Below are 143,754 nucleotides of genomic sequence, written 5' to 3'. Positions count from 1 at the left end.
TCTGACTCCCTTATTTTACAGAGGTAGAGATCAAGGCCTAAAGAAGTTAAGTAAATGTCATGGAAATGTCACTAGTGTCACTGCAGAACTTTCATAGGCAGGATCCAAAAGAGATTGGGAAAGTTCTATCGTTAGAAACACTGTTAGCAAAAACACAAAGGGAGTTCTTCTTATCATAGGACTGCAAGCTGTGAGCAGAAGGGAGGAGGAGGAGGAAGGAGGAAAGCAGGGAGAGAGTACGTCTGTTTCACAGAACAAGCAGCTCCCACCCAGGAGACAGCCCAATGGAGAGCCCCTTGCCTGAGCCATATGGGAGCTAAGGATCTGTGCAGAAGGCCCCCTGAGTTGCCCTGAAGTTACATTTAGTTCTTTATAATACTAAGATTTCCTCCTTAACAGGCAGCGTATGCGCTAGCATGTTGACATGCTAAGTCCACAGGTAAGTGCTATGCTAAGGCACAGGTAAGTGCCTAAGGAGCCAAATATGAGTAGGTTCCTTAATGCGTCAAGCTCCTGTCCCTGGTTCCCTAGAACACGGAGTTAAAGCTTCTCACACTAATCCCGTGCAAGATAGTGCTTTGGGAACTACCTTCCCTTCTCCTTACTTGTGGCAAATAATAATAATAAAACTTTGCTTTCAACACTTTCTGGGGTTGTGTTCAATTTAATGCACCCCAAGCAGTGAACCCCCCCTCAGTTTAGATCCGAAGAATCTACAACAACTTAAAATTTTAAATTTTGTTTCCGAAATATCTCTGCGCAAGGCTGAATTTACATGGTTTCTCTCCCTTTCTTCCTTTCTCCCTCTCCCCTGCCCACACCACTGCCATCTGTCTCTCTTAAAGAAGTGGGAACCACTAACTAATATTTCTTATTCAACATGACAGACTGGCAGGAGCTGGTTACTAGACCACAAACAGGAAACTTGCAATCATGACCTGAACTTCTTGTAAGATCATCATTATTTTGAATTACTCTAACTTCCATTTTCCACCTGCTTAGCAGAAGCTGGGTAGAAGGGGAAGGTTTACAACAAAAACAACTTCAATACTTAAAGCACCTTAAATACCTCTCCCCATAGAGAAGATAGGAGTTAAAAAGACAGTAATTTTAGAATAAAGGGTGAAGGGGCTATTGAGGAAATGTAATTTAAAAAGAAAACAGGGGGTACTTGGGTGGCTCAGGTCATGATCCCAGGGTCCTGGGACTGAGCCCCTCATTGGGCTCCTTGCTCAGCAAGGAATCCTGCTTCTCTCTCTCCCACTCCCCCTGCTTGTATTCCATCTCTCACTGTCTTTCTCTCTGTGTCAAATAAATGAATAAAATCTTTTTTAAAAATAATTAATAAAAAATAGGGGCGCCTGGGTGGCTCAGTGGGTTAAACCTGCGCCTTCAACTCAGGTCATGATCTTAGGGTCCTGGGATCGAGCCCCGCATCAGGCTCTCTGCTCAGTGGGGAGCTTGCTTCCCCCTCTCTCTGCCTGCCTTTCTGCCTACTTGTGATCTCTGTCTGTCAAATAAATAAATAAAATCTTTTTTAAAAAATGAATAAAAAATAAAACAGGGGTCATTTGCAATGAGATGTGGCTGGAACTAGAGGGTAGTAAGCTAAGCAAAATAAGCCAGAGAAAGACATATATATGACTTCGCTCATAGGTGGAAGTTAAGAAAGAGAACAGAGAAATATAGGGGAAAGGAAGGAAAAATAAAATAAGATGAAATAAGAGAGGGAGACAAATCATAAGAAACTTTTAACTATAGGGAACAAACAGGGTTGCTGGAGGGGAGCTGGGGGGAAATGGGGTAACTGGGTGATGGGCATTAAGGAGGGCATGTAATGTAGTGATTATTGGGTGTTATATGCAACTGATTAAACACTAAATTCTACCCCTGAAACTAATAATACACTACCTGCTAATTAATTGATTTTAATTTTTTAAAAAGTGGAAAAGAAAATAAAACAGAGGCACCTGGCTGGCTCAGTCAGAGAAGCATGCAACTCTTGATCTCAGGGTCAAGAGTTTGAGCCCCATGTTGGGTGTAGAGATTACTTAAGTAAATAAATAAAATTAAAAAAGAAAAAGAAAATCTTCTCTTAAGCCAGAGTTCCTCTCCACAAGGGTAGTAGGGAAAGAAAACACTTTATTATTGATTGATCATTAAACCAGAATGGGATGTTCATCACACACAGTTAGCTAAGAAATTTCAAGGACAAAAAGAAATCTCACCGTTTTATATAGCCAAGCAGATACAACCCATCACAGACATGTTCTCAAGATAAACAGTAACTATTCCTCAACTGAGAGAACTTGACAGCACCATTAGTCACGTACAGTTCATCCTAACTTGACCTGGTAATTGGGGTGACCATCTTTGTGAGCTAACTGACCTGATCAGGGGTGGGTGGAAACAAACTCATCTTTACGACAGGATATACTTTTACAACTTGGAGCATTAAAGTTAGGCACCTAGCCTCTCACAGAAACTGGGGGAGATTGGTGTTCTCTCCTGACGTTTACCTTTCAGAGATGGCTCCAGGTCCTTGAGAAAGACATTCCTGGGTAATTATGCTAACAAGTCTTCTCATCTAGTTTCTAAAAGGATGCACTGCAAAGAGACTGAGAAAGTTCTCTAAGGTAAATGTTCTGACAGAAAGGGAAGAGAGAGAAATCTCTTCCCTTATTTTCAACAAGAGGAATTAAGCCTCTTATTTTAACTTCATCCACTCTAATCTGGAACAGGCAGAATGTGGACAGTGTTTTTACTCAGGCCTCCATGTCAGGGCTGCTTTTAGAACCTTTTGGTATCTTGGCAAGAGTTTCAAGATGGCAGCCACTTCAGGGCTTGGTGAGAGATTGGAAGATAGATTCCATTCTCATCTCACCGGAGAACCTTTGGACAGGGCATAACCTGGACAACCATCTGTGGTGGTTCTCACTGCAGCTTTGTTAACGTTTGGTCGGAGTTCTGAATTAACTCCGTGGTTCTGAATTAACAAAGGCCAGAAATGTAATTCTGTGCCAGAGGGAATTTTTCTATTAATTCTCCTCCCTGACCCTTTGTCAGTGCTGTTTTACCTAGCAGGTTCATAGACATTATCTGTTTTATATTTCAATCATTAATCATATGGATTTTGGAGATGTTCTTAGATTCCTTTGCCCTCCCCCACCTTTACGCCAGTGAATCACAAACACATTAGAATCACACCTGCAGCTTTAAAAACAAAACAGAAAAGACTGTTAGGAACATCCCACAAGCAACCCATTAAATCAGAGTCTCTTAAGAGTGAGAGTGTGGCCTCACTACGTTCCAAAAACTCTTATAAAACTTAAAAAACACAACATTTAAAGTTCCAGAAGTGATTCTGATGTGCAGCTTAGAAATAAGAACCACTTCCTTAGGCTAGTTCTTTCCTGGCATATAAAATACAGCTGAGAAAATCTCCAATTTCTACAAAGTGAAAGATCTGATAGCATCCTGTTTGGGGGGGCATTTCAAGAAGATTAATCAAAGGCCTATTCGTACCAGTGATTCCTGATAAAGTTAATTAGCATATCAGGACCCACAAAATGGAGACCAGCCCCTACCACAAATCTAACCCTAAGCGAGCCGCACCACCACACCTGTCAGCGGAAGCTTTCCGCCCTACGCCCCACCCAGCCCACCCAATCCGCCGCAGCTCAGCTGGAGCGGGTTTACTTGCCCTAGAAAACAGCACTGCCAGGCCTGTGTAAGGCCACGGCGACCTGCTAGCCATTCCCGCTCACTTCCGGGTTGCTGCTTCAGCCCAAGCGTACAACTCTGGCTCGCGGCCCCTCAGGAGAACGTTGTTGCTCGTGAGGCGCTGTGCTTCCCCCAGTCCTGGGTTGTTTTCCCAGACTAAGGACATCAGCTCGTTACTAAATTGTTTTAGTTGTGTCCTTTGACAGTTTAGCAACAAAATGGGGACCCAAAGACAGCAGTTGAAGACTCTAGGGCGGCCCTCGGGGCGCCTGAAGGTCCCCAAGGAGCTCTTTGGGCTCACTGAGCCCTTCCTGCCGCTCTCCGGTGTCTGCAAGGAGCTTTTCTTGAGCTTCGCTTGTTTTGCGTTCCGAGCTCTCTGAGTTCGTCTTGATCCTTCCGGCCGGAACATCCGTGTGTGAGACTCCGGATTTTTCACAGGGAGACCTAGTGGGCCAAGACATTTGGTTTGCGGTTGACCTCCTCTACAAGGTGCCTTTTTTTTTTTTCCTATGATGGAAAATGTAAAGATTTACTCTCAGCAACTTTCAAATATACAATATGATATTGTTGATTATCACCACCATGCTGTACATTACATCCCCGTGACTTATTTTAAAATTTGTACCTTTTGACCTTCACCTATTTTGCCAACACCGCTCCCACCCCCGCCCCGCCCTGCTCTTCCCACAACCGCTCATCTGTTCTGTGTTATGAGCTCCTGGCGATTGTTTTAGATTCCACATATAAGCGAGATCGTACAGTTGGTCTTTATTTCACATAGCATAATGTACTCAGTGCCCATCCATGTTGCAAGTGGCAAGATTTCTTTCCTTTATGTGGCTGCATAATACTCCATTGTATATCTATGTCACTTTTCATTTATACATTGATGGGGACATTTAGGTTGTTTCCATATCTTGGTTATGGTAAATAATGCTGCCATGAACATGGGGGTACAGCTATTTTTTCAAGTGAGTGTGTTTGTTTTCTTTGGATAAATACCCAGAAGTAAAATTGTTGGATCATAAGGTAATTCTATTTTTAATATTTTTGAGGAACCCTCAGACTTTTCTACAATGGCTGCATCCTTTTACATTCCCACCGAGAGTGCACAAGGGTTCTTTTTTCTCCATATCTTCACCAACACTTATTTCTTGTTTTTTTTTTTGTTTGTTTGTTTGTTTGTTTTTTTATAATAGCCATTCTAACAGATGTGAAGTGAACTCCTTATGGTTTTGATTTGCAGTTTCTTAATGATTAGTGATATTGAACATATTTTCATCTCCCTGTTGGTCATTTGTATTTCTTCTTTGGAGAAATGTCTATTCAGTTCCTGTGCCCATTTTTAAATTGGGTTGTTTGGATTTTTTGCTATTGAATTGTATGAGTTTTTAGATATTTTTGATATTAACCCCTTATCAGATATATGATTTGCAAATATTTTCTCCTATTGTATAGGTTGTCTTTTAATTTTGTTGATGGTATCCTTTGCTAAAGTTTTTAAATTTAATGTGTCCCAGTTGTTTATTTTTGCCTTTGGTGCCTTTGCTCTTGGGATCAAATCCAAAAACCATTGCCAAGACTGATGTTAACCTTAAAAATAAAAATGAGTTATTTTGCCAGAAAAAAATGGGTTTATTTGGGAATAGCAGAGAATTGCAATTCAGAACAAGCAAGCTATGGTAAAACCATAGGCAAATCTGGAGAACAAAGGATAGGAAAGTTCATGTATAGAGGAAAGGGGATTTGGGAGGGACTGTTAATAAACAAATAATCTGTTGGAATAAACTGACCAAGTTGGGAGTATAGTGCCTTTTCTTTCTTTCTTTCTTTCTTTCTTTCTTTCTTCCTTTCTTTCTTTTAAAGATTTTGTTTATTTGACAGACGGAGATCACAAGTAGGCAGAAAGGCAGGCAGAGAGAGGTGGGGGGTGGGGAAGCAGGCTCCCTGCTGAGCAGAGAGCTCGATGTGGGGCTTGATCCCAGGACGGTGAGATTATGACCTGAGCCAAAGGCAGAGGCTTTAACCCACTGAGCCACCCAGGCGCCCCGCGTATAGTGCCTTTTCATTGACTGAGCTGTGTCATTGGCCAGGCTGTTGCCAGGCAAGGAGAAAATCTTTGTTCCTCCTGTTGTCATAGTAAAGTATAGGTTTCCTCCTCTTGGGATCTGCAGTTGATGAGTGGAAGGGTGTGAGAGCTCCTGGCTCTGACCTCCTTACTCCATTTTATTTTGTTTTTTTTTTTAAGATTTTTTATTTATTTGCCAGAGACAGAGTACACACAAGCAGGCAGAGAGGCAGGCAGAGGCAGCGAGAGAAGCAGGCTCCCTGCTGAGCAAGGAGCCCGATGCGGGACTCGATCCCAGGATCCTGGGATCATGACCTGAGCCGAAGGCAGCGGCTTAACCAACTGAGCCACCCAGGCGCCCCATCCTTACTCCATTTTAAATGAGGTTTCCTTTTATTAATTTTCACATGGCATGTGTTTTCTTCTAGGTTTATAATTTCAGGTCTTATGTTCAAGTCTTTATTTTGTATTAATTTTTATATATGGTATAAGCTGGCAGTTGAGTGTCATTCTTTTGCATGTGGATGTTCAGTTTTCCCAACACCATTTGTTGAAGTGATTGCCTTTTTCCCATTGTATATTCCTGGCCCCTTTGTCCCACATTGACCGTTTATATGTAAGTTTATTTCTAGGCTCTCTGTTCTGTTCCACTGACCTATGTGTCTATTTTTATGCCAATACCATACTGTTTGATTAATATAGTTTTTTTTTTTAAAGATCTTCTTTCTTTTTTTTTTTTTTTTAATATTTTGTTTACTTATTTGACAGAGAGAGATCACAATCAGGCAGAGAGGCAGGCAGAGAGAGCTCAATCCCATGACCCTGAGACCATGACCTGAGCCGAAGGCAGAGGCTCTAACCCACTGAGCCACCCAGGTGCCCCAGAATAATATAGTTTTGTAATATGGTTTGAAATCAGGAACCTTGATGGTTCCAGCTTTGTTGTTCTTTCTCAAGATTACTTTGGCTATTCAGGGTTCCATACAAAGTTTAGGATTCTTTGTTTTATTTCTCTGAAGTGCCATTGGTCTTTTGATAGGGATTTTACTAAATCTGTAGATTGCTTTGGGTATACAGACGTTTTAACAGTATCCATTCTTCCAATACACAAACACAGAATATCTTTGCATTTATTCATGACTTCTCAAGGTACTATCTTAACTGAGTTTAACACCAGGGAGGTTTTCAGAAATTTTGCATGTGAAGTTGGTCTTAGAATGTTCTCCTTGACAAACACAGAAATGGTACTAAGTGGACAGGGTAGAACACTGTAAGGCTATGGGGTCTGGACTGACAGTGAGAGTCAAATACAAGGTCATTGAAATAATCTTTGGTAAGTTACATACCTTATCACGCTAGTTGAGGTTAAATGTAATAATATGGTTTTTTTTTTAAGATTTTATTTATTTATTTGACAGACAGAGATCACAAGTAGGCAGAGAGGCAGGCAGAGAGAGAGGAGGAAGCACGCTCCCTGCTGAGCAGAGAGCCCGATGCGGGACTCGATCTCAGGACCCTGGGATCACGACCCAAGCTGAAGGCAGATGCTTTAACCCACTGAGCCACCCAGGCGCCCCAAAATGTAATAATATCTTTAAAGTGCTCAGGCACAGTGCCTGACACATAGTAAATGCTCAGTAATGCTACTGTTTAACATCTTGGGAAGTCCAGAATGGATTTTAAATAGAGAATGGATGTCTGGTGATGACATTCAATTCAGTTGGTGACCATCCCAGTTAGACTTGGCCGTGCGCTTATTACCCACAGATGACAGGGGCCCCTGGGTGGTGGGGGTGGTAGGGGTGGGGGACAATGAAATAGGATATTCTGCTACTCTCCATGGGTTAGTTTTGTGGGTTTTTTTCTGATGGGTTGCAATGTCACTCTCACCTTCTACCCACTCCGTGTTTGGATCAGAGTGCATTGATCATCTTATAAGATACTGGAGGACTTCCTCACAGCCTTTGGCCTCCTTCCCCATCACATGCTGGGAGGGGGCTGGAGAACAGAACAGTGGGAGAACACACCCCACTTGTGCTGTGCTGCACGATTTGCCTCTGTGCTCATCCCCTTTTTGAAACCAAAGTTTCTGGCACTGCCAGTCACCACTGCACACGTTTCTGAGCTTCCAAGAGGAGGCTGTGATCAGACACTGTGGTGCAGGTTGGATCTATAGCCAACCAACAGGCCCTGCCCTGAATCTTTGGAAATGTGGTTAAGATTTTCCCTATCCTCAGATTGTAGTCAACCTGAGAGATGTTTTACTCATCAGCTGAACTGACTGATCCATCTTTAGACATTGTCACCTGGCTGTGCTTGTATCGATTGTCACAGTTTTCCTTGAAAGGGAAAAGACATCAGCTTGAAAAGTTATGGACTGTTTACTTAATTTATATATGGGAGGATTTTTAAAAAGATTTGTTTGTTTGTTTATTTGAGAGCAAGAGAGAGAGAGTGCACACCCCCATAGGAGGGGGCTGGGGCAGAGGGAGAGCGAGAATCTCAAGCAGACTCCCCCACTGAGTGTGGAGCTGATGCAGCTGGCTCTCAGGACCCAGAGATTGTGCCCTGAGCCGAAATCAAGAGTTGGATGCTTAACTGACTGAGCCTGCCAGGTCCCCCAAATGTGGAATGCTTTTAAAACAATGTAATCCCTTCAGAATTGGGAAACATGAACTAATTAGATAATCCAAATAATTTTATGGTGGAATGGACTTAATGATGAACCCACTTGTCTCTATATATGGAAGAATATGAAAGTTTTCCAAGTGCTACTGAATAAATTTGCATCAAGGATAAAAACATCTGGGGTGCCTGGCTGGCTCAGTCAGTAGAACATGTGACTCTAGATCTCAGGACACGAGTGTGAGCCCCACAGTGAGGGGTGGAGTTTACTTAATAATAAACAAAAAATATTCTACCAATTATAAGTTTTCTAACACCTTTGTAATACTCAGGTGTGCTTCTGCTTGGATGGGTTGTACTTTGCCAAGAGCAGTGGGCCTAAAGTGGTCTTTTGTGTGTGTGGTACATATATAAAATCATAAAATGTAAAGCAGTTTTATATTCCAATACTTGTTTCCTTTTTGGGGCAATATTTTTCAATTTGCAAATCTTAACCCATGTATGGGTCAAAACTAGCATTATTTGTATGAAATAGAATAGAATAAAAGGGAATAGACGTATCAGAGAACATCACATGTACTAAGAGTAGGTATTGTTTTGTAAATTGATTCAACATTGACTGTAAATGGACCTGATCTTTTTTTTTTTTTTTAAGATTTATTTATTTATTTATTTATTTGACAGAGAGATCACAAGTAGGCAGAGAGGCAGGCAGAGAGAGGGTGGGGGGAAGCAGGCTCCCTGCTGAGCAGAGAGCCTGATGTGGGGCTTGATCCCAGCACCCTGAGATCATAACCTGAGTCAAAGGCAGCGGCTTAACCCACTGAGCCACCCAGACACCCCTAAATGGACCTGATCTTGATGTAGGTTGTGGTTAAAGTATTTTCACATTAATGGTTTATAATATCTCAGCATTTTTACTTTGTGAAGAAGCTATAGCATTCCCTACATGGAATAGAATGGACATGAATTCCTACAATATATCTGAGTAATGGGCCAGAACAAATGTCTGTGGCCAAAAAGCATAATTTCAATTTTCTGCCTAAAATGGTAGGCAAGGGGTGCCTGGCTGGCTCAGTCAGTAGAGCATGACACTGTTTATCTCCAGGTCATGAGTTCAGTCCCCATGCTGGGCATATATAGAGCTTACTACAACAAACAACCCTAGGCAAAATTTCTCTGTCAATACATGGTTGATGGGAATTGTTACCGTGGAATATTCCTTGGCTTTTAGTTGATTGGTTTGATTCTTGGAAACTTTCTGGGAGGTTGAGCCGTAAATCAGTTGTACCAAAAAATGTCGGGTTGTCTAGGAAATAAGTAAACTTCATGGCATAAGGCCTTTGTCTGGTGTTTTACCTTTTATATTTTTATTTTTCCTTCTTTATTTTTCCTTTATACTTATGAACATTGAGTATTTTACTATGGGAATGTAAAATGCCCATTTAAGAATCAGTGCTGCTAATATCTCCTGAAACTATTGTAGATGTCCATTTAAAGGCTAAAATATTGGACTTTTTCTTTTCTCTCTTTATTTATTTGAAGGAGGATTATCCCAATTTCAGTTGAGAAATAACGATTCATTCACACATATTCATTGTTATTCACTGATGACCAGCACAAGGCACTGTTTTAAATTTATAGCAGTAAACAATATGCATAAAAACCCAATTCTCTGTGGAATTTCCAAGATAGTGCAGTGATAACTGGGTATCATTTAAAAATAAATTTATAGGGGCGCCTGGGTGGCTCAGTGGGTTAAAGCCTCTGCCTTCGGCTCAGGTCATGATCCCACAGTCCTGGGATTGAGCCCTGCATTGGGCTCTCTGCTTGGCTGGGAGCCTGCTTCCCTTCCTCTCTTTCTGCCTGTCTCTCTGCCTACTTGTGATCTCTGTCAAATAAATAAATAAATTTAAAAAAAATAAAAAATAAAAAATAAATTTATAGTCAGTGCTCACATTCCATATTTTCCCAGTCAGACTCTTAATAGATGACTAGATTTTTGATTATGAATTACTATCCTACGAGGGAAATATCAAAGGATGATGAGATCACCATTTAATATCTGAAATAAGAAAATACAAAACTGAATTTTTCTTACTATATATCCATGTACTCTGCTGGTCATACCCAGTCTTCCTTAGTCAGACGGCTGATCTTTTTACTTTTAATTAATTAATTAATTTTAATTTTTAAATTTAAAATCAAATAACATGTAGTGTATTATTAGTTTCAGTGGTAGAGTTTAGTGATTCATCAATATAATACCCAGTGCTGATTACATCAAGTGCCCTCTTTAATGCCCATCACCCAGTTACCCCATCCCCTCACCCACCTCTCCTCCAGCAACCCTCAGTTTGTTTCCTAGAGTTTAGAGTCTCTTATGGTTTGTCTCCCTCTCTGACTTCATACTATTTTATTTTTTCTTCCCTTCCCTGTGTTCTTTTGTTTCTTCCACGTATGAGTGAAATCATCTATTTGTCTTTCTTTTAGTTCTCTTAGTATAATACTCCTTAGTTCTATCCGCATTGTTGCAAATGGCAAGATTTCATTCTTTTGACAGCTGAGTAATATTCCATTGTGTGTATATACATACACACCACATCAACTTGATCCATTCATCCTTTGATGGACATCTATACTCTTTCCATAGTTTGACTATCACAGACATCGCTGCCATGAACATAGGGGTGCAGGTGCCCCTTCGGATCACTACATTTGTATCTTTGGGGTAAATCCCTAGTAGCGCAATTGCTGGGTTGTAGGGTACCTCTATTTTCAACTTTTTGAGGAACCTACACACTGTTTTTCAGAGTGGTTGCACCAGCTTGCATTCCCACCAACAGTGTAAGAGGGTTCCCCTTTCTCTGTATCCTCGCTGACTTCTGTTGTTTCCTGGCTTGTTAATTTTAGCCATTCTGACTGGTGTGAGGTGGTATCACCATTGTGATTTTGATTTGTATTTCCCTGATGCCGTGTGATATTGAGCATTTTTTCATGGGTCTGTTGGCCATTTGTATGTCCTCTTTGGAGAAATGTCTGTTTATGTCTTCTGCCTTTTTCTTGATGGATTTATTTGTTCTTTGGGTGTTGAATTTGATAAGTTCTTTATAGATTTTTGGATACTAGCCCTTTATCTGATAAGACATTTGCAAATATCTTCTGTTCTGTAGGTTGCCTTTTGGTTTTGTCGACTATTTTCTTTGCTGTGCAAAAGCTTTTTATCTTGATGAAATCCCAGTTGTTCATTTTTGCTTTTGTTTCCCTTGCCTTTGCAAACATGTCTAGCAATAAGTATCTGCAACCGAGGTTAAAGAGGTTGCTCCCTATGTTCTCTAGGATTTTGATGGATTCCTGTCTCATTTATGTCCTTCATCCTTTTCAAGTTTGCTTTTGTGTGTGGTGTAAGAAAATAGTCCGGTTTCATTCTTCTGTATATGGTGGTCCAATCTTCTTAACACTGCTTGTTGAGGAGACTTTTTTCCATTGGACATTCTTTCCTGCTTTGTCAATGACTGGTTGACCGTACAAAGAGTTGAGGGTCCATTTCTGGGTTCTTATTCTGTTCCATTGATCTCTGTATCTGTTTTTGTGCCAGTACCATTCTAGCTTGATCATTGTAGCTTTATATTAGAGCTTGAAGGGATTGTGATGCCACCAGCTTTGGTTTTCTTTTTCAACATTCCTCTGGCTATTTGGAGTTTTTTCTGGTTCCATAGAAGTTTTAGGATTATTTGTTCCAGCTCTGTGAAAAAAGTTGATGGTGTTTTGATAGGGAATGCACTGAATATATAGATTGCTGTAGGTTGCATAGGCATTTTAACAATATTTATTCTTCCAATCCATGAGCATGGAGTGTTTTTCCATATCTCTGTATCTTTCTCAATTTCTTTCATGAGTTTTCTACAGTTTTCTGAGTACAGATCCTTTGCCTCTGTGGTTAGGTTTATTCCCAGGTGTCTTACAGTTTTGGGAGCAATTGGGTGCTCCTGAATTTCGTTATTCTGTCTTGTTGTTAGTGTAACTGATATCTTTGCATTAATTTTTTATATCCTGCCACATTGCTGAAGTCCTGTATGAGTTCTAGCAATTTTGGGATGGAGACTTTTGGATTTTCCACATAGAGTATCATGTCACCTGGGAAGAGTGAGAGTTTGACTTCTTCTTTGCCTATTCAGATACCTTTTATTCTTTTTGTTGTCTGATTGCTGAGGCTAGGACCTGTGGTACTATCTTAAATAGCAGTGGTGATAGTGAACATCCCTGTGGTGTTCCTGACCTTTAGGGGAAAGTGTCTCAGTTTTTTCCCATTGAGAATGATACTCACTGTGGGCTTTTTGTAGATGGCTTTTATGATACTAAGGTATATACCCTCTATTCCTACAGTATGAAGACTTGTAATCAAGAAAGGATGCTGTACTTTTTCAAATGCCTTTTTTGCATCCATTGAAAGAATCATTTGGTTCTTGTCCTTTCTTTTATTTATGTAGTGTATCACATTGATTTGTGGGTGTTGAACCACCTTTGCAGCCCAGGAATAAATCCCACTTAGCTATAGTGAATAATCCTTTCAATGTGCCATTGGATCCTATTGGCTAATATCAGAGTGAGAATTTTTGCATCCATGTCCATCAGGGATGTTGATCTGTAGTTCTCTTTTTTGATGAGGTCTTTGTCTGGTTTGGGATCAAGGTAATTCTGGCCTCATAGAAAGAGTTTGGAAGTGTTCCTTCCCTTTCTATTTTTTTTTTTTTTAATTTTATTTATTTATTTATTTATTTGACACAGAGAGAGAGAGAGAGAGATCACAAGTAGGTGGAGAGACGGAAGAGAGAGAGGAGGAAGCAGGCTCCCTGCTGAGCAGAGAGCCCGATGTGGGGCTCGATCCCAGGACCCTGAGACCATGACCTGAGCTGAAGGCAGAGGCTTTAACCCACTGAGCCACCCAGGCACCCCTCCCTTTCTATTTTTTGAAACAGCTTCAGAAGAATAGGTATTCATTCTTCCTTAAATGTTTGGTAGAATTCCTCTGGGAAGCCATCTGGCCCTGGATTCTTGTTTGTTGGGAGATTTTTTTTTTATTACTGTTTTAGTTTTCTTGCTGGTTATGTGTTCAGGTTCTCTGTTTCTTCCTGGTTCCGTTTTGGTAGTTTATACATCTCTAGGAATATGACCATTTCTTCCAGATTGCCTAATTTGTTGGCATATAGTTGCTCATAATATGTTCTTATAATTGTTTGTATTTCTTCAGTGTTCATTGTGATCTCTCCTCTTTCATTCATGATTTTATTTATTTGGGTCCTTTCTCTTTTCTTTTTGATAAGTCTGGCCAGGGGTTTGTCAATTTTATTAATTCCTTCAAAGAACCAGCTCCTAGTATCATTGATCGGCTCTGTTGTTCATTTTATTTCTATGTCATTGATTTGTGCTCTCGTCTTTATTTTTTTCTCTTCTCCTGCTACATTTAGGCTTTATTTGCTATTGTTTCTCCAGCTCCTTTAGGTGTAAGGTTAGGTTGTGTATTTGACTTTTCTTGTTTCTTAAGAAATGGCTGTATTGCTGTTACTTCTCTCTGAGGATGGCTTTTGCTGCATCCCAAAGGTTCTGAACTGTTGTTTTCATTTTCATTTGTTTCCATGTATTTTTTTAAATTCTTCTTTAATTTCTTGGTTGGCCCATTCATTCTTTAGTAGAATGCTCTTTAGCCTCCATGTATTTGTCTTCCTTCCAAATTTCCTCTTATGGTTGAATTCCAGTTTTAAAGTGGTCTGAAAATGCGAGAATAACCTCAACCTTTTAGTACCAGTTGAGACCTGATTTGTGACCCAGTATGTGATCTCTTCTGGAGAATGTTCCATGTACACTTGAGAGCAATATGTACTCTATTGTTTTAGGAAGATCTGGTCTGAATAAATCTGTGAAGTCCATCTGGTCTAGTGTGTCATTCAAAGCCTTTGTTTCCTTGTTGATCTTCTGCTTAGATGATCTGTTCATTGCTTTGAGTGGGGTGTTAAAGTCCCCTATAATTACTGTATTATTATCAATTTGTTTCCTTAATATTCCTAGTAATTTGTTTATATAATTGGCTGCTCCCATGTTAGGGACATAAATATTTATAATTGTTAGATTTTTTTTTTTTGGTGGATAGAACTTTCTGTTATATAGTGTCCTTTTTTTGTTGTTGTTTTAAAGATTTTATTTATTTATCTGACAGATAGAGATCACAAGTAGGTAGAGAGGCAGGCAGAAAGAAAGAGAGAGAGGGAAGCAGGCTTCCTACTGAGCAGAGAGCCCGATGCGGGGCTCAATCCCAGGACCCTGGGATCCTGACCCGAGCCAAAGGCAGAAACCCCAATCCACTGAGCCACCTAGGTGCCCCTATAGTGTCCTTCTTCATCTCTTATTACAGTTTTTGGTTTAAAAATGTAATTTGATAAAGAATTGCTATTTGAGCTTTCTTTTGATGTCCATTAGCATGGTAAGTTGTTCTCCACCCCCTCAATTTCTTTTTTTTTTTTTTAAGATTTTATTTATTTATCTGACGGAGAGAGATCACAAGCAGGCAGAGAGGCAGGCAGAGAGAGAGGAGGAAGCAGGCTCCCCGCTGAGCAGAGAGACCGATGCGGGGCTCGATCCCAGGACCCCGAGATCATGACCCAAGCCGAAGGCAGCGGCTTAACCACTGAGCCACCCAGGCGCCCCATCCACCCCCTCAATTTCAATCTGGGGGTGTCTTTGGGTCTAAAATGAGTCTCTTGTAGACAGTATATCTACGGGTCTTTTTTTTTTCCCCCTTTATCCATTCTGATACCCTATGTCTTTTTTTTAAATATATTTTTAAAAAGATTTTATTAATTAGAGAAAGTGAGAGAGAGCATGAGAGGGGAGAAGGTCAGAGGAAGAAGCAGATTTCCCATGGAGCTAGGAGCCTGATACAGGACTCAATCCTGGAACTCCAGGATCATGACCTGAGTCACCAGGTACCCCTACCCGATGTCTTTGATTGGAACATTTAGTCCCTTTACATTCAGAGTAGTTATTGAAAGATAAGTTAGTATTATTGTATTACCTGTAAGGTCACTGTTTCTGTAGATTGTCTCTGTTCCTTTCTGTTCTTCATTGCTTTTGGGCTCTCTATCCACTCAAAGGATCCCTTGCATATTTCTTGCAGGGCTCATGAATTCCTTTAGGTTTTTGTTTATTTTGTTTTGGTTTTTGTTTTTTGCCTGGAAACTCTTTATCTCTCCTTCTATTTTATTATTATTTTTTTAAAGATTTTATTTATTCATTTGCCAGACAGAGATCACAACTAAGCAGAGAGGCAGGCAGAGAGAGAGGGGAAGCAGGCTCTCTGCTGAGCAGAGAGCCCAATGCAGGGCTCAATCCCAGGACCCTGGGATCATGACCTGAGCCGAAGGCAGAGGCCTTATCCCGCTGAGCCACACAGGCACCCCTCTTGTATTTTAAATGACAGCCTTGATGGATAAAGTATTCTTGACTGCATATTTTTGCTATTTAGCATGTTGAATATATCATGCCAGTCCTTTCTGACCTGCCAGGTCTCTCTGAACAGGTCTCCTTCCACTCTTAATGTTTCTACCCTGGTAGGTTACAGACCTCTTGCCCAAGCTGCTTTCAGGATTTTCTTTGTCTCTGAGATTTGGAAGCTTCACTATTATACATCTAGGTGTTGCCTATTTTTATTGATTTAAAAAAAAATAAGGGTGGTTCTCTGTGCCTTCTGGACTTGAATGCCTATTTCCTTCCCCAGATTAGGGAAGTTCTCAGCTATAATTTGTTCAAATAAACCTTCTGGCCCTTTCTCTCTCACCTCATCTTTTGGGATCCCTATTATTCAAATATCATTTTTTAAAATCTGATGATTTCATGGTTGGGTAACTGGAACACAGACTCAGACTCATAAGTTGATGATGCAGGCAGGCTGAGTCTTAGGACCCAGAGGAGGGTCCTGCAGGACTAGCCAAGAGGGTCCTTGGCTTTGCACGGGACAGAAATCAACCATTAGGCAAAGAAAGTGAAAGCAGAGTTTATTGAGTAGTGTATGTGACAGGAAGAGAAGGGCATATGGAGTGTTGGGGTTGGAGGGGGGGAGGAAAGGAGAATGAGACCGTCACTTGGGCTTAGGAATTTATACTGGAAAGAAGTCGAGGGTGCATGTTCCTCTGGGAATCCAGGGTAGGGTTGAACCTAAAGCAGATAGGTGTCAAGTGAACAACAGGTGTTGGTCCATAAATTACCCAAGGTGGGGGCGTTGATGCCAGCATCAGCCGTGGTGTGTTTGAAGCTAGTGTTCTGGAACATGGTTGGGGCCTGGATACTCTTAGAGGTCATCAGGGGTTTGGGGCCTTGGACAAAACTCAGAGGAGAATTAACTTCCTTGCTTCCCTCTTGAAGTGGGAACATAGCTTCTTTGGCTTAGTCAGAGGCAAAATATGGAATGTGAGTAAATGGAGCTTAGCTGAAAAATGACAGAGATGGAGCGTTTCCAAGATGGAGTCCCTTCAGCTTTCCTACCTCATCTCCCCAGGCTGGGAGATTTTTATCCTCCTTATTCTTAAGGGGGTGTTGAAGAGCAGGGGTCTCATCTTGAGCTTCAAGCTGAAGAGAATGGTAGAGCATGCCTGTTGGGAGGCGTAAGAATCCTGGGCTATCTGATGTCACGCAGGGCTCCTAGGTGGAGGCTGTCTGGCTCAGAAGAAATGAGGCCACATCGTAAGAGCAGTGCAGTTAGGTTTGGAGACCATGCAGCAACAACAGCATCCGCAGTAAAGGAGGATTCCTGCTGGAATTACTGTAGATGTTTTCTAGACGGGTGAGCCCAACCTGGGATACTCAAGTGTTACTGCCAAGGGAGATGGCAGGGGGCCTGACAAAGGGTTAATAATCTGTATTTTCAGACCTTTTTAATCAGAAGCCGAATGCCTTTTTGAGCCTCCAGTCTTAGAGGCTGCTGTATAGTTGCCTCAAGGGAGGTAGTTATGGGAGACCTTTTTAGCCCTTCCAGGGATTTCTATTACCCATACAGTGGACTTTAGTTTGGTGAGGATGTGGGGAGGGAATTTATCAGTTATAGTACTTTTTCCTCCCAACTGTAAAGTCGAACTGGCTAACATGTCAAGTTTTCATCTTCTGTCAGCTCTAACATTCCCAGATGAAGTGTAGCTTGAAGTTTACAAAACAAGTCTCTTCCCACCAGGGGGATGGGGCATTCAGGCCCCAGGAGGAAACTGGGTAGAGGTAAAGAAGAGCCGGTTACTCCAGTTACAATACAAGATTGCCAAGACAAAGGCCTGCTGTGCTGGCTTGGGACAGTGAGCCGCTCCTGTGTCTAATAAAAACCTCAATCTTTTTGGGGTGCCTGGGTGGCACAGTTGAGTGTCTGGCTCTGGGTTCCAGCTCCCATAGTAATCTCGGGGTCATGAGATTGAGCCCCATGTGGGGCTCTGTGCTCAGTAGAGCATTTGCTTGGGATTCTGTCTCCCTCTGCACCCCACCCCCCAACCTGTCCCTCTCTCTCTATCTCTCTCAAAAACAAACAAACAAACAAACAAAACATATTTAAAAAACAAAATACCTCTATCTTACTGGCCATATCAAGGATTACCCGAGGCTCCTGGGATGGTACTTGGAGATGTCCAGAAGGAACCATAAGAGAGCTCAGGCCCCTTCAGGCCTCAGCCTTTCGACTACTAATGCCTTAGGGTTTGGTCCTGTCTCCTTTCAGAGGTGAGGACAGTCTCCAGTGGCCGTCTTGCTTGCATAAAGCACAATAATTGGGACCTAGCGCTTTGCAAGCAGGGGGTCCTAGCCTGGCTTTACTAAGCTCTGGCTTCATAATCCCCTGGAGTGGGTGTTGTGGGGTGGTACAGAGCCCCTGGCAGCTGCTATATATATAAAATCTGGGCCTGCCACCAGCTTTTAGTAGTTTTTGTCTGCTTCTTCTGCCCTGTCTCTGTTCTTTTCTTTTCTTTTTTTTAAGACTTTGAGAGAGGACGTGCACATGAACTGGAGGAGAGCAGAGGGAGAGGGACAAGCCGATGCCCCACTGAGAGTGGGGCTCCATCCCAGGACGCTGGAATCATGACCTGAGCTGAAGTCAGATGCTTAACTGACTGAGCCACCCAGGCGCCCCTACTCTGTCCCTATTAAACACAGCAGAGGCCTTGTCCAAGAGTTGGTTCACAGGCGTTTGAGGCACTGTGTTTCCCTTTTATAGTTTCCTCCTGATACCTGGGGCAGCTTACACTATAAAATGAACAGCTAAAAGAGATTGTCCCTCTGGAGAATTGGAGTCAGTATTAGTGTACTTCCTGAGGGCTTCAACCAATCTCCCTTGGAAGAGAGCTTGATTTTCATCCTTCCCTTGAATTAAGTCCCTCCGCTTGTCATAGTTAGCTGGTTTTACTATATGTGCCTTCATTCCTGCAATTAAAAAAGTTACTGTGATTTCTCTCATCTAGGTCTTCTGGACTCCTTTGGTAATTCCACTGGGGGCCTCATCTGGGATTCTTTCTCCTCCAGTGTGATATGTTACATGTCCCAGATTATAAGCTGTGACCTCACTGGCATATTTCTGGACAGCATTCAGTATGCTAGCTTTCTTTCCTGCCGTGCAACAATGGGACAACAAAATTTGTAACTCCCCAGGTCAAAGCGAAGGTCAGGACTAACCCAGCATTTTTTTAAATTTTTTTGGTAAAGATTTTATTTATTTATTTGACAGGGAGAGAGAGAGAGAGAGAGCACGTGTGAGCACAAGCAGGAGGAGTGGCAGGCAGAAGGAGAGAGAGAAGCAGGCTCCCTGGCAGGGAAGCCTGATATGGGACTTGATTCCAGGACTCCAGTATCATGACCTGAGTCATGAAGGCAGTGGCTTAACCAACTGAGCCACCCAGGCACCTCTAACCTAGCATATTTTTCAGAGAATTTGGCTGGGTCCAAACTTTTCCATACATCAGGATAAATCACTCATGGAGAATGGCATGTGTGCCCCAATGGTGCCTCTGTTTCCATCTGCAACCTTAGTGGAAGTTGAGAGGCCTTAGGTTCAGTGGGTTGATAATGAGTGCCTCTGTCAGTAACAGCAGGATTCTGTTCCTGGGACAAAGGTGGATAAAGGTGGGGGACCTCTCAATATGAAGGAGGAGTCATTGGATCAGAAAGGGGCTCAGCAGGACTGGTCTTTGCATCTGAGGTCTCATTAGATTCAGGGACCCTACTGGGGGGCAGGCCTACAAGGTCATCTAATCTCAGATTTTTTTTTTTTTTCCAATCCTGGAAAATGAGCTGGTCACATTCTACAATTTTCCTTTAATTTTGGGTGTTGATATAGTGCCATAAAGATCATTACATAAGGTATTTCCTCCCATTTACTCTCCTGTTTACAAAACAAATCAAGCTGTAAGATGGTGTTATAATTTAAGGACCCATTCTTTTTTTTTTTCTTTTTAAATATTTTTATTTATTTATTTGATACAGAGAGAGATAACTAGTAAGCAGAGAGGCAGGCAGAGAGAGGGGGAAGCAGGCTCCCCGTTGAGCGGAGAGCCTGATGTGGGGCTCGATCCCAGGACCCTGGGATCATGATCTGAGCCAAAGGCAGAGGCTTTAACCCACTGAGCCACCTAGGTGCCCCTAAGGACCCATTCTTAAACCAGACTTCTTGGTCTGTTAGTTGATACTGAGGTTCAAGTTTCGTTGCAGTACAATGTTAATTTCTTTCTCTTTAAATTGCCCAATTTAAACTGTGTGCAGTTCTCTAGAAGACACCCTAGGGCAGAGTCTTTTGGGATGCCCACAGCTGCCCCAATTTAGGACCCTACTGCATGTGGGGATACTTAAATGGCATTGGGGTTTCCCTTAGTTGCACAAGACTAAGCTAAGATGCCGCACCCATTCATTTTCTTGCCTTCCTCTTTTTTCCAAGTCCAAGAGAGCAACAGCAGTTCCCTCTGCTAAGATTTTAGATCAAGTCTGCTGGATAATTATCCTGAAGTTAATTGTATAACATAAGTGGGCAGAGGAAGTTGGACTTGCTAGCCCAGAATCAGGGATCTGGCAAAACAGATGTTTTAAAAGGCACTTGAGTAGCACCTGGGTGGTGCAGTTGGTTAAGCGTCCAGCTGTTGCTTTTGGCTCAGGTTATGAGCGCAGGGGTGTGAGATGGAGCCCCGCATCGGGACTCAGCAGGGAGCCTGCCTCAGATTCACTCTGTCTTCCTTATGTTGAGCTCCCCTCCAGCATGCTGAGCGAACGAATCATATGTATATAACTCACGAACTTATCACCACCCGTGTCGCCCGAGATAGTCGGGGGGTCCCAACATACTCCCTTCAAGAAGTCCTTAAGAGGGGCTCCTGGATGGCTCAAGGGTTGAGCATCTGCCTTCGGCTCGGGTCGTGATCTCGGGGTCCTGGGATTGAGCCCTGCATCAGGCTCCAGGGAGCCTGCTTCTCCCTCTCCCACTCCCCTTGCTTATGTTCCCTCTGTCAAATAAATAAAATCTAAAAAAAAAAAAGTCCATAAGAAATACATTGGTGTATTTGTTAGGATTGATCTTGGCTGCAACAGGAACCCTAATCAGAGAAGTAAACAAGAGATTTATCTATCTTCTGCATAAAAAAAAAAAAAATCTAGGTGTAGGCCACCCAGGGCTGGTGTGTACCTCAGTGATGCCGTCAGGGAAACCGGCTCCGTCTTCTTGCTCTGTGGTCAGTCTCCTTTGGTTTCTACCCTCATGTTTGCAAGACGGTTGCTGCATCTCCAGATGCTGTGCTCTCATTTCAGGAAAAAAGCCCACCCCAGGGACTTACCTCTGCTCAATGCCCAGAACTATGTCACATACCATGCATGGCTGTAACAGAGATCATGTAAGACTTGGTCATTTACTTTCCAAGGAGCACAGGAAGGCAAGGGAGAGAGTGTTGGAATGGTTGGAAGGAGTCTTGTGTATAGGCACTGACACCTGAGGGGAGATGCAATTGGCAGGGAGATGCTGCAATAGTAACGGGCTTTCTGGGTTCAGTGTGGGTGACTGGGTCCCGGTGTAACAGGCACGGCTGTGGCCGCTGTAGCCAGCGATGGTTTATTTGTTACAAGGATCTGACCCGCACAGTTCTTTGGTGCTGCCCAACTAATTGTGGGATCCTTAACACCAAAACAGATGGTCAAAGATCCTACTTGATTTTTTAAAAAATATTTTATTTATTTATTTGTCAGAGAAAGAGGGAGAGAGAGCGAGCACAGGCAGACAGAATGGCAGGCAGAGGCAGAGGGAGAAGCAGGCTCCCTGCCGAGCAAGGAGCCCCATGCGGGACTCCATCCCAGGACGCTGGGATCATGACCTGAGCCGAAGGCAGCTGCTTAACCAACTGAGCCACCCAGGCATCCCCTACTTGATTTTTTTATAATTTAAAAATTTCCCTGTTAATAAACAAAGGGGTGATGCGAGTCATCACAGCTTCTTCAGGGCCCCTCACCCGGTTCTCATGTTCAGGTCCGACAAAGCAGGAAGCCAGGTGCGTAGGGCAAGAGCCCTGATATAACACCGTAAGTACTTGTTGGGTCTCTTGTTTCTTTGAAGTCTTCCCCAAAAGACCCAAAGCCACTTGGCAGACCATTTTCCAGTGTCTGAGACTTTCCAGGGATTATGAGAGACACTGGATCTGCACTAACGTTAATTCCTAGAGACCCAGCACTGCGCCACGACCTGCCTGTCAGAGTGAGGGCAGCACTGCTATCTCCGGGGGTTAGCCCTGACAATCAGTAGAGAGAAAATCCTCCAAGGCAGCAGATTTTTTTTTTTTTTTTTTTTTTTTTTAGCAGCATGTCTCTTTGATTTTGCCAGGAGGTAGAGATGTCTGATATAAAAATCCATGTGGGGGGCGCCTGGGTGGCTCAGTGGGTTAAAGCCTCTGCCTTTGGCTCGGGTCATGATCTCAGGATCCTAGGATCAAGCCCTGAGGTAGGCTCTGCTCAGCAGGGAGCCTGCTTCCCCCTCTCTCTCTGCCTGCCTCTCTGCCTACTTGGGATCTCTGTCTGTCAAATGGATAAATAAAATCTTTAAAAAAAAAAAAAAATCCATGCAGAGCCATAGTCAGTGGCTAACAACTGGGTGATGAGAGATTTACAGAGCAGGACCAGAGAACTGGCCAGGAAGCCTGGGGGAAACTAGGGGTGGAGTTCTTGGAATGCACTCAGAATAAGAATGTGCACGATCAAGGTGAATTTAAGTCAATGCTTTTAATCCTCAGGAGTTCTAGACGCCCTCTCTCCAGATGTCAGCTTTTTCCTCCCACCCTGCAGTGCTTGTTCAATAGATTCATAAACTAAGTGGCCGCAGTGGCAGGGATGGGGGTGTCTCTGTGTCCTCTCTACAACACCGAGGCTGACCCAGCTTCTGTCCTGAGGCCCCCTCATCTGCAGCAGTGACCAGCCGTGTGGGTGTATGAGCTGGCAACACCAGCCCAAGCCGCGTGTGGTTGAAGGTTGATGTGGTTGAAGGTCTCTCTCTTCTGTCTGAGAGGAGGCAGTGATCTGTCCTCCCTGGAAGGGACACATTCTGGATCTAGATTTGCTTTGTCCTCCACACATCTGCCGGTACCATCTTTCAAGGACTTACTGACAGGGTTTTATGCTATTCTGCTGTCCCACAGGGCCCTTGCTTTCTGATCACCAAACTCACCCTGCAGAGAAGGTGGTGGGCTTCGAGTGGGATTCACTGGACCTTCTGTAAATACCCCTCGCCCTGCAGCAGCTGGCCTTTTAGGGCCACAGCTCTTGGTGGGCTTGCAGCAGATACAGTCTGTCCAGTACAGGCAGGGACTCAGGGACCATGACCTCGGTGTAAGCATCTGGGAACGAAGGGGTAAGGGGGATCGCACTTAGTTAATACCAGAGTACCAAGTCTTTGTCTCCATCCCCTGTGATTCTGGGCTTTGCTCACTGAGAGGGAAGCCATGGAGAAATACAAGAGGAACCTGGGTGAGGCCGGTGGCTCGTAAGGTGGTGGTGAGGGGCACTGTGGTGCTGGCTGAGTGAGCACAGCCTTGCTGCTTCTCGGCTCTGGATGGGACCTGCAGGTGGTACTGAATCTAGTAAGAGTTCATGGAAGATTTAGACCATCCCACCTGGTAACAGATTCTATAATCCAGCCTGCCCTCAAGGTGACAGAAGAGAGAAGCCAGAACTACGAGCCCCAGCCTCAAGCTCAGCGGCAGGGAGACACCAGGTGCTGCCTGTACATTTTTTCTTTACTGTTCTTTATTGTTCTGTATTTCACCTAACTTTGTCCCTTAATTATTCTCTTCACTTACCGCATTACTAGATGTGGTTTGTGCTGATGGTGGCTGATTTTACCTTGGGTTCATAGACTAGAGAACATCCAGATAAGGTCATGCCGGAGCAGGGGAGGAATGGACAGCACTCCACGCCCTGGCCTGGAGCTGCAGGTCGGAGATTAGGGGGACGTGATCTCATTTCTTGTGGAGGGAATAATGACATTTATTTGAATTGTGGGTGAATTCTGTATATTCTGACAGAACAACAGGATATTTTATTTCCAAGTGGTCACAGCTGCTAAGCCCAAGTTTTGTCAAATGCAAGGAAGATGGTGAATATGTGAGTTCTAAGAAATGTATTTTCTTCAGGTGAGGAAAAAAATTACACTATTTGGACCATAGTATTTCACTAAGGATTTAATTTAGATTTATAGGAAATAAGATACAGATTCTGCTATAAATACCCCAATTCTACCATTTAATTTCATGTAATCCTGATTATTATATAACCAGATTTTATAGCTTAATTTGTTAAAAAAAAGAATTTTACAGACACCATTTTTACTGTTACAACATAGGAACAAGCCAGCAAAAACAAAATCACAAGCAACTTTTATGCTAGTGTTACTTTCTGTCCAGGTCGAAACATTGTTCCACTTTGATTTTTTTTCTTCTTCGGATTTTGAAAGTTTTCATACCTTAAAAAGAATGAGATAATATTTAATACATGTAAATGCTAAAATTACAAAAGAGGGGAATTATTTGCAAACAGATTATATTTTAGCCAAAAGGAAAAAACAAATTAGAGTGCTTTATTTTTGAAAGTTGGACCTTCCAATCAAAAGAACAAAGGGGATAAAAAGACAAGTTAGAAAGAGGTAAATTTTTTTTTTTTTAAGATTTTATGTATTTATTTGACAGAGAGAAATCACAAGTAGATGGAGAGGCAGGCAGAGAGAGAGAAAGGGAAGCAGGCTCCCTGCTGAGCAGAGAGCCCGATGCAGGACTCGATCCCAGGACCCTGAGATCATGACCTGAGCCGAAGGCAGCGGCTTAACCCACTGAGCCACCCAGGCGCCCCAAAAGATGTAAATTTTTTTTTTTTTAAAGATTTTATTTATTTATCAGAGGGGGGGAGCGGAGAGAGAGCACAGGCAGACAGAATGGCAGGCAGAGGCAGAGGGAGAAGCAGGCTCCCTGCCGAGCAAGGAGCCCGACGTGGGACTTGATCCCAGGACGCTGGGATCATGACCTGAGCCGAAGGCAGCTGCTTAACCAACTGAGCCACCCAGGCGTTCCAAGATGTAAATTTTTATTTTATTTATTTATTTATTTTTATTTTTATTTTTTTTAAAGATTTTATTTATTTATTTGTCAGAGAGAGATTACAAGTAGGCAGAGAGGCAGGCAGAGAGAGAGAGGAGGAAGCAGGCTCCCTGCTGAGCAGAGAGCCCGATGCGGGACTCGATCCCAGGACCCTGAGATCATGACCTGAGCCGAAGGCAGCGGCTTAACCCACTGAGCCACCCAGGCGTTCCAAGATGTAAATTTTTAAACAAGATTTTTCTCCAAGCATGCTGGCCAAGATCAGAGAGAGAGAATTATGCCCGGTGTTAGGGAAGCTGACCTCTCCACATATGGTATTGTAGGTATGTCTGGAAGGCAAGCCGACTTTAAAAATGTGTGTATCCTGCAGGGTAACAATTCAACCTCAGTCTCAGTGAGACAGCTGAGGCTGTGTGCAAACCTTCAGCTCCAAGGATTTCATTAGCACACTGTGTAATGGTGTAATGTGTAATGGTGAAACCCTGGAAACAATATTGGAAACTGTGGCAGAGCCATCCTATGAAGTGACATTAAGAACAAAGTAACATTTGGGGCACCTGGGTGGCTCAGTGGGTTAAGCCTCTGCCTTTGGCTCGGGTCATGATCTCAGGGTCCTGAGATCAAGCCCCACGTAGGGCTCCCCGCTCAGTGGAGAGCCTGCTTTCCCCCCTCTCTCTGCCTGCCTCTCTGCCTACTTGTGATCCCTCTCTCTGTCAGATAAATAAATATTAAAAAAAAAAAAAAGAACAAAGTAACATTTAAAATGTGAAAGAGGGGGCGCCTAGGTGGCTCAGTGGGTAAAAGCCTCTGCCTTCAGCTCAGGTCATGATCCCAGGACCCTGGGATCAAGCCCCACATCGGGCTCTCTGCTCAGCAGGGAGCCTGTTTCCTCCTCTCTCTCTCTGCCTGCTTGTGACCTCCGTCTTTCAAATAAATAAAATCTTTAAAAAAAAAAAAAGAGGGGCGCCTGGGTGGCTCAGTGGGTTAGGCCACTGCCTTCAGCTCAGGTCATGATCTCAGGGTCCTGAGATCGAGTTCCGCATCGGGCTCTCTGCTCGGCAGGGAGCCTGCTTCCTCCTCTCTCTCTCTGCCTGCCTCTCTGTCTGCTTGTGGTCTCTCTCTGTCAAATAAATACGTAAAATCTTTAAAAAAAAAAAAAAAAGATAAATGAAATGTGAAAGAATGTTCAAGATGTCTAGGGAAGACTATACAGCACCAGGTGCAAAGTGGCTTAGTGGAAAAAAAGGCACAAATATATGCTTTGGGTGGGGGGGATAAGGGAAATTTATTTTCTTATTGTTTTCTAATTTCTCTACGATAAACACATAAGAATATGTACTTACTGGGAGTGGAATATGCCACCCCAAAATGGGCCTCTTTGGCACGTGGACTATGTTGAGCTGAAGGAAATTAAGACCCCGCAGACTCGGGTAAAGCTTTTTAATCTCCATTAACTACCTAGATGAATTAAAGTGGCCTGCTTTCTGGTACAGACTCCCTATTTGCCAGAGAGGACTTCTTTTTTGCTGCAGAGCAGGGCAAATATCTGCTCTTTTCATCTTCTGTGAATTCCTTCCTCCCTTTCTAAGCCCCCTTAGCTCAGGATGGTATGTAAACCTTAGTGGCCGGACTGCCTTTGAGTTTCCTACCTTAGTGGAGCTCCTGTATGTATGAAATTTTTCTTGTTACTGTCTTTTGTCAATTATTAGACAGGCCAAAGAACAGAGGGAAGGGAAAATTTTTCTGCCCTTACAATATACACATACCTGTCCACCTCAAAAAAGAGCTATAACTTCTAAAGACCAGGAATAAGAATTTCTTGCACTGAATTAAGAATGGTCCCCAATCTGACCCAGAATGGTCCCCAATCTGTGGGTCTAGAGACAACTTCAAGAAGCCTATAAATCCAAAAGTGTGTGAACCACGGTCCACAAGTCAATGAATTTGAAGGCATTTTTGGCAAACCAGTTGAGCTTTTAACAAAGCTTTTAAAATTAAGTCAGTTCATTATAAAACAAATATCAAGTGAACTAGATAATGAAAACTCATTTTATACTTCAATACTCGAAGTTTTGGAGTGTTTAAATGCATAGGTTTTTTTTTTTTTCTTTTTTTTTAAAGATTTTATTTATTTATTTAACAGAGAGAGATCACAAGTAGGCAGAGAGGCAGGCAGAGAGAGAGAGGAGGAAGCAGGCTCCCTGCTGAGCAGAGAGCCCGATGCGGGACTCGATCCCGGGACCCCGAGATCATGACCTGAGCCGAAGGCAGCGGCTTAACCCACTGAGCCACCCAGGCGCCCCCATAGCTGTTGTTTTGATGGGGCCCTTACATATTCAAAATCAGTAACTTTACAGCTGATGGGTCACTTCAACTTTTCATCTCCCTACTTCCGAACCAGAATCAGGTACTTACAGTTCAGCAAAATTCTTCCAGTCGTCTTCACTAATGGATGGCCTCGTGTGACCGAGCGCAGACATTAAATGCGACTGGCTAATGGCCAGACTGGTTTTGACTGGTCCTGGTTGGTGAAAAGAGTCATCCTCCTTAAATAAAAAAACACAACGTTAACTTAGCGCTGTGATGGGCAAAGCCACAGCCCATTTTTCGGGAGACTGTACATTCCCTTTCTCCTAAGATTACTAAAAACTGTTTCAAAGCAGGATGCACATAACTATTTGATCAATGTGTTTCAGTCTCTTTATAAATAGAGCTCATTTCTTGACAGAAATACTCATCACAAAAGGGAGAACAATTCGGACAGTCTTTACAGTGGTCACGGGGGTGGGGGGAGACAAGCCATACTCCACTTTGGCTCCGGTATCTGCCTTTGATGACACTGATCTCTGCCCGCAGCTGCTCTCTCTGTTCCTGGGTGAGTTCTTGGTAACCCTCCTGTGAGGCTGTTCGCAACACCGGAGGGCGTGAAAACGACTGCTCTTTCCCAGGACCTCCAGAAAAATCCTGCGTCATGGAGCTCGGCGCAGACAGGCACTGTGAGCTCTGCGTGGGTTAAGTGTGGTTAGGAGAGAAGGGAGGAAAAGAATGGGAGAAAAGGATATATGTGTATCAAGGATCAAATTAAAAATATGAAGTTCTCAAACCTTAACATGGACAAGCTTACATCTGATTAACTGAAATTAAGCCTTTCAAAATCTGTTCATCTTTCTCATGCTGTGAAACCACTGGGTGAAAACTGCCACAGGGGTGTTTTTAATGCTCTGTTACTAAATCCACCATACTAATGCCCTGCAGAAGGTTCCAAATGTGCCTTATCTGTTTCCAGCAGAGTGAGTTATACTATAAGGTTCTGGATCAGCTGCAGGTAAGTTAAGAAACAGACAACAATGACTAGAGTTAAATCAAGAGCTTATTATTCTTGGGAATAAAAATGGCTCACTTTTAGATTAAAAACTTGAATAAAGCAGGTGTGCAAAACCCAAAAATATAACTATCGGTATACATAACATTTTTAGGTATACTTAAAGTACAGTGAACCACTGTTAATTTTGGGAGGACAGGTATTAAATGCTATTTTAAGATACTGCCCCATGAAATCTAAACGTTTTCCTTGTTGCAGCACTACATCAAATTTCTCATTATCTTCAACTGTCTTAATGATAACAGTGTCATATACAGTGAATCTGCTACTAAAGATGTTTTAAAACCACTCAGGAAGGGAGATAAACCCCCAAGCAACCGCCCCAACTCCTTGGCTTCCTCTCGCTGCCATCTCTGCCTCACAGTCCTTACACTGAGGATGAAATGACTAACTTGAGTAAGGAAAAGCCAGGCTACTTTCCGGAAGACCCACCGGAAAGCACAGGCGGGGCTGGGTAGGAGCTTCTACACCAACCTATGCCTTTACGCATCACAACTGTACACAGGCTACCGCCCGAGATACCAGGTCAGAAGACGTTCCGTTTCCAAGTTCTGATTCATAAGAGCTTCCAAAGTAGAGCCGGTACATGTTGAATCTGGATTCATCCGGAAGCATCTCGGACATCTCTAGAGAAACAAGGGACTGCTCCAAGCCACATTCCCCATCTCCAGCCGAATCGTCCGAGCCACTGCTGTGGTTAAGAAAAACCATTGATGACAGACTCAGGTCACTATCGGAGCTGGAACTCCCATCCTGAAACACACAAAAAGGACAACAGTTGTAAAGATCTAAATAATCTACAACTGTGAAATAAACTACACTGAGACCAGTACAAGAGGCATTTCTCTAAAATTTTGTTCAACAGGGTTCTCGTCCTCCCTGTGTCCTCTGTGATCCCCTCAGACCAGACTGTAGGGTGCAAATGGCAAAGGGGTCACAGTTCTCCCAAAACCACACAACGGCCCCACAAGTCAGGTCCCAGCTGCACTCTTTCTGTGCACTCGCTGTACGAGCCGTTGTTGCTAGGACTCGGGGACGAATGCTGTCGGCCGCTAGACTGTGACGCATCTAGAGAGCACTGCCTACACTCACCAGCGGCATGGCCTGGGAGCAGCACCGGGCACTTAGAGAAAGAAAACAACCGGCCCTCAGGAAACATGCATTGAGCCAAACTTGGGCTCTTACTAATTTTCTAATGATTCTGAGGCACATAATAAAACTTGAATTATTAAAATAGGGGCACCTGGGTTGCTCAGTCATTAAGCATCATGTCACAATCCCAGAATCCTGGGATCAAGCCCCTCATTGAGCTCCCTGCTCAGCAGGAAGCCTGCTTCTCCCTCTCTCTCGCTTTAATAAATAAATCTTTAAAAAACAGAATATGTACATAATTTGCCATCTCCCCAAAATCTCTGTAACAAAGCTAGGATTCAAGCCTCTGTGTTTTATTTGTATGAATCTGTCTTCCAACTCTGAAATGATGAAGCAACTCTGTGATACAGTGCTTTATCACTGCAGTGTTTTAGAAATAAACCCATTTCTGTTAATGAAGAGGACAGAGAGCTTCAGTGGCCTGCCAAAAGAAACAGCAAAAACTTGATAGTATCTGACTTAGGAACGTCAGGCCCTGTGAGACCCTCCAACCAAATGGGGTTGAGGGGGAGTACACAGGGAAACCCTGCCTAGAAAATGTCAAGTCTATAATGTAGCAGAAGTCAGATTATCTGCTGCAAAAATTAAAATACTATCCTGAGAGGATAGATCTGGGGTACAGAAAGTATAAGTTAAACCTAGAATACCTTGTTCCATCAGGAATCAAGTCCGTGATCAAAGAATGATGGGGACATACTGAAAGGACACAGCAGCCATCCACACGTGGCTCCTGTGGGCCAGTTCTGGGACAATTTGAGCTTCAATAGAAACACTTGGCTTTTTTAAATAAAAAAAATATTTCTGGTTATATTATCTAATTCATGATAACCCAATTGAACTAATATCCTTCCATGCACCATTTTTACTAGTAGTAAGGTAACATTAAAAGTAACAGTAAAGAAATAGATACTGAACACTTCCTAATTACAGATTCTCTGCAGAACAATGGACCATCTGACTACAGGTAAATTTCTCTTCAGTTTTACTAAGGCTGTTAAAAAATAGGATTTCTTAAGGTTGCCCTGCTGACACTAAACTGCTCTTATTCTCTTAAAACGCCACAGCCCCGCCCTCCTGCCGTGACTGACTTGGAGCCCAGAGGACAGCAGCCGTCCGTGTAAGGCCTCCAGCTGCGCGTTGTAAAGTAAAGCTTTCAGATCAGCCCCCGTGAAGGAGTCCGTCACTGAGGCCACGTGCTGAAGGTCCACGTCATCTGCCAGAGGTAGAGAGTCACTGAGAACGTTTAAAATTTCAAGACGTGACACCTGAAGGGAGAAAAACTAATTGACTTAACAAATAAAATGAAGTTAAATTTTATTTTAAACTGTATTATGATTTTTTACAAATTAACTGTAGTTCTAATAAGCATTACAAGCTGAAAAATGTACCACTAATCTACTCTCTCTCCTCTGGAGCTTTTTCCCTACCAGAAGAGACCGAGGGAAATGAATGAAAATCACAGTGTAAATCCTTATTCAGATCATGCTTCTTTTCTAGGTTTCGGCAAATGAGCCAAGAAAGTGTTTCAAAAGAAATTTTAAGTAATACCTACAAGTGACAAACACACTGGTTTGTAAATTTGGGGACAGGAGGTGGGACAACAGACTAGGAACAGTTAAAATCTTACAACTCTCTGTAACCTGCTTGGACGCTCACTAGTCATATGCTTGATTCTTAAAAAGTCTTGCCAGGATAAGGAGGTGTGTGACCTTTGGACACAGGGAACGTGGACATGTGAAACTTAAAGTTTCTGTCCTTTTTTTTCCAACTGGCCAACAGTGAGAGGCTACAAAGTTTCCAGACTTGCACAGAAACGCCTGGGCTTTGTATCTACTTCGGAATCTGTGACTAAGGCCCTGCCTAAAGCTGCTCTTCTACGGACAACTATTACCAGGCAGAAGTAAAGCTCACAAGGCTAGAGCGTAGCACTTGTTGGAGTTTAGACTGAGTATGCAATTGTCACCTGATCCGGAGGAGGGCAGTAGACACATCTGTCGAGTCGGCCAGGCCTCAGCAGGGCAGGGTCAATCAAGTCAGGGCGACTCGTAGCAGCCAATACGTAAACACCTGGGGGGAAGTTACTCTTTACTTAAATCCTGGTGAGATACTGTTACAATAAGCTATTTCTATTTTTACAGTTATTACCCTGTAAGCCTTCCACTCCGTCCAATTGAGTCAGCAACTGGTTAACCACACGGTCTGTAACCCCTGTGTTATCATGGCCTCGCCGGGGAGCAATGGATTCAAATTCATCAAAGAAAAGAATGCAGGGCTTCGCCGCCTGCGCTCTGGGAAAAACAGTATTTCATATTTAAATAAGGCAAAGTAATAACTGTGTGTGTGTGTGTATATATATATATATATGTACATATATGTATTGATTTAAATCTTTATAGCAAATCCTTAAGGAAGGCAAATTGTATATATTAACTATCCTTGTTTTCAGTAAACTGGGTCTTTGAAGCTTACCGTTGCTAGGTATGGAACCATGGGACCAATTTTCAGAAAATATACCAGTTTGCTTAAAAAGACTGCATTCTCCGGTTGTTGGGTACGTGTTTTATATACGCTTAGATCAATCTTGAGTCTGTTGTTTAAATATTCTGACACCTATGAAAATCTTTTACTATGAAGGTAGATTTATCCTTGTAGTTCTATCAATTTTTACCTTAAATATTTTGAAGATATCTTATTGAATACACACAATTTCAGAATTGTATTATCTTCCTGGCAAATCTGTCACCATGTGGTGACTGCCTTTATCTGTAATAATACTTTCTGGGGAATGTTCCGTTGCTTAAACTGGGTGGTGGATATACAAGAGTTCATTTCATTTAAAAAATATATGAACTTATATTCTCCTGCTATTTTATAAAGAAATATTAAAATGACACAAAGTAGTTTTTGAATTTAAAATCTTACTTTTACTCTTTAATACTATAATAAATAGTTTCTCTCTTAAAAAAATTAACATTGCATATGGCCAACTTCATCTAGAGTAATGATGTGCTTCATATTACTTGGAGATTCTTTGAATAACTACTTATAATTTTCTTTCAGCATTTCATGTTACTTAAAAAATAGTCATAGGAAACCTACCTAATAAAAATATCCCGAACTGCTTGTTCACTTGCTCCAATGTATTTGCTGAGTAACTCTGGCCCCTATTAGAATTGAGATAAACAAAAATATTGTTTTTAAAGAATTTTGACTTAAACAGGTGTCTCAAATACATTTTAAAAATTACGTGGTTGAAATAACTATCCTGTCACAGGTTCTACACCTTGGGTCATCTCTGCCTAGTACTTCTGTCCCCAGTCTCAGGGCTCAGCTCTCTGACAGAATGCCACATCCTAGAAAGGCCTGGCTGCCGACCCTCTCAGTCCTGCTTGTCTTCCTGCATAGACCCCCGTGTCTGCTATATTCTGTAGTGAATAGGTCTTTCTCCACCAGTAGAATGTAAGCTCCAAAAAGGCAGTTTTGTTCACTACAGAATCCCCTAATTGAATATAATAAATTTTTTTTAAAGGGAGGAAAAAAAATCAAACCTGAATAGGCCCAGGGGCACCTGATGGCTCAGGCAGTCGAGCATCCATGAGATCGAGCCCTGTGCTGGGCTCCATGCTCAGCAGGGAGTCTGCTTGTCCCTTTCCTGCTGCCCCTTCCCCTGCTTGCACGCTTGCTCTCTCTCAAATAAATAAAATCTTTTAAAAAACAAAACCAGGGGGTGCCTGGGTGGCTCAGTAGGTTAGGCCGCTGCCTTCGGCTCGGGTCATGGTCCCGGGGTCCTGGGATCGAGCCCCGCATCGGGCTCTCCGCTCAGCGGGGAGCCTGCTTCCTCCTCTCTCTCTCTGCCTGCCTCTCTGCCTGCTTGTCATCTCTCTCTCTGTCAAATAAATAAATAAATAATATTAAAAAAAAAAAACAAAACAAAACCAGGAGCACCTGGGTGGCTCAGTGGGTTAAGCCTCTGCCTTCAGCTCAGGTCATGATCTCAGGGTCGTGGGATCAAGCCCTGCATCGGGCTCTCTGCTCAGCAGGGAGCCTGCTTCCTCCTCTCTCTGCCTGCCTCTCTGCCTATTTGTGATCTTTCTCTCCGTCAAATAAATAAATAAAATCTTTAAAAAAAAAAAAAAAAAAAAAACAAAGAAAACTGAATAGGCCCTAAAGTGATCTCCAGTGAAAAATCGTTACCTCAAAAAGACCAAATACTGATCAGGATATGTAACCCCAATAAAAAGTCTAATACTCAGCTAGATAGATATCTATTGATATACTAGTATTTAATGAGATTTCCTAGTCTAAACAGAACCACAGAGGATGGAACAAGAAAGGACTAAGGCAAAATATTATGAACAAGGCAAAATACTGGTGTCAGTGAAGGCCCTTGTCTTGGATGCATGTCTCCCCGCATCTACCCTGACCCACCCAGAGAGAATTTCTTTACTGAAACCTTTCTGTTGGGAATTCATCCCAAACCATGATTTGAAGGTTTACTAAAAGGCAAAGATGGCCTCCTTAATGGAACAATCTAAACTACAACAACATGTATAAACTTTAATCCTGAAGATTGCTTTCCTTCATATAGTGAAAGTACATTTTAGTGACAAGCAAAAAAAGAAGCGTATATATAACCACAGTCACTCCAAAATCCAGAAAAAGGCAGGAAATTTTAAGTTACACTCTTTCCCCATCACGGCCAGGGTAGCTGGTAACCATATAACAAACTCACACACACACACAAAAATCACAAGAAGGATAGGCGTAACCGAACTGCAAATTACTAAACTGGCTTCCAGATTATAAATCCATTTTGAAGAAGGCTACACTATATATTGATTTCTTCCCCCTTGAAATCTAATGACTAAATTACTATTGTGGGGTTGCTGAAAGCATACAAGTAAGATATGGGACCTCAGGCTTTAAGGACATGCCAGTGGCAGACTGCGGCACTCCCCAAAGTTGTCTGCCGGTATGTCCTGTCATCCCCGCAGGCATCTTCCGAGGACAATTGGGCACAGTGTGGCACACACAGGCGTGCCACCAAGGAACGGAGCCAAAAAACCCGGCTTCCACCTCAGTGTGACCTCTGACCCCTAGTCTTCTAGCTTTTCTTTCCCATTCAGGTGTAGTTTGCTCTTTTATCTGAGTATTTATGCATAAGTCTACTTGATAATGCATGGAGATTTACCTTAAGCAAAAACAGCTTAAGCCCTACAAAAGGGAGGTGGCTCCTTATTCAGTTTCCCACACAGCCCAGTGTGGAGCCCAGTGTGGGTCTTGAACTTGTGAGCCTCAAATCAAGACCTAAGCTGAGATCAAGAGACTGGAGCTTAACCAACTGAGCCACCCAGGCGCCCCCTCCTGCACACCTTTAACTAATAGATGGATCGCTGCTGCTAGTTTTCCAAATATGAGACTAACCCACAGTCGAGAGCTATAAATGACATGGGCAAGGATATGGAGAAATAGGTACACTCGTCATTGCTGGTGGGGGTATGAAATGACGCAGTCACTGTGAAAAACAGATCAGCAGTGCCTCAAGAAGTCACACACAGAATTATCATATGCCCCTGCAACTACATTTCTAGGTACTTATTCAAGAGAAATGAAAACATGTCCACACAGAAATGTGCACACAAATGTTTACAGCAACATTATGCGTAAGATCCAAAAGGTGGAAATAACCCAAATATCCACCAATGATGAATGGGTAAAAAAAGCCTGACACCCACACAATGAAATATCATTCAGCTTTAAAAAGAACTTTAGTACTAGAGCACCTGGGTGGCTCTGTCAGCTAAGGGTCTGACTCTTGATTTTGGTCTGGTCTCAGGGTTGTGAGATCAAGACCCACACTGGGTTGTACGCTCAGCATGGAGTCCGCTTGTGATTATCTCGCTCTCCCTTTGTCTCTTCTCCCATGTGCGCACACACACTCTAACAAAATCTAAAAAATACATACCTTAAAAAATACAAAAAAAATTAAAAACTGAAGTATTGATACCTGCTACCATGTGGCTGAACCTTGAAAACATGCTCAGTAAAAGAAGCCAGTCACAAAAAGATGACACACCACATAATTTCTTTCATATGAAATGTCCAGAACAGGAAAATCCCTAGACAGCACATTAGTGGCTCTCAGGGGCTGGGGAGACAGGGAACAGGATGAAGAAGTTTTGAAATAAGAGAGAGGTGGTGGTCACATAGCGTTGAAAATGCATCACATACCACTGACTTGTCCGCTTTGTTATGTAAATTTACTTCCATTTAAAATAAGGAGAGAGGCATACCTTGACACTAATGAAATTCATTCCACTCTCCCGTGCAATTACTCCAGCTAGTAAGGTTTTTCCTGTCCCGGGAGGACCATACAACAGAATTCCTGTTCTTTGTCGTATAGGCAAGTTTGCAAACAGTTCTGGGTACTGAAAAATACAAAAACATGACAAAGGGCTCAAATCCAAAAAAAGGACTAAGCAGCAAAGTCAATGTACAGAAAGAGGGATTCAGAAGGGAGTAACTGCCGGGTTTACTAGCCGTGTAAAGACAGAAAATAAAGTTCCTACTCTGTACATGAGTTCAAAGGATCTACCACCAATTTTTTTTTAGCAACTGGACCACAGCATACACTCCTCATGAAGTGTGTGTAACTGCCTCTGAACTGCTTTCCATTTTGTCCTGTTTTTAAATATATTATACAAGTACTACATTTAGGAAATAAAAAGCAATCTTTTAACAAGCATACGGTCTTCCCTTTTTATGGTTCATAAGGAAAGTTATGATAGCTACATATATTCAAATATACTAAACTGAAAAAAGAAAAATAAGGGAGAAGCATGTATACTGCCAACAGTAAGCTCTCCCAAGGGCCTCCGAGCTGCGCAGATGACGGGCTGCTTCTAAATTACTGGAGAGCAGGAAGGCTTTGTGACGGGTGAGCCAAACACGAGGCTAACGTCAGCAGTCTCCTGGTCTCCTCTGTTAGGTATGTCTATTCAGTTCCCCCTGCTGACAAAATTCTAACCCCCACCCCGCCTCTCCATTCTAATCTGAAGAGGCCTCAGAGTCAGCCATTATGCAGAGAGCCTTGGAGCTCTGAGTTCCCATGCCCCGACCCAGCATTTGGGGGCATGAGCCTGCCGGCAAGTGCTTCCATGCCTGCCTTCTCCAACAGGCTTTAACCTGCAGTCCTGGCTGCACTCAGTTTGTCTGGGGCCCACTGGCCACGGTTTCCAGGACTTGCCATCCAGTCACATGTAACTGATGTCCTTATTCACCCCTGCCGCAGCTGACTGCATGGGTCACTGATCTCATGCAAGGATCTTCACCTTGGAGGTTTGCGACTCAAATGCATGACCACCTAGATTGTACATTCGATCTTCTGAACAATCTACCTCTGCCCACTTTATCTTACCACCCGCTTGGTCTCTGCTGTCTGCTAACTCTGTCTTTCTAGGACTGAGACCCGGAGTCTGGAATGTGACTCAATCCCTCAGTTCTGTGGACCTAAGGGACTCTTCCAGCTCATTCCTACCTGTTCCTGTTCAAATCCCAGTTAACAGTTCATTTTGCTTTAGTACAATCTGAATGACTCAAGCAAAACATGAGAATCACACAATTCACATCAAAATACACATACTGTAAATATCACCCCAACTTCCTTTTTAAGTTATGTACAGGCAAGGAGTATATCCAATATTTTTAAAAACCTGTTAGAGTACCAAAAATAGTGCTGGCATTTATTTGGTAACTCCAGAAATACTTCTTGAATCGAACTGAGATTAGGCAAGCCAACACAAAAAGCCATTCAGTGGTTCTTCTGGAAGTAAGTGCTTGTTCTTTCTCTCATATATAAGTACCTTGGCTGGTAACTGGATAGTATCCATGAGTATCTGCCGAACTTCATGTAATCCACCAATCTTATCCCAGCCCAGGTCCCTAGGTTTATGCAAGTTGACATTTCGCAGAGATGCAGGAATAAATCCTTGGAGAGCCTTTTGGAAGTCCAATGTTGTTAAAGCTAATTCTGTTTAAAAATAAACACAACTTCTTTTGGTAGTCATATCTATATACAAATCTTCAAAATATGCTATCATCTCAGCTGGAGATGCTGATTTCCTACTCACCTGCTTATCTGAATGTTAAAATAGAATATATTTAATTCTTACTACATTGACTTTCTCTGCAGTGGGAAGATCTCAAATTTTGGATATAATAGGAACACATACCTTCCTTGGTGGATATGCTCTGATGAGAGAGATGAGAATGGATGGCTCGATCCACAAGCACTGTAAAATCTCTAGCCACAAACCCTTCAGTTTCTTTAGCTATACGTTTCAGGTCAAGATTAGTGAACCTGCTTATTTCACAGTCCAATTTATTTTTTATTACATTTTGCAAAATTTCACACCTCTGCTCCTAAAGACAAAAACACAAAATTCAATTTCTAATTTTACTCAAATGTAAACTTCAGTACATATATCTTCAGAAAAATCAGGTTGACATAATCTCTGTTGTGACAGAAAGAGACGGACAGTTGTCTGCAGATGCAGTGGGGGACAGACAGATTGCAAAGGGGGCACCAGGAAGTTTTTGGGAGTGATGCAAAGAACTGTTACCTTAATTGTGATGGTTTCATGGTATGTACATGTTACATGGTATGTACAGTATATAACAGATACATGTTAAAACTGATTAAATCGTACACTTTAAAGACTTTGTTGTCTTCAGTTATGCCTCAATAAAGCTGTAAAAAAAAAATTGACAAATGATGCTATTTCATCAGTAAGAAGCCTTTTTAGTAACATTTGTTTCCTTTAGGAGTGGTTTTTGTTGTTTTTTCTATAAAACTTTTTTTTTTTTAAAGATTTTATTTATTTATTTGACAGAGAGAAATCACAAGTAGTCGGAGAGGCAGGCAGAGAGAGAGAGAGGAGGAAGCAGGCTCCTTGCTGAGCAGAGAGCCCGACGCGGGACTCGATCCCAGGACCCTGAGATCATGACCCGAGCCGAAGGCAGCGGCTTAACCCACTGAGCCACCCAGGCGCCCCTATAAAACTTATTTCTAAAAAGATATCCAGGGGCACTGGGGTGGCTCAGTTGGTTGAGTGTTGCCTTTTTTTTTTTTAAGTTTTTTTTTTTTTTTTGAGAGAGAGAGAGAGAAAGCAAGAGCAAGAGCACAAGCAGGAGGAGCAGCAGAGGGAGAGGGAGAAGCAAGGCTCCACCCCAGGACTCCAGGATCATGACCTGTGCTGAAGGCAGACACCTAACTGACTGAGCCACCCAGGTGCCCCTGGGCACCCGATTCTTGATCTCAGCTCAAGTTTTGATGTCACCGTCATGAGTTCAAGCCCTGTGTTGGGCTCAGCATGGAGCCAACTTAAAAAAGAGATAGATATTCAGAGACCAATATCACTACCATTCTGTTAGGCTTACTGCTAGGTTTAATAGTTTCATTCTTCAATAACAGGTAAGAAGCACAGGGTCTGAATATTTAGGATAAGAATTTTAAAGGGGCGCCTGGATGCTCAGTCTGTTAAGCGTTCAACTCTTGAGTTTGGCACAGGTCATGATCTCACGGTTTTGAGACTGAATCCCACGTTGGGCTCTGTGCTCAGCATGGAGTCTGCTTCAGATTCTCTCTCCCTCTTCCCTTTCCCCTCCCCTGGCTCACATGTGCTCATTCTTGCTCTCAAAATAAATACATAAAATCTTAAAAAATAATAATAATAATAATTTTAAAGAAGATGTTAAAATGTGCTTGCCAGTCCTGGAACATACTTCTTTGAGCTCATTTCCTCTAAAACATTCATGAACATGAGTCCCCAAAGTGGATGATGGGCCATATGTGCTTGTGATTTATGTTAAGAAATAGGTATTTGGTTTTTGTCTTTGTTTCTGGCCTAGCTCTCCTAAAAACCTTAGAATTTCTTAAGTGATAAGAGTGATAACAGCATCCTGATATTCACACCCTTTCCAAAACACCAGAGTTTATGTTAATGAGGGGACTTTCAGAAAGCACCTAAGGCTGCAGGCTGGCTGCCAGGCAACCATGATAGATGGCTGAAACCTGCAGGACCACACTTTGATTTCCAGGAGGGGAAAGCAGCTAAAGGTTGAGTCAATTACAAAAGGCCAAAGATTTAATCAATCATGCTTATGTAATGAAACTTCCATGAAAACCCAAAAGGAGAGGATTCAGAGAGCCTCCACATTGGAGATCCAGAAAGCTTCTGTGTGCCATCTTGCCGGGCGCTAACTTCACAAGGACAGAAGCAGCTTTGTGAGAACAGAACCTCACCCTATGTAGCTCTTCATCTGGCTGTTGATTTGTATCTTTTAAGACCCCCTGTAATAAGCTAGTAATCTACTGAGTAAACTATCTTTCCTAGTTCTGTGAGTTGACTAGCAAATGAATCAAAGCCAGGAGAGGCGTCTTAGGAACCTGTGATTTATAGCTAGTTGGTCAGAAGCACTGTTAACAAGCTTGATTTGCAACTGGCATTGAAGCGGAAAGCAGTCTGCAGGATTGAGCCCTTCATCCGTGGAAGCTGATGCTGAGTAGACAGCAGAATTAAGCTGAATTCTACAACACCCATCTGGTGTCTGAGAATTGCTTGGTGATGTGAAGGAAAAACCCACACATTAGAACTGAGTAATAAAATCATAGTGGGTCAGGAATATTGGTGCTGGTAAAGAAACAAATGTTTAATCAAATTTTTAAAAACAGCTATTGGGATAAAAAAGGAAAAAAACCATGTGATCGGGGCACCTGGGTGGCTCCGTGGGTTAAAGCTTCTGCCTTCAGCTCAGGTCATGATCCCAGAGTCCTGGGATCGAGCCCCGCATTGGGCTCTCTGCTCAGCAGGAGCCTGCTGCCCCCTCCCTGCCTGCCTCTCTGCCTGATCTCTAATAAATAAATAAAATCTTTAAAAAAAAACCAACCACCATGTGATCATTTCAACAGACACACAAAAAGCATTTGACAAAGTACAACATCCATTGATGATAAAAGCCCTCTGCAAAGTACATCTAACAGAGAACATATCTCAACATAATAAAGGCATTTATGAAAAACCCAAGTGAACATCATACTCAATGGTGAAAAACTGAGAGTTTCTCCTCTACAATCAGAAAGAAGGATGTCTTGTTTTCTCTCACACCACTTTAATTCAACATAGCACTGCAAGTTCCAGCCATAGCAATTAGACAACAAAAAGAAATAAAAGATATCCAAATTGATAAAATAGAAAAAATTTCACTATTTGCAGATTATGTGATACTATATATAGAAAACCCCAAGGACTCCAGCAAAAAACTACTAGAATTGATAAATGAATTCACTAAAGTTATAGGATACAAAATTGATGTATGGAAATCTGCTGCATTCCTATACAGTAACAATGAAGCAGCAGAAAGTGAAATTAAGAAAATGATCCCATTTACAGTTGCACCCAAACCAATAAAATATCCATGAATAAACTTAACCAAAGAGGTGACACACCTGTACTCTGAAAACTATAAAATACTGATTAAAAAAATGAAATGGAAAGACATTCCACATTCATGGGTTGGAAGAGCAAATACTGTTAAAAATGTCTATACTACTCAAAGTGATCTACACATTTAATGCGTCCCTATCAAAATGCCATCAGCATTTTTCACAGAACTAAAACAAATAATTCTAAAATGTGTATGGATCCACAAAAGATGCCACATGGCCAAAGCAATCTTGAAAGAGAGAAGCAAAGCTGGAGGCATCACAATTCCAGCCCTCAAGTTATATTACAAACTGGGAGTAATTTAAAAAGTATGGTACTGGCATAAAAATAGGCAGAGTTCAATGGAATATAACAGAAAACTTAGATATAAACCCAGGATTATATGGACAATTAATCTTTGACAAAGGAAGAATGAATATACAATGGGGAAAAAACACAGTCTCTTCAACAAACAGGGAATGTGGGGAAAACTGGACAGCAACATGCAAAGAATGAAACTGGACCACTTTCTTTCACCATACACAAAAATAAACTCAAATGGAAAAACCGAACAGGAGATCGAAGAGAAGAGCAGCAATTCTAAAAACAGAAAATCAACCACTTTCTGAAAGATAGGACCAGCGGAGAAGTGAATCTGAAGCCATGGGAAGACAGACCATGCGGGGAGGGGCCGGCTCCTGGCACGCCGCAGAGCAGTGGAGCAGAAAATCAAAATGTTTAGAATTCTGCTCCACTGGGGGACATCACTCCAGAGGCTAAGTGGGGGTGAAGCCCTAGTGGGGACAGTGTGGTCTCAGGTCCCGCAGGGTCATAAAAAGATGTGGGTGTTCGAGTGTAGCAGAGCTTGCAGGTATTAGAGCGGGGAAGCTGGCTACAGAGACAGAGCCAAGGAGTGAGCTCTCAGCTCCAGGTTACCTTAAACCATGATCTGCAGCACAGCTGGGCCATTGCTCCTTGAGCAGGGACCCCACAAGTGGCAGATCCGGGGAGACCCACCTTCCTCCATCCAAGAGTAGAGCAGCAGGAATCTGCTGGGTTTGGAGACTCCAAACGGGGCTGTGCGCCAGATGAAAACACTTGGTCACAGGCCAGGTAAGCACAGAGCCCGGGCGGAGACAAGGGAGATGGGAGTGATTGAGTACTTTTCCCCGAGGGTGCATTGAGGAGTGGGGTCCCAAGCTCTCGGCTCTCTGGGGCTAGAGATTGGGAGGATGCCATTTTTCATTCCGGTCTTCCAGAGCTCTATGGAAAGCGTTCAGGGAACAAAAACTCCCAAGAGCAAACCCAAGCAGATTACTTAGCCCAGCCCCTGGCAAGGGTGGTGCAATTCCACCTGGACAAAGACATTTGAGAATCATGACAACAGGCCCCTCCCCAAGAAGATCAGCAAGAACATGTAGCCAAGACCAAGTTCACTGATCAAGGAGAACAATGGAATTCCAGAGAGGAAAGCAAAGCATGGAATTCATGGCTTTCTCCCCATGACTCTTCAGTTTCCCAAGTTAATTAAATATTTTTAATTTTATTTTTTTCTTATTCTAATTTTTTAAACTTTTCCTTTTTCCTCTTTTAATGTTTTTTTAACTAGTTTACCTTAACAACATCTTTCCTAAAAAAAAAAAAATCTTTTATTTTTTAGATATACAAAAATAAGGGTAAACACGATGAAGGGATGGAATATGACTAGAAAGATGAAAAAAATCATTATTATAGTCATATTTTATCCTTCATTGTATCTAACTTTATTTTTTGTATACATACAGGGTTTTTTCTTCTAAAAAATTTTGGGACACAATTTCTTCTAATAAATCAAAATGTACCCTAAATCTAGCACAGGGCTTTGTTCTAGTCTCCAGCCTGAGCAAATTCTCTTCACTTTCTTTTTCCAACCAACTTATCAATTCCTTTTTAAGAATTTTTTAAATTGTCATCTTTCTAGTCATATTCCATCCCTTCATCGTGTTTACCCTTATTTTTGTATATCTAAAACGTTTCCTTTCTTTAAAATTTTAGGAGGCAGTTTCTTCTAAGAGACCAAAATACACCCCAAATCAAGTGGGTGGATCTGTTCTATTCACCAGTCTCATATATATATATATATTTTTTTTTTTTTTCTTTTAAAGTTTCTTTCTACCCCCTTTCTCATCCCCCCAATTTGGGGGTCCCTTCTGATTTGGTTAGCGTACATTTTTGGGGGCTCTTTGCCACCCTTTTAGTATTTTATTCTCTCATTCATATGTTCTTATCTGGACAGAATGACAAGGCAGAAAAACTTACCACAAAAAAAAAAAAAAAAACAAGAGGCAGTACCAAAGGCTAGGTACCTAATCAATATGGACATTGGTAATACGTCAGAACTCGAGTTCAGAATGGTGATTCTCAAGGTGCTAGCTGGGATCGAAAAAGGCATGGATAGATATTCAAGAAACCCTATCTGGAGAAATACAAGCCCTTTCTGGAGAAATAAAAGAACTAAAATCAAACCAAGCTGAAATAAAAAAAAGTTATTAATGAGTTGCCATAAAAAATGGAGGCTCTTACTGCTAGGATAAATGAAGTAGAAGAGAGAATTAGTAATACAGAAGACCAAATGATGGAGAATAAAGAAGCTGAGCAAAAGAGAGACAAACAACTACTGGACCACGAAGGGAGGATTCGAGAGATAAGTGATACTCAAAGACAAAACAATATAAGAATAATTGGGATTCCAGAAGAAGAAGAAAGACAGAAGGGAGCAGAAGGTATAGTGGAGCAAATTATTGTAGAGAATTTCCCTAATATGGCAAAGGGAACAAGCATCAAAATCCAGGAGGCACAGAGAACCCCCTCAAAATCAATAAAAATAGGTCCACATGCTGTCATCTAATAGTAAAACTTTCATGTCTTAATGACAAAGAGAAAATCCTGAAAGCAGCTCGGGACAAGAAGTCTACAAAATACAACGATAAAAATATTAGATTGGCAGCAGACTTGTCCACAGGGATCTGGCAGGCCAGAAAGAACTGGCATGATATATTCAGAGCACTAAATGAGAAAAACATGCAGCCAAGAATACTATATCCAGCTACACTGTCATTGAAAATAGAAGGAGAGATTAAAAGCTTCCAGGACAAACAAAAACTAAGAGTTTGTAAACACCAAACCAGCCCTACAGGAAATATTGAAAGGGGTCCTCTAAGCAAAGAGAGAGCCCAATACTAGTAGACCAGAAAGGAATAGAGACAACATACAGTAACAGTCACCTTACAGGCAATATAATGGCACTAAATTAATATCTTCCATAGTTACCCAGAATGTAAATGGACTAAATGCCCCAATCAAAAGACACAGGGTATCAGAGTGGATAAAAAAAAAAACAAACCCCATCAATATGCTGTCTACAAGAAACTCATTTTATATCCAAAGACACCTCCAGATTTAAAGTGAGGGGGTGGGAGGGCGCCTGGGTGGCTCAGTGGGTTAAGCCGCTGCCTTCGGCTCAGGTCATGATCTCAGGGTCCTGGGATCGAGTCCCGCATCGGGTTCTCTGCTCCGCGGGGAGCCTGCTTCCTCCTCTCTCTCTCTCTCTGCCTGCCTCTCTGCCTACTTGTGATCTCTCTGTGTCAAATGAATAAATAAAAATCTTTAAAAAAATAAAAAAAATAAAAAAAATAAAGTGAGGGGGTGGGAAACAATTTACCACGCTAATGGACATCAAAAGAAAGCTGAAGTGGCAATCCGTGTATCAGATAAGAAGGACACCAAATCATCATATTCAAAGAGTCTCTCCAACAAGAAGCTCTAATAATTTTAAATATCTAAGCTCCTAACATGGGAGCAGCCAACTATATAAACCAATTAATAACAAAATCAAAGAAACACATCAACAATAATACAATAATAGTATGGGACTTTAATACCCCCCTCACTCAAGTGGACAGATCATCCAAGCAAAAGATCAACAAGGAAATAAAGGTCTTAAATGACACACTGGACCAGATGGACATCACAGATGTATTCAAAACATTCCATTGCAAAGCAACAGAATACACATTCTTCTCTAGTGCACATGGAACATTCCCCAGAATAGATCACATCCTGGCTCACAAATCAGGTCTCAACTGGTACCAACTGTTACTGTACTGTTAGTATGTTGTCTCTATTCCTTTCTGGGTTCATTGAGTTCTGAAGCTAGAACTCAATCACAAGAGGAAATTTGAAAAGAACCCAAATACATGGAGGCTAAAGAGCATCCTACTAAAGAATGAATGGGTCAACCAGGAAATTAAAGAAGAATTGAAAAAATTCATGGAAACAAATGATAATGAAAACACAACTGTTCAAAATCTGTGGGACACAGCAAAGGCTGTCCTGAGAGGAAAACACATAGCAATACAAGGCTTTCTCAAGAAACAAGAAAGGTCTCAAATACACAACCTAACCCTATACCTAAAGGAGCAGGAGAAAGAACAGCAAAGAAAGCCTAAACCCAGCAGGAAAAAAGAAATAAAAATCAGAGCAGAAATCAATGAAATAGAAACCAAAAAAACAGTAGAACAAATCAACGAAATTAGGAGATGGTTCTTTGAAAGAATTAATAAGATTGATAAGCCTGGCCAGACTTATCAAAAAGAAAAGAGAATGAACCCAAATAAATAAAATCATGAATGAAAAAGGAGCGATCACAACCAACACCAAAGAAATATAAACAATTATAAGACCATATTATGAACAACTATATGCAGCAAATCTGACAATCTGGAAGAAATGGATGCATTCCTATACACTACCAAAACTGAACCATGAGGAAATAGAAAACCTGAACAGACCCATAACCAGTAAGGAGATTGAAGCAGTCATCAAAAATCTCCCAACAAACAAAAACCCAGGGCCAGATGGCTTCCCAGGGGAATTCTATCAAACATTTAAAGAAGAATTAATACCTATCTCCTGAAACTGTTCCAAAAAATAGAAATGGAAGGAAAACTTCCAAACTCATTTAAAGAGGCCAGCATTATCTTGATCCCCAAACCAGACAAAGACTCCATCAAAAAAGAGAATTACAGACCAATATCCCTGATGAACACAGATGTGAAAATTCTCACCAAAATAATAGTCAGTAGGATCCAACAGTACATTAAAAGGATTATTCACCACAACCAAGTGGGATTTATCCCAGGGTTGCAAGGTTGTTTCAACATCTGCAAATCAATGTGATACAACACATTAATAAAAGAAAGAACAAGAACCATATAATACTATCAATAGATGCTGAAAAGCATTTGACAAAGTACAGCATCCTTTCATGATCAAAACTCTTCAAAGTGTAGGGATAGAGGGTACATACTTCAATACCATCAAAGCCATCTATGAAAAACCCATTGCAAATATCATTCTCAATGGAGAAAAACTGAAAGCTTTTCCCCTAAGGTTAGGAACACAGCAGGGATGTCCACTATCACCACTGCTATTCAACATAGTACTAGAAGTCCTACCCTTAGCAACCAGACAACAAAAAGGAATTAAAGGCATCCAAATAGGCAAAGAAGTCAAACTATCACTCTTTGCAGATGATATGATACTTTATGTGGAAAACCCAAAAGACTCCACTCCAAATCTGCTAGAGCTTGTACAGGAATTCAGTAAAGTGTCAGGATATAAAACCAATGCCAGAAATCAGTTGCATTTCTATACACCAACAGCAAGACATAAGAAAGAGATATTAAGGAGTTGATCCCATTTACAGTTGTGCCCCAAAGCATAAGATACCCAGGAATAAACCTAATCAAAGAGGTGAAGAATCTGTACTCAGAAAACTATAAAGTACTCATGAAAGAAATTGAGGAAGACACAAAGAAATGGAAAAACGTTCATGCTCATGGATTGGAAGGAACAAATATTGTGAAAACGTCTATGCTACCTCAAGCAATCTACACGTTTAATGCAATCCCTATCAAAATACCATCCATTTTTTTCAAAGAAATGGAACAAATAATTCTAAAATTTATATGGAACCAGAAAAGACTTTGAATAGCCAGAGGAATCTTGAAAAAGAAAGCCAAAGTTGGTGGAATCACAATTCCAGGCTTCAAGCTTTATTACAAAGCTGAAATCATCAAGACAGTATGGTACTGGCACAAAAACAGACACATAGGTCAATGGAACAGAATAGAGAGCCCAGAAATAGACTCTCAACTCTATGGTGAACTTATCTTTGACAAACCAGGAAAGAATGTCCAGTGGAAAAAAGACAGTCTTTTCAACAAATGGTGTTGGGAAAACTGGACAGCCACATGCAGAAAAATGAAACCGGACCATTTCCTTACACCATACACAAAAACTCAAAATGGATGAAAGACCTCAATGTGAGAAAGGAATCCATCAAAATCCTTCAGAAGAACACAGGCAGGAGCCACTTCAACCTCAGCCACAGCAACTTCTAAGAAACATCACCAAAGGCAAGGGAAACAAGGGCAAAAATGAACTACTGGGACTTCATCAAGATCAAAACCTTCTGCACAGCAAAGGAAACAGTCAACAAAACCAAAAGACAACTGACAGAATGGGAGAAGATATTTGCAAACAGCATATCAAATAAAGGGCTAATATCCAAAATCTATAAAGAACTCATCGAACTCAACACCCAAAGAACAAATAATCCAATCATGAAATGGACAGAGGACATGAACAGACATTTCAGCGAAGAAGACATCCAGATGGCCAACAGGCACATGAAAAAGTGCTCCACATTACTTGGCATCAGGGAAATACAAATTAAAACCACAATGAGATATCACCTCACACCAATCAGAATGGCTAAAATTAACAAGTCAGGAAACGACAGATGCTGGCAAAGATGCAGAGGGGAACCCTCCTACACTGTTGGTGGGAATGCAAGCTGGTGCAGCCACTCTGGAAAACAGCATGGAAGTTCCTCAAAAAGTTGAAAATAGAGCTACCCTATGACCCAGCAATCACACTACTAGGTATTTACCCTAAAGATACAAATGTAGTGATCTGAAGGGGCACGTGCACCCAAATGTTTATAGCAGCAATGTCCACAATAGCCAAACTATGGAAAGAACCTACATGTCCATCAACAGATGAATGGACAAAGAAGATGTGGTATATATATACCACATATATACCATATATATATGATATATATATATATATAGAATGGAATACTATGCAGTCATCAAAAGAAATGAAATCTTGCCATTTGCAACGATGTGACTGGAACTAGAAGGTATTATGCTCAGAGAAAGAAGTCAATCGGAGAAAGACAACTATCATATGATCTCCCTGATATAAGGAATTTGAGAGGCAAAGTGGGGGGTTTAGGGAGTAAGGAAGGAAAAAATAAAACAAGATGGGATCAGGAGGGAGACAAACCATAAGAGTCTCTTAATCTTACAAAACAAACTGAAGGTTTCTGGGGGAAGGAGGGTATGGAAAGGGTGGTTGGGTTATGGACATAGGGGAGGGTATTTGCTATGAAGAGTGCTGTGAAGTGTGTAAGCCTGACGATTCACAGACCTATACCCCTGGGGCAAATAATACATTGTATGTTTAAAAAAAAAAAGAAAGAAAGAAAGAAAAAGAAACACAAAACCCAAACACCTTTTACATGAAGTTTCAGAAAAGAACAACTTCAATATTATTTATTAATAGTGTGGGGATTGCTAAATAAACTAATGAATATCGATTTAAAAAAAATAAAATAAACTCAAATGGTTTGATTGCCTAAATGTGAGACCTAAAACCATAAAAATCCTTAAAGAGAGCACAGGCAGTAATTTCTCTAACATCGGTCAATGCAATATTCTTCTACATATATCTCCCAAAGCCAGGGAAATAAAAGCAAAAATAAATTATTTGAACTACATCAAAATAAAAAGCTTTTGCACAATGAAGGAAACAATCAACAAAATGAAAAGGCAACTGACTGAGTGGGAGAAGATAGCTGCAAATGACATATTGATAAAGGGTTAGTATCCAAAATATATAAAGAACCGATATAACTCAGTACCCCAAAAACAATCCAATTAAAATATGGGCAGAAGACATGAACACACATTTCTCCAAAGAAGACAAACACATGGCCAAAAGACATGAAAAGATTCCCAACACCACTAATTATCAGGGAGATGCCAATCAAAACTACAATGATCTAGAGATCACCTCATACCTGTCAGAATGACTAGTCAAAAACACAAAAAAACAGTAAGTATTGACAAGGATTTGAAGAAAAAAAGAATACTCTTGCATTGTTGGTGAGAATGCAAACTGGTGCAACCACTGTGGAAAACAGTGGAAAACTGAGGAGGTTCCTCAAGAAATTAAAACTAGAACTACCTTATGATCCAGTGATCATACTACTGGATATTTACCCCCCAAAACACAAAAACACTAATTCAAAGGGATACATGCACCCTTAGGTTTACAGCAGCATTATTTACAATAGCCAAATTATGGAAGCAGCCCAAGTGCCCATCAATAGATGAAGAGATAAAGATGTGGTCCATATATACAATAGAACATTACTCAGCCATGAGAAGGAATGAGAGCTTGCCATTTGCAACAACATGGACAGAGCTAAAGAATCTAATGCTAAGCAAAATACATCAGAGAAAGGCAAGTATCATGTGATTTCATTCATATGTGGAATTTAAGAGACAAATGAGCAAAGGAAAAAAGAAAGAGACAAATCAAGGAACACTCCTAACTACAGAGAAGAAACTGATGATTACCAGCGGGATGGTGGGTAGGGGGGTGGGCAAAAAACATGATGGGGATTAAAGAGTACACTTACAATGAAAAAATATATATATACACATATTCATAATTTTATTTGCATTTCTCACTAAATGCTCTTTCTTTTTAAAAAGAAATCTTTACAAAAGGTAACTATGTAACATAATGGATATGTTCAATTAACTTGATTGTGGTAAATATTTTATAATGTATATGTAAATCATATTGTACACTTTAAATATTTACAACTTTGCTAACTATAACTCAATAAACTGAAAAGAATTCTAATGTCCAGGATGTATTTACAAATTTTACTAATGGAAAAATGAAGCAGTTCAGAATTTGTAGGCTTTTTGTTTCCTTTTAAATAGAATAACAAAATTTTAATAAGTAAAAAAAAATGTTTTCCAAAAGTACATAATAACATTTCAGATGGTTATAAATGGAAACTGTGAATCTAAGCACAACATGCACCTTTTAAATATCCTTAAGCATAAGTTTAAAGCCATAAATTATTAATAGCATTAAAAAATGAGGTACACTTGGGTGGCTCAGTCAGTTAAGCATCTGACTCTTGATCTCAGCTCAGGTCTTGATCTCATTGTCATGAGTTCAAGCCCTGCACTGGGCCTGGAGCCTAATGTAAATAAATTTAATTAATTAAATACATAAACAAAGTAAAATTGAAAAATGCTTTATATAAAGAAGGACATATTTCAACAACCTTCACAAGCAGTATTACCTGATCAGGAGGCTGAATATGTTGGACACACTGAAAAATGTGAATTCCTTGAGCAGAGACAAGCAAAGGATGCAGAGAATGTTGAGACTGGCTTGTGGCAATCAGTGCAACCAAACTTCCCGTGGAAATCAACTCTTTCATCATATCACTCAAAGCTAGAATAATAAAGCAATGTAGGATAAAAGCTTAGTAAATATAAACATGAAATTTGAAAATTATAGTCATTAAAAATAATCTAAAGTTGAGCTTTTAGATGGAGTACAGAGAGTATGAATCCTTCATACCTTCGAAAAATTAAATCTGCCATTCATTCATTGATGGATTTATTGAGGACCTAGTATCAGCCCCACTCCAACCAATCTAATGGAGGCAGAGGAAGTACTGTAAACTTAGTCTGTATATGCAAAATAATGCCTAGGTGGTTCCTTACTTCGGGGTTTTAGAAAGTAAATGAACAGGAGTCTGAGATAAATACAGAAAGATGATCAATTTCCATATTGTACTCTGTTGATCAGGCAACATACAGTTCCTATTCCTATGACTTCCTGAACAATCTCCACACCAGCTCTTGCCAGGTTTGGTGGTTAGGCGGTCAGAACTAAAAGAGGCATTAATAATGTGTATCGAAGTCCTGACCTAGAAATTTGCAGCATTCCAGTAAGTACTCCTATAGGATTCAAACTTCAAGATTAACAGGAGTTTTTAAGAAGCCAAGGCACTGAGGTTGCATTTTCTATCTGTTCCCTCAAGAACCCTGAGGTACCTACATGCCGCCAAATCCTCCGGCACAACCCCCACAGCTCCCTCGGTGAATTCTAAGCTCCAGTGCGACAGTCACTAACTTCCCACCAGTTCACATACCTCTGTGCCTTTGCCTGTGGATCACGCTTCCTTTGCTTCCTCACTAGCATGAAGCTGCTTCACGCTAACGTCTACTCCTCCATCAAAATGCCGTTAATCACAGTTATCAACTCCCCCAGCAGCCTTCTCTGCTAACTCCTTACCACCCTCCCAGTCCCAGCTGAGCATGCAGGCTCCTCCAGGGCCCCGCATACACCTCTAGCAGAGACCCCGCCACCTCCGAGCTGTGTCGCCCTGGTCAAACGACTTAATCTCTGAATTTCCATGAATTCCCCTGTAGAACAATTGCAGGATAGTGGCAGGTAGAGTACAAAACAGTCCCTAGCCCAGAAAAGGCACTCAACGCATGGTAGCTATCATTATCACTATTTGTATTCCGTATGAAAATGGTCCGTTTACTTTTCTTTCCACTCCTAGACTTTGAGAATACAGACTGCGCACAAGCATTAGACAAGTATTTGTCAAATGAACAAAGCAATTTCTAATAAGCGTAGGAGAATGCAAAAACCCCACAAGACTAATCACGAAGTTGCAGAATTTTCACACAGCACTTGTCTACCAATTTTACTAATACAGAAGCCTCAAAAGCAACATATAACATGGCATTTTCTGAAGAGAGCAGATTTGTCACTAAGACTGAAACTGTCGGCTAGCCAAAGAAAAAGGCCCACGGCCACAGTGGGTGTGGTGCCATTACCATGTGCCAGCCGCTGGCTCTGCGCGGCCTCAGGGCTATGCTCATGTTCCGGGACAGCAGGCAGGCCAACGATGAGGTCAAGGTCGTCCAGCAGAATCACAGAAGGCTGCCTCCATGCTGCCTCTGAGAAAGCCAGCTCCAGGGTTTTTTGTACGTTTTCAAGCCTTTTTCCTTAATATGGAAGATATAAAATGGTTTTAATGTTACTTCAGGGCTGGTAAGTTCCAGCGGCACTTCTGAGAGCATTAGAAAATTCAATATTGATTTAACTATTAAACTTTCAGCCATATTTTGTTAATATACCAATCACTAAAATTTGTTAGTCATTAACTTGGTTTTAATGAATACAGCCTCAAAGGACTCACTAAAGAACTGAATTTTATAAAATAGAAAAAAGGAATATGCTACTGTAAGTCCTGTATGTATGTATTCTTACCTGGCCTTATTCCACAGCAAATGTCAGATGGCATACAACAAAACAGTAAAATAAAAGGAGGATATGGAAAAACACAAATAAGAGTAGGGGATCAAGACTCTCATAAAATCAAACATACATGTAGCTGTCCAGAGATTTTAGAGTTACTCTATTTGAATCATACATTGGCTTCAAACTTCCTCGTCAAGTGCCAACTTTTAATTTTCAAACAACAGAAAATATACAAAGTCATAAGCTGATACAGAGATCCTGTTACTTAGGTCTACAACAAAGCTTTCACATGAAGCTTCAAGTAGGACTCTGAGAGATGGACAGTCCCTCTAAAACCACCTTTGTAGCATATGAAGTAATGGGTTTTCGAAGGCTATTTCTTAGTTTCTTACCATATACTTAAAATACACAAACACATACAGAGCCTGGGACTAATTGGGATGACATGGTAGAGGTAGCCAAGGGGGAAAAAAGGTACTCAAAATAAAATCTTTCCAATCTTGTTTTTTTTTTTTTTTTTTTTTAAAAAAGGTAAGAAGCAGTAAACACTTTGAAAATATAAAAGCACACACGGTAAATTGTAACTTCCCTCCTTACTGTCCACAGCCAGCCTTCCCTGCCTCACCCAGCATTTCTCTAGCAATTCAGGGATAATTTATACCCATCAGAGTATATCTTAGATACTAACTTTCTCAGAATGGTCTAAGTTGGCATTTCCAGGAATAGAGTCTACAAAGAGTTTTTGGCTGGGGAAAAAAAAAAGGAGGGGGCCGGGCGTCCATCAAGTACAGAGACTTCTAAAAATTTTGCTGAAAATATTAGAAAGCCAAAGGTTTTACATTTTCAAGGAATTTCAATGACTAAAAGAAAAATTAAAGATCAGATATTCACAGTTGTTAGATTAACAGCATTAAATAACATTTCTGTCTTTCTAGCAAAAAAAGGGTTTTATATTGAGTGTTATCATAGTCATACCTCGTAAAGCTTTACAGTCAACTATCTCCACATGGGCATCCAATCTGTCAGATGTTTCTTTACAGACTGCCTTGGCTAAAGTTGATTTGCCAGTGCCCTAGAAGATAATTGCCTCATAAGCAAACTATTCAATCACAGAAATAGCTTCTGTTACTGTGGCAACCACCAAGACTCAGCCTCACTGATCAAGTGATCACTATACAACGTTCTATGCCTGTTAGAGCCCAATAAAGCTAGGGGTTTAAAAAAGAAAAAAAAAAAAAAAACCCACATCCCTGGAGCTCTGGGACCACATTATGGTGGGTGACATTTAGCGTAAAGTAAACTAACAGGGGTGTGCCTGGATGGCTCAATCATCGAGCATCTGCCTTCAGCTCAGGTCATGACCCTGGGGTTCCTGGGGTCTAGCCCTGCATCGGGCTCCTTGACTGGCAGGAAGCCTGCTTCTCTCTCTTCCACTCTCCCTGCTTGTGTTCCCTCTCTCACTTGACAGAGACGTCTATCAAATAAATAAAATCTTAAAAAAAAAAAAAAAGTAAACTAACAGGAAGGAGTGAAAATCTGGATTCATGAAGTTTTAAAAGTCCTGCAGGGTAAGTGGGAAAGAATTATTTCCTAAATATAAATTCAAATCTTCCAAAGAAAAATACGTAATATTCCTCAAAGAAACCAGGAGGCTCAGCTTCCCAGGCTTCACAGAAGGTTTCAAGTAGTATAGAACCACAGGCAAGGTTAACAGAGGACAACCCAATCTCAAGAATATAAGCCCCCCCCCCCAGAAAAGGGCATTTCCCACCCCAGTTCCAACCTCGATTGGTACTGACACAAAAAATAACTGCTTTGAAAAAGTAAAAAATGTATATACCAGTCTAGTTGCTGTGTGAGAAAGGCAGGTGTTATTAAATGACTTTTGTTTCAAGCTCTTAGAAGCTGGATGTATCCTATGTTCTTTATAGGGCATAGAAGGAAAATAAACATCTAATTTGTTTTTACCATTTGTTAAAACAATCACTAATACTTAATTTCGCTTACCTTTAAAAACAGGCAATGCTTTGTTATTTACTAGAAGGGAATAATGTGGACATTAAATAATTTTTCTAGAGAAATGAATCCTATTTCCATTTAATTTCAACTATTTTTTTAAAAAGATTTGGTTTTGGGGGCACCTGGGTGGCTCAGTGGGTAAAGCCTCTGCCTTTGGCTCAGGTCAAGATCCTAGGACCTGGGATCAAGCCCCACATTGGGCTCTCTGCTCAGCAAGGAGCCTGCTTCCTCCTCCTCTCTCTCTTTCTCTGCCTGCCTGTCTACTTGTGATCTCAATCTGTCAAATAAATAAATAAATAGAATCTTAAAAAAAAAAATTTTTATTTTTTTATTTAATTGACAAAGAGCGAGAGAGGGAACACAAACAGGAGTGGGAGAGGGAGAAGCAGGCTTCCCACAGAGCAGGGAGCCTGATGTGGGGCTTGGGATCCCAGGACCCCAGAACCCCAGGACTATGATCTGAGATGAAGGCAGACGCTTAATGAGTGAACCACCCAGGTGTCCCTAATTTCAACTTTTTTTTTTGAAAATTTTATTTATTTATTTGACAGAGAGAGAGAGATCACAAGTAGGCAGAGGCAGAGAGAGGGGGAAGCAGGCTCCCTGTTGAGCAAAGAGCCCGATGTGGGGCACGATCCCAAGACCCTGAGATCATGACCTGAGCCGAAGGCAGAGGCTTAACCCACTGAGACATCCAGGTGCCCCTCACTATTTTTAATGGAAAGCACTAATTACCCACTTCCCTATTATCTTAAATCAACTGTAATTTTAATTCAGTTTCTTGGTCATTTACATATAGTATAACTGTGACCACCAATTAGTATTCCATGTAGCCCTCAGAGACTCTTATGGTGGGCAGAACTGTTTATTTTTATATTAAGTGACTCCCAGACTATGGAGGGTTTGATCCTGGTTTATAAAATAATATGCAAAAAATACAAAGTAACTATAAATACTTAGGAGAGAAAGGTAAAAAATGTTCTGTAATCATCCTACCTCACTGAAGCAACCACAGTCAATTGTTCGGATGTTTCATCCTTCCAGACACTCCCCACACACTTGAGGTAAATTTATGGAGATGGGATTATTTATGTGGGTTCATGACAAATCATTGTCCTCTTTATGGACAAATATGGAGCCGCATCAGCTCCCCAGCTCGCGGCCACTCTGAGACTAGACAGTAAGAGGTTCCAGAAGCCACTTCTTAATGTATCTTAATGCTGCTTCCAATTTTTAACTATTTTAAGTAAAGCTAAAATAAATATTGATATGCCTATTTACTTATTTGTCAGATTATACCTTCAGAATACACTTCTAAGGAGTGGAATTACTATATCATAAGGTACACATTTAAAATTTTGCTGAAGGGTGCCTGGGTGGCTCAGTGGGTTAAGCCACTGCCTTCGGCTCAGGTCATGATCTCAGGTCCTGGGATCGAGTCCCGCATCGGGCTCTCTGCTCAGCGGGGGGCCTGCTTCCCTTCCTCTCTCTCTGCCTGCCTCTCCGTCTACTTGTGATCTCTCTCTATCAAATAAATAAATAAAATCTTTAAATAAATAAATAAATAAATAAAAATAAAATTTTGCTGAACATTGCTATAGTGCTTCCAAGAAAGGCTGAACATTGGTAGCTTTTTACAGTTCTTTTAATATAGGTTTTATCCCTCAATCTGCTCTTATTTCTTACCCTTGTTGCTTTGTCTAGCTGTAAGAGCCCACACCAGCTCTAATATTTTGTTTTTCAGCACCATGGGCTGGAAAAACAGTGAAGTTTGTTATACAGAGTCTGAAATTTAGCAGGCACTCAAATACAACCATCATCGTAGCTAACGGAATTACATTTACATTTAAGTCAATGGACTTCAGGTGTGCCTTGCTGCCTCAGTTGGTAAAGCACACAAATCTTGATCTCGGGGTCATGAGTTCGAGCCCCCACTGGATGTAGAAACTACTTAAAAATAAAAAAATCTTTAAAAGATAAAAATAAATTAAAAAAAAAAAGATAAAAATAAATTAAATAAAATAAAAAATCTTTAAAAGATAAAATATTTTTTTAAAAAGTCAATGCTCTCCAAAGAATAAAGAAATAAGGGGTGCTGAAATCCTTTTGCCCAGTTGCCCGTCTCCTCACATAAAGTAACTCACATTTTTTTTTTTAAAGATTTATTTATTTATTTGACAGAGAGAGACACAGCGAGAGAGGAAACACAAGCAGGGGGAGTGGAAGAGGGAGAAGCAGGCTTCCCACTGAGTGGGAAGCTGGATATGGGGCTCAATTTCAGGACCCTGGAGATCATGACCTGAACCGAAGGCAGATGCTTAACAGCTGAGCCACCCAGGTGCCCCACTCACATTTGTACAACAGCACTTTTCAGTCTACAAAGTGCTTTCACATATATTATTTCACTTAAGTGAGGTTAAATCCTAAGAAACTGAAAACCTGCCTGAAGTCAGAGCCAGGAAGCACATAACAGAGGTGGGACTCAAATCCAGGTCTTCTCTGTTTGTTCTTCCTATCAACCATGAAGAAACCAGATTGTATCACTGGAGATTTTACCAAACATTTAAGGAAGAATGAACACCGACTGTAGATAATCTCTTCCAGAAAATGGAATGGGAAGAACACTTCTGAACTCATTTCATGAGGTCACTATTACCCTTACAGCAAAACTAGACAAAGACAGTACGAAAACAGAAAACTATAGGCTAATATCGCTCATAAATTTAGATGCAAAAATCCTCAACAGAGTATTAGCAAACAATGGAGCGCCTGGCTGGCTCCGTCAGAAGAGCATAGAGCTCTTGATCTCGGGGTCATGAGTTTGAGCCCCATGCTGGGTGTAAATTTAAAAAAAGCAAAAAATAAAATAGGGTGCTTGGGTGACTCGGATGGTTAAGCGGCCAACTCTTGGTTTGGGCTCAGGTCATGATCTCAGGGTTGTGAGATCAATCCCTGTGTTGGGCTCCCTACTGAGCTCACCCTTTCCCTCTGCCCTCCCCCCATTCATGCAAGTGCATACTCTCTCTCTCTCAAATAAATAATCTTTTTTTAAAAAGCAAAAAAAAACCTTAAAAAAAAAAAAAAAAGAGAAAATATTAGCAAACAAACTCGGCAAGGTATACAAAGAATAATACACCAAAACCAAGTGGGATTTATTACAGATATGTAAGGCTGGTTCAATATTTGAAAACCAATCACCCCTATAAACACCCTGAAAAGCAAAAATCATATACAGAAATTGGTACAGAAAAAAGGCAGAGCGGATGTTCCCTTATTCATCTTATTCATCACCACTTTCTAAATTTCCAAAGCAAATGTAGCCTTCCCATATCTTAACAGCCCCGTATAACAAATGATCAAAACCCAAAGAGAGAAAAATAGAAGTGATTAGTGCAATGGGCACATTTTAACCACATACCTTTCCTCCTGTGAATAAAAGGGCTCCATTCCTAAGTCCTGCCACTAGGGACATCAGCTGTCGAGACAAGGGGCGTCCCAGGAGGCTATGAGTGATGTGTTCCATGGAGGACACACCTAAGGAATTCACTCCTCTGCAAAACACACACATTGTTGCATGGTAACACACTGGAGCAGGGTCAAATCCAGCCGTAAAAAATTCTGAAACTTTCCTTCCCAGGCTAGTTAATGATTTTTAAGAGAGTAAAATGGGGAAAATTTTCCCTTACTTAAAAGCATATTAAATCAATGCCAAATCTGAGTTAACAGCTTTTAAAATTAGCTTTATTACTTTCAAACACGTACAGTAACCAGAAGTTTTGTCTGAATAGGACATCTTAAGGAATGTGTCTTAACACACACCAACACCCTTCTCAAATGATTTTTGGTTTGGTGATCCACATGATCATTAATGAGTGTATCTGAAGCATTGGGATAATGGAAGACTTGTTTCCTCCTAAACTTAGCCTTTGAAGTCCAGTTTCAATTTGTAGATTATACAAGCATGAACTTCAACCCACTTCCTGACTCTAGCACTTTCTGATAATAAACACAAATTCCTAAAATCAGAGTCTGAAGAGATTTTACTTTCAAGATGAGTATTATGTTGTATTTAAACATTGTTATTTTGGGGCGCCTGGGTGGCTCAGTGGGTTAAAGCCTCTGCCTTCGGCTCAGGTCATGATCTCAGGGTCCTAGGATCGAGCCCCGCGTCGGGCTTTCTGCTCAGCGGGGAGCCTGCTTCTCCCTCTCTCTCTCTGCCTGCCTCTCTGCCTACTTGTGGTCTCTGTCTGTCAAATAAATAAAATAAAATCTTAAAAAAATAAAAAATTTTAAAAAACCACATTGTTACTTTATGGTTTAATCCTTTTACTAGAACATTTACAGATTATACTATTATAGGAAACCAAATCACTACTACTACAACTACAAAAAGCCGTGAAGAATTCGAAGATGTAATGTTTACAGGAGATTCTCATATTCTATAAGAGATAAAGAAATTAAGAGGAAGTTCTTTCAGACTTGTTTGATTTTAAAAGTTGTGGAAAACACATGTAATCCCCATTAGTATATTAATAAGATAGTTGAAGGAATAACTTAATTTGAAATATTTTTAAACACTCAGATGTTTTTGGACTTAATGTTTAAAATAAATGTACTAGCTCTAAGAATTATTGCTTTATTCAAGCACATATGATCCAAGTCATATCCAGTTGCTTTCTTCTCACAAATCAAATCTCAAAGCAAAATTTCTAATAAGCTTCAGCCTTTTATATAGTTCCCTAAGAAAACAAGGCAAATTACTAAGCAAGGTGTGACAATTGAAACAATCCCTGAAAAAATACCTATTACTGCTTTATTAAGATTATTCAATGACATTAACATGTACTTTAATGTTTATACATAAAACCCCTGCCAGACATAATGTCAAACATGGCTGTAAACATACTAGTTTGGCCAGAACTTCTTACCCCAAGCAGTTCAGCTTTAAAAAAGGAAGAATAAAGTCAATTTCCTCACTGTTTTCTTCTTTTACCATAGGATCTAGAAGGACCTATAGTAGCAAGGAAAAATCAGTTTTACATTTCAAAGTTTTATCTTTGGTCTGTTTTTCTCAGGTCCCAGGAAATGGAATTACTGATTCTGTTACACAGAAAGAAAAGACACATGGTGCATGCAAGATCATTACTCAAAACAGCCTTCCCGACAGTAATTTATTCAACCAAGGAACAAAAATATTTATGGTGAACAAACAGTAAAGGATGTCATCTCCTTCATACATTTTATGGACACATCTTTATATCTGCAATTTTGATTTGTGTCATATTTACTCTTCACAATTCTTACATTTCCATCTCCTCTGAATGGTATTCCTTCAATTTCATCTCAAAAGTAGAGAGACAATGTCTGGTTCTCAACCATTCAAATTCTGTATGACTAGAGTATCTTCAACTCTATAACAAGAGTGACTATCCTAACGAAAACCTAGTATTCTAAAAAGTCCAGTTATAAAATCCTTCTAGGAAGAAAGTGATCTGATATTTGTGAAAAGTTGAGAATTTTAAAACTGCCAAAATAATGCCGGTTACTGCAAACATCGGTTACAGCAGACCTACAAGTAAAAATATGAATTTAAAAAAAATCAAACCCCTAGAGCTAGTTTTCCTTTGTTTCAATACTAGAGTAACTTGAAATCATGATCCATTTGCCAGTTAACACAATCAATTCTATTCTTGAAACTTAACTGTGCCTCGACTTTTAAGTATAGGATAAAACAATTTGTTTAGATAAGTTAAAGAGAGTATATAATAAAATATTTTAAATCAAGTTATTCCTTACTCTTATCATTCACATTTCTAACACACTTCAGGATACAAAGTCTTACAGGTAAACTCATACTTTGTTATCAATCCCACACAACAAATATTAGTTCATTAAATATTCAATAATATGTGATTACTTGTATTGTGGTCTTCTGCAGCAGATGGGTGCTCAACAAAAAAATGCTTTCTTTTTCTTTTTCCCAAGAATTAACTATGTTTAGAGAAAACTCCTTCAACCCTATCAAAAAAAAAGTAATATATGTAGAGTTAGCACTGAAGTGGAGATGAAACAATTAAAGATTTAAATTTACTTAAATTTCAATAAAGGCATTCTTTGATATGTAAAACCATTTACTCATCATTATGTTTCCTGTTCCCCCATATGTCAGATTGGAAAAACAACGAAAACTTCCTCAGTAGGAAAAATAACAAAAGAATAAAATTTACCCACCATCTTTAAATCTCAGCTTAATGTATTCTTCCTCTGATAGTATCACAGGAAGTGTGGTAGTAGTAGCCTGCTGTAGCCATGAAGAGAACGCAGTTTTTACATCTTCTTCACTTACATCTTTAGGCTGCCAGAGTAAAGGGAAAAACAGTAATGAATTATCCAGATGCCTACATGAACGTTAACATCGTTAGCTTAACACCTTATCTTGCTAATAATATCCAAACCTTGTTACAGCTGATGCACCTAAAACAAGCCTCTTAACCTTTTTGAGCCTTGCTCAGCTCAGGTGAGAGCCGTAAGCTGGTGTCCCTTAAGGAGGAGACGGGTCAACTGCATCAATCACATTGTTTACCCATTCGGCAACCCTTTGGCACAAGTGATTACATGTGCTAGTTCGAGATGCAACCAGCCTGGCATGACCATTTGTTATCTGTGTGACTGTGGGCAAATGAAGAAAACTCTCTGAACTTCAGTTTTATAATCTATTAAATGGAAACTACGAAAAATAAATAATTTTTTAAAAGTTAAAAAAAAAAAAAAAGCAGACCTTACCAAACAAAACCAGGAAGGATGTTCATATTTATAGGCACAGATTTGGGATTTAACATTAAGGATAGTGGAGCCTGAAGAGACATTTACAGGGGCACCTGGGTGGCTTAGTTTGCTAAGCATCTGACTCTTGATTTTGGCTCAGGTCATGATCTCAGGGTCGTGAGATTGAGCCCCACATTGGGCTCTGCACTGAGCATGGAGCCTACTTAAGATTCTCTCTTTCTCTCTCTTTCCTTCTGTCCCTCCACCTCCCTCTCTCCCTCTTTAAAAAAAAAAGTGGGGCAGGGCAAAAAAAACAAAACAAAACAAAACAAAACACATTTACGGAAGTGGTGACATTTTAAACACTCCTTAGCTCTATGACCAGTGATTCTGGTACCACGATTTGGCTCCCTGGATAACCATTCCAACCCCATTCTCCCTTGCCTCCCTCTGTGAGAGAGTGGGGAAAGAAAACTCCATTCCCAGCCTGAGCTGTGAGTACATGCCTGCATTCTGACCAATGGTGTGCGATCACCAATCTTTAGGAAGGGCTTCTCCTCCTAACTGAAACGTAAGGCAACTTTGCAAAGAGAAGGCTTTTGCTTTCAGCCTTTTCTTCTGCTGCCAAAAATGCAGATGTGATGCCTATTAGTACAGCAAACGCCTTGCATCTAAGAGGAGAAAAGTTCCAGGCCAAGGATGGCAGAAAGACCAAAGACCAAAGACTCTGATGGCATAGTTTAACTGCCTCTAAGCTCCTCCAAACTTCTTTGTATGTAAGAAAAATAGGCTCTTTATATGTTGACGTCACTTTTTTTTTCTGTTAAGCAGGCTACAATGCTGATATGCTCAGTGAGTACAATGTTAATAAACTGTTCAAAAGGTATGAAGAAATTCTAAGAAAAATAATAATTTTTCAAGTTTTTGAAGTTCTTAAATTAGAATTAAGTTTTTAAAACCTTATTGAAGCTAAAAACACCCGAATACCCGAAAATTCATGTAGGAAAGATCATTAATATCTGCCTAGGAAAATAAACCTCTATTCATTCCACCATTTCTTAGCTGGTGCATTTCTGTTCTCTCATCATCCAGAGTCAAGCTTAGCTCTGCTGACTGAGCTCAGTTTAGAACCTGATCGCTACAAAAGCCGGGTTAAACTAAGTATAGCCATTGATTTTGCACTCTCAAAGATCACAGAAATAGTCCATTTGGATATTACTGGGCAATGGGACTAAAGACCTAAAGGAAGGGCATCTGGTGTTCTCAGTCATAGAGCAAGTGGCTCTTGATCTCTGGGTCCTGAGTTTGAGCCCCACGTGCAGGGTAGAGTTTACTTAACAAAAAATATACGTAAAATGAAGGGGCACCTGGGTGGCTCAGTGGGTTAAAGCATCTGCCTTCGGCCCAGGTCATGATCCCGGGGTCCTGGGATCAAACCTGGGATCAAACTCTGCCTGCCTCTCCTCCTACTTGTGATCTCTCTCTCTCTCTCTGTAAAATAAATACATTAAATTTAAAAATACCTAAAATCAAGACTTGAAGAATCAGAAAGCAACTCACACTTCCTCTAGAATCAAAATTCTTAGATCCTAAGAGGTATAATCAGCTCAGAGAGACCTACCAATGTCCTAAGCTTCCACTAAAATAAGCACCTTGGGATTGAGAAAGGAATTCTGTAGTAATATCTTATTACTGAGACCAAAAAAAAAAAAAAAAAAAAAACAAAAACTCATGTTTTTTTTCACAAGACCTAACTTTTGAAAAATATCAAGATTAATTAAAAAGTTAAAACTAGAAACCACTGTGCTCCATTCTGCTAAGGCGTTAAATGTTCAGTTACATACTATTATGGAAATGGCATTTATTCTATTTGTTTTCCTCTTCTCCAGTACATCATATAAGTTGTCTTATCTGGGGTTTCATCAACTAGAAAGTTCTGTTAAAATGGTCCTTCCATGTTATAATGATCATCATGATCCAAAAGATTTACAAGTATCATCTGAGGGGCGCCTGGGTGGCTCAGTGGGTTAAGCCTCTGCCTTCAGCTCAGGTCATGATCCCAGGGTCCTGGGATAGAGCCCCGCATCAGGCTCTCTGCTCAGCAGGGAGCCTGCTTCCCCTCTCTCTCTCTGCCTGACTCTCTGCCTACTTGTGATCTCTCTCTGTCAAATAAATAAATAAAATCTTTTTTTTTTTAAGTATCATCTAAATAATCAGAAGGATAAAATTGTGTCTGAAAGTTTTAAAACCTGTAACACAATAGTTTTTCTGTATCATAGCTCTCTGGGAACTGGTAAACTAAACTGGCACAGGTGACAATTGCCTGTCAATGCATAGTCTAGCACTTTCCGGCTGCACTATTAATACTGAAACAACACAGGGAAAATTTTTTTAAATTACATGGACGTAGCAAAAATATCTATCTTTTAAAAGCCAAATTATCGGGGTACCTGGTGGCTCAGTCAGTGGACATGCCAAGTCTTGATCTTGGGGTCATGAGCTCGAGCCACACTTTGGGCACAGAGCTTAATGAAAAAAAAAAAAAAAAAAGCCAAATTATCTATATTTGCATTCACACAATATACGTAATATGTGTGTTGTTTATTAAAGACTTCTCGGTTTCTCAAAAAGTTAAACAGAATTATGCAAAGATCCAGCAACTCAGATGCCTGAGTGGCTCAGTTGGTTAAGTGTCCATCTCTTGATTTTGGTTGAAGTCATGATCATAGGGCTGTGAGATTGAGTCCTACATCGGGCTCCATGCTGGGTGTGGAGCCTGCTTAAGATTTCCTCCCCACACCCACCCCCGCCACCCAACTCTCTTTCTCTTTAAGAAAAAAAAAAGATATAGCAACTCAACTCCTAGGTATATACCCGAAAGAACTCAAAGCAGGGACTCAACAGATACTTGTACACTCATGTCCATAGCAGTGTCATTCACAATAGCCAAAAAAATGGAAGCAATCCACGGGACTATCAACAGATGAATGGAGAAACAAAATGTGGTATATGCATACAATGAAATATTATTTCGCCATAAATAGGAATGAATATGTTCTACTACTTGGACGAGCCTTAAAAGCGTGTTAAGTGAAATAAGCCAGATGCATGGGACAAATATTATAGGATTCCACTTATATGAAATATCTAGAATAAGCAAATTCATACACAGAATATAGATTACAGGTTAACAGGAGCTAGGAGAGGAGGGGATAGGGCATTATTGCTTAATGGGCACAGTTTCTGTTTGGGGGCTGGGAAAGTTTTGGAAATGGGGGTGGCGATGATTGTATATAATGAATGTAATTAATGCTGAACTGTACACACTTAAAAATGGTTAAGATAGCATTTCATTAGACATATTTTACCACAACATAATAAAACAAAGACTTCTTTGCCCTTCTAGCAAAAAGGAAAACAACATATTTATTACATGGCTGAAGAAACTAGAAATTTTACATGACATGTAAAACAACTGTGATGTAACATAAATTTGAACTCACTATATTTTCTCTAGGTTGTAGTTTTAGAGATCCTGGGATTTTAGGGGTAATTTCCACTGGAGTTATTCTGACTACTGCATGCATTTCTATATCTAGTCTCTTTCTCAGGTCATCTGGAATCTGAAATTTAAAAATAAATAAAAATATAAATATGTGCAAAACTTGCTTTAAAAAATAGTCCACAGCATACACATTGTTATTAACTTCTATGAATTCAGGTAAATTGATGGAAGTTGTCACGATTCATAAGAGTAACCAGATGGATATTCAGCCACTATTGTATCACAAACATTTCCATTTCCCCGCTTCGTTTCTTTCTTCCCACATCCTCTTTGGAATGAGATGCATCAATCTGCCTCTCTCAAGTCAAGCCTGCTTGGGGACTGCCACTCCTCGGTGCCCATGGCTGCCAACCTCTCAAGTGCAGCGGTAAGCATGGACTCCTCACTGCCGTCTTACATGGTCCCTAGGCCCCTACCTGGCACTTCTTCTCCATGTCCTCACCATGAGTTCAAGGAAAACAACAACAGTATCGCCACCAAATGGCAGAACCATTAACAGAAAAGAGAAGTGCTAACAAGTTCAGTGTTAGATGTTGAAGTGTAGTGCTGAAGATGCAGCAGGATCTCCTAAACCAGAAGTTTAGAGCTAACGGAAAATAATGGGCCAGAATTTTATGGCCCAGAATTTTAGAAAACGATGTAAACTAAAGAAATAAAAACTTTGTAAGTTGCCAGCACAGAGGTCAGAGGTGAAACTGGCAATAAAAGAAATCTACAAAGGAGACCCCCTGGCTCTCCTATTTTTCTTCCCTGTCCAAATAATTTCCTCCCTTTATCACCATGAGGTCTGCCTTCACAATGGCTCAGATTAAGAAACAAACAAAAGGGGCTGGTGACACGCTCCACATAAACTAAGCATTACTATCTGAGGCCAGGATGGGAAGGTGGACACTGGTTGCCCTCCGCCCCTTCAGTCCCAGTCAAAGAGAGGATTCCAGCAGGGTAAGCAGCTTCTGGCTACACTCCAAACCAGGTGCCTCCTCACGCTATGGGTCTCTCCCTAACTGGGTACTGCCCCAACACACAGCAAGTCCTGCCTTGGCTTTCGGGAACTGGGGAACAAACCTTCCGCAGCTACTAAAGATGTGAGGCTTCGTAAGGCACCCCATGCTAAGTGTGAACTGGAGAGTCAGCCCACCTGGGTGTGACTCCTAGTTGTACTTACTGTGTGACCTCAGGCAAGCAATTTTGACCTCTCTGGGCCCGCATCTTATAGCTGTCCAAGTTTCCTTAACCAGGAAATACGCAACCTTCACCCGAACAAGGACTTTACCTTGCACTCAGAAATGGGTCCCTGCAGGGACTTTAGACACTCTTTCTTACTATACTGACTTTCACATTGTATATAAAACATTTTTCTAATTTGTAATTTGGAGAATTTCAAGCAATAGGAAATTGCTTTCTCCCTAATAGTACATTTTATACTAACCCAGACTTTCCCAAGATGAAGAGCTTCTACAGTTTTGGTGTATTTGGTGGCATTCTTCAATTCCTCAAGTCCATTCCAGACCACTCGCAGCACACAGGCCTTAGCCGCTTCCAGACTGCGGCCCGAGCTGATTGGTTTTTGATCTAGTGGTTCTAAGGTCTGCTTCTCTTTTTCAGGTGATAGGACATTTTGTTTGGTTTTACTTTGCTGTTGCTTTGGAGAAAATAGCTTAATTAGCTTTCCGTAGGTCACAGTAAAGCTGGGCTCCAAATCAAAATACTCCTGGTCCCATGGAAATACATGAATGGCACAGTGTCTGTGAAATTCCGAAGTTGCTGTCGTGTTACACACACTGGGAGGCTGCGATTTACACACTCTGAAAATGTTGTCTAGAGGAACGACTTTGGATTGCATCATTTTGAATGCATTCATTTCAGTTAAACCCCAGGATAGCTCCGGCTTCTTGTCAGACCCAAAAGAAAAAATGCTTCCTATCATAGTCCATAAGCTTGGCATGGATGGGGAGTCAGCTGTCACCTCGGAATCCGTCTTACTAGACCCAGGGCCTGTCAATCCTTTTTGGTCTCCTCCGTAATTATGAAACTTCCCATGTGCGTTATCTGCTTTTGAAAATGTATTCTCCTTGGCTTGGCGGTTCTTTGGCTGAATAAGGAGTTTAGTGTCAGTTTCCAGCCTTCCATAAGCAGCAGCTGGCATGAGTGCAACTGTGTGGAAAAGAAAGCTTCTTAGTACATGTTCACCTCTGCTATGGACTCGATGCTATGGTGTCGAACACAATGGAAAATGTAATAGCACCTACCAATTCGGATAAATACATAAGTTTGTTGATCAACCCAAACAGGAAAAACAGCTTTTGGAAAAACTATTCGAATCTGATCCAGAAGATGCAGTTCAAGGGAAGCAGCGTGCAGCTCCTACAACCAACAAACAGAAAGCTCTATTCACTTCACCTTTTGTCATTCCAGGTCTAGTAAGGAAATCATAATTCACTCTTCTAACTCGAACCAACTCAGACTATATAATGTAGCTCAGAAAAGAAAACTTTAAAGACACTGATGTTTTGCCTTCCACTTACGGAATGATTAAGCCACAGGGATAAGAGGCACAGCATAGGAAATGTAGTCCATGGTATCAGAATGGCATTGTGTGGTGACAGGTGGCGGCTACACTTGGGAGCATGGCGTGACGTATGGTGAATCACTATGTTGTACACCTGAATCTAACGTAACACTGTGTGTCAACTAGACTTCCATACAAACCAACAACTATGCTGAAGTAGTTCGATGTTAAACTGGGCTAGTTCCCAATCTATTTTCTTTACCAGTATCTCCCAGTCATCGGCTGAGAGGGGTTCCACCTCAACTTGTTGACAAGATACCACACGGGAGCACAGCTTGAGAAACACCTGGAAAAAATGGAAAATGTAAAACTACTTTTAAAAGACTTTTCGTATCCCTAGGAAATGAGAAGTTCTTTTTAGGTAAGTAATTAGGTGTGAGCGAGTGAATGAGTGAGCATGTGTGCCTCTATGTATTGTGTAGATCTCCACGGGACAAATAATTATTAAGCACTTATTCTTCGCTACACCTTGATATACTCAACATTTAGGGAAAAAACTATCTCACAACTAATTCTAGGAAAAAGAAAATATATCCTAGCACAACATATGTTTTAAAAATTAAATTTAAAAATTAAAGATAAGGGGTGTCTGGGTGGCTCAATCCATTAAACATCTGCCGTTAGCTCAGGTCATGATCCCAGCATGCTGGGATCAAGCCCTGTATCTGGCTCCCTGCTCAGTGGGGAGCCTGCCTCTCCCTCTGCCTGCTGCTCCCCTAGCATGTGCTCTCACTCTCTCTTGTCAAATAAATAAATAAAATCTTTTATAAAATTTAAAGAATAATTATGGGGCACCTGGGTGGCTCAGTGGATTAAAGCCTCTGCCTTCGGCTCAGGTCATGATCCCAGGGTCCTGGGATCGAGCCCCACATCGGGCTCTCTGCTCAGCAGGGATCCTGCTTCCCTTCCTTTCTCTCTGCCTGCCTCTCTGCCTACTTGTGATCTCTCTCTGTCAAATAAATAAATAAAATTTTTAAAAAAATTTAAAGAATAATTAAAAGATTTAAAGATAAATGGGGTGCCTGGGTGGCTCAGTCAGTTACTACACTTGATCTTAGCCAAAAGGCCGAGAAGCGATTGGCTCAGTCAGTTAAACATCTGACTCTTGATCTCAACTCCAGTCTCAATCTCAGGGCTGTGAGTTCAGGCCCCGTGTTGGGCTCCCCACTGGATGTGGCGACTACTTTAAAAAATAATAATAATAACTGGGTCGCCTGGGTGGCTCAGTGGGTTAAGCCTCTATCTTCGACTCAAGTTATGATCTCAGGGTCCTGGGATCAAGTCCTGCATCGGGCTCTCTGCTCAGTGGGAAGCCTGCTTCCCCCTCTCTCTCTCTCTGCCTGCCTGACTAGTTGTGATCTCTCTGTCAAATAAATAAATAAAATCTTGGGCCACCTGGGTGGCTCAGTGGGTTAAAGCCTCTGCCTTCGGCTCAGGTCATGATCCCAGGGTCCTGGGATAGAGCCCCACATCAGGCTCTCTACTCAGTGGGGAGCCTGTTTCCTCCTCTCTCTCTGCCCGCATCTCTGCCTACTTGTGATCTGTCTGTCAAATAAATAAATCTTTACAAAATAAATAAATAAATAAATAAAATCTTTAAAAATAGTAAGTAACAAATAAATAAAGACAACCATTAACAAAAGAAAAATAATTTTAAAATGTAAGAAGATACAACAATGACATCAGGTCATGGCTAGATCTAATATATACATACTTTATTATTTCTAAAAGTTTTATGACTTAGTTTTATAACTAACCTCAAGCCATGGTGCTTCAAGAAAAGTAAGAAAAAAATGTAGAGACGGAGATCAGAGCCAATTACTTACAAGTATAAACATTCACAGCTAGACGTAAAGTAAAACAAATGTGTCCTCATTCCAGTCCATGGATATATATGAAATGCTAGCGGGTCTCAGGAAGTTGGACTCTCTTACTTTCTATACGCATTTTCCTTACTTTCTTCCCACTTTCTATACGCATTTCTGAGGATGGAGGAGTAAAACCCAAAGCCACCAAGTATTACACGCGCCAATGAACCAGCCCTTCCTTCTCTGCTTCGTGGACTGGAGCTGAATTTCCCCCAAAGCCACTGTCCGTGAATCTTCCTTCAGCATCTCCCACAGGCTCTATATGAAAAGAGTGACTGTGGGAAAGCACAAAGCAGCTCCCGCCCACCACGAAGCTGGAATCCTGGGTGAGCCAGTCCACTTAGTTCATATTCTTTGGGAGACAGTGCCTTAGGCACAATACACAGAGGATCTGCAGGAAATCAGGTAAAAGTTCACTTTGAAGTAAAGAGGCATTAAAAACACGCAAGACAGGGACGCCTGGGTGGCTTAGTCAGTTAAGCCGCTGCCTTGACTCTCAGGTCATGATCCCAGGGTCCTGGGATTGACTTCCGTATGGGGCTTCCTGATTAGTGGGGAGCCTGCTTCTCCCTCTGCCTACTCTGCCTGCCGCTCCCCCTGCTTGTGCTCTCCCTCTCTCTCTGACAAACTAAAAATCTTTGGGAAAAAAACACACATACACACAGACTGTTTAGAGGCTAATGAAGACATCAAGGTTGGGAACAGGAAGCTGGTGTTTCTCACAGGGAAGGACTACATCCTCGAAGAGAGTAGAACTTTAACTTGCTATACAATCCTGGGCAAAATGTTCTATCTCCCTAGGTTTGTAGAGCAAAGCACCAAAGTTAGTGATATCTAGGGTCGCTGTGGTGCTGAACTTTTCAGATTCTACCAGATTTAGGGTAAGCAAAGGACTAATATGAGGCCTATGGATTTCTCATTTGTGGATTATTCTCCTTATCAAAAACACACATGAACAAAATTAGTCTGTGTTCAAAACAAGTTAAAAATATGTGACACTGTGGGATCCTGTTGTGGGAACTGGTAATAGAATGCAGTTTAGCCCTGTTTATCAAAATTTTTAATGTACAGCCCCCAAGACTCTGCAATTCAATGTGTAGTATTTTATTCCACATATGCATACAAAGATATTCAATGTATATTGTGTAATACATATATAATATATAGTTTGTGGGGGGGACTGCAGCAAATGTGTATGATCCAATTCTTTAAATCCTAAAGGTATACTGAGATCCCAACACACAGTACACACTCATTCTGAGGCTGGGATTAAAGAAAGAGAAAAACATTTTTTTTTTAAAGATTTTATTTATTTATTTGACAGATAGAGATCACAAGTAGCAGAGAGGCAGGCAGAGAGGTGGGGGGAAGCAGGCTCCCTGCTGAGCAGAGAGCCGGATGCGGGGCTCAATCCCAGGACCCTGGGATCATGACCGGAGCTGAAGGCAGAGGTTTTAACCCACTGAGCCACCCAGGCGCCCCAGAAAAACATTTTTTTTACTTTCAATTGTAAAATACTCGTAATGAGTGTGTATTACTTATGCGTTTAAATATTTAGAAAGGAATAAATTGGTGAATACAATTAAATGAAAACACAGAAGTCCTTTTAGCTTTGGGGTTTATAACCTAAGCACATTAAATCCATAGTCAAGACAAAAATAGAAAAATAACAACTCTTTTGTTGGATAGTTTTTAAAATCAAGTATGACCGTGGAAGGTTAGAAGATTTGCCACAAACAAATTAAGTTCAATAACAATAAGTAGGGGCATCTGGGTGGCGCAGTGGATTAAGCCTCTGCCTTCAACTCAGGTCATGATCTGAGGGTCCTGGGAATGAGCCCCGCATCAGGCTCTCTGCTCAGGGGGAAGCCTACTTACCCCCACTCTCTGCCTGACTCTCTGCCTACTTGTGATCTCTCTCTCTCTCTCTCTCTGTCAAATAAATAAATAAATAAATAAAATATTTTTAAAAAATAACAATAAGTAAAACTCATTAATTCATAAAGCAAAAATAATTACACACAAAATTAGAGAACTTGGAAAGTGAGTAATATACAACACAACATCAAGTAGGGAGCAGACGACAAGATAATGACTTAACAACAGCATATAGTTAACTTGAGTATGCTGGACTGGTTATAGCAGCACACAAGTTAGGTGTCATTTCGCCTCCTTAAAAAAATCAATCTGAAAAAAATATCAATCTGAACTTTTTCTTCCCATTGCCATATTGTATGACATTAGGAGAAAGTCATAGTCATCACATTTTGTACTTACCTGGTCCCCATTTGAGAGTCCAAGTTTCTGACCAACTTGCCTGTTAATTTCAGCCACATTTTCGCCTTGATCACTAAAATGCCTACCTTCCACCCAACTCAAGAATGCAGGCTGGTGACCCCAGGCTACTTCTATAGCTTGATTCTATTTATTCAAGGAGAAAGAGGGTAGGGAGAAGAAATAAGAAAGGAGGGGTGAGAGTCTTTATAGGCTTTTCTGGATTCACATAAAAAAATAAACTATGATTGCAACCCACACATACAAAAAGAGTTCTACAGATAGGTGATAACTCTCTGTTGTGCACATTAGAGCATTTTAAAAAGCTATAATCGTTTCTGATAACCAAAGCTGGTGATGCTATGGGTGAAACCAATACCCTTGTTTTCTTATGACGGCATTATAAATTCATTCAACCATTCCAAAATTCAAAATGGCACTAGGTAGCCAATGAATTTACCTAAACTTTGAGACATATATGTATTTGAGTACTTATTCTGGATTAATGATTCAAAGAAGAAGAAAACCACACCAGAACATATCTCTGCAGTATTTTCTGTAACAGTGAAACTTATGAATGTCTTAAATATCTATCAACAGTGAAATTATTCAATAAGCTACAAATTTACTATTTTAGTAGAGCATGAGTCAGTAAGTAGAAATATATCATGATCATTAAAACCTTAACTATTTGTTTATTAGAAGACAATAAAATGTGCCTGGTAAAAGCACAAACATTACAAAAAATAAGAAAATAAAAAAAGAAGCTAGGTTCCTGTTCCCAGAGGTAATTATGGTTTATAGTTTCTTACGTACACTTCCAGAAATTTTATACTACAAAGCTTCTTAAATAATTTTGAAAGTTTTACCACTATGGAATTCTAAGTACAAAAAAAATATGAAATGTGTTCCCATTAAGAACAATTTTATAAAATACATAAGTTTGTGGCTAAGCACTAAAAAACAATGTTTTCTATGATTAAAGAACTATAAACTCATTATTGAAACCTTAAAAAATATATAAACGTGGAAGGAAAAAAGGAATTTCTGGTATTCTCTCCACAAGACAACCACATGAACAATTTGGTCTATTTCTAGCTAATCCTGTTTTCTTTGCAAAATTTTTAAAATAGTTGTATATTATAGTTAGGATTTGGTATCCTTTTCCCCACTTAACATCGTATCATCAGCACTTGTAAACATATATCATTTTTTCAATAAAAAGTAAAGACTTCATTAATCAAAACTTACCATCTCAGGAAGTTTTAGTATTATTAAAGTCATTTATTTATATCAAAATAAATTCAATTATTAAATTCATTCATTTACATCAAATTTTACTACCTCAAAACTTGTTATAGGCCGCTTACTGTTTCTTTGAATAGGAAACTTTTAAAGGATGTTGGAGCCACTTCTGAAGCAATATAATGTACTTTAAATTAGCTATGTTATTAAAATGTTATTAAAATTTTGTATAGAAGAAAGTTATTATGTACCACTTAGTTGTGTAATTTTTCCCACAATTCAGAGAATAGGACAAATGCTCACAATGACAAGACCTTTCCACCAAGCACCGTGTGATAAAGTATACAGAGCCCTGGATTTGGAGTCAAATTCCAAATTACTGTCAGCTGTAATTGAGTCAGCTGAGGTTACAAGAGTGAAAATGACCAACCCCCGCCAGGTGCTTTCCACACTTCTTTCATAAGAGTCTGTGGCATATAATCCAGATCACCTCCTATTTCACAAGAAGAAGCTTTCCAAACCAGAGATGTTCAATAAGGAAATCCAAAATACACCCTGAAATATCAAAGAGGCGGATTCTACCAACTCACTGGGCAAGGGGAAAATCAACTTCATCAAACAGGAAAAGTACTTCAATTACTCATTCGGTCAAAATGTAGCAACCAGGGCCATAGTCATAATATACATTCAGGTGGATTTGGTAAACCCTGCAGACTAATCGGAGTCCATTTGCACGTAAAACCTTGTCCACCTGAACCACAGAACCTCAGGTAAAAAGAAGAAACCAGCAGACTGGAGAGAAAGGAGCCCGCTTCTCCAGTCAATCAGCAAATGACTGACCACGTGCTTTTGCCTATACCTGTGGTACCAGTATCACCTGGAGAGAACTTTCAGGTGAAATCATGGGTGGTCAGGCCTTAGAACTGGCCAGATCCAAGGCTTGGGTTCTCCCTTGCTAACACAAAAGAAATGACAAGTCCTTATCTGGCCATTTCTGGATGGCGATTTAGGTTTGTTTGTCTGCATCCAGGGTGGACGGGAATCCTTTCTCTCATTTCAGCAATCGCAGCAAGCACGGAGCCCAGTATCCAGACAAAATAACGGCGTTAAAGCAACAGTCCTCAACTGGGGGTGATTTCTGTTCCCCAGGAGACATCTGGCAACGTGTGGAGACACATGGAGACTTTTTTGGACTATCGCTACTGAAAAGGAGGTGTGCTACTGGCATCTAGTGGCTAAAGGTCAAAGATACTGTTAACTATTTTATAATACCAGCCACAGTCACCCACAACAAAATATTATCCAGTCTAGAGCGCCAAGGTTAAAAAATCCCGAGTTAGGGGCTCCTGGGTGGCTCAGTGGGTTAAGCCTCTGCTTTCAGCTCAGGCCATGGTCTCAGGGTCCTGGGATCGAGCCCCACATCGGGCTCTCTGCTCAGTGGGGAGCCTGCTTCCTCCTCTCTCTCTCTGCCTGCCTCTCTGCTTATGATCTCTGTCAAATAAATAAATAAATCCCGAGTTAAAGCATCTATTCGGTATCCAGTCCTGAAATAGGGGCTTGGAGACAGGGGCCTGAGACACAGAGTACAAGCAAGATGTGTCACATAAACACAAAAGTGAAGTTTCGAAAAGGAGACAAATGTGAGCAACCGAGAATTTAAAAGCTCGGCGGAGGAGGTAAGATTATGCTCAGCTTCTGAAGGCATGAAATGAAGAAAAACGTTTTGGGGAGAAAGAATAGCAAGAGTAAGAGTACAGAAGTAGGAAGTCGCCGAGTTATGAAAGAAACAGTGAGAAGGCCGATGTGGATGCTGCATAGTACGTGAGAGACAAGAGGACGAATTACCTGGAAATGGTACCTGCCTAGGAGTGCTAGTTTCCTAACATGTGAAAGTACAGAAACGACCGAGATGTCCCAGGTCCTTTTCGCCATCAACATTCTATGATTCGATAATAGTAGGGCTCAGTTCTTGTGTATCCAAGTAGCCCAAAGATACATACATATTTTTAAATTACAGATGCCTAAAGCTCACTCCCCAGGATTCTGATCCAAGAAGTCTGAGGAAGGACCAGAACACTGGTATTTTGAAAAACTTAAAGGTAAATCTGACACAGGCCAGGAAACTATTCTTCTGACCCTCTTCCCATTAAAGCATTGAGGGCATTATGTCCTCTATGCTTCAGCCCAAATAAAATAATTCAGCACATTAACTCCCAACTTAGGACTCCCTGCTTTAACAATTACCTATGCCCTCTAAGCCAATAATTCTAGCAAAAAATATCTAGAAAAACGGTTCCGGAAAAGTAAAGTGGAAAGGTAGGATACTTAAAATTACTGTAAATTCTTAAATACTTCCTGCACGATTAGCCAGTAGTGGGTACTATGCATCCAGGATTTCAAATATTCTGTCCCTTTGCCAGCATAAGCATATGAAATTCATAAGACTATATGCCTCTATTTCTAGTAAGAAAATGAGGATGTTGTACCCCCTTTAATTAATAATTAAAAGGGTAACTGACCGGAGAGGTTCAAATAATCCTACCTATGTACTTCCAAATATGCATAATTCTACTGCCCATTTCTGGCACACCTCAGAACTGTTCCGAGCATCGGCGACACAGGGAAGAACCTTATTTTATTAAACTACCCCGTGCACGGGACACGGTGCTCAGTTCCTGTTAACATACCCTGTTAACCTACAAGGACTCTGCAAACCAAATCTGGCCCTCCCTCTGGAGGCCGGGACCGCAGCCATGCAGGCTCCTGAAAATCACTAGCAAGAAAAACATTTTTTTTTTAATAAAAATAAAAATTAGCGACTTCCAGGAGCTTTTCCAAACTGGAGACATATTTCTGAATGCAGACGTAAATATCAGGATGTTTTAAAAGCCTAGTCTCACCAAGTGAAAACACCTGAAACAGGGCAAGTTAAAGGCCCAGGGCTGCACTAGACGTGGTATGGGCTGCAGAACCTGCCCTCCCCGGCCTTGCCCTCGAGGGGCCCTCAGTCTGTCCTCTGAACGGCTCGGTGGCGACTAAAGGCAGCCCGTGCCACCAGCCCGGACAGGCTTGAGGGCCGCCGCGTCCCTAAAAGGTCTTGGCCCAGTCCGACCCCAGGCAGCCAACCGGGTGTCGCGAGTCTGGGTTGCGAGCCGCCGTCCAGGGCTGGCGCGTTACCTGTAGCAGGCGCATCTGGGCCACGAGGCGCCGGGGCAAGTGGAGGAAGCAGTCGCGGACGTTGGTGAAGACCACAGTCACCGCTACCCCACCACCCTCTGCACCCGCTAGGCGATCGGTGCCCCACATCGCAGACAAGCGAGGATCACCCCCCAGCCGTCCACTTAAGCAGAAGCTGGCCACTGAGCAGACCGAGGGCGTCGGAGCCAGAGAAGATCGATCGACCCCGCCCCCTGCGGCCACGCCCCTCTCGCCGCGCGCGCCGGGACGAGGAGGGACAGGCAAAGGGCTCGAGCTCTCCGCGGTCTCTCCGCCAGGCCGCTGGAGGGCGGCACCTCGTTCACCGAAGTCTCACTCACAGGAAACGATGCCAGACGCTGTCGATTCTCCAGCCAGTCCTGGCACGTCTTGACCTATCTTCCTCTCTTATTGGGTGAACAGGCATGCGGCGAGGCGGATGTTGTCGTTTTTGCAAGGGCCGGAATAGGCAAGATGGCGTCGAGTGGCGGCGAGCTTGGAGGTGTATTTGATCACCACGTTCAGAGGGCTGTATGCGACACGCGGGCCAAGTATCGGGAGGGACGGCGGCCTCGTGCTGTCAGGGTAAAGTGATTTTGGTTTCATTCATTATTGCTGATAGCTTTATCTTAGCTCTAGCTCCACATGCCCACTTTATGTAATAAAAGCTTGAAGGGCTGCGGTCCTCTTCATCAGTCATTAGAGATGGGTATGAGAAACTGGTACTCGGTGGCCAAAAATTCTCACGAACCCCCTTTGGTCAACTGCTGTAACGTCAGCTTCGGAAGGACAGGGCTTTATTTTAGTCATTGTGTCTTCCGTGTTTACAGTAGCGCTTGGCGCATGGTAAGCACTCAATTTTTGTTCTTTCTCTCTAGTAACTTCTTCTGAGCCAACTTCTGTAAAATGTCGATTGAAGAGAGTCTGTGTTTTAATTAGAGGCCGTCACCGGAAGGGGTGAATTCTTTATCTTTTTTTTTTTCCAGACCGGCTGAACAGAATGTTTCTTCTTTTCAGAGCACTTTCCAGTTTTTAATTTTAATTCCAGTATAGTTAACGTAGTGTTATATATTAGTTTCAGGTGTGCAATATAATGATTCAGCAGTTCTCTCTGAGCACATTACTTGGTGCTCAGCATGGTAAGTGAAGTACCCCGAGCTTTTTTTTTTTTAAATAGAAGATATGTCTTAGTCTTATTTGGAAGATATATCTTTATGTGTTTTCTTTTAGGTATATACAATCAATTTGGAATCTCGGTACTTGTTAATACAAGGAGTTCCTGCAGTGGGAGCAATGAAGGAATTAGTTGAGCGATTTGCTCTATATGGTGCAATTGAACAGTATAATCCTCTAGATGAATACCCAGCAGAAGACTTTACAGAAGTTTATCTTATTAAATTTATGAACTTACAAAGTGCAAGGTAATGTGCAAGTTAAGCATAAGTTTCATTTCCTCCATTCCCACTGCTGTCACTTTGGCCCCAGTTGTCCCTCATTCATACCTGAATTACTGAATAATCTAACATGGCCCTATATTATTTTTATCTTACTCCAGTCTTAAATGTCATTCCCATGCTTAACAGCCTTTGATCATGTATTGTCATAGATTAAAAACTGGGTTTGGGTAAGTTTTCGAACTCCCCTGCTTACTAGCATCATAACTTTGGACAAGTTATTTAATCTCAGTAAGGCTGGTTTTTTTATTCTGCGAAATATGTATGGTAAAAGGACCTACCTTGGGGGTTGGGTGAGGATGGTATAAGATAATCAATGTAAAGGGGCTAAATGTAGTGCCTCCTGTGTTCAGAATGCAGTAAACCTTAGCCGTTTAAGTTCTTAATGTTATGTACCTTTGTGAATTGACTCAACCTTTTCCAGCTTTCTGTTAACAGAAACTCTGCTTCAGTAAGGCTGAAGTATGAAATGCCTTACTAGTTTTCTGTTGACCCCAGTCTTGTCATTAATTCTCTCCAAGACCCATCCTTCTTTGGCTATTACCATTCATTTTTTCTTTTCTCTCTCTCTCTTTTTAAAAAAAAACTTATTTTTGGGGCGCCTGGGTGGCTCAGTGGGTTAAGCCGCTGCCTTCGGCTCAGGTCATGATCTCAGGGTCCTGGGATCAAGCCCCACATCGGGCTCTCTGCTCAGCGGGGGGCCTGCTTCCCTTCCTCTCTCTCTGCCTGCCTCTCTGCCTACTTGTGATCTCTCTCTGTCAAAAAAAAAAAAAAAAAAAAAAAAATTTATTTTGAGTAATCTCTACACCCAGTGTGGGGCTCAAACTTATAAACCCGAGATCAAGACTCACATGGCCTACCGACTTAGCTAACCAGGCACCCCACCATTGATCTTGTCTTTCTGTACTATGAATAGGATTTGCAGTCTGCCACAAAAGCACTTGTTTATGTTGTTCTCTGTTTGCTTTCATATGTAATCTCACTTTCCCTAATCAACTTGCTTGCCCCTCACGGTTAGGGAAGCATATTTTCTAGAGCTTTTGCATCTTCCAGAGCACATAGTACAATAGGCTGTGAAGTTCAACATCTCAGTTTGAATCGTAGCTCCACAAACTAGTGTGAGCATGGCTGTTATAAATGTCCCCAGGCCTCATGTCATCATATGGTTTTTATGAAATGTAAATTCACTTAGGATACTACCTGGTGCATGGTAAAATCTCAGTAAGTATTTTTATTATTATCCCTGGGCATAGAAGTACTTAGATATTTATTGTAGCTTAAGTCCTGGCCACTTGTATATATTTAGTAAGTATTTATTGAATATTATCCTCTACTTTTTCATGGATTAGTTATGTATTCAATATTTAATTATTGAAGATTTTTACGATTACAATATTATATTTATTAATTTTTATGTATGAATTCCATTGTGCTGAAAGGGCTATATTTGGTATGAGCTGACTCTTAAGGGCCACTTAACACAGAGAAATCTGTTTCACAACCACAGATTGTGTACCTCAGGTTAACTGGTGGCTCCTTAGTTAATTAAGGGGAGTCAGGTTATGTGTGGATGACTTAGCTCAAAACCTGTTAGCACTGTAGGGAGAGGGGATGAAAGGCTTGAAAAGTATGCACCAGATCAGTAGAGTCAATACCATCCACAAGCAGCACATCTTAACTCCCGCACAAGAGGATGTGTGTACACATAGCAAAACCTGAACGTTGCTCTTTAGATCAGTGCATTGTATACTAGTTCGGCTTTCATCCTAAGTAAATCGAGATTAATAAACCATGCTGTTTTCTGTTCAGGACAGCCAAGAGAAAAATGGATGAACAGAGCTTCTTTGGTGGATTGCTTCATGTGTGCTATGCTCCAGAATTTGAAACAGTTGAAGAAACTAGAAAAAAATTACAGGAGAGAAAGGCTTATATAACAAGAACTACTAAAAATAAAGGTATGGAAAGCCAGTTACTGAACACCTCCTATGTGTCAGGCACTCTTGCTAGGTGTATTATATCACCATGGAGCTCCCAGTCCAGTGGGGAGAGAGGCAAATGATCACAATATTCAGTAACTGTAAACTGCGGGATTCTGGGCAGCACTCTTAAGTAATCTGGGCTGGAAAAGGAGAGATATTGGCATGTGGAAGAGTTCCTACAGGTTGAGAGAGGTGGCTGAGTTTGAAGGATAAGTAGACATTACTCAGAAGGGGAAAGGAGGCGATGGGAGGGTAGGCCAAGGAGCATGAATAAATGAGCATCGTGCTTCGGAAGGAAGGGTAACCACAGCGCAGGGCTACAGTGAGAAATAAAGATTAGAGAAGAGAACAGGAACTGAATCATGTAGGGCTTTATACCCCATGCTAAGGAATTAAGGCTTGACCAAAGGCAGTGAGAAACAATTATGATTTGCAGACTAGTTACCAACTGCTAATCTAAAACTGCTGAACGTGGAAAAGTTCCACTTTTGACCACGTGGCCACGTGGCCCATATTCCCAACTGGGTTTCCCTAGACACAAATTCCAGGTGCCTGGAATAGAGTCATGGGATCTGGTACAAGGATTGTAGGAACAAAGCACTCAGAATTGGACTAAAATAATGTGTGTGGTCTGAAATCTGAATGATACTGGAGGCTCAGATTGCCAAGTTTCCACCCTTCAATTAAAAGACAAAGTCAGGGGGCGCCTGGGTGGCTCAGTGGGTTAAGCCGCTGCCTTCGGCTCGGGTCATGACCTCGGGGTCCTGGGATTGAGTCCCGCATCGGGCTCTCTGCTCAGCAGGGAGCCTGCTTCCCTCTCTCTCTCTGCCTGCCTCTCCATCTACTTGTGATTTCTCTCTGTCAAATAAATAAATAAAATCTTAAAAAAAAAAAAAAAAAAGACAAAGTCAGGGGCGCCTGGGTGGCTCAGTGGGTTAAAGCCTCTGCCTTCGGCTCGGGTCATGATCCCAGGGTCCTGGGATCGAGCCCCACATTGGGCTCTCTGCTCCGTGGAGAGCCTGTTTCCTTGTCTCTCTCTCTGCCTGCCTCTCTGCCTACTTGCGATCTCTTTCTGTCAAGTAAATAAATAAAATCTTTAAAAAATAAAAAATAAATAAAAATAAAAGACAAAGTCCACGTCCATACAGTTACTGAATATGAGGAGTTTTTGACTGGGGAAGTGACATGTGGCAGAGGTGAAGAGAGAAATAAGGTGGGAAGACTCTTGGAAAAACTCACCTGAAAATTTGGCAGGAGAGCTATTGAGAGTCCCTGGTCACTAGTAGACACTGAACATTAACCTATGGTGCATGTGAATAGCTCCCAGAAAACTTCTAGGGTTGTGTGGCAAATAAAATGATAAAATATGGGTCCCGCATATTGCCACCTTTAAAAAAACAAACAAGCTAAGCAGCATGATACATTCATATAGCAGAATACTCCGAAGCTGGGGGAAAAAAGCATTCTATGTGATGACCTAGAAAAAGCCTCTAAGATCCACAGTTAAGTGGAAAATGCAAAGGTGCAGAGAAATGGGTATTATGGGGGAAAAAGAGGAGTAAGTGGGAGGAGGAAGAATAAGACATATTGGACATAAATAAGAAAGTAGGAATAGGGATTACTTATGGAAGAGTGGAAACCAGGCATATGGGGAGCAAAGAGAGAGTGAAGCTTGACACTAATATACCCTTTGTCCTTCTTAGCTTTTAAACACATGACGGTATTGCCTGCTCAAGAAATAAATTTTTCAGGGTAGCATTTGTTAACCTTTTAAAGTGATGTTTGTTTTTAAAAGTGGACATTTGCAAATGATGAAAACAAATGAACCATTTCTTTTTCCTCTTCTCTCACCTTTTAAATTGCAATATTAAGATCATTACATGACGAAGAAGAAACTGGTTACAGAGCTTAACGACACAAAAGATTTTAGACAGGACTTCCATTCAAGGACATCTGGACCTTGTGCAGCCACACTGAACACTTCTACTGGCAATTCCGATCCTTGTCTTCCTTATTCTTGTGAATTGCCTTTATGTTATTTTTCCTCAAAATGTGCGTGTTCGTCAGGGGAACATATGGGCTGGGCATCGGACTCCTCTCGGGGTGGTAGAAACCATGCTGGAACAGTGGAGCATTGTATGCACAATGACTCTTCACAGAAGATACAAATGAAACCTTTTAAAAATTCGTTGGCCTGCCCTGGTGCACAGAAGGCTACTACTTCTTCAGAGGCAGTTGACAGATTTATGCCTAGGACGACACAGCTGCAGGAGCGGAAAAGAAGAAGAGAAGATGATCGTAAAGTTGGAACTTTTCTTGGAACAAGCACGAGTAGTAATGAGGTTATGATTGGGCCTCTGTTACCTCACATACCTAAAGTGGACATGCATGACGACTCATTGAATACAACAGCGAATTTAATTCGGAATAAACTTCAAGAGGTAAGATCATTTTTAGAAACTGTTTTAAGGGGCACTTGGGTGGCTCAGTGGGTTAAAGCCTCTGCCTTCAGCTCCGGTCATGATCCCGGGGTCCTGGGATTGAGCCCTGCATCGGGCTCTCTGCTCAGCGGGGAGGCTGCTTCCTCCTCTCTCTCTCTCTGCCTGCCTCTTTGTCTACTTGAGAACTCTCTGTCAAATAAATGAATAAATAAATCTTTTTTAAAAATTTAAAAAATTAACAAAAAAAAACTGTTTTAAGAGACCATTTGGTCATAGGACTAACTAAATGGAGATTTGTGGCGACTAAAATATTGTCATTTATTTTTTTCATTTTCAGCTTTTTGATGTGTTTTTCTACATTAACTGAATCTAACAGAAACGTATGTGCTTTGATGTCATTAATCCTCGCTTTAAACAAGGAACAGAACATACAGATCTAAAATAGAAAAGCAGTGGTTTCAGTCAGTGAGGTCAGCCTGTGAGAGGGGAACCCAGGCCCTCCCTTTTTAAAGGTCCCCAGATGGTTCTGTTATGAGCCAAAGTACAGAACTGTTGTGTTGAAGGAAAATTATTACAACGTATTTTCCTCAACTTCAAAGTTAATACAGATACATCAAATTAAAATGCTTTTTGCTTCTTTGATAAAAGTAGCCATAGAATAGGGCCAGATTTCTAAAGACCAAGCCCTAAGGTCTGCATTTGAAAATGTCAACTTCTTAAGTAGAGTACAACTTGACTGTGCTACTTAAGTAGTAATTTCTTTACATGTTATTTAATCATTTGCCACTTTCTGAATACAAATGAAAGAAAGCTAACATTTGAATTAGCTTTTGCCCCTTTTCATGGGGCAAACCCTTTAGAAATCTAACTAAAGGAGAAAGACCATTGTCCTAAACTTTAAGCCTGGGGTTCAGAAAGTGCTTTTCATGCAGTTGTATATGTATTTTACCATGTGATGAACGGAATCTAAGGTGGCTTAATTTATGTCTATTTGTTTTACCTGAAAATTATTATCTTACTAAGGGTGAGGGCTTATTTTAAAATAATAAAAATCTATGAACACAATTTCCATGCTTAAGCCTCTTAAAATTTTTTAGTTTTGCTAGCGCCCCTCTTTCCTTCAGATAGAGTTGATCTGGGGCATTGATACAGATACATAACTCTCTCAGCCAGAGCTGACTGTATTTTCAAGGAAAAAGTTGTTAGGGGATGCCTGGGTGGTTCAGTTGGTTAGCATCTGCCTTCAGCTCAGGTCCCAGGGTCCTGGGATGAGTCTCGTATGGGGCTCCCTGCTCAGCGGAGCCTGCTTTTCTCTCTGCCTGCACACATGCCCATCCTGTCTCACTCATGCATACTCTCTTTCTGACAAATAAATAAAATCTCAAAAAAAAAAAAAAAAAAAGTTGGTGGGTCCATATCCTAGGTAAGGAAACAGTAGGACAACAAAATTGAGAAATACTAACTACAACTTACTACAGTTTCTAACAATTGTGCATTTAAATCAAGACTGTTATACTCTGCTTTAACACATTGTCACTCTTTTTCTAATGGTGTGTTTGGTTTCACTTCCCTAGGAAGTTGAGGATGTTACCATTTTCTGCTTATTTCTCCAAATTTCTTATCTCCCCCCTCAAGGCTCCATGTCTTTAAATACATCAGATGTTATTAGTGTTTCAAGTTATGCAGAATCAGGATGTCTGTCTGTAACTATAAGAAAGCAAATGACTTCAGATCTATAAAGGATTGTTAGAGTATGTATTTACTTTTCTCCCATTTTTTTTCTTATTAAATGGCTTTAGAAGTTTTACTCCCATCAGTGTTCCGACAGAAAACCTTGCACTGTGCCTAGATCATAGGCTGTCCCCTGAAATTAGGCACACTCTGCCTCAAACCTGATGGCAAGAATTGGACTATTAGATGTATATCCTACCTCTTCTAATAGTTTACTTATTCTTGTACTACAAAAACTAAGTTTTGGTGGTTCTCTTTTTTTAAACTAGGTCATTTCATCTGTGCCCAGACCTCCAGAAGACAAGCTGGAAGATGTGTGTACAAGTCGTTCATTAAAACAAAGAAGAAGAATATAGACTGCTGGCAGCCAATTATGTTTCTGTGGGACTATTAACTTTTTACTTTTGGCCTGTCACTTTAATTGTTGAAAAGATTGTACTGCTAGTATTTTTTAATGCACTTCTCTTTATAATATCATTCAAGCTACTTATCTAATAAAATTACATCTTTTAAAATTAGGTTGTTATAGACAAAGTACATGCCAGCCAAATATGTTCCTTAAAAAAACAAAACTAAACTTTTCCAGGAGCTCCACCCAGTGGCTTTGGTTGCATCTTATTGGCTAGAAGTGGGCTCCGGGCCATTCCTAACTCAGGAGGTCTGGCGTGATAAATGTTTTGGTTTCCAGCTTCTGGGGATGAGGAAGAAAGAGAAAAGAGGATTGTGAAAGGATTATTCACAGTATTTGCCACAAGAACCAAGTTTGTTGGCTAACTTAAAAGAATAAATTTAGTTTATCATTACTTATTATAGGTGTTATTTTGATCATACTTAATATTACAGAAACTGAGGATACCTGGGCAGCTCAGCTGATTAAGGGTCTGCCTTTGGCCCAGGTCATGATCTCGGGGTCCCAGGATTGAGTCCCACATCGGGCTCCCTGCTCAGTGGGGAGCCTGCTTCTCCCTCTGCCTGCCGCTGCCCCTGCCTGTGCTCTTTCTTTCTGACAAATAAATCTTAAAAAAAAAAAAAATTACAGGAACCATTCTTTTAGTATTACTTCCCACGTGGCAGTAGTTCTATGTAAATGAAGTGAAAGATAAAAACTTTACAATGCAAATAAGGATAGGCAGTCGGGATCTGTTTCTGATTTTAATACAAGTATTGAGTGATTCACATTCAAAAACTAGAAGTCAGGATGTGTCTGAATGCCAGGGCTTCAAAATCAATACAATTCTGTAAAGTAAAAAAGATAAACTATTAGAACAAAGCTGAAATTAGAAGCCTACATTCTTCAGTTAATGTCTAAGAAGAATGTGCCTATCTATGACAGAAGTGAATCACTGTATTTGTAAATACTAGGTCACTAACCACTACTTTTAGCATACCCACATTGCTTTTCCTGGCAGTGAACCACATAATTGGAAATTGGAACAAGTGTGTTCAGGCTGTTTCCGTTTTTTTGGTTTTTTTTTTTTTTTTTAACCGATAAAAATAACTTGAGAAGACCCATACCAAATGGTGGTCTGTTTTTCTTTTCTCTCTATACCTAAAGACTTCTTGCCTGTTGGATTGAATTTGAATATACCAGTTAAGAAGGTTCATCACCAGCTATGACCTACTGATATAAACTTGCTGGGATAGCTCCAAGTGCTAGACGGTATTAAAAGAAGCTGCAGGCAAGGGGTTTGGCCTTCCTTCTTGTAAGGTAATTAGATACTTTTCTCTGCTGAACTCACAGGTAAAAGACACATTAGATACCCAAGCACAGAACTGGAAAGAGCAAGTTACTGTCTAGAACACACTTCTCAGACATTAAGATGGTATGACTCTCTACTTCAGGGTCTTATTAAAATGCAGGTTCTAATGGTAGTGGCCAGGAGCTGGTGGATGGTAGGAATGCAGAATTGTTTATAGGTATAGAATTTCATTTTTTGCAAGATGAGTTCTGGAGATTGTATGACATTGTGAATGTACCTGACATTACTGAACTCTGTGTTTGTAATGGGTTAAAATGATATATTTTATGTTGGATGTATTTTACCACAATTGAAAAAAAAAACCCTCTGGGGGAGAATTTTTAAATTCTTCAAGGGAGGAGCTGCTCAATGGGTTCTGTGTTGTTGAATGGATTTCTGATCTTTTCAGGATCTTTTCATGACTGTGGAGGCTAGCATGCCTCCCCATCCCCACCAACATGCGCAGTATTTGACCACAATAGGGGAAAGAAAGAAGAGCCTTTGCTGTGTCAAGCATTGAAAGAATGAAAGAGGAAGGAAGGAAGGAAGGAAAAAGGAAAAGAAGAGGGAAAGGAAAAAGAGGGAAGGAAAGGGGAAAGGAGGGGGAAGGAAGAAAAGACGACAAGATTCTGAGGAATTTGGTGTGGGGTGTGGCCTGAGAGTCTAGATTTCTCACAAGTTAATTACACTGAGTAGCAAGGCTCTTGATAACTGGGCTGCTGAATTCTGGGAGCAACTGAAGAACTGTTGGTGTTCCATCTGACCTAAGTAGTCACTCCATTCCAGTCCACTCTATACTGTTTGTCCCACCAGTCCCAAAATGAGAGGTCTGCCTTTCACACATTGCATTTTACTACATATTTCCAGGCAGAGTTAAAATGTGGGCATAAATGGGACAAGTTAGAGAAATATGCTGAGATAGCTCAGGAGAGCTTAACATTATGCAAATTCATCCTCAAAATGGCCATCCAAATTACTACCAAAAGAATATAGCTACAGGTTGCAAAGAAGTTGATCAGAGGAAGAATTAAAGGGAATATTAATGTGTCAAATAAATTATTAGGCTGGCTTTTCTGGCTCAGAAAATTTTTGTCAAATTCATACATGAAAAACCTTCATGAGCACAAATTCTGTCAAGTACTTTAAATATGTCCAAGATTTTTAAAACATAATTATTCTCATTGTTTGACAACATTTGGGTTGAAATAGACCAAGTTTTGTCCTATCAGTTACTGAATACACTATTCAGTGTTCTATCCCTTAAGCAAGCCAATATGCCCTAGTTTTCTTTGGGATAATAACAACATACAAGAAACCAGGAATTGTGTATAGCTAAAGAAGTTACAAGCTCAAAAAGTCTGTTGAATAAAATAAATAGCCACCATTGTTGGGCCCCAAAACATGAGGATGAAGCCGAGACCCTCATGGTTACCTGAATTTCAACAGTGGGCTAAAGCCCCTACAGAGGTGAGTTGTCTAGAAAGTATTGTGTTCTGATCCCTTAGAATTTTCTCTTAATTTTGAGCTGTTGACACTGTACCTTTGCTTCTGGTAAACATGGTCCAAACACCTCCAACAAAAGTCTCTCTTCTTTTACTGCTTTTTCAAAGTCTGCAAAAGATATCTTGCCATCGTTGTCATAATCCTAGAGAGGATGGTGAATTCTCGATAAATGGTGGTTTTTAATTTTGCATAGAAAATAGCACTTTGCCAAGTGAAACTATTAGTTTGCAATTCTGTGGACACTACTTATTTATCAAGACTACTTACTTTATTCCTGTAAATCTGTTTGTAATACCTGGTATTACAGGTATCAATATTTGGCTGAATGTTAGTGTCCCTCCTGCCTCCAAATTCACATGTTAGGGCCCACAGTGTGATGGTTTTGGAGGTGGGCTCTTTGGGAGGTAATTAGGTTTGGATGTCTTGAAGGTGGAGCCCCCAAGATAAAATTAGTGTCCCTTTAAGTGGAGAGAGACCAGAGTTCCCTCTTTCTGCCATGTGAGGACACACTGAAGTGGTTGGTAGCTGTCTATAAGCCAGGAAGAGAGCCCTCACCATGGAAGTGAATGAGGTGCACCTTAGCTTGGATTTCCTAGTCTCATGACTTTTTAAACAATTTTATTTTTAAGTAATCTCTACACCCAACACAACACTCGAACTTACAACTGTGAGATCAAGAGTTACACACTCTACCAACTGAGCCAACCAGATGCCCCCCAGTCTCAGGATTTTAGGAAGTAAGTTCCTGTTAAAGTTACCCGGTTTGGTATTCTGTTATAGCAGTCCAAGTGGACTAAGACACCTGAGTTACCTTAGATGTATAAAATACAGCCCTGTCCCTAAAGACTCATACTCTAATCGGTGGAATAAGACCAAAAAATTAGAGGACATGTATTATCATATTGCTACTTTTGTGATAAAAACAGTGCCATAGGGCAAAGATTTTCAAGTTTAATTTATAGTAATTTAAGTAGAGCTTGTTCTTCAAAGGACCTCTGACTTGGGAGCCCATTGTGTTTAGGATAAAAGTGAACTTGCTCAGGTAAGGAGCAAGGCACTGAGAACAGTAACAGTTCAGGATGGACTAGAATCATGAGAAGATGTTTTCAGACCACTGGGAGGTCTTTCAAGATGGTTGAGATGGCCTTTAGGTAGCTGGAGAGGTGTGGGGAGGAAATGCAGAAGAATGGCTCACCCTGAACTCTGACAATATGAAGGAGTGTACGTCAGGAAGATAGACCTGTCTGGAGCATTAATGACAGGGACTATGGGAGACTAAACATGGGGAGACCATGTAGGTAGATTATAAATGCCTTTAACTATTTAATTGAATTTGGGTTTGATTTGATGAACTCTCGTTTTTTCACCTCTGGGCATGGCTAATTCAGGGTTGCTGAGAGTCTAACTTAGAGAGACATTTGAGTAATTATCAGAAAAAACTCACTCCATAATACCCTCCACCTGGCTCTGGGTATTAAGGAGGGCACATGGTGTAATGGGCACTGGGTGTTACACACAACTAAGGAATCACTGACCACTGTATCAAAAACAAACGATGAACTATATGTTGGCTAACAGAACATAGTAAAAAAAAAGAAAGGAAAAATCTCACTCCATAATATTTCCTTTCAAAAAAGAAGGGAGTGCATTTAGTACTGGGAACACACGATCTCTCAAGAAGTCTGCCCTCAGCCTTAGCAGCAGCTGGTGAGAGTATTTCTAATGGAAGAAGATAACGTGGAGCCTGTGTTAGTTGAATGTGAGACTCCGCAACCCCCATCATCTCTTTCCTTCCTGATCAGCAGAGTAATGGAGGTGAGCTGCATCCAGGGTGCCTTAGAGTCGCACATTTTTTAAAAAAAATTTTTAAAAAGATTTTATTTATTTATTTGACAGAGAGAGAGATCACAAGTACACAGAGAGGCAGGCAGAGAGGCAGGCAGAGAAAGGGGAAAAGCAGGCTCCCGGCTGAGCAGAGAGCCCGATGCGGAGCTCGATCCCAGGACCCCGAGATCATGACCTGAGCTGAAGGCAGAGGCTTTAACCGACTGAGCCACCCAGGCACCCCTAGAGTCACACATTTTCAACGGTATCCAGGATACGGTCATAGAAAGGAGAGAAATTACTATGTCTATAATAAAGTGGTACTATTTGTTTCATTGAGAGAATTCTGCACCCCATTTTCTAGTGTGACCTTGGGTCAACCTACTTGTACTTCAGTTTTCTCATCTGTAAAATAGAGATCGTAATTTCTACTACATACGGTTGTTTTGAGGTTAAAGTGAGTTCATATATTAAAGTTCTGTGAGGGATCTGGCATATAGTCAGTATACGCCATTAGGGACAACTATTTAAACTATTATGTTATCTTGTTATAATGAGTGTTTCGATGGATTGGAGGGTGAGGGCTGTGAAGACCGATGAGAGTAGCATCTATTTTACACAAATCGAATCTGCCGCACTACCACCAACACATTAATGAAGTTTCACATATAGTTAAATATTTTAAACTAACATTCATGTTGTGCAGTGATTCATTTAACCACCCAGCCATTCCCTGAGTATTTACTGAGCACCCACTATCAGCCAGGCACTGTTCTAAGCAATGGATAGAGCAGAAAACAAACAAAAATCTCCTGCCCTCATAAAGGTTACTATCACTATGAAGGAAAATAAATCACTTCTTTGTCTTTAGCTTTCTCCAACATCTGCTTGATTGGATATAATAAGTTACAGGTTTTTATTCTTACCATTTTCTTCAGTGTTATATCTACCAACTCTTTTATTCCTTCATCCGTCTCTTCTTCAGATGACTGTTGGTGTAGACTGTTCTTCAACATGTCAAATATCTCTTCTCGAGAAATGTAACCATCACCATTCAAATAGTAAACTTCAAAACAGACTGTCCAAAGCACAAGTAGTTTAAAGATTTGGAAAAGAACAGTTAAAATATCACTAGCCTTCTCTTCAGTTATTTCAATATATAGTTTTTAAAAAATATATATTACAATTTATACAGTCTACAAGTATTGGTCCATATGATAGAGATTTTAAAATAAAACACCCTTTATTATACTTATTTCCATGTTATTAAATCCCTCTTGGGATGTGGATTTTGAAGTTGAGAGTTTAAAAATGTTATGAAACCTGAAATCATGAAATTCCTAAAAGAGAATATAGGAACAAAGCTCCTTCACATGAGTCTTGGTAATGATTTCATGACTATGACACCAAAAGCACAAACAATAAAATAAAAAACAAACAAAGGGGACTACATCAAACTAGAAAGCTTCTGCACAGTAAAACAAAGCATCAGGAAATGAAAAGACAACCTGTGGAATGGGAAAATAATACTTGCAAAACTGTATCAGATAAGGTGTTAATATTGCAAATATATAAAGAATTCCTAAAATTCAATAGCAAAAAACAAAAACAAAACAAAAAACCAAAACCAACCCGATTAAAAAGTGGGTAAAGGACTTCAATAGACAGTCTTCCAAAGAAGATAAATGAAAAGCCAACAGGTACAAGAAGAGATGTTCCTATCACTAGTCATTAGGGAAATCTCAATTAAAACCACAATGAGATATCACCTCATGCCTGTGAGAACAGCCATCATTAAAAAAAAAAAAAAAAAAAAGGCGGGGGAGAGAGAGATTACAGCTCCTGTGGGGATGTGGAGAAAAGGGAATCCCAGTTTACTGTTAGTGGGATTATAAACTGGTGCAGCCACTCTGAAACATCATATGGAGGATCCTCAAAAAATTGAAAATTGAAGTACTGTATTCTCTAGCAATTCTACTTCTGGGAATATATCCAAAGGTAATGAAAACACTAACTCAAAAAGATACCTGCACCCCAATGTTCATAGCAGCATTATGTACAATAGCCAAGGTTTGGAAATAATCTAAGTTTCTAAAGATCGATGAGGGAATCCTATAATTTTCAACAACACAGGATGGGCCTTGAAGGTAGTATGCTAAGTAAAATAATTAAGACAGGGAAAGACAATACTCTACAATCTTCCTTATATGTGGAATCCAAACAAAACAAAACAAAGAAACAAAAAATCTGACAATAAGCTCAGAAAAGGAGCTCAGCCTTGAGGTGATCAGAGGTAAGAGGGTTGAGGGAGAGGGAATTAGAGGAAGATGGTCAAAAGGTACAAACTTCCAGCATAAATTAAATAAATACTGGGGAAATAGTGTACAACATGATGACTAGAGCTAACACTGATGTATGATATACAGAAAAGTTGTTAAGAGAGTGAATCCTTAGAGTTCTCTCATAAGAATTTTTTCCCTTTATTCTTGTCTTCTTATTATGTCTATATGAGAAAACATGTTAGCTGAACCCATTGTGGTAAACATTTCACAATATATGTAAATCAAACCAATCTGTATTGCCTTGAATTTATACAGGGATGTGTATCAATTATTTCTCAATAAAAGCAGAGAAATAAAAGAATGGGGGCGGGGAGTGATTGACAAAGATGCAGGTTCTTTTCATGCGTACCTAGATTGGAGAGGAAACAGTTTGCAGATAGGATATCAGAATGAACTTTGTAAGGAACATTTGATATTAAGTCTTCATAATTAAAAAACAGAACTCCACACTGATAAAGCACAAAGAGTCCAGATTCCTTGGTCTTAGCAGCTCAGGAAATGCTATTTTAAAATGTTGCACAGGGGGGCGCCTGGGTGGCTCAGGGAAGTTAAAGCCTCTGCCTTCAACTCAGGTCATGATCTCAGGGTCCTGGGATTAAGCTGCATCAGACTCTCTGCTAAGGAGGGAGCCTGCTTCCCCTGCCCTCTGCCTGCCCCTCTGCCTACTTGTGATCTCTGTCTGTCAAATAAACAAATAAATAAAATTGTACTTTAAAATGTTTCACAGGTAAAACTGTATTATAAAATGTTCCTTAGGGGCACCTGGGTGGTTCAGTGGATTAAGCCGCTGCCTTCAGCTCGGGTCGTGATCTCGAGGTCCTGGGATTAAGTCCCGCATCAGGCTCTCTGCTCAGCGGGAAGCCTGCTTCTCTCTCTCTCTGCCTACTTGTGATCTCCCGCATCAGGCTCTCTGCTCAGCGGGAAGCCTGCTTCTCTCTCTCTCTGCCTACTTGTGATCTCTCTCTAATAAATAAATAAAATTTAATTAATAAATAAATAAATAAATAAATAAATAAATAAAATGTTCCTTAGGTGAAACTGATGTAGCCAGTTGAAACCATTCCTCAATCCATGCTGGAGAATCAGTACTATAGGTACTTTACAACTAACTATTTTAAAACGCAGCTCACTGAAATTTTACATACCTAAGATTTTGCCATCTGTCTTGGCATTTATAAGTATATTTAAATACATTACCTTAATTGGTAACTTCTTGTTTCTGGAATACTTTGAAATCAACGAGCTTAATTTAGGTACTTAAAACTATTTAAAAACAAAAAACGAGCAAACAAAAAAACCTATTTAAAAACAAATACCTTCTATATTCAAAGAGTTACAGTCAATTCCAACTTGTAAATATTAATAGTCCTTTTCCTCTTCTCGGTCCCCACTGTTATTTCTAGATAACTTCAACAATCTCCTAAAAGACTCCCCTGCCTCCATCCAATATTTCAATATTTATTATAGTTGATTCACAATTGTCCTCTTAGGGAGTGTTGGGGAGAGGAAACTGATCCTTTTTGCTAAGATTCAACCTTAATGATATATATTCAACTTACCTTATTAGCCCCATGTCTCAACATCAATTTTCCCACCTGAACTAGCTCAGTTAGACACCCGTGCTTTTATTCATATTGTTCCTACTGTCTAGCATGGTCTTCTTTCTAGTTTCTTTCTGCTCAAGGTTTATAAGAACCAACTGAAAGGCTCGTTATTCTGTGAGAGTGTCTTCTGATCCACCAAATCCATCAGAAGGGAACTTTCTCATCATTCCCATATAGTATGTTGAAAATACATAGATTTCTAAGTAATCACATTATATTGTGGTTATTAGTTTAGATTTATATTATATGACCCAGAACTGAGCATCTCTGGTAGTAGAATGAGTTCCTGGGTCTTAGGTAAAACACAAGTAAAAGAAGAATTTCATAGACTTCAAAAAAATGTGATTGCAACTGCAATAAAGGAGATATGTATAAATGTTTTCTAAGTAAACTCTACACTCAATATGGGGCTCAAACTCAACCCAGAAATCAAGAGTTGTACTGATTGAGCCAGCCAAGTGCCCCTGAAGATAAATATTTAAACCTATGGTCATTGAATACATATACACATGTGTACACATACATGTATGTGTGTGTATCTCCATATTATGATTTTCTTACATGGAGTATAAAAACTAAGTACAAACTTCATCATATCACTGACAGAACATTTTTTTAAACATATTTGGGTAGTGAGTCTGTCATCCCCTTGGAGCCTACCATCTCCGCTATCCAAAAGGATCACTCTTTCCTTGGAGAGTGACTTCCATGACTCCTCCATTCACTCATGCCACAGAGGACCTTCCTCGGGTGCTAAATATGCAGTAGAGAAGGAGCTTTTGTAATCTAGTCAAATGTATCAGCAAAAACAATAGAACCGGATATAAAATTCCGGAGTATCAGATTAGCTGTGTCTTTCTGTTGAGTTTCTTCAATCCCTAGCACACATGCAGCACCACCCTGTAAGAAGTAGTATTTTCCCCAAGTTAACATATCCTGAAGTGTAAGTGAAACATTTTTAGGAAGAGGGATTAGAGGAGGAAAATTCTTTGACAGTGTGATACTATTCACTCATGTATAATTGCTTTCAGTGCCACCTCCATTTTCCCTATGTATCACCACAAGAATCTACATCCATGAATGAAAACTTAGCTTTTCATTTCTCAGTGAGATTTTTGTTTATTTATTTATTTTTTTTTAAAGATTTTTTTAATGTATTTATTTGACAGAGAGAAATCACAAGTAGATGGAGAGGCAGGCAGAGAGAGAGAGGAAAGCAGGCTCGATGGGGGACTCGATCCCAGGACCCTGAGATCATGACCCGAGCCGAAGGCAGCGGCTTAACCCACTGAGCCACCCAGGCGCCCCGACAGTGAGATTTTTGTATAAGAAAACTGCAACAAACCTAAGTGGCAACTATCTTTAAATTTATCCCCATGAAAAATTAGGCTGGAGAAAAGGGGAAATAAAGCCCCACAGGGTCACCTGGCTGACTCAGTGGGGCATGTGACTCTAGGTCTCGGGGTTGTGGGTTCAAGCTCCATGCTGGGTGTAGCGATTACTCAAAGTCTTCAGAAAGAAACCCCATATAATGTTGTATGTCAACTTCACCTCAACAAAAATAATTAAGAAAAGACCCTCACAAAACAAAGAAACAAAAAATCATAAATGTCAGAGAAAGTTGGTGGTTTTTTAAAATGTTGCTGTTGTTTAAAAGATGTGTGTTTAATAAGGGATCTTCTTTTCCACATCCCAAATCCAAATTCAAGTGGAAGAACAGGGGACTAAGATTTGCTTACTGATTGAGAACTCCACAGCCTTTTCTTAAGCAATTTGACATCTTAAGCAATTTTCCCTTGAAGAGTGCCATTTTTAAAATTGTTCCTATTTTCTTTCCTGGGATCTTCCCCCAAAACCTGGCCCCAGAGGTATAAGACATAGAAAATATACACACACCATTGGTACTAGTGAAGTGAGGTCAGAGCTAGTTATTTTTTGGCAAAATTGTGAATGGGGAAATTTTTGTCTTTGGAATTCCTAACATTCCGGTCCTATAGGAAACTCCTGTAATCCTTCTCCCTGTGCGCGTTCTTTGTCCTCAAGCGTCTTCTCTCTCTTCACTCATCCACACAAATTCTAACGCTAGAGTACTGATGTCTGGTGGTTAATGTGCATTTTCTCTTGTTTTGTGTCAATCCCTCCCATTTATTTTCTTTGATCAAGAGACAAGGAATGGCCTCACTGTCACTTATGCACTGCCTCATATCAAGACCCATTTCCTGCTGAGACCACAGGCAGCCACAAAATCATTGACTAACCTTGCTGGCTGATTAGAGTTGGCAAACTCTAGTTGAAAAACAAGTTGGTCTTGGCCTGGGCCTTAAGCCGAACAGTGGTCCTGCTGACATTTAGGCATTATAGAACCAGTGAAGGAAGTGTTTGGGGTTCCTGGGACTAGAGACTCTCCCATGAAATAGGCTACCCATTTCAGATTTTGATTTTTTTTTAAACTGCTATGAGCTATTTTTGAAAGGTTGCTACAGAGAACATGGATTTCATATTTTTAAAAAACGTTTAAACATTCATTAAATACAAAATTGACAATGTATATTATTACTAAGTCAGTAATCACATATAGAAATCTTACACTTAAGCTTTTCTTCAAAAGTCCCTCGAAGAAACACTGATAATCCTTTAACCCACTCTTTCGCATTTATGCAGTTATCATTGTCTTTGTCAAATGCAAAAAATACTGAAAGAAAAACACCGTAGAAGCATATTGCAATTTATAGCTATTTTATAATTCATAAGTATGTATATATGGAAAGGTTTTTAAAACTTTCTTCCAAAATAAAAACAAAAAAAAACACTGAGAGACTTTTCTTCCAAATTGCGGGGAAAAAAAAGTTTTGGCACAGTCTTTCTTAAAAGAATCAAAATTAGGGGCCCCTGGGTGGCTCAGTGGGTTAAGCCACTGCCTTCGGCTCAGGTCATGATCTCAGGGTCCTGGGATCGAGCCCTACATTGGGCTCTGCTCAGCAGGGAGCCTGCTTCCCCCTCTCTCTCTCTGTCTGCCTCTTTGCCTCCTTGTGATCTCTCTCTGTCAAATAAATAAATAAAATCTTAAAAAAAAATCAAAATTATTGGAAATATGTTCCTTCCAGATTTTTATAGAAAGAAAAAATTAATTCTTCTCCATGATCAATGATGAACTTCACTTGTGATGTTTTGTACAGTTACTATGAGCCAAGAAGAACAACAGTGGAGCTAATCAAGATGAGGATAATTTTTATTCTAAAAAGAATGGCAGGGGCGCCTGGGTGGCTCAGTTGAGCAGCTGGCTCTTGATTTTGGCTCAGGTCATGATCTCAGGGTCCTGGGATTGAGCCCCACATCAGCTTCGTGTTCAGTGGGGAGTCTGCTTGAGTTTCTCTCTTTCCTCTCCCTCTGCACTTCTCCCAGCTCGTGCTCTGTCTCTCTCTGTGTGTTTCTCTCTAAAATATGTAAATAAATCTGTAAAAACTTAATAAATAAAAAGAGTAGCAAAGGGGAAACCTGGCTAGCTGAGTTGGCTAGCATGTGACTCTTGATCTTGGGGTCATGAATTCAAACCCCACACTGAATGTAGAGATTACTTTTTTTTTTTTTTAAGAAGATTTTATTTATTTATTTGACAGAGAGAGAGAGATCACAAGTAGGCATAGAGGCAGAGGGAGAGGAGGAAGGAGGCCCCCTGCTGAGCAGAAAGCCTGATGCAGGGCTCCATCCCAGGACTCCGGGATCATGACTTGAGCTGAAGGCTGAGGCTTAACCCACTGAGCCACCCAGGTGCCCCTAGAGATTACTTTTAAAAATAATAATAATATAAATAAAAATGCATTTTAAAAGAGTGGCAAAATTCTGTTCTAAATATAACAGAATTTATATTTAAATATATAATACCTAAAGATAAATTACTAAAATAACATAATTTTTTAAAAAAGATTTTATTTATTTATTTATTTGACAGACAGAGATCACAAGCAGACAAAGAGGCAGGCAGAGAGAGAGGAAGGGAAGCAGGATCCCTGCTGAGCAGAGAGCCCCATGCGGGGCTTGATCCCAGGACCTTCAGGATCATGACCTGAGCCGAAGGCAGAGGCTTTAACCCACTGAGCCACCCAGGCACCCCAAATAACATGCTATTTTTAAAACTACTAGAGAAACCTTAGTATGCTATAGAAAGTAAAGTGTTATTGACTCTTTTAGCGGTGATGTTAATTATTTTCATTATGATTATGGTCTCAAGGTATATACCTAGGTCAAACTTACCAAATTGAACATGAAAAATTTGCTAGTGAAACTAGATCACATTAAATAATTTTCTATTTTAAATATAAGATCTTGTCTTTTGGGGCGCCTGGGTGGCTCAGTGGGTTAAGCCTCTGCCTTCGGCTCAGGTCATGATCTCAGGGTCCTGGGATCGAGTCCCGCATTGGGCTCTCTGCTCAGCAGGGAGCCTGCTTCCTCCTCTCTCTCTCTCTGCCTGCCTCTCTACCTACTTGTGATCTCTGTCAAATAAATAAATAAAATATTTAAAAATATATCTTGTCTTTTATTTTTTTTCAGTATAATGAGTAATTAGCATTTTTTTGTACTGATACAGTGTTGTTTTTTTTTAAGATTTTACTTATTTATTTGAGAGAGAGAAAGTGAGACAGAGCATGAGAGAGGAGAGGGTCAGAGGGAGAAGCAGACTTCCTGTAGAGCATGGAGCCCAATGCGGGACTCGATTCCAGGACTCCAGGATCATGACCTAAGCCAAAGGCAGTTGCTTAACCAATTGAACCACCCAGGCGCCCCACTGATTCAGTATTTTTTTATTTTAAAGATTTTATTTATTTATTTGACAGAGAGAGACTCAGCAAGAGAGGGAACACAGGCAGGGGGAATGGGAGAGTTAGAAGCAGACTTCCCGCCGAGCAGGGAGCCTATGCAGGGCTCGATCCCAGAACCCTGGGATCATGACCTGAGCCAAAGGCAGAAATGTAATGACAGAGCCACCCAGGCATCCCCTGATACAGTATTTTTAAGAAGAGGAAGAAGTCATTTAATAGTTTACATGTCTATAGCATATGAATCCAAAGACATCATGAATAAAAAGCCATATGCTTAACTAAAAAAAAAAAAAAATACCTGTCAGCTTATTTAGTTCATTGGTGGTTATTTCTCAAAGTGGTACAGCTACAAGATAAGAAATTCTGAGTGAGTTTTCTTTTTTTGCTTTTTTTTTTTTAAGATTTTATTTATTTATTTGTCAGGGATAGAGGGAGATAGAGCGAGCGAGCACAGGCAGACAGAGAGGCAGGCAGAGGTAGAGGGAGAAGCAGGCTCCCTGCCGAGCAAGGGGCCCGATGTGGGACTCGATCCCAGGACACTGGGATCATGACCTGAGCTGAAGGCAGCTGCTTAACCAACTGAGTCACCCAGGCATCCGTCCCTCTGAGTGAGTTTTTATTAAAAACCTTCGTATAATCAAATCAACCTTTGTTTTGTCTTACCACAATTAAGTCTTTCTAGTTTGACACTGAAAAATTCAAGAAGCATCTGTGTGGTTTAGTCAGCTGAGCACCCAACTCTTGATTTTGGCTCAGGTCATGATCTGGGGGTTGTGGGATCAACCCCCAAGCTCCCGGAGGGGCTTTGTGCTCTGTGATGGGTTTCTGCTGAGCATAGAATCTGCTTGTCCCTTTCCCTTTCCTCTGTCTCTACCCCCAACATGCATGATCCCTCTAAATAAATAAATAAATAAATAAATCTATCTTTTTAAAGAAATTCAGAGTCTTTGATGACAACTGAATACATATATATATATATATATATATATATATATATATATATATATAAAAATTTGGCATCTATAAATTTGTCATTACAAATATATATTTGCCACAGAGTAGTATGTACAGCATATATATTGCCATCTCGGCTTGGCCCATTTCAGTTTCTTAAGACTCTTACCCCTGTTCATTAGCATATCATCAGTCATCCCAAATATGTTGTGCAGGATCACTCGAAACGTGTTACGGTCTAGTCCGAAGTTATTAAGTCTTACATTAGCTCTTTCCACCAAGCTGTGAAAAAGTCGTAGGAGACACTCTACTTCACTTTTTTTGACTGCAAAATAAAAATACAAATACAGCTTAGACTTAGTCCTTGAGTACTCCAATCTAATAAAAAATATTTTACTAAGCAGCTCTTTTGTCCCCGTGCTGCTAGATGCTCTGGCGATTAGAAAGTAGGACATGACTTGTTACTTAAGAGCTTACCTTTCTGGGAGTCACCAAGAAGTCTCATAAGAGAGTATGTAAATGAAAAATTATGTAATACTAACACTCACCATTATAGATATGCATAGTATTTATATGGGAAGGAATGTGTTGAGGGAAGTACAACAGAGAATTCCAGGGAGAGAAAACATGGGTAAAGGAAAGACTTAGAACTGCTGTCAGGTTTGAACATGCTTTACTGGAAGCACAGCAAGTTGAGAAGTGAAAATACAAGATTGAAGAGGATGGGTTAATGGCAGAGGTCCTTGAAAGCCTAGTCAGAAAATTAACATTTACAGTTCACTTGAACCACATACATTCAAACTGCGGGTCCACTTAAATGTGCTTTTATCCTCCAGGTTGTTCAAGCATCAACTGCATTTTACTGGAGCAATGATTTTTTCTCATGAACCATCTATAAGAGAGAATCAACCCCCTCTCCACTGTTTATTTAATCCAGAGTCCCATGTCTTGCCCCAGAACTACCAAGTCAGGATCACTAACATCAGGCCCACAAATTAGCTTTTATTTTTTTATTTACTTAAAGAGTTTTATTTATTGGGGCATCTGGGTGGCTCAGTTGTTTAAGTGTCTGCCTACAGCTCAGGGGGTCCTGGGATTGAGCCCCACATCAGGCTCCCCGCTCAGTGGGGAGTCTGCTTTTCCCTCTCCCCCTGACACTCCCCCTGCTTGTGCTCTCTCTCTGTCAAATAAATTAAAAAAAAAAAAGTTTTATTTGTTTATTTGAGAGAGAGAGAGAGAGAGAGCAGGGAGGAGGAGTAAAGGGATTGGGAGGAGCAGACTCACCACTGAGCAGGGGGCCCAACACAGGGCTCCAACCCAGGACCCCAGGATCATGACCTGAGCCAAAGGCAGATGCTTCACCCACTGAGCCACCCAGGCTTCCTGGAATTAGCTTTTAAAGAAGAGCTGGGTTGATTCTTCTAGGACCTAAGGGTGGAGAAGTGGTTTAGGAAAATTCATGTAGCAAAGTTATATTTAAGGGGAAAACTGGAAGCATAGAAGCCAGGCTTGGAGTGATAGGGCTTTGGTTAGGGAGGTGGAAATAAGGTCAGAGACTGGGAAAGGGCCTGAGAAGTTAGAGAAAATCAGTAGGACTTGGTGACTAATTTTCAAATAGAAATTTCCAATATTTCAACATTCATACGCCTAGATTTCAGTCTAGACTTAGGAAAAGGGTATTTTTTTAAAGAAGTGTGTGGATATTCTAATGCATTTTCAGGACTTAGAATTAAGGAATTAGATTTAGTGGGTTGGGGGGTACTAAAGTGCCTAGATTCCCCTTCATTTCTTACCTAAACAGGGGACTTAGACAAGTCATATAGCTTCTTAATGGTCAGAGTCCTCACCTATAAAACTGGGTATTGTCCTAGATGATCTTTGAGATTCTTTTCAGTTCCTGAAAACCCAATTCTATGAATCAAAGATTATTTGAAAGAACCAGAAAAGCTGGGAAGGAAAGCTGGTTATTTCTTTTTTCTTCTCCAACCCCTGCCTCCTACTTTCTTTTTATAGAGAAGGTGGGGAGAAATTTTAGATGCTGTCTGAGATGATTTCATGTCCCCCAACTGAAATCAATGACAACACACAGCACATACACAGTTTACAACATTAGGGTTTCTACGATGGTCAGAGTGGTTTGGTTCTTAGGGGAATGGTTGACAAAATCTGAAGAATAAGGAATTACAAAGGTACCTACTAATACTGTTTTATGAACTGAGTTAGATTCTCAAGCTCCACAGTGTAACTGAAATATGACATACAGGTCATTTTTATCTATCCAATAACCATTTTTTTTAAAAGATTTTATTTATTTATTCAACAAAGAGAGATCACAAGTAGATGGAGAGGCAGGCAGAGAGAGAGAGAGATAGAGGAAAGCAGGCTCCCTGCTGAGCAGAGAGCCCGATGCGGGACTTGATCCCAGGACCCTGAGATTATGACCTGAGCCAAAGGCAGTGGCTTAACCCACTGAGCCACCCAGGCGCCCTCCAATAACCATTTATTAAGAGCCTCTTGTGAACCAGGCAATGCATACACCATGCTTGCTGCTCACCAAGTTGTTACCCTTTGGCTAAGATTTAAAAAAAAAAAAAGTGCTGCAAGTATGACAAGCACTACGATTGATGGTGTTTGATGGTGACCCAAAGGAAGGAATAATCAACTGGAGTAGGCAGGAGGAAATTAAAAGTCCCAAGGAGGTGTCATTTGAGCTAAGGCCTGCCAAAGCAAGCATTTGTCAGAGGAGGCAGCTTGGAGGTATATTCTGAGAACTAGCTGCAAATGGTGTTGTGCAGCTAGATGGCAGACTTGACTTTACAGACAATGAGGAGTTTCTGGAAAATTTTCACTGGCAAGTTAACAGGATTGTATTTGCACTTCAGGGAGAACACGTGGGATGCCTGGGTGGCTCAGTCAATAAGGGGTCTGCCTCTCAATCACAAAGAAAAGTTCAGAAGGGACTCAAACACCTGGAAGCTAAAGGCCACCTTGCTTAAGAACGCTTGGATCAACCAGGAGATCAAAGAAGAACTGAAACAATTCATGGAAACCAATGAGAATGAAGACACTTCGCTCCAAAACCTATGGGATACAGCAAAGGCGGTCCTAAGGGGGAAATACATAGCCATCCAAACCTCCCTCAAAAAAATTGAAAAATCCAGAATACACCAGCTGTCTCTACACCTTAAAGAACTGGAGAATCAACAACAAATCAAACCAACTCCACACATAAGAAGGGAAATCATCAAGATTAGAGCTGAGATCAATGAGGTAGAAACCAGAGATACAGTAGAACATATCAATGAAACTAGAAGCTGGTTTTTTGAAAGAATCAATAAGATCGATAAACCATTGGCCGCATTAATCCAAAAGAAAAGAGAGAAAGCCCAAATTCATAAAATTATGAATGAGAAGGGAGAGATCACAACTAACACCAAGGAAGTAGAAACAATCATCAGAAGTTATTATCAACAGTTATATGCCAATAAGCTTAGCAACCTAGATGAAATCGATGCATTCCTGGAAAACTATAAACTCCCCAAATTGAACCAGGAAGAAATCGACAATCTGAATAGACCGATATCTAGTAACGAGATTGAAGCAGTGATCAAAAACCTCCCAAAAAACAAGAGCCCAGGACCTGACGGATTCCCTGGGGAATTCTACCAAACTTTCAAAGAAGAAATAACACCTATTCTCCTGAAGCTATTTCAAAAAATTGAAGCAGAAGGAAAATTTCCAGACTCTTTCTATGAAGCCAGCATTACCCTGATCCCCAAACCAGGCAAAGACCCTACCAAAAAGGAGAATTTCAGACCAATATCACTGATGAATATGGATGCTAAGATTCTCAACAAGATCTAGCAAACAGGATCCAACAGCACATTAAAAAGATTATCCACCGGGGCACCTGGGTGTCTCAGTGGGTTAAGCCTCTGCCTTCGGCTCAGGTCATGATCTCAGGGTCCTGGGATCGAGTCCCATATCGGGCTCTCTGCTCAGCAGGGAGCCTGCTTCCCCCCCCTTCTCTCTCTCTGCCTCTCTGCCTACTTGTGATTTCTCTCTTTGTTAAATGAATAAATAAAATCTTAAAAAAAAAAAAAGATTATCCACTATGACCAGGTGGGATTCATCCCTGGGCTACAAGGATGGTTCAACATTCGCAAATCAATCAATGTGATACAACAAATTAATATGAGAAGAGAGAAGAACCACATGGTCCTCTCAATTGATGCAGAAAAAGCATTTGACAAAATCCAGCATCCATTCCTGATTAAAATGCTTCAAAGTTTAGGGATAGAGGGAACATTCCTGAGCCTCATCAAATCTATCTATGAAAGACCCACAGCAAATATCATCCTCAATGGGAAAAAGCTTGCAGCCTTCCCGTTGAGATCAGGAACAAGACAAGGATGCCCACTCTCACCACTCTTGTTCAACATAGTATTAGAAGTCCTAGCAACAGCAATCAGACAACAAAGAGAAATAAAAGGTATCCAAATTGGCAATGAAGAAGTTAAACTCTCTCTCTTTGCAGATGACATGATTCTTTATATGGAAAACCCAAAAGACTCCACCCCCAAACTACTAGAACTCATACAGCAATTCAGCAACGTGGCAGGATACAAAGTCAATGTGCAGAAATCAGTGGCCTTCTTATACACTAACAATGAAAATACAGAAAGGGAAATTAGAGAATCAATTCCATTTACTATAGCACCAAGAACCATAAGATACCTGGGAATAAACCTAACCAAAGAGGTAAAGGATCTGTACTTGAGGAACTACAGAATACTCATGAAAGAAATTGAAGAAGGGGCGCCTGGGTGGCTCAGTGGGTTAAGCAGCTGCCTTCGGCTCAGGTCATGATCTCAGGGTCCTGGGATCGAGTCCCGCATCGGGCTCTCTGCTCAGCAGGGAGCCTGCTTCCCTCTCTCTCTCTGCCTGCCTCTCTGTCTACTTGTGATTTCTGTCAAAATAAATAAATAAAATCTTAAAAAAAAAAAAAGAAATTGAAGACGACACAAAAAGATGGAAGACCATTCCATGCTCTTGGATTGGAAGAATAAACATTGTTAAAATGTCTATACTGCCTAGAGCAATCTATACTTTTAATGCCATTCCGATCAAAATTCCACTGGTATTCTTCAAAGAGCTGGAGCAAATAATCCAAAAATTTGTATGGACTCAGAAGAGACCCTGAATCACTAAGGAAATGTTGAAAAACAAAAATAAAGCTGGGGGCATCACGTTACCTGATTTCAAGCTTTACTACAAAGCTGTGATCACCAAGACAGCATGGTACTGGCATAAAAACAGACACATAGACTAGTGGAACAGAGTAGAGAGCCCAGATATGGACCCTCAACTCTATGGTCAATTAATCTTCGACAAAACAGGAAAAAATATACAGTGGGAAAAATATACAGTGTAAATAAATGGTGCTGGGAAAACTGGGCAGCTATATGTAGAAGAATGAAACTCGACCATTCTCTTACACCGTACACAAAGATAAACTCAAAATGGATAAAAGACCTCAACGTGAAACAGGAATCCATCAGAATCCTAGAGGAGAACATAGGCACTAATCTCTTCGAATATCAGCCACAGCAACTTCTTTCAAGATATGTCTCCAAAGGCAAAGGAAACAAAAACAAAAATAAACTTTTGGGACTTCATCAAAATCAAAAGCTTCTGCACAGCAAAGGAAAGAGTCAAAAAAACAAAGAGGCAACCCACGGAATGGGAGAAGATATTTGCAAATGACAGTACAGACAAAAGGTTGATGTCCAGGATCTATAATGAACTCCTCAAACTCAATACACAAAACAGGCAATCATATCAAAAAATGGGCAGAAGATATGAACAGACACTTCTCCAATCAAGACATACAAATGGCTATCAGACACATGAAAAAATGTTCATCATCACTAGCCCTCAGGAAGATTCAAATTAAAACCACACTGAGATATCACCTTACACCAGTTAGAATGGCCAAAGTTAACAAGACAGGAAACAACATGTGCTGGAGGGGATGTGGAGAAAGGGGAACCCTCTTACACTGTTGGTGGGAATGCAAGTTGGTGCAGCCTCTTTGGAGAGCAGTGTGGAGATTCCTCAAGAAATCAAAAATAGAACTTCCCTATGACCCTGCAATTGCACTCCTGGGTATTTACCCCAAAGATACAGATGTTGTGAAAAGAAGGGCCATCTGTACCCCAATATTTATAGCAGCAATGGCCACGGTCGCCAAACTATGGAAAGAACCAAGATGTCCTTCAACGGACAAATGGGTAAGGAAAATGTGGTTCATATACACTATGGAGTATTATGCCTCCCTCAGAAGGGATGAATACCTAACTTTTGTAGCAACATGGACAGGACTGGAAGAGATTATGCTGAGTGAAGTAAGTCAAGCAGAGTCAATTATCATATGGCTTCACTTATTTGTGGAGCATAACAAATAGCATGGAGGACAAGGGGTGTTAGAGAAGGGAGTTGGGGTAAATTGGAAGGGGAGGTGAATCATGAGAGACTATGGACTCTGAAAAACAATCTGAGGGGTTTGAAGTGGCGGGGAGGGTGGGAGGTTGGGGTACCAGGTGGTGGGTATTATAGAGGGCACAGATTGCATGGAGCACTGGGTTTGGTGAAAAAATAATGAATACTGTTATGCTGAAAATAAATAAATTAATAAATAAAATAAAATAGCTTCCAAAAAAAAATAAATAAAATAAAACATCTTCCAAAAGAAAAAAAAAATAATAATAAGGGGTCTGCCTTCGGCTCAGGTCATGACCCCAGGATCCTGGGATTGAATCCTGCATTTGGCTCCTTGCTCATCAGGGAGTCTGCTTTTCCCTCTGCCTGTTCTGCCTGCTGCTCCCCCTGCTTAAGCTCTCTTGCTCTCTGATAAATAAAAATCTTTAAGGGAGAACATTTTGGCAGTAGATTCTTGAAACTACCTGATGAATGGGGAGTTGAGATATGACAAGACTGTCTTCCCGAAAACAATTTTAACAGTCCTTCCCATGCCATATGCTCTTTGTACAATTATTTTGATATTCCTCTGAGAGATGGGGGTCTCTCCTTTACTTGAAACTAGGAGGGAGCAGGGTGTGTGTGTGTGTGTGTGTGTGTGTGTGTGTGTGTCTGTGTGTGAGACTGTTTCAACCAGTAGAGCTCAGTGGAAATAAGGCAAGGTGACTTTTCAAGGCCAGGTCACAGAAGGGGATGCAGCTGCTCTGAGGCTGAAAACTTGAAAACTGCTGCCTCCTCCTCTTCCTTCTTGAATATGAAGAAAAAGGAAGCTCAGGTGTGGATGCACTATATGGAGTCCAGAGTATGTTAATGATTGCCTGATAGTCCTGCTCGGTTCTGAGGGAGAGAATTATCAACGAATGGAAATGTTAGCACAACAATGTGAAAATGGATCCCTGAGGAAAGGGAGGTTTTGAGTCAGGAGCTGCTCTGAGTCAAATACTAAGAAGTCATTCAACACAGCTATCAAGGATTTTAGGCCCAGTCTTTAGCAGGTACTTTCTCTGGGTTTTATCCACGTAAGCTCATATTTCATTACATCTTAAAACCTTACTCATGAGGTCAAGGAACCATGGTAAATTATATGTGAAAGATCACATGTGAATGAGGATGGTGAGGTCCTAGAGATTGGCCCATGTTATTTATTTTGGAATAATTTTAGATTCACGAAAGAGAAGCAATGATGATAAAGTTTGCATAAAATCTTCACTCTCTCCCTGTTAACACCTTACAGAACCATGATACAGTTGTCAAAACAAATATGCTAACATTGGCACATTATTATTAACTAAACTACAGATTTTACCACTTTTCCTACTTAAGTCCTCTTTAGGGGTTCCAGAATCCAAGCTAGGATAAACTTGGTTGTCATGTCTCTTCAAATCTGTGATAGTTTTCAGTCTTTGTGATCTTGGTATTTTATTTTGCATAACGTTCCTCAGTTTGTGTTTGCCTAATGTTTTTCTCACAATTAGACCATGGTTAGGTGTTTTGGTGAAGACTACCAGAGATAAATTGCTGTTCTTCTCACATGTCAGGGTGATACATATTAAGAAGGTTAACGGCTGATAACTTTGATCATTTGGTTAAGCTAGTCTACAGGGTTCTCCACTCTAGTTATTGTTTTCCCTTTCCACAATCTATTCTCCCCCCACCCACAATTTATTCTTTAGAAGCCAACTATTCAAGTAAAATGGAATCCCACTACTTGGAAAGGAGCATCTATACTATTATTTGGAGTTCTCCTGAAAGAAAGAGATCTTTTCCCCATTTACTTACTCAATTATTTATGTCACTATGGGGTGGGGGGAGGCAGAGAGACAAATAATACTTATTTGTAATAATTGTTAATCTTCTTACTGAAATTGTTCTAGTTTTGGCCATTAGGAGTTTGAGTTGGCTCTTGTATGTTTCACATAGCACAACCCACTGGCTTTTTCACCTCTTTGCTTCCTGGTACTATTTGTTGGGCTAATCTCATTATCACCTCTGTGTAAGATAACAGGGAATATATATATATATATTGGTCCCTGCCCCTGGTTCCTAACACATAGCTCCCCAAACTCTTGGGATTTCCTAAATGATGTGAACAGTAGGAGTATCTTTTGTTAAATTTAGTCATTGACCCTGGTTCTCAACACAAAGCTCCTAAATCTCTTAGAACATCGGGGTGGAGGGGTAATAGGAATCTTTTGTTTTAATGAGGTGACTGCTAGTGACTTCTGGATGGGAGCCGGTCACCAGAAAGACCAAAGTGTTGATTGAAAGCTTGGAACTTTTAGCCCCATCCCCTGTTCTCAGAAGGGTTGGCTCTTGAGTTAATTATCTATGAAGCCTATGTGATGAAACCTTCATGAAGCCCCCAAAATAGTGTTCAGGGAGCTTCTAGGTTGGTGAACATATGAATGTCCTGGCAGAGAGAATGGAAGCTCCATGCCCTTTCCCACATACCTTGCCCTATGCATCTCTTCCATCTAGCTCTTCCCGATTATATCCCTTTATAATAAATCAGTAATTTATTAAATAAACTATTTTTCTTAGTTCTGTGAGCTGCTCTAGCAAATTAATTGGACTTCCAATTTATAGCCAGTCAGTCAGAAATGAAGATAAAACAACCTGGACTTGTGATGGTCATCTGAAGTGGGAGACAGTCTTATGGAACTGAACTCAATTTATGGGATCTGATGCCATCTCAGTTAGTGTCAGGATTAAAAAATCGCTGGGATGTCCCAGAAAATTCCTTGCTGGGAAAAAACCACACAGTTGTTGGAGACCAGAAATGTCAGAAGTGTAAACGTGGTATTTGGTAGTAATGTCAGAGTAAAAGAGAAACATACAGGTGTGGTGTAGGGTTTCCTTCTACACTCTGTGCAGCTACTTCTTCAAGGAATCCTGGTTCTTTTTATTGGAGACTGGCATTTAGACACCAAGGCCTAGGCACTGGGTGTGCTGGTTATTATTGGGGTATTAATATTTCTAAGCCCAATACATAATATGGCCTAAACAGAATGTGACAAAATTGAGAAATGGGGAGGTTGAACGTTTGCCTCCTTTTAAGACTTTATTGATACTCTCCACCTAAAAAAAACAAAAACAAAAACTTAGGAATATTCACAAAGTGATGCGTTCTCAAAGAAACTGTGTCAACATGATCAAATAATGTATTATCTAAGACTTATGTATCTTAATATCCCTTCCCTTAAAAATCACCATTGTCCATGAAAAAATGTAATGTTGATGTATTAATAAATATTAGGTTATATTCTTAAAAAATAATGGGGGAAGGCAGAATATTTCCAAGCCCTCTCAGCAGACATAGCTGGAAAATACGTATGCATACTAACCTATATATGCATACATATTGGCCCATGTTATGTCTCACAAAGTGAAAGGTAAATATTGGGCTACCGGGTATCTAGGTGGTCCTGGGCTAAGTCCAGAAGAGATGATCAATTGAATTAAAAGATTCATGAATACTCAGGGGCTCTTGAATTCACAAGAGTTTATCATACTAGATTTAACCTATTTCCTCCTCTTGGTAGGAGTGGATCGGAGAAATGCAGCTCGCGAAGTATATGGATTTTAGCAAGGCATTTGAGAAAAACCTCTTATCCTTGAATTAATTATCTATTCAGTATCCAGTAGTGCCAAGCACAATAGTAGGTTCTCAAATGTTTGCTGAAATAAAGGATAACCCCTTATAAACAGGAGAGGTAAAGGGATATACTGGATGAGTCAGGGTTCAAAGTAACTTCTTGATGGCAAGATAATCACTTGAATCAAACAAGAAATTATTGGGAAGTTTTAAAATTCTTCAGTTAGCTTAAAAAAAATTTTTTTTGATCTATGTAAGTGTAAAAATTGTGGCTAAACAACACTGTGAAAAAGACTGGGTCAACTCCTATCAGTCAAATTGGGATTATTAGGGTGATAGAACTGAAGTTTCATGAAACTTAAGATATATGTTGGCTAATTGAATTTTAAATTAAAAAAAAAAATTCTAAGGGAAGACAGCCACCATGTAGTTAGTAATATTATTTACGATTCTGAAGAAGGAAGAAAAAAGTACAATTTTCTGTGTTTAAAGCACAAAATAAGGCAGTAGGTAGTGGAAACCCCTGCATACTAGTTGTTTCTAAATGACAGTTTTGAAGGCTTAAGGGAAAAAATTAATTATCAATGTGAGAAATAATACCAAGACAATAAATCAGCTAGGTTTCAAATCCCAGAGAGACCAAAAAAAGATTTAATATACATACACACACATACATGCACACACACAAAGCCAGATTGCCAAGGATGTGTGAATATGCAACTTAATGTGTAAATTTAGAATAATTAAAAAAAAAAGACAACTCATAAATTTAAAAAAGGGACTGAAGTTTCACTTGGAAAAGATAATTTTGATCAGGAATTCTTAAGCTTAAGTGTGTCTAATACACGGAGTCAATGATCTGGATGCTTGGCCCCCACTTACAGATTTTTAAACGTACCTAGGGTGGTATCCAGGAATCTGCATTTTCAATATGACTCTTTAGGTAATTCTGATGGTGGAGATACTCCTACCATATTATGAGGAAGAAGTACCTAGCCAAGATAAACTACAGAATTTGTGGGCCCAAGGCAAAACTCAAAACATTCAGTCAGTGTTAGCAGAGCATTAAACTAAGCATGGGGCCCTGTGACAATGCACAGGTTGCATACCCATGAAGCCATTTATTATGTCCTGAGGTAATGATCTGCCACCCCCACTAGATTAAAGGTTTAAAAAAATCCTACTTAATTTTAATTCACATTTAAATAGTCTCACATATACTTAAACAAAATGAGGCACCTGGCTGGCTTGGTTGCTAAAGCATGCAACGACTCTTCATCTCAGCATTGTGAGTTCAAGCTGCATCTTGGGTGTAGAGATTACTTAAAATATTTTTTTAGATAATAGCCACCCATAGCTAATGGTTACTGTACTGGACAATGCAGCTCTAGCTCTTGAATGTTTTATTCTAGCCAGCTGCCCCAAGACAGTCCTTTCTTGAAAGGAGGCCAAGATGGCACTAGTTATTAGCCCTCCCCACACCTACCTATTAAGAACTACATTCCAGGGGCACCTGGCTTTCAGTTGGGAGAGCATGCGACTCTTGATCTTGGGGTTGTGAACTGGAGGCCCATGTTGGGTTGTAGAAATTACTTAAAAATAAAACCTTAAGACAACAACTGCAACAAAACTAAATTCCAGTCCTGAGAGGCCAATGTCTGTCCTGGTCTCAACGGAAGGACCCAAGAAGTGAGCCAAATTCAACTTTCATTCTGCACTTTCCTATACAGAATGACCACATGAGTCTAGAATGCTTATCAGTAGCATTAATTTGAGAAAAATTGAGAGCAGGTTCTGGCTCAGACTTACCTGAGTTCTATTTTTGCCTCCACTAGAAAAGTCCACTTTAATTCCAGACAATCTAAGACTTGGGTTTCCTCATCTGAAAACATGGAAAATGTCACCTCCCTCATTGGGTTTGAGAATTGAAGATGAACATAAACTGTTCAGCACAGCATCTTCCCAATAAAGAGCTCAATAAACATGAGTTAAATAATTGGAGTGTGAAATAGTAATCTGGTTACACTGCTGAATAGCTACAGCCTGAGGTTTTCTATTTTTTTTTAAAGATTTCATTTATTTATTTGGCAGACAGAGATCACAACTAGGTAGAGAGGCAGTAAGAGAGAGGGGGAAGCAGGCTCCCCACTGAGCAGAGACCCTGATGCAGGGCTCGATCCCAGGACCCTGGGATCATGACCCCAGCCAAAGGCAGAGGCTTAACCCACTGAGCCACCCAGGCACCCCTACATCTTGAACTTTTTTTTTTTTTTTTTTTTTGATCATAACTTAGCATCAACACTTTGGAAAGGAATGCCACTCATTCCTCTTTTTCACATAACTGTTAAGTATCCTCTTAGTAGGAGACTATATGGAATATCAGTCTGGTCTAGTATTACATATTCATAACCTACAGACTTTCAGAGAGTTGTTTTTAAGTAACAAATTAGGTATTGAACACACATTTGAGTAGCAGATATTAATGAATATAGTCTTTAGGATGGGGAGAGATTAGATTTTTAAAGTCTGCAAAATCGCCTTTTGAATGTTATGAAACTCAGGTTGTTCAGAAAACAGCAAACAGAAGATAGCATATTCAACATTGGTTAAATCTGCCAGATGGACTTTAAGGGCTGTCTGACAGCAGGATTGGAAAAACAGGCCCTGGAAGTGCCTGAGGAACGCCAAGTCATTTAAAACACACCTGGTGTAGGGGCGCCTGGGTGGCTCAGTGGGTTAAGGCCTCTGCCTTCGGCTCAAGTCATGATTCCAGGGTCTTGGGATCGAGCCCTGCATCGGGCTCTCTGCTCGGCGGGGAGCCTGCTTCCTCCTCTCTCTCTGCCTGCCTCTCTGCCTACTTGTGATCTCTATCTGTCAAATAAATAAATAAACAAAATCTTAAAAAAAATAAAAAATAAAACACACCTGGTGTAAAAGAAAACTCAATTAAGTCTACAAGGAGATCTTAAGGTGGTGACTGTCCCACTGAGGCCATTCTCAGAATTCTGAGTCAGGACTGTTTGTTGCATTGCCCGAGAGACAAAATACAGACGATTACTTTCTAAGGTCTATCAGGGCAATCAGGGCAAGGAATCCCCCCAAATCTGTTACATTAATTTTAATAAGCACTTGCCATGTACTATATTTCTTCAGCATCTAAAATATCTTCTGTAGCTCTGTCAATCCAATACCTCTACAGGTTTTGTGCCAGAAAACTTAGGGAAAACCTTTAGAGTAAACCTTTAGAGTCTGAAATCTCTTATCAAATTTCAGACTGAAACAGAATCAGTACATGGTTGGCAGATAGTCCTTTCACACGTACGCTATCATTTAAGTTCTCAAATTAACTTTTCCACATACACATTTTAGGATTAAAATATTAAATATTTTCAGTGTAAGTGCAGGGATCTTGTAAGTTCACTTATGATCTATTTTTTTTAATGGCCAAAATATTGAAATTAGAGAAACTCTATTTTGAAGGTTACCAAGAACTTGTTGATGTCAAATAGGTCAATCAATGTTTCTATTTGATGGAATAAAGATGTTCAGACAGGGGCGCCTGGGTGGCTCAGTGGGTTAAAGCCTCTGCTTTCGGCTCAGGTCATGATCCCAGGGTCCTGGGATCGAGCCCCCCATCGGGCTCAGCAGGAGCCTGCTTCTTCCTCTCTCTCTGCCTGCCTCTCTGCCTACTTGTGATCTCTGTCTGTCAAATAAATAAAATCTTTAAAAAAAAAAAAAAAAAGATGTTCAGACAGTATTGGGTGTCTGGTCAGTACTTACAGTTCTTGACAGTATTACTGATGGACTCCACCAGCTTCTTCAGAGTCTTCTGGTCCATGCCAAGTGTGGCTTCAACACACTGCACAATTCTCAGATACCCTAGTTCCAGGCCTATGTGTCCTGGATTGCCACTGGTTCCACAGTTCACTACTCTCTGCCCAACAGAATGTGACCACGGCAACATTCCAGAACCAAACACAGAAGGTTCTCATGTGATTGGAAAATATGCAGCAATGGTTGTTACCACTCAATACAAATGCAGGGATGTTATTAATGTTATTGTGATCTGAAATATATAGCAATTCAAACATTTATTTTTTTTACGGCTAAATACCACTTACAGCAGTACTTGATATTACTGTCATTTATTTTTCCTCAGCACAAACTGTACAGTTGAAAATGTTTCCTTCATATCTCAACACATAACTGAGAAATAAGATGATAAAAACTTTATTTTTACACTGAAATAAATTATTTTTCTAGGCTACAAATAATTGCTCCTCCAAAGAGTATAAGCTCCTTTAAAAACTCTAAGGGGTGCCTGGGTGGCTCAGTCAGTTGGGCATCTGGCTCTTGGTTTCAGCTCAGGTCATGATCTTGGGGATATAGGAGGGAGCCCTAAAATGTGATCCTCTTTCACCAGGGAGTCTGCTTGAGATTCTTCCGATATCCCTCCCCCTGCTTGTGTGTGCTCTAAAATGAATAATAAATTAAAAAAAAAATTAGAGAACAAAAACTCTAAGCACCCTCTCATGATCTCCAAAGAGAGACTGTAATCTGGGAGCTCCTAGAGAAATGTAAAATCCCACTTGACCCCTCTAACTGTATCTGACTGTAAAAAAGCATGCTGTGATCATGCCAACGCCAGCCAAAATGACAACTGGGCTAACTCCTGCCTACTGTCAAATCCTAACAGAGAACAAACAACTCCTGGTCTATGTTTGCTGGCTTTTACTATGGCAAGGAAGAAAATGTACTAAAATGATTTTTAGAATTTAGTACACTACATTCTTACACATTTTAAATAAAATTTAACAAGGAATTTTAAAATAAAGACAAACACATCTGGAACAAAAAAGCTTTCCCAAGCCTCTGCCTTTGGCTCCTGTCATGATTTCAGGGTCCTGGATCCAGCCCCACTTTGGGCTCTCTGCTCAGCGGAGAGCCTGCTTCCCCCCAACCCTGCCTTCCTCTCTGCCTACTTGTGATCTATCAAATAAGTAAATAAAATCTTAAAAAAAAAAAAAAAAAAGCTTTCCCAGAACTTTTCTTTAGGAAATACCAGACGAGGGTTCATTGGTTTTATGTTGAAAACTGGCAATGTTTTAAAAGTGTGAAATCTGTCACTTAAGTCTAAAGAGTGTGCTCAATTTCTTGGAGGTTAGTCTACTGTTCTTCATGAGAGTGTTAGGCAACAGGATTTAACATCAGGACTGAAGGACTATGGACCTATACTCAGGATAAAAAAAGTTCAGGATAATCTTATGGTATTTATTTGTTTTTAAAATTTAATTTATTTGAGAGAGACAGACAGAGTGAGAGAGAACACAACCAGGGGGAGAAGAAGGGGGAGGAGTAGGCCTCCGGCTGAGCAGGGAACCTGATGCGGGCCTCAATCCCAGGACCTTAGGATCATGACCTGAGCCGAAGGTAGACACTTAACGACTAAGCCACCCAGGTCCCCATACTCTTATGATATTTAAAGCAGCTAAATATACTAAGGGCAACCAAATAAATCCAAAACAACCAGATAAAGTACTGGTATAAATTCAGTTTTTTGATTCAGATACTCATCAACTTTGTTCCAGCTACCTTGGCATCATTATCCAAATAACATGTCCTGTGTTTATAAAACTGGAGGAAAATTATTCAAGAAGAAGCATGGTCTGCTGGAGGGAGAAAGTTAAGAGATGTTAGTAATTTACATATAACATTACCTGGTCAAATCTTCCCATACCTTATTAGAAAGAAGACTGTTAAGGCTACCAGCAGAGGAAGAAAGGGGAACCCCCTAACACTGTTGGTGGGAATGCAAGCTGGTGCAGCCACTCTGGAAAACAGTATGGTGGCTCCTACGAAAGTTAAAAATAGAGCTACCCGACAACTCATCAATTATGTTGCTAGGTATTTACCCCAAAGATACTAATGGAGTGATCCAAAGGGGCAACTGCACCCCAATGTTTATAGCAGTAATATCCACAATAACCAAACTATGTAAAAAGCCCAGATGTCCATCGACAGACGAATGGATGAAGATGTGGTATGTGTGTGTAACACACACACACACACACACACACACACACACCACACTATAGGATAGTACTCAGCCATCAAAGAACGAAATCTTGCCATTTCCAAAGACGTGAATGGAACTAGAGGGTATTATGCTAAGGGAAATAAATAAATCAGAGAAAGACAGTATCATATGATCTCACTCACATTTGGAATTTAAGGGAAAAATAAAACAAGATGAAATCAGAGAGGGAGACAAACCATAACTCTTAACCATAGGAAACAAACTAAGGGTTGCTGGGGGAATGGAGTTACTGGGTGATGGGCATTAAGGAGTGTACATGATGTGATGAGCACTGGGTGTTATATGCAACTGATGAATCACTGAACTTCACCTCTGAAATTAATAATATACTGTATGTTAGTTATGTAAATTAAAAAAAAAAAAAAGGCTACCAGCAGAGGAACAATGAGAAAAGTGTTTCCTAGACCGTCAACAGAGTTTGGAAACAAATACAATTTTTTTGCCAAGTCATCTTCTTCCTCAATCTACTAACAGTTGCTTCTTGTGGGACATAGTCATCATGTACTGGACCAGTGTACAAAGGAACACTGTTATGTTCATACCAAAAACAATCACCAAATAACCTGATAAACTTAACTTTTAGCATTTTCGTGAACAACAATCCTAAGAAACTTCCTTTCAGATTAAAAAAAAAATGTCCCTCAAACTTGCTGCATACTCAAGAACATATAGATATCTTTTATTAGGAAAAAGAGTATGAAGTTTTAAGCATAAAATTTAAGGAAGCTTAGCAAGAAATATATTATTTTTACAGCTAAAAACTTGGGGACATGTCTTATCCACTTCTTGATCCCAGTAGTGCTTCTTGATCTTTGGAACTTTAGTTGGGACTCAAAGGGAGTTGGTACGAACGCAGCTATTTTTAAGTAAAATAGCTATTTATTCAGCCTCTTTTCATGCCAAAATGTTTTGTGCATATACCACTATAATTAGCACACCCTCTGTAACAGGCAAAATTGTACATCAAATTATTTTTCATGTTACCTGATTATATAAAAATGTAAAGTGAAAATGATTTATCAATTCTTTTTAACATTACTAGTAAACAATTCAGCAGTAGATATGAGGCACAAAATCTTAGTAAAATATGACACAGGAAGAGCAATAATGTAATTTTCACTTAACTTGTCATAATTTGTTATGAATATACAAAGACAAATTTCTAAAATGTTATATTTACTAAGATTCTGGCAATAGCTTTATGTAACAAGACACAGCATACCAGGCCTGCCACTCAACTTGTTTATAGTAAGTCTCAAGCTTCAATATGAAGCTGTTTAAAAAAAAAAAAAAAAAAAAAAAAATAAAAGCCTGCTTTGTTTACATGCTAAGTATCTTGGCAAGTATGCCATTAAACACAATAAGGAATTTAATATAGCAAGAATAAGGAGTTAATAAAAGCTAAACATTGCAGCCTAAACAAAATTCATACAAAAATAAAATAACTATTACTGGTTACATAAAATTTTCCTGACCGGTTAAAACTTAACAGTATAAAACATGCATTTTAAATCTTTAGCTATCAAGTTCAAAAAGTACCAGTGTCTATTTGAAATGATTCTTCTCCAAAGCTAAAGTATAGTCAAAATTAATTCAAATGTTATAACACATTCTAATGCTAAAAAACATTCAGTATTATTGAAGTGGAGGTGAATCCCAGAGCTTCTGGGGCTCTGTCATGCTGCAAAGGGCTATTTCTCTGGTTCACTTAAAGCAGCAAACAACAGAGTCCAAGGATATCTAGGGGCAAGACTGCTATACCCAGCTCTGACCTCCCCAAGAAGCATGGCTACTATGTCCACAAAAATAGGATGTGTGAGGATAAAAGGCACACTATTCTGCTAGCTAAAGAGATAGCAAACCACCCACCCCAAACCGAAAAGCTCCTTCCCCAGGTAAATAAAAGTATATCAGGGGAAAAAATTAAAATACACTTATCTACAGAGTAAGGACTTTGAAATATCAATGTAATGCCTATTCCAAAAATGTTAACTAGAATCATCTGGTAATTGCTAATTACATCTTAATGATGTATCCAGATTTGATTTCTGTTGATTTATCATTAGATACTTCTAGTCAAAATATTAACTTTATCCCCAAATATCTTAACCACTAGTACAACTGCAGTGTATTATCTCCCAGAGTTGTTAAGCACTGGAAGAAAAAAAAACAGATGTTCAAGCAGCAGGCAACAATTATGGCCCTTTCACACAGCGGCATCCGAGTGGCTACTGAATAGTCCAGGAATAATTCTAAAAACAAGAAAATTCATGCATTTTAGTAATTATGTCATAATTTTCACAGTTGAAATTTCCTTAGACATTGCACTTTCTTTATAAGGGAATCCTGATTTTTCTTAATGTTATGGCAAGTCAGGACTTGAACTAGCAGCCTTCTTTTTCTTCTTCTTACTGTGTTTCTTATGCTTCTTTTTCTTTTTTGTTTTTTCCTGTAAAAAGAGTTCCCTGTTAGACATTTCTACAGGAAAATATTAAAATTAAGACAACAATGTTACCATGGTCCTTCTAAGCTACTATATAATTATTTCAAACAATCCAGACAACCAAGGAAACTACTCAGAACATTTCCTGAAAAGTCTCAATAATCGATATCATATGAGGATTTAAGAGTGTTTGTTGATTTTCAAAAAGATATGGAAAAACTCTAAGTCATTAGCATGCAAATGTAGCTTTTAAACAAAATTTCCTACAGAGAATAAATTCTAAGAATAGTGATATCAACTGCTGTATTTCATACTGTATCGTTTCTAAAGGCAAAGAAATTGCAGTTACTAGAAAAAATCCTCATATCACAGCAAAACACAACTGTTTTTGTAAAATGACAGTTTTGGGGGACAGATATATTAAATCTGATATTTTTTAAAGTAAACAGAAACAAATTATTATGTCCTGGTAGCACTATATTAATTATGAAACTAACTAAAAAAGTGGTAAAAAAAAATATGGATGTACAGTTGAAAAGCCTACTTAGCTTTTAAGTAAAACAGATGCTTTTTTTTTTTTTTTTAAACTTTTATGTAAGCTCTATGCCCATTGTGGGGCTTAAACTCACAACCCCAACACCAAAAGTTGTATGCTATACCAACTGAGCCAGCCTGGCACTCAGATGCTTAATTTTTAGAAGCCTAGGAAAAGCAATCAAATTGTGACTGGATAGAGAGCTAAAATTTTGCTGAACTCTGACTCTTGTGACTATTACCGATGTAGAAGAGAAGGCAAAACTTTTAGAAACAGATATTTAGAAAGGTGGTATCAAATGACTGACTTGTTGATATCACCAAGAAAAGAGACATGTAAAGATAGCAGAGTTTCCTATCCATTTCCTTATCAATTACAACTTTCAACATTCCTCCATCCCTCTCAAACGTCTCTATCACTTAGTGGCTCTAAGCGAACTTTCATCATTCTTGTCACGAGAAGCTCAAGTACACAGGGAATCTTACCAAGAGTCCCAAATCTTGTATTTGGGTCTTTTAAAAGTAAGTTTCGGGTATAGGTTACTTTTTCATAAAAGGACAGTTGACTACTCTCTTTTTAAATTACTATTCTTGGGGTACCTGGGTGGCTCAGTGGGTTAAAGCCTCTGCTTTCGGCTCAGGTCACAATCCCAGGGTCCTGGGATCGAGCCCTGCATCCGGCTCTCTGTGCAGCAGGGAGCCTGCTTCCTCCTCTCTCTCTGCCTGCCTCTCTGCCTACTTGTGATCCGTCTGTCAAATAAATAATCTTTAAAAAAAAAACAAAAAACTTTTTTTCTTGGCTTCCACGACACCTCCACCTGCTGCTTTCTTCTATCACAAAGAGCCCTTCAACTCCTGTGCTGTTCATCTTCCTCTGCTTGACCTTTCAGGGTTTCCTTTCTTTTCCACATGGCTCTCTATCTCCCATGCTATAAAAACCACTTACATACCAAATCTTCGTATCCAGTCCTATGCTCTGAACTCAAGACTGTGAGTTCCACCTGGATATCTAACAAGTATATCTAAAATTACCATAAACAATGCTTAATTTTAGGGTGCCTGGGTGGCTCAGTGGGTTAAAGCCTCTGCCTTCGGCTCAGGTCATGATCCCAGGGTCCTGGGATCGAGCCCCGCATCGGGTTCTCTGCTCAGTGGGGAGCCTGCTTCCTCCTCTCTCTCTCCGCCTGCCTCTCTGCCTACTTGTGATCTCTGTCTGTCAAATAAATAAATAAAATCTTAAAAAAAAAAAAAAAAATTCTGTTTAAAAACAAATAAACAAACAATGCTTAATTTTTCTCTCCAAACCCTCTTAACCATCTTAGTAAACAGCATCTCTAATTGGTCCTCTTACTTAAGGCGAAGAATCTAAGCTACGTTTGACTCCACTTTCTGCCTTAACTCCACTCTCTACATCCAAAGCAGCAAGCAAGCCCATCTAAGTCCACAATGCATCTCAAATCCATCAGGTTAGTCCATCTCCATCATGACCACCGTGATACAAACACCACCATTCCTCGCCTCTGTCCACTCCACCTCCTCTGTCAAAGCATTCTAAAAATGTAAAGTTGGTTCAGGTCACTTCTTTGTTTAAAACATTCAAAACAGCTTCCCAAAGCATTCTGATTAAAACCCAAACACCTTGCTTGTGATATGGCCTCTGCTTACTTCCCCACCTCACTGTATGGTACTCCTCTTTATCTACTAGATATAAGCCACGCTTACCCTTCAGTTCCTCAAACAAATCAAGCTCATCCCTACCATAGGTCCTTAGCTCTTCTGTTTAGGATATTGTTTTTTTGAAATTCACATGGTTAGCTCTTTCTGATAAATCATTCCCTCCCCAAAGCCACTCTCACAAGTCACCCTCTCATCTATCTTGTATTCCATTAGAACAGCACTACCAACATCAATGGCGCCTGCAGAGAGATGCTTAATAAACACATGAGCTGAATGCATGAAGCAGTGGAGTACGCAAGTACAAATCAGAATGGTCCAAAATTAATTAATATTATGCCTTAATTAATCTGAACCAAAGACCAAAGCAGTCTTCACTCAAATTATCTTTCCATTCAGAAAAAAAGTCTCTTAAATGTCACCTTGGTCTTGAAGTATATAAAATGCTACTTCTGAGTCATACATTACCAGAGAAGGACCCTCATTTTAAGAGTGAGGGGAAATTCTGGGAAGGGGAAGTTACCCTCAAACTTACAAAAGATGCTGTTCTTATTTTTCTTTCTTTTTTAAAGAATTTATTTATTTATTTGACAGAGAGAGAGATCACAAGTAGGCAGAGAAAGAGGGGGAAGCAGGCTCCCTGCTGAGCAGAGAGCCCGATACGGGGCTCGATTCCAGGACCCTGAGATCATGACCTGAACTGAAGGCAGAGGCCCAACCCACTGAGCCACCCAGGCACCCCTGTTCTTATTTTTCTTTTACCTATCCCTAAGAAAATACCTTCAAAGGCCATCACCCATGCTTACACTGAGTGCTCCTAAATGACTAATGATACAGTCTGAAATTACTCTTTGATAACCTATTATCTCACTTTCCCTAGGTTGGTCCACTTCTCATTTGGTTATCACTGCCATTTTTCTTATTCTCCTCTTCCTTCTTTCTCCTTTTATACTTCTTCGTCTGCATAATAGCAGAACTGGCTTTAGAAATGGTGAAACAATCATCTTTATTATTGAAATATTTATGTTGTCACATTCCTGCTTTTTCATTGCAACCTGGCTTAGAGAGGCTTTTTCTGCTAAATGTTACCAGGTTTGGCCCACCTGGAAGTCACTACTATTAAGGATGGAGGCAATCACCATACCTAGTATTTCATACTACAGCTTAAAAAGGTCAAATTAAAGTTCAATTTTCCATTTCTAACAGTACCAAATATGGAACAAAATAAAATGAAATACTGAATAAAATACTGAAATAGAAACAGAGATGTTTGCTACCAGGATATTCTTTTCTCCGGAGTCAATTTAACTTGCTCCAATGCACTAAGTAAAGCTGAACACCACACTTTTCCCAAATAAATATTTATTTGGCCCCAGTAAATGAAGTCCTGTTTTACCATGATTCATTTTATATTAAACAAAAAGAGCTACCACTATTGTCATGTAAAAAAATAAGTGATACTTGCTATTACTTTTTCTCGTTCTTCACTGCTTTTCTTCTTTTTTGCTCGTACCTAAAAAGTTCGAATTTTTGTTGAGAAGACAAATATGTAACTTGTACTCAAGGCATTTTTTCATCCCCTAATGTACCTTACAGCTTTAGAATTTACGTGTAAAAAACATTTTGATGATACTGCAAACCTCTTATTTCATAATGATAAGTCAATGAGAAACATTTAAAGGAAAGAAAATTAAGACTTTTTAATATCTAGAGGGCTTGCTTATATTCCCTTCCAGCACCTAAAAAACCCCAACGAGGTACAGTGGATAAAAAGCATGAGTTCTGAAATAAAAGAGACCACGCTCTGAATCCTACCTCTGCTATGTACTACCCTCAGTTTCACCATCTGTAAAATCAAGGTAATATCCACCCTCTACTGTAAGTGCCTGGAATAAAGTTAAGTATTTCTCTTACTGTATGGTGTTCCGTAAATGGTAGCTATACGCATAGTGTACTCTGTATAAACCAAATGATTAAAACCCTTTTAAGTAACACTCATTACACCATTAGAATTTTAACCTTTAGAAGTGTGAATTTAAGACTAAATTGAAAGTTGCTAAAGCTCATGTATATTTAAAGTCTAAGTGTAACATATATTAAGTGCTCTAGAAAACACTTGGGAAATTATTATTTACTGTTATTCTTGTCATAACAATGACTGTGCTGAATCCACGTTTAGCAAGACCAAGACCGGGGATGCTGTCATGTGATGTCCAAGACAGCCGGACGCTCTAACATGACTTTTAGACAGCTTGCCAGTCATATAATAAACCTACTTGTAATATAGAAAAGACTATACTTTGCTTCATTCATTCAGAGCTTTATTGAGAACTGTTTGCCATTTTGGAAAATGTCATTGATGACAATGCCACTGAACAGTTTTTGAAGGGCATATGTAATGTACCTGCAACAGCCTGAATTTTGTTATGTCTTAAGATTTGAGGTCTTCTAGTTATCACACTCAAACATTTATGTACTGAAATAGTTTAGTAAATCTATACACTAGTATTTTTTTATATTTCTTTTTAAAATTCGGTAGGGGATATTAATATAAAATGTGAAGATATATACACACACATACACACACACTACAAGTTTCAATTCATTTCAATTTCATTTCAGGGGGCATTACAAAATATTGCTACAAAAGGTGGGTAATAGCCCCTATTTTCCAAATGGGGAAACTAAGTCAAAGAGAGAAATACTTTAAAGATGATAACTTGCAGAACTAAAATTAACTAAGAATAGAGTACAAATAAAATCTAAGATAGGCATATCAGAGCTGAAAAGGACTATAGCGACTACGGAAACTAATTCTACTTCCTCATTTTATAGATGGAAAAAGATAATGCCAACATTTCTGTTCTACCTCAGCACTCTTCTACTCCCTCACTAGTAATAGTTCCAAATAAAAACAAGGGAATGCTGGGTTTCAATTCAGTACATATCAAACAACATCTGTCATGTAATCAAAATACTAGTACAGGAAAAAGTAACTATTAGAAGAAAAATAAAATAGCTCAGAATAGAGATTTGTAAATATGGTTAATTACCATATCAGCTATATAATCAACTTCTAGAAAATGCAAAAATCATTCTGAAATGGAACTTCCATTTCTTTTTCACACTGCACATACTAGAGAAGTGAGTAAATGGAATATTCATGAAGTATTTCTTTTTTATTCATTTGTATTTATTAAAAACAAACATTTTAAAGTGAAGAAAGTGAATTTGATCTTATACTTACCTCCTCAATATGATCTGATTCTGATAAAGACTCAGATGATAAAGGCTTATCTTCAGAATATATCTTTCTCTTTTTGCTCTGTCCTTTAATGTCCTAAGAAAAATAAATACATGTACCTTGACTCAAAAAGATTTAAGGCTATGCCACACAAGTTTTGTTTCTAATTAATAATTTTCCAATTATCACAAAAACCATTTGCATTTTAGAAATGTCTTATAGTTGGCTGCTCCCATATTAGGGGCATAGATATTTAAAATTGTTAGATCTCCTTGTTGGACAGTGTGATATAGGGTCCTTCTTCATCTCTTATTATAGCATTTTAGAAATGTCTTAAATTGATGACATTTACCAATTTTCAGTCTTTAATTCCAACAAAGTAATTTTTATTAAATAGCCTGAAGAGATAATTACATGTAAATTGAGATGTAATATCCTTATTTTCTTTAAAAAAAAAAAAAAAAACAAAGTTTATTTATTTAAGTAATGCATATACGCAATGTGGGATCTGAATTCATGACCATGAGATCAAGAGTCGCATGCTCTTCCAACTGAGCCAGCCAAGTGTCCTCTTACTTTAATTAAAATCTAACATGTCTTAAGAGACCCTGCAGATGGTGTAAGATTTGAGTCCCCTGTATTCTGTTTGGTTTCTACCCAGTGTTGGATCAGACAGGCCTAGTGCTGCAAAAAAGAAAAACAATGGGTAATTATTTGTAATCTAAAAAGATCTCTACACAGTAATAATTCCTTTCATGCATTATGAGTGTTAAATTCACATTAAAATAATGTTCATCTCTAAATATTTTTAATGATGAGAAAATATATAATTCTGGGGAAGAAGAGAGCCTAGAGGAGTACTTAGGGACTTAAATATATATACTGAGGAGAGGCGCCTGGGTAGCTCAGTGGGTTAAGCCGCTGCCTTCGGCTCAGGTCATGATCTCAGGGTCCTGGGATCGAGCCCCGCATCGAGCCCCACATCGGGCTCTCTGCTCAGCAGGGAGCCTGCTTCCCTTCCTCTCTCTCTGCCTGCCTCTCTGCCTACCTGTGATCTGTCTGTTGGATAAATAAATAAAATCTTAAAAATATATATATATATACATACATACATACATACAGACTGAGGAATAAACATTTCAAAACACCTGAGGGAAGTATGGCAAAACGTTAAGGTTTTTAAAAAAGATTTATTTACTTGAGAGAGAGAGAGAGAGAGAGAGAACAAGCGGTGGGGAGGGGAAGAGGGAGAGAGAGAAAGGGGGCAGCAAACTCCCCAATTAGACTGGAGCCAGAGGTGGGGCTTGATTCCAGATCTGAGATCATGACCTCAGCCGAAACAAAACCAAGAGTCGGACGCTCAACTGACTGAGCCCAGGCACCCCAATGTTAAGATTTATTAAAACTTCACAGTGGATGTGCTGGTTGTCATTTTGTTATTTTCCATATACTTTTTCTGTATGTCTGAATAGTTTATACAAGACCAAAAAAAAAAAAAACCCACACAATGAGAAAAAAAATGCTCACTACCCAATTGTACAGAAAAAATATATAAACTTTATATACCAGGAAGCCAATTTTAAAGATTAAACAAAAAATCACATAGAAAATAAACTAACAGTGATCTGTATTACAGGTGATTTAATTTTATTTCTACAAATACATTTATAATTTTGTTAGAAATGATAAATGCTAACTGTAAGCAAATTCATCCAAATCCTGCTACCAGAGATTAAAAAACATGAAGATTTTTAGAAACATCTCGCTATGTGTACATTTATAACTTTATATAGATACTTGCTATTTGGAACCTGCTCTTGTCATCCAATCCTTCCATGCCAACTACATCATCATTTACGGCTGCCTCTGACATTCACTGAAAGCATATGCCACAATTCACTTAACCCATGTTTTTCTGGATGGCAGCTATATATATGGGCTATTTGCTATTAAAAAAAGTTGAAGTGGAGTGAAGGATACATGAATGCAAAAATCTTTACCTAATAATGTCTAAATCAAAGACCAAAGTAGCTTTTACCCAAATGTCTCCCACCCCCCACCCCTAATGGTTTATGTCACTCCTTTAGGAATCACACTTTACCAAGAAACCTCTGTTTCAGGCTTTTATCAATCCTGTAAATCTCAAGATTACTGGAATACAGTCCATATTTTCTTTTAGAACTGCCTAAACATGGATTTTACCACTTTTTCTGTATACGTGAAGTATCAATTTTCAAATTAATAAAGATTAGTTTTTAATTATGTATTTCTAGTAGTTTTTCCTAAATCTGTTCATTACATTTAAATTTTGTTCATGATTTATTTATTTTTTTTGTGATCTCTTTTTGTCATTAAGTATTAAAATTATGTAGTCCAAAGTGTTTTGAGTTTTGAGGCATGGGCCTTCCCTACCCCAATATTACAGTCACCCCTGTCTTTCTCTAGTTATACTTTCATACATTTAAAACTGACTTATCAGTGATTTATTTGGCCTTAAGGAGGGACCAATTTTATACTTTCCAGCTGGCTAGTCATTTTGTTCTAAGAAAAGTCTTTTTCTTTTTTTTTAAGATTTTATTTATTTGACAGAGAGAGACACAGTGAGAGAGGGAACATAAGCGGGGGAGTGGGAAAGGGAGAAGCAGGCTTCCCACTGAGCAGGGAGCTGGACACGGGGCTCAATCCCAGGACCCCAGTATCGTAACCTGAGCTGAAGGCAGATGCCTAACGACTGAGCCACTCAGGCATCCCAAGAAAAGCCACTTTTATCATACATTAAACCCACAAATACTTCCAAGTTTTTACTTGGGCTCTACACTGCTCCACTGCTTCCTTCCCGCCCCATTCCTGTACCATACCACACTGTCTGATGCTTAAAAAATACTTAATGTCTAGTTAGGGTAAGTCATACCCAGGAACATTTATTAAATCTTCATGTGCTTCTCTGTCTCCTGATCAGTTCTTCAAATTTTTCCTATATATTCTTTGTTACTATTAGAAATGGGATATTTTGGGGCACCTGGGTGGCGCCCTGGTGGTTAAGACTCTGCCTTCGGCTCAGGTCATGATCCCAGGGGCCTGGGATCGAGTCCTGCATCAGGCTCTCTGCTCAGCAGGGAGCCTGCTTCCTCCTCTCTCTCTCTGCCTGCCTCTCAGCCTACTTGTGATCTGTCAAATAAATAAATAAAATCTTAAAAAAAAAAAAAGAAATGGAGTATTTTCATCCACTGTTAGTTATTACACTAAATTTTCACAATTTAAAAATGAGTTGAAAACAATGACTGATATATGACTTACAATTACACCCTCCTAAAAAAAGATTTATTTATAAGAGACAGAAAAAGCACACGAGCATGGGCTGGGGGAGGGGCAGTGGGAGAAGGAGAGAGAAAAATCCTCAAGCAGACTCCCTGCTGAGTGCAGAGCCCAGGGCGGGGCTCAATCCCAGGATCCTGAGGTATGATCTGAACCAGAGCTGAGAGTCAGATGCTTAGGACTGAGCCACCCTGATCCCCTTAAAATTACACCATTTTGGTAACACTCTACATTAACTATACCAGAATTAAAATAAAAAACTTAAAAATATATATATATTACCCAGGAAGAACAATTATACCCTTTTAAAATCGTAACAGACATTCTAAACAAGATTAAGAGAAGCCATGGGCCAAAAAAATGTTCATTATGTGTATAAAAGATGAGTAGTATCCAAAATATGAAACTCCTAGGTCGCCTAGTATCATAGTCGCTTAAGTGTCCCACTCTTGGTTTTGGCTCAGGTCGTGATCTTAGGGTCATGAGATCAAGCCTGGCTCTGAGTCCATGTTTGGCCTGGAGTCTGATTAAGATTCTCCCCCTCCCGTCCCCCAAGTCTACTATGTCCAAGTGACATATTATATGACTGCCTTTAAATGATACTGGGAGGGGGAATCCAGACCTATCCCAAATCTCCATCTCTCTCTGTGGTCCACAGTGTCCTGGTCAAGATTACCCAGGAAAGAATCATTCTTCAACTTGCCCCCCATAATGCAAGCCTCACCCCAGCTGCACACCCATTGCCCAGCACAGCTACAAAGAGATTAGCCTGGCCAGCTCTTGGCACTATGTGAAAGCGTCTACTGAAGCTCTTCCATGTAGAACAAAAACCACCTACTTGTTGAGTGGTTCTTACTAAAAAAATCAGACCTAATCTGAACAGTCTATAAAAGGACGTCAGTGTTCTAGTCTAAAAAGGTGAGGGAAGGGAAGCAATCAGCAAAATCTAGAATATAGGAAACTCTACTGTTCTCTTAAAAAATACATTTCAAGAGGAAAATTTTTAAAAAGGGGGAAAGTTATAAATTAAAGGAGACTTATGAGATTTAATAATCAAATGCTATCTTAGAATTTGCCTGGATCATAAATCAACCATAAAAATTTTTATGAAAAAGGAGGACATTTTGAAACACTTTTATTATATTTGAAATTATTGTGAAAATGTTAATATGCAATAGTACTGTTTAATTTTTAAACATGGTCTTATATTTTAAAGATAAATACTAAGTATTTGTGGATAAAGTAAATTTAAAATTTAAAAAAGAGGTGGGGTAAGAAGCAGTGTGAGAGTTTCGTGGTAAGCTTTTATCTAGTCCTTAAATCTGCTGAATATGCAATGTTAATGTTACATCTCATTTGTCTTATGGTTAGCAAAAAGCAACTGGCTTTCCAAAGTGATACTATTAATACAATTCTGTTTGTAAAAAACACAAAGGATAATTTGCCTCCTATACCCAATTCATAAATAGCAAGCAGGATTGTTTTAATTCCAATAAATTCCATTTGTTTTAATATAAATAAGTGCATTTTTAAGTAATCTCTACTCCCAACAAGGGGCTCGAATCTACAACCCCACCCAAGATCAAGAGTCCCATGGTACAATGACTGAGACCGCAGGTGCCCCTGAAGTTCCTACTTTTGATTCACAACAATAAAACAAAACAAAATAAACAATACATCCAGAAAATGTAAATTCACAGAGCTGGAAAGCAGATTAGAAGTTACCAGAGGATGCAGGGGAAGGAAGAATGGGAATTAGAGTATGGGTTGTTTTTAAGGGGGTGACGAAGTTTTTAAACTAGAGAGCTGGTCACTGCACAACACTGTACATACACAATATTCTTTCCTCCAAATTGTAATTTTAAAATGGTTAATAGCATATTATGTAAATTATACCTCAATTTAAAAAAATATATAAAAATACTGAGTAAAATATAGTGACTCTGGTCTACAGTTTTCTTTCATCAATAATTGCTTTCTTTAGGTTTTTAAGAACCAGAAAAAGATTTTTCTCTAAGATTTTGCTTATTTTATTTATTTGAGAGAGAGAGAGAAAAAGGGGGAATGGCAGAGGGAGAGGATATTGAGCCCGACTGAGCAGGGAGCCTGATGCGGAGCTCCATCCCAGGATCCCGGGATCATAACCCGAGCCGAAGGCAAAGGCTTAACCAAATGAGCCACCCAGGTGCCCCACTTTTCTGATTTTTTAACCTTTGATAATGAATTCAACAAATAATTTCCTTAAGTCAAAAAAAAAAAAATGCTATAAAAGCAAAAGAAATAAATTTCTTAAATTAAAAGGAAGAATACATTACTGTTAATTTCTAGAAGTAAATGAAGTATTTTATGATAGATTAATATAAAATTATAATTACCTTTTCTTTCTCAGTTGCATCCTTTGACCTTTTCTTCTTTTTTAAACTGTCCTAAACAAACAAACATATATATACATATCAATTTGAAATGTAAGAGAGAGCGTAAGGACAACAGCAAAAAGGGGATTTGCTCTAGGACTGAAAAAAGTTTATTTCAATACCAGAACTTCATTCTGAAAATAAGGGAAATGTATGTCACATATATATGTATGTGCTTGTATGGCAATAAGGCTTTTTTTTTTTTTTTTTTTTAAAGATTTTGTTTATTTAACAGAGAGAGAGATCACAAGTAGACAGAGAGGCAGGCAGAGAGAGGAGGAAGCAAGCTCCCCGCTGAGCAGGCCCGATGCGGGGCACAATCCCAGGACCCTGAGGTCATGACCTGAGCCAAAGGCAGAGGCTTAACCCACGGAGCCACCCAGGTGCCCCAAGGCTTCTTTTTTTATCTGGCTGTATACCAAATCTATGCATACCAAAAATGATAGACATTGTCTGTAATAACCACAGGGTTTCTTTTAAAATAAGACTTAATGCCATTTGCTTATTTTTGCCTGTGGTGGTCATACGCACTGAGGTTCTCATTCACACTGTCCTCAGAAATCCCCAAACTGATTTTTCTACTCTCCCTATAAGGAGAAAAGGTGAGAATTTCTGCTTCTGATTCTTTTAGTTTTAGCCATTAACATCCCTGAGCCTTCCTCATCCATAAAATGGATGAGGCTTGTTGAGGGAATTAAGCTAACATGTCCAGTGCTCAGAACTGTGCCTAACACATACTAGGCATCTGAAAAAGATTAACTATCTGTATTAGACTGACTCTTCTGTCTTAAAAAACAAAGAGAAAACCAACATTTACTAACAAATTTTCTAGATGCCAGGCATTTTGTCAGAAGAAATCATACTAGGACAAGTAGAGATCTGCCCCCAAATGAGTTGTTTTGTTCTCCTGGGGTTCTAGAACAGTGTTTATAAAACTGTGGTCCAAAGATAGGCCTGTATCAGAATCACAGGGGACAAATGTTAAAAATGTAGACTTCTGAGCCTAAAGCAGACTTACTATATCAGACTCTCTCGACATGAGGCCTAGGAATCTACATTGCTATTGCAACCTGCATGTATTTCTTATTACCACACATGTCTGAGAGCCAATTATGTTTCACAGTTTGGACATACAGAGCAGATTTAGGTATAATGGAAAGGACACTGGACCAGACAGTGGAGTATGTTTTTTCTTCTGAACTCTCACTTCTGTATGAAAATGGGAAAAACAATGTCTGCCATGTTTATTATAAAAGCTGTCATGGAAATGCTGAGACATGAAGGCATATGTGGAAGTATTTAGAGAACAATAAAATCCCATATGTAAGAAAGATTTTAAGTTTATCAATTGAGTGGCACAGTCCATCAAAGTACAAAAAATAGCATCTCATCTGTAAACCGAGAGCAATTTAAGATAGGATGACCTAAAAGGAAAAAAAAATGTGTTTGTTATCCAAAATGTTGCTGATTTTACCTTACTGTCCGATTCAGTTTCTGACATGGAGCTTTCAGAAGATTTATGTGAACGGTTCTTCTTTTTCTTTTTCCTTTTTCCTTGTTTTTTGTCCTATATAAAACATTTTTAGAAACATTTGCTTTCTCTTTCAAAAATATAATCGATGCATTTTATTAATACCAAAACTTTATCAACGAACAAACTTAAATGAAAGAACCAGTTTGCAAGTGCATGTTTTACATAATAATTTTTTAAGCAAACTCTATGCCCATGCGGGGCTTGAGCTCACAAACCCAAGATCAAGAGTCATGTGCTCTACTGACTGAGCCAGCCAGGTGCCCCATTCATAAGTAATGCTTAAAATGTAACTTATATTAATCTTCCTGCTTTATAAAAAAAAAAGTCAAGTAATTTAAATCACATGTAACCTCTAGCATCTAGTCAAATAGCATTTTAGATTTTTAGACTCTATTTCTTTTACTGATGTTTTTAAAGAGAATAAGACAAATTTAGAAAAAAAAAAAAAAAGACAAATTTAGGAATTAATATATATATTTATATCTAAATATATACTTAAATACCTACTTATTTATTCATATCAGTGCTCTCAGTTATGGATAATTAACCAAAACCTGGAAGCCAAAGTTTCTAACAGGTATTTCATAATGGATATCCTCTTGTCATTAAAACAAAAAAACAAAAACAAAAAAACAAACTAGAGATTATTATTTCATAAACCATTACAGGCAAGTCTTACCTCATCTTCAGAATCTGAAGAACTGCTGGAAGAATCAGAGCTTGATGAAGAAGAAGATGAATACTTGACCAAGCACAAAATAATTAAAGCTTGTGAGATGCAGGAATTATTTTTCTTATCACTAAGTCTCTCAAATACTTAACAAAATCACTATAGTGGTCTGAGAGATCTACACAGATGCCTTAAATATTAAAATGTCAAATATCACACTCCCCATACTCCCTCACATACACGAAAAAGGCTCAACAAAGTACAGATATGCCAATGGTAATCAATGTTCTCTCTTTCTCTCCCTGACAACAACAGTTACCAGGATATAAGGAGGTAAGTGCTTTTCTTTATACTGCTACTAGAATAAAACCCACCCACAACTACTAAAGGACTTCAAGACTCCTTGACTCATTTACAGTTAACAAACAGATCATAAAAATTATTCTTACTTTTCTTGTAGGCTCTTAATTGTAACATTTAGAAAAATGGAAAACTTTTGCTCACCCTACCAGATTTCTTCTTTTCTTTTTTCTTTCTCTAAAAGCAAACAAATAAAAGTACAAATCTAAATATGTTGATGTGAGTTTTTAAAATTATCTACTGACAGTAAGACACAGATTATGAAAACCCAAATAGGACATTAAAAACAGCATTAAGCTCAAAATGGCATTACCTGTCTTTTTTTGGATGAGCTCTCACTTCCACTTAGTAATTTCTCCCTGTGTTTTTCTAGTTCTTTCTTCCAGTTCTGCAAAAAGGTTATGAACACCATCAGAGGCTATATATCCCCTTGTAATACACCTGATATGAAAGCCACTACTTCCTTTCCTCTGTCCTCTACTACCTCTCACCATCTTGGCCTCTAAGTACAGGGAAAAGTACAGGTGCCAGAACCCTGTCACCAAAAGACCCTTTACTAGCTCTTTTCTCCTTTACGAGCTCTTTTCTTTCTTTCTTTCTTTCCTTCCTTCCTTCCTTCCTTTGATAGCGTGAGTGGGGGTGGGGTGGGGAGTGGGAAGGAGAGGGAGAGAGAACCTTAAGCAGACTCTGCATGGAGTCTGAGGTGGGGCTCGATCTTACAACCCTGAGATTGTGACCTGAGCCAAAATCAAAGTCAGCCGCTTAAGCCACTGAGCCAAGCAGGCATCAGCCACACTAGTTCTTTTTAAAAAAAAAAAAAAAAAAAAAAAAAAGATTTTATTTATTTATTAGAGAGAGAGAGAGAGAGAGAGAGAGAGAGAGTGCTTGTGCATGCAAGCAGGGAGAGGAAGAGAGGGGAAGGGAGATGGATAAGCAGACTCCCAGCTGAGCCTGAAGCCTGATATGGGGCTCAATCCCTAGACCCTGAGATCATGACCTGAGCTGAAATCAAGAGTTGGCCACCTAACTGACTGAGCCACCCAGGCACCCGACCCCACTAGCCCTTTTCGAAGAGGGTATTAAAGAGTGGGAGTTCTACACTGTATATTGAGAGGAATAGTCAGTATTATCAGTGAGGCTGAGAACTTTTTCTTTTTAACGAAGATGGTTAGATTCTATTTCCAGACAGTAAAAGCTGAATTTATCTATCCATCCATCCATGTATATTTTTTAAAGATTTTAAGTAATCTCTCTACCCAACATGGGGGTTCAAACTCACAATCCTGAGTTCAAGAGTTGCTCACTCTACTGAATGAGCTAGCTAGGCAACCCTGAATTAATCTACATTGTAGCTGAAATACTACACACCTTTGTAATCAAAACAGGCAAACATCATGGAAATCTCAGGGTAATATAAGCACATGGGGGCATGGGAAGCTAAAGAGAAGTCAATTTTAGAAAACCCAAGATGACATAAATTACTGTAATATGGTATTCCTCTTTTTATTTTAAAGAAATCATACATTTAGGGTGCCTATTTTTTCAAAGAAGTACTATTTACAAACCTCGTTCATTTTTTCTTCAAATTCAGCCAATGCCTTGGAGCCTTTCTTTTTCTTTTCTAATTGTTCTTTCACTTCTTCCCTTAAAAAATAGGAAACAAGTAAGTTTTCAAGCAATTCCTATTAGAGGTGGATGCTTACAAACAGAACAAAAATTTCATAAATAAAAATTTCTTAATATCCTAATAAACCTCCATTTCAGTGTTGATATGTTTAAATTATTTTGCTCACATCCTCCTTAATCAAATATTATGAATATACTCTGTCAGATACCACTGATCATTCCTTTTCTAAGTATGGATTATAAGAGCTAATACACCAAACATCTGAGCACTTACATACAAGTGGCACTGTTTTTAATACACGCTACTTTAATCCTAATAATCCTGTGAGAAAACACAGTATTATTACTCCTATTTTACAGAAAAAGGAGGGAAGCTTGAGGACGGTATAAATTCTTCCTCAAGTCCCAAAGCTAGTAGTTTCAGTGTTAGGGTGAGCTAAAGTCTATTTAAACTACTATTTTTATACTAAACATTAATTTTATAATGCACCTCACATACGGGACAGAAGAGTTGATATAGCATGCCTGACAGCTTATTCCTAGAAAGGCCCATTTACGAGTTTAGCCCTGGCTGTCATCTGGGAATTTGGATTCTGGAAAGGTGCTTACCATTCCCTCATAAGAGTAGCTCACTGTACGAATACTACTGTTGAGGGTGATCACCTGCATTTCTTCTGGGAGTCTGGAATTTTGACACCTGATAGGCAGAGGCTGACCAGTCCCCAATAAAAGCCCTGGGCACACGGAGTCTCTCACAGACTCCCCTGGTTGGCAACATCTCAGATGTGTTAAGACAACTCATTGCTGAGGTTATAAATTCATCCTATGTGATTCCACAAGAGAAGAAGCCGTACAAGTCTGAGCCTAGTCTCCCTGAGACTTCACCCCATGATCCTTTTCCCTTTGTTGCCTGTGGCTGGTACACTCTGTAATAAATCTTATCCAAAAGTACATCTATCTGGGAGTCCTTCTACCTCTTTAGAGGTAGAGAAGAGAACGGTATGAAAGGTTATCTGGTAGCTATACAGGATGGCGGGTTCTCAAATACTTGCTTTACAGTTATGCATGATGCATGTGTTTCATACACTGACAAGAAAGCACCTATGAGTATCAATTCAAAAATTATGTGTGACAACTGATTTGCAAGCAGTAAGAGTTGTAACAGTAACCTTTAAAAAATTTACAAAAACCTTATAAATGTCTAAATTGTTTTACAAATACCAGGTAGGCCTTGGTCGATTCAGATAATCTTGGATCGTTGGCCCCGAAGACTGGATTGGACCCCTTGATCTGGCCATTGCTATTGGGTTCATATAGGCCTTGAGGAAAGAAAAAAAATTAACTCAATTAAAAAAATAAAAATGCAAATGCTCACTTACTCACCAAGCATGCTTTATTATAAATGCATACTATGTCTAACTAAGCATGAATAATTTGACTAACCAAATTTTTGTTATAAAAAATAAATTTAATGGTCTACTAAGTCTCACAAGTTTGGGAGGTGAGTAATATCACTATTTCACAGGAAAAAAAATGTTTTTCACCAGAGATTTAATGAAAGTAATAGTGATACCTCTTTCTTACTGTAAGATTACTTTATAATGTCTTCTCCTAAAGCCCGATAATCCTGTAAGACTGTAACACTACGCTCACTGGCAAATGAAACTTAGTTGTGAAGAAGTTAAAGATGCAACTTTTTTTTCGAAGATTTTATTTATTTATTTGACAGACAGAGATCACAAGTAGGCAGAGAGAGAGGCAGGCAGAGAGAGAGGAGGAAGCAGGCTCCCTGCTGAGCAGAGAGCCCGATGCGGGGCTCCATCCCAGGACCCTGGGATCATGACCTAAGCCAAAAGCAGAGGCTTTAACCCTCTGAGCCACCCAGGTGCCCCTCTACTGATCTTTTATCTCAGAAAGTACTATGCCATACTGATGGCAATTTGTCTTGCCAACTTTTGACACCAAAAAATTAAATTAAACAAATTAAACAACAAAAGAAAAAAAAACAGATAAAGAGGACTTTATAAAAATTAAAACATTTGTGTATCAAAGAACACTACCAAAAGAGTGAAAAGACAATCCACAGAATGAAAGAAAATATTTGCAACTCATACATTTAATAGGCAATTAATATCCAGAATGCATAAAGAAATCCTACAACTCAACAGCAAAAAACCCAAATGATCCCATTAAATGTGCAAAGGACCTGCATAAACATTTCTCCGAAGAAGATATTCAAATGTCCAAGAGCACATGAAGAGATGTTCAACTCACCAGTCACTGGGGAAATGCAAATCAAACTACAATGAGATGCCACCTTGTACCCATTAGGATGACTACTACCAAAACCAGAAAATAACACATGCTGTCAAAAAGAGGGAGAAACTGCAATCTTTACACATTGCTGGTAAGAATATAAAAGGGTGAAGCTGTCATGGAAAAGTTGGTTTCCTCAAAAAGTTCAATAGAGAATGACCAGACGATCTGATGATTCCAACTCTAAGTGCAACTGAACAATAACTGAAAGCAGGGACTCAAACAGATACTTGTACACTCCTGTTCACAGCAGCATTATACAAGACAGCCGAAAGTGAGAACAATCCAAATATCCATCTACTGATAAATGGATAAACAAAATGTGGCACATACACAAAATGGAGTATTACTCAGTCTCAGAAAGAAATGACATTTGTGAGCCTGAGTGGCTCAGTCAGTTCAGCATGTGACTGTTGATTTCAGCTCAGGTCCCGATCTCAGGGTCATGAGATTGAGCCCTGCATCTGGCTTTGTACTGGACCTGGAGCCTTTTTAAGATTCTTTCTTTCCCTCTGTCCCCCACTTAAAAAAAAAAAAATTATTTTTTAATTTTAAAAAATTTTATAGCTGTTTATTAAGATGGTATCTTGGTTTTTGGTAACTTGCTTTTGCTTTTCTTTTGAGAAATCTTGGACACCTTTCCATATCAATAACTATAGATCTACTCTTTAGTGGCTGCATAGTATTGATTTTGAGGGTATACTTTATAATGCATCTCAGTTTGATAGCTCTTTGTGTACTTTCCATTTTCCCTATTTTTGTAATTTAGTTTTGAACATCCTTGTATATGTTTGCATTCTTTGGAAATGAACAGTTTTTACAATTTTAAGCTTAAGATACTTTTTTCTTAACTGCTACTAAAATTATGTCATGGTACCAAAGGAATGAGACGATGTTAGATGGACAGATAGATAATCTCCTATTGTAAAAATGATGAGCTTGGCTTTGCACATTGTACCTGCTTCTGGTTAGGATTGTCAGGGTCATTAGTAGGGCTAGCAACTCTTCTGTTGCAGCCTCCATTGGTGGTTGTATTTCCACATGAACTGAGTGAAATTCTTAGCAGAGGCAGTTGAATGAAACATTTGAGAACATAACAGTTGATGTAAAACATGTCACTACATGCCTCTCTGTAAAGAGAGTTGAATTTGATAGTCACTTCTAGCCCTGGTCCTGTAAACATCCCTGACATTAAGAGCTCTAGAATTAGTTCCTGCCTGTAAGAAAATTATGTTAATGGATCTTTCATCCCAAGTAATTAGTTAGGCAGTATCCAGTTGAATGGAAGTAGTTTTCAGTATGTGTTGTTTATAATGGTTTTATATTGTTTGCTCTGCCAGAGAAATCTGGAAATATATAACCCATTTTTTAAAAAATGTTTACAGTTTTTTTTTTTTAAAGATTTTATTTATTTATTTGACAGACAGAGATCACAAGTAGGCAGAGGCAGGCAGAGGAACATGTCACTACATGTTCAGGCTCCCCGCTGAGCAGAGAGCCCGATGCGGGGCTTGATCCCAGGACCCTGAGATCATGACCTGAGCCGAAGGCAGTGGCTTAACCCACTGAGCCACCCAGGTGCCCCTATAACCCATATTTGCTATTTGGCAAATATTGGTTATTTTCACAGGTTTTGCTAAATAAAATGCAACAAATACATTAACATCATTTCACTTCCTTGTGAACATTAAGTAATGGGTTTAAAGCCTTAAAATCAACTCTGGTAGTAGTCATTTTCTACCACAATTCTTTTTATTTAAAAAGTGGAAGAAAAGAATAAAATTTTTTAAAAACTGGAAGAGTTTTGGGGCACCTGGGTGGCTCAGTGAGTTAAGCATCCAACTTTTCATTTAAGCTGAGGTCATATCTTGGCATTGTGGGATCCAGCCCTGTGTGGAGCTTCGTGCGCAGTGCAGAGTCTGCTTGTCCCTCTACCTCTGCTCCTCCCCAGCTCACACACTCTCTTTCAAATAAATAAATGAAATCTTAAAAATAAGTAAATAAATAAAAGAGTTTTTGTAAATGCTTATTGGATTGGGTTAAATTTTGAAAACCAGGGGTGGCTGGGTGGCTTAGTTGGTTAAGCATCTGCTTTCAGGGGTGCCTGGGTGGTCACTGTGTTAGCCTAATTTGGGGCATAGAGCCTACTTAAAAAAAAAAAAAAAAAAAAAAAAGAATCATAACACATTTACCACATTTGACAGTCTTCAAATATTCTAGCATGTATCTTAAAATCACATTAATTAACATTTCTATGTGCCTTAATGTCTATTGTGAAACTGCTTCCCCAAAGTACATACCAGTTTGTCTTAGGGTTTACTTTTCAGGGGAAAATTAAATAGTAAAGTAATATATTCACATGCTAAGACTATTAATTATAGACGACTTATGATACTATCACATGAGCTATCTGTCTATGCAATAAGGTTTAACTTTCAAGCTTTTGACCATAAACACTACCCTTAGTCTGCATGAGTACATTCCACATATCTCAATTATTTACTTTAATTGTAACAGCAGTATTTATTAAGTGCATCTTACGTGTTAGGCTCCTTTGCAAAAACACTTGATGGTCTATGCTCATAAACATTAAGCAACAATGCTTTTTTAAAAAAATTAAGATTATTTATTTATTTATTTGACAGACAGAGATCACAAGTAGGCATAGAGGCAGGCAGAGAGAGAGGGGGAAGCAGGCTCCCTGCTGAGCAGAGAGCCCGATGCAGGGCTCGATCCCAGGACTCTGGGATCATGACCTGAGCTGAAGGCAGAGGCTGTAACCCACTGAGCCACCCAGGGCCCCGAAAAACAATATTCTTAACACTAAGGGGGTGAATGGTTAGGCATCGGTTAAAATATAGAAAGTATGCAATTTCCTAAACTGTCTATGACTTAATCACTTTAAAAACTGTGATCTTATAAATCAAACACTTGTATTCATATGTAATTAGAAATGTCTGTGGCTCCAAATTGCTGCATGAGTTTGGGTAACAGAAAACAATCTCTTTTTGAAACTCAGGATACTGGGGCACCCAGCAGGCTCAGTCGGTGGAGCACACACTCTTGATCTCAGGGCTGCCAGATCGAGCCCCACGCAGATGCAGAGAGTACTTAAAAATAAAATCTTTTTAGGAGCGCCTGGGTGGCTCAGTGGTTAAAGCCTCTGCCTTTGGCTCAGGTCCTGTCACATCGGGCTCTCTGCTCAGCAGGGAGCCTGCCTCCTCCTCCTCTCTCTCTCTGCCTGCCTCTCTGCCTACTTGTGATCTGTCAAATAAATAAAAAAATCTTTAAAAAATAAAATAAATAAAATCTTTTTTTTTTCTTAAAGATTTTATTTATTTATTTGACAGAGATCACAAGTAGGCAGAGAGGCAGGTGGAAGGGGTGGGGAGGGAGCACGCTCCCTGCTGAGTAGAAAGCCCAATGCAGGGCTTGATCCCAGGACCTCAGCTGAAGACAGAGGCCCAAATACACTGAGCCACCTAGGCACCCCTTAAAAATAAAATCTTAAAAAAGAAACCCAGGATGGCAAACTGGGCTCAAGGGAATACATAAGTGGGCAGGTACTAAAAAGGACGCAAGAACAAAATGTGCAGACCTTCATTTGTTACTTTGATTACCTATTTTTATCTAGAGGATACATCTGTTTTAGAGGGCAAAAAGTAACAAGAATATGAGGGAAACTTCTGAAAATAATGGGGATAACCGGTGGCCATCATGAATTTATGAACACTTTACAAATCTTGAGAACTAAAATGTTCAGTTAAAAAAAAAAAAACTGTTCAAGAATGTACAACACCTATCGTGAACCCTGATGTCAAGCATGGACTACAGGTGAAAATAATGTGTCAAGACAGGTTCATCAATTTTAACAATGCACGACTCTCCAATAGCTTTCAAAGTAGGTGAGGCTGTGCATGACTGGTCCTGGAATACATGGGAGCTCTCAGTACGCAAGGCTCAATTTTCCTATGAATCCAAAACTGCTCTAAAAAGTAAAGTCTACTTTATTTTTTTTTTTTTTAAAGATTTTTATTTATTTATTTATTTGACAGACAGATCACAAGTAGGCAGAGAGGCAGGCAGAGAGAGGAGGAAGCAGGCTCCCCACTGAGCAGAGAGCCCTATGCGGGACTTGATCTCCGGGCCCTGAGATCATGACCCGAGCCAAAGGCAGAGGCTTTAACCCAATGAGCCACCCAGGCGCCCTAAAGTCTACTTTAAAGAAAAAAAAAAAAAAAAAGATCTTAAGTAATCTCTACACGCAACGTGAGGCTTGAACTTAAAACCCTGAGCTCAAGAGTAGCATGTTCTGCCAACTAAGCCGGCCAGGCGCCCCAAAGCAGTCTTTTTTGAAAACAAAACAAAACCTTCGACGTAGACTTCATGAGTTTTTTACATTTATTTTTATTTTTTTAAAGGTTTTATTTATTTATTTGACAGAGAAGGAGATCACAAGTAGGCAGAGAGGCAGGCAGAGAGGGGGAAGCAGGCTCCCTGAGAAGAGAGCCCGATGTGGGACTCGATCCCAGGACCCCGAGATCATAACCTGAGCTGAAGGCAGAGGCTTAACCCACTGAGCCACCCAGGCACCCCTATGAGTTTTTTTTAGAAAGCAATTCTATCATCTTTAGGACTATGATTTTACTATCAATGTAAGAATTAAAAATACCATTATTTTCAGAGACAAACAGTCCTTTTATTTAAAACCAAGAGTTACGACGTACTGAACTTAGTATCAGATGACCCAAGTTTTGGTCCGAGTTTATACAGTTCCATCTCCTCCATGCAACGAGGAGACTAAACTAGACAATCTGTCATCTAACTCTTGATTTTATGTTTTCATTCCCACAGCCTTTCAAGTGCAAATAAAAAATCTTACCAGAACACTCTGTGCCATGACAGCATACCAAATAATAAGCAGAGCCCAGAGTTATTATCAAAACGTTCTAGTAAATGAAGCTAATTTGAAAAGTTTCAAATGCTTCAAAGGGATATGTAAACCAACACTTTTCCCCAGTAAAAGAAAACAAAAACATCTTAGGTCTCTGTATGAAATGGTATCCAAGGTCTGGTGATTTCTAAACATTCAAACCCTCAGTCATTAAATAATCAAAACACTCTTAACGCCTCAAACCTAAGGATGCTCCAGCAGAACACCATTTCAACTCTACGAGAATCAGGATATCAGAAAAAGGTCTGACCTACGGTCATTCCTTAACCTTGTAAGGCTCACCACTGTGGTTCCTAGACATCTTTGATTATGAAGGCTATATAAAATTAAAACACACGTTTTGAACATAAGAAATGCTCTCATTTCATAAAAGTAATGCTGTTTTAGCAGCTCCCCACCGCCTGAAAAGGCAATAATCACTGAACACAAAAGTTCATTAAATTTTAGTATATTAACTTTAATAACTGCATGTATGTATGTAATGCATTTATTTATGTTTTGCTGCTCAGTGGCTAAAACTCTGTCACAGATAAATTCCAGGAACTGTAAGTCTGCAACCTATTATGTTTACCATCCATCCAGTCTGATTTATAATCTGGACTTTCCAGACCAAACTAGCAGCCATGAAGAACGCCTCCTTCCCCCTCTTGTCAAAAGCACCTTCTCTTCTGAATGCCTTCAGAACCACGAATCTCCATCATCAAGTATTTCTTACTCTTTCTGCTATTACTTATTCCTGTGTCTCCTTTATCTCATTTACTACAACAACAACTTTCATGCCAAGCATTCCCTGGCCATCTGCCTTCTGCGGTTTTAACTATTTTGCAAAGTTGTGGAGAACACTGATGCCCCTTTAGAGACGAAGAAACTGAAGCTCGGAGAAGAAAAGCAACTCGTCTTGGTCACTCAACTCCCGAGGGTCCAAAACTGACACGCCAGTCCACGCCTGATTCCAAAGACAACCGTCTGCACCCTTCATTCTTACACAGGGCCTACTAGGTGCCAGGTCGTGGTAAGTGCGGAGGACACGAAGCCCAATGCTTCTATGCTGGTCCTCAAACGTGAGGCTGCCTCCGGCTAGAACTGGGCGCGCAGCAGGCCCACGGAAAGGAGCCGCGCCCGAGGCCTCCACGCCTCCATCCCACCTGCGTGCGCCCCGCAGGGGCCTGGAGCCAGGGTGGGCGATCCCCACAAGAGGGCGAGTCCCCGCGCCGCCAGGGGCATCAGACTCCGGACGTACACCCAAGAGGAGAAGAATTCCTTGAGCCGTTGTGGCTCCAAAAACTGGGCACTGCCAGCCCGAGTGCGGGACGAGGGAAAGGAGCCAGGAAGCACCGACCCAAGGTGCGGCGGGGTTGAGAAAAAAGGGTGACACGAGAGAGGAGAAGAGAGGAAAGAGTGGGGGGCCCAAAAGCGCCAACTGCGTGCGCGGCGCACGCGCGTCTGGGGCCGGCGGGGATGGGGGGAGCTGGGTCGCCCGGCTCGAGGTCCAAGCGCCGCCGCTGACCCTCAGGCCCCGTCGGGAAAAGCAAGGGGCTCCGCTCTCCTGCCGCCGGCTCCCGCGTCGCCCCACTGTTTTTCCCACAGGGTACTCACCACCCGATTGTCCCGCTTCCCCATGGTGCAGGACTGAGCCCAAAAACGCCGAGGGAGAGGAGGCCAGAGAGCGGCCGAAAAGGGCCCGCCGGAGGTCCTTCTGCCGACTCCCTACCCTGCCCAGAGAGAGGCGCCTAGCGGCCCTAGCGGCCGCACCCGGCCACAGCGCCACCTACCGCTGCGGAGGAGAGGCGGGCGTCTGTGATCACCCGCGGTTCCCAGGCTTCTCCGGGCGGATCCCAGCCCGGGACAGGCTGGTACTGCTCTTCTCGTACAGCGGGCTCACCAAGGCGACACACACCCGTTCGGCATTGGACTGTTTTACTCTCTTCCATTTCTGATGCGCCGAAATCCTCATTCTAGGGGATACGAAGATGATTCCAGTACTTACTATGGGCTTAATATAGCGCAAGTGCTGGCAGTAAAGTGACCACCAGGACAGACTGGGTCCCTCAACAGAGTCCATCATCAAGTGGTGGGGGAGAAGACAGTACTGTCACAGATGTCGCTAGAGAAATGGGACTTTATGTTCAATTATTGAACATAACATGCATAAACATGCATTTATTTCACACTAATTGTTGAACTTCTATTTTGTGCAATTCGCTGAGGAGGTGACTGGGAAGCTGGATACGATGCAGGACCCAAAGACGATGAAGATACCAGGCCTTCCTTCACAGGGCGTGTCTACAACCTGGTAGGGGAGTTATACAGACAGAGGGCCAATTTTAGTACATGATTTTTCATAATAATGGAAGTACAGTACTAAACTTCAAGGGAGGTGATCTGGGCTCCAAAGAGGGAGTCATTATATTTACTGTTTATAGACATGGCTAATGTTGGGCCACTGTGGGCCCATCTAAGCATGATGTTATTAGAAAGTAATTGAAAATCAACCTGAATCTTTTTTGGATTCTTGGAAAAAGGCAAAACAGACTTACACTCATTACATACATAAAAACTCCTTAACATTATCTTTCCCAATTTCTCTCTCTCTTTCCCTTGCTCGCACTGCATTGCACAACAGTTGCTGCTGGCTCCCATTTTCTCTCAAAAAGTTTCCACGAACTCTCTCCAATGTACCCCATTTATGGTTCTACTCCTCATTCTCTTGAGTAACCCATTTTGCTTTTTACTTTGAATCTGTCCTCTAGTCTCGTTTCTCTTCCTCCTCCATTACTCCTAATTGAAGCTGGAGACTCTCTGACCAAAGAAAGGCTTCTTTGTATGGACAAGAGGAAGATGAGAGTCTGTGAACAGTAAGGTGGTTTTTTTAATGGCTCATTTATAGTGTTTTTAATATTCCAGGAATTTAATATATATTATTTCCAATGCTCCATCATAAACATGATAGCGATCGGTGAAAGAATATAGTGTTGTTGTTGTTGTTGTTTTTTAGCTCCTTCTTACCTTTGAGTTTCTTTGGCATGTTATACAGAGTACAGAGATTTTAAAAATATAATACTGCTATAATTCAACAGGAAATTTCTTGTGTCCTGTAGATATCTCCCCCGCTGGCAATGTACAAGGCACTTTCCAGATGGCACATGGGACCCCGTGGGAGGACAGAGAAACAGGAAAATGACCTGTAAAACTAACGAAGAAGGTCAGAGCTATTGGGAGCTCATCTGAATGGATTCCAGAAAGACTGGATCGGTCCTGGCCTTCTCAGATTATAATTTACAGTAACTCAATCGGAAGAATAACGAAATGCTTTATCCATCCTCTATACAAGTGTGATCTGCTAATAAATACATTTGCTTTCTAGCTATGGACCTATACCTTCTGCCAAATTGCTTAGACATGACTAAGCAATTACATCCCATTTTCCAGATGAGAAAAAACTGAGGCTAAGATAAGCCAGGAAATTTGCCTCAGGTCCCATAGTTAGAAAATGGAGAAGCTGGGGCTTCAAACACAGGTGTTACAAACTTGAGAGCCTTTGCTTTACTTAAAATATCACACAGCTTTTGGGGGAATGAGGGATAATTGAGAAGTGGCATTACAGTTGGATTTGGAAGGTGGACAGACCCCCACAGAGGAGCTGAAGAGGAAGAACATTCCAGACAGAGGGAACAGCCTGAGTAAAAGGAAAGGTGATCAGATATGGCAGCATAGACCACCTGTGACAGAGGGAAAACAAGGCTAGAAACGTACACTGGAGCTGGAGGCAAAGGGCCTTGAATGCCAAGGAAAGAAGTTTTATATTATTCTGCAGGCAAAGTTTTTTCTTTTTTCTTCTCTCCCTCCCTCCTCCATTCCTTCCTCTCTTTCTCCCCTCCTCCCTCTTTCTTCTTTTTTTAAGATGAATTTGTTGAGAGAGAGAGAGAGAGAGTGGGAGAGGGACAGAATCTTCAAATAGACTTCCTGGCTGAGCATGGAGCCGAATGGGGTTCGATCTCAGGATCCATG

General features: G+C 40.1%; 5 protein-coding genes, 1 long non-coding RNA gene and 1 pseudogene across 14 annotated transcripts; 2 read left to right on the top strand and 5 right to left on the bottom strand.

The window, feature by feature from the left end:
• Positions 1-19,727: 19,727 nt before the first annotated feature.
• Positions 19,728-20,241, bottom strand: LOC116568770 (natural cytotoxicity triggering receptor 3 ligand 1-like; the record flags this gene model as incomplete). The annotated part of the gene is made up of 2 exons (XM_032304421.1): positions 19,728-19,835; positions 20,128-20,241. Coding segments are annotated over 2 exons (222 nt in total), but the record flags the coding sequence as incomplete, so codon positions are not given.
• Positions 20,242-23,683: 3,442 nt separating this feature from the next.
• Positions 23,684-76,240, bottom strand: PEX1 (peroxisomal biogenesis factor 1). 4 transcript variants are annotated; one of them, XM_032304010.1, is made up of 24 exons: positions 76,025-76,238; positions 71,606-71,749; positions 67,663-67,746; positions 67,141-67,255; positions 66,321-67,045; positions 64,830-64,949; positions 60,793-60,916; positions 60,479-60,579; positions 59,490-59,572; positions 57,980-58,112; positions 53,518-53,614; positions 52,116-52,286; positions 50,558-50,712; positions 37,807-37,996; positions 37,438-37,604; positions 35,869-36,003; positions 32,675-32,739; positions 31,721-31,863; positions 31,539-31,642; positions 30,664-30,840; positions 28,946-29,176; positions 27,847-28,044; positions 27,457-27,587; positions 23,688-24,413 (listed from the first exon to the last, which is right to left on the bottom strand). In XM_032304010.1, exons 1-24 carry the CDS (start codon positions 76,151-76,153, stop codon positions 24,329-24,331), a joined length of 3,807 nt encoding a protein of 1,268 aa, XP_032159901.1. In that variant the 5' UTR covers positions 76,154-76,238; the 3' UTR covers positions 23,688-24,328. The 4 variants fall into 4 exon arrangements, 3 of the variants coding, with proteins under 3 accessions (XP_032159902.1, XP_032159901.1, XP_032159903.1); XM_032304011.1 differs by lacking the exon at positions 30,664-30,840 and having other exon boundaries at positions 23,684-24,413; XM_032304012.1 differs by lacking the exon at positions 23,688-24,413 and having other exon boundaries at positions 27,497-27,587; positions 27,852-28,044; positions 76,025-76,240.
• On the top strand, positions 26,489-27,580 carry LOC116568559. The gene is made up of 2 exons (XR_004276674.1): positions 26,489-27,134; positions 27,350-27,580. It is a non-coding gene; the product is annotated as an uncharacterized LOC116568559 (long non-coding RNA).
• Positions 68,397-68,538, bottom strand: LOC116569787 (annotated as a pseudogene).
• A 204-nt stretch (positions 76,241-76,444) lies between the features above and the next one.
• RBM48 (RNA binding motif protein 48) lies at positions 76,445-84,575 on the top strand. Of its 3 annotated transcripts, none has more exons than XM_032304016.1 (5): positions 76,445-76,627; positions 77,273-77,463; positions 79,306-79,451; positions 81,348-81,916; positions 83,917-84,575. In XM_032304016.1, the coding sequence occupies exons 1-5, from the start codon at positions 76,517-76,519 to the stop codon at positions 84,001-84,003; spliced, it is 1,104 nt and encodes a 367-aa protein (XP_032159907.1). In that variant the 5' UTR covers positions 76,445-76,516; the 3' UTR covers positions 84,004-84,575. The 3 variants fall into 3 exon arrangements, with proteins under 3 accessions (XP_032159907.1, XP_032159910.1, XP_032159908.1); XM_032304019.1 differs by having other exon boundaries at positions 76,457-76,627; positions 81,348-81,918; positions 83,920-84,575; XM_032304017.1 differs by lacking the exons at positions 76,445-76,627; positions 79,306-79,451 and having other exon boundaries at positions 77,375-77,463.
• LOC116568558 (EF-hand calcium-binding domain-containing protein 1-like) lies at positions 81,652-113,504 on the bottom strand. Of its 2 annotated transcripts, none has more exons than XM_032304021.1 (5): positions 112,346-113,504; positions 98,600-98,755; positions 89,640-89,791; positions 86,927-87,031; positions 81,652-81,739 (listed from the first exon to the last, which is right to left on the bottom strand). In XM_032304021.1, exons 1-5 carry the CDS (start codon positions 112,527-112,529, stop codon positions 81,701-81,703), a joined length of 636 nt encoding a protein of 211 aa, XP_032159912.1. In that variant the 5' UTR covers positions 112,530-113,504; the 3' UTR covers positions 81,652-81,700. The 2 variants fall into 2 exon arrangements, with proteins under 2 accessions (XP_032159912.1, XP_032159911.1); XM_032304020.1 differs by lacking the exon at positions 81,652-81,739 and adding an exon at positions 84,787-84,883.
• Positions 113,505-115,319: 1,815 nt separating this feature from the next.
• FAM133B (family with sequence similarity 133 member B) lies at positions 115,320-141,478 on the bottom strand. Of its 3 annotated transcripts, none has more exons than XM_032304013.1 (11): positions 141,343-141,478; positions 133,698-133,795; positions 132,416-132,494; positions 131,164-131,238; positions 130,995-131,027; positions 130,500-130,562; positions 129,761-129,853; positions 128,248-128,298; positions 122,561-122,653; positions 120,779-120,826; positions 115,320-117,111 (listed from the first exon to the last, which is right to left on the bottom strand). In XM_032304013.1, the coding sequence occupies exons 1-11, from the start codon at positions 141,364-141,366 to the stop codon at positions 117,025-117,027; spliced, it is 744 nt and encodes a 247-aa protein (XP_032159904.1). In that variant the 5' UTR covers positions 141,367-141,478; the 3' UTR covers positions 115,320-117,024. The 3 variants fall into 3 exon arrangements, with proteins under 3 accessions (XP_032159904.1, XP_032159905.1, XP_032159906.1); XM_032304014.1 differs by having other exon boundaries at positions 120,785-120,826; XM_032304015.1 differs by lacking the exon at positions 128,248-128,298.
• Positions 141,479-143,754: the final 2,276 nt, after the last annotated feature.

The sequence above is a fragment of the Mustela erminea genome, chromosome 11, assembly GCF_009829155.1.
Source record: "Mustela erminea isolate mMusErm1 chromosome 11, mMusErm1.Pri, whole genome shotgun sequence".
NCBI lineage: Eukaryota > Metazoa > Chordata > Mammalia > Carnivora > Mustelidae > Mustela > Mustela erminea.
The sequence above is the reverse complement of the archived record's forward strand: the minus strand, read 5'-3'. Positions and strand labels throughout refer to the sequence as shown.

Bases quoted from the DNA above. Each gene is read 5' to 3' on its own strand.
- PEX1 (XM_032304010.1), bottom strand. From the start codon at position 76,153: ATGTGGGGCACCGATCGCCTAGCGGGTGCAGAGGGTGGTGGGGTAGCG. The intron at 29,177-30,663 runs GTCAGTCACGGC...TGTGTGTTTCAG, and splicing joins TGCTGTCCTCTGGGCTCCAA to GATGGGAGTTCCAGCTCCGA. The intron at 24,414-27,456 runs GTAAGTACCTGA...ATTCTTTTTAAG, and splicing joins TGGAAGAATTTTGCTGAACT to GTATGAAAACTTTCAAAATC.
- RBM48 (XM_032304016.1), top strand. From the start codon at position 76,517: ATGGCGTCGAGTGGCGGCGAGCTTGGAGGTGTATTTGATCACCACGTT. The intron at 76,628-77,272 runs GTAAAGTGATTT...GTTTTCTTTTAG, and splicing joins GGCGGCCTCGTGCTGTCAGG to GTATATACAATCAATTTGGA. The intron at 81,917-83,916 runs GTAAGATCATTT...TTTTTAAACTAG, and splicing joins TTCGGAATAAACTTCAAGAG to GTCATTTCATCTGTGCCCAG.
- LOC116568558 (XM_032304020.1), bottom strand. From the start codon at position 112,529: ATGTTGCCGTGGTCACATTCTGTTGGGCAGAGAGTAGTGAACTGTGGA. The intron at 98,756-112,345 runs GTAAGTACTGAC...TTTATTTTGCAG, and splicing joins CAGTAATACTGTCAAGAACT to TCAAAAAAAGTGAAGTAGAG. The intron at 87,032-89,639 runs GTAAGAATAAAA...CATCCTCTCTAG, and splicing joins ATATAACACTGAAGAAAATG to GATTATGACAACGATGGCAA.
- FAM133B (XM_032304013.1), bottom strand. From the start codon at position 141,366: ATGGGGAAGCGGGACAATCGGGTG. The intron at 131,028-131,163 runs GTAATGCCATTT...GTTTGCTTTTAG, and splicing joins GCTCATCCAAAAAAAGACAG to AGAAAGAAAAAAGAAAAGAA. The intron at 129,854-130,499 runs GTAAGACTTGCC...TGTTTTATATAG, and splicing joins CTTCAGATTCTGAAGATGAG to GACAAAAAACAAGGAAAAAG.